The following is a 141,787-nucleotide window of genomic DNA, read 5'->3' on the forward strand; positions in this document are numbered from 1 at the left end:
ACAAGCATCCCTCTAGGTGGCGGCAGAGAGGAAGAACTCCTGGGTGTCGCCAAGGTGACACCTGCACACAGCTATGGCACAGCAATGGCCAGAGCAAAACCTGGCCTGAGAGGATGTATGGTGTGACATAAAGGATGCGTGACGGGGAGGAGGATTCTGAGATTTATTCCAAAACTTGACTTCCTAGAAGAGAGAGAGTTTCAGGAATCCCAGGTAGGATTGTGACCCAGGCAAGGCTCCAAGTCAGGATTGGGAAGACCTGACAAAGGGGAAACCACCACTTGGCATTTAAACATTTCTCACCAGGTGCTTTGGCAGTGTCCTCTCTACAGCCATTGATAGTAGATGCTCTCCCACTCTTGTCCCTGTTGCTGACCATGACCCTCAACCCCCTCCCCAACCTCTCTCAGGCTTTTTCTTCCTGGAGAAGCCCAGGCTCAGGAGTAGATTCCAGCCTCCGCTCCCAGAGTCCTACCACCCACTAAGCCCAGTTCCCCTTCCTCATCTTCCGTAGGCTCTGACTGTATCATTGCTTACGTAGAGCTTTCTTGCCTCTGAAATTCTTCTGTTGCCTATCAACACGGTGCTTAAACATAGGCAGCCATGTGTTTAGGTAATATTGTGGGGATTTATATTTTGTTTCCTCAGCTGGAGGGTTAGCTCTTTGAGGACAAGAGCTATTGATTGTATTTTTTTGCATTTAACAATACGTGGGAAAGGCTTTATAGATAACAGATGTTCAGTAAATGCGTGGTTGACTGTTGATGCGGACTCCATTCTGCAAAGCTCCAAGAGCAGCTAATGAATGAGAGCAACAGCACACTCATCGCTGTGTACAACAAAGGGACTAAATCTTCCTGCCTGTGCGAAGGCCAGAAACAGACAATGAGTCAGCCGTGGTAAGCAAATCCTGCTACTGGCCTAAACCTCATTTTTACAGGCCGTTTCTGGTAAAGCCCTGAGCTTAGGGATGCTAAGTAGGAAAGGCAGTAGCTATTAGGGAACATGACAATAAAAGTTAAACAGCAAAAATTACGCTTTAGAGCAAAGAATACCATGTACTTGCTTTAGGTTATAAAACTAATTGCCAGTGATAGAATTGTCAGTACTTCTTGTTGTCCTGACCTTAATTTTCTTAATAGGCTTTATTTTTTTAGAGCAGTTTTAGGTTTGCAGGAAAAGTTTGCAGAAAGTAGAGTTTCCATATTGGTCTTCCCTCTGTCCCCTATACTGTTCGTCCTATTATTAGCATCTTGCATTCCTGTAGTGTATTTGTTACAACTGATGATACATTGCTATTAACTAATGGATTGACACAGTGGCTACAGCAATGGGCTCAAACACAACACCTATTGTGAGGATGGCACAGGACCAGGAAGTGTTTCATTCTGTGGTACATAGGGTCACTATGTAAATAAAGCTAAATTAAAGTCTATGAGTCAAAACTGACTTGACAACACCTAACAACAAGAACAACAAACTATTAACTAAGGTCCATAGTTTACATTAAGAAGCCCTGGTGGTACAACGGTAAAGTGCTTGGCGGCTTGAACCCACCAGTAGCTCCATGGAAGAAAGGCCTGGAGATCTGCTCTGGTAAATGTTACAACCTAGAAAACCCTATGGGGTAGTTCTACTCTGTCACGTTGGGTCGCTATGAGTCAGAATCAACTCAATGACACCTAACAACATAGTTTACTTTAGGGCTCACTCTTTGTGTTGCCACCTAAAAGGTTGGCAGTTCAAATCCACCAGCCCCTCCTTAGAAATCCTATGGGGCAGTTCTATTCTGTCCTATAGGGTTGATAGGAGTTGGAATCGGTTTGATGGCAACGGGTTTGGGGTTTTTTTTGGTATGGATGAACCATGGTTTGTTTATCCAGTAACCTATTGAAGAAAATATTGGTTGCTTCCTTTTTTTGACAATTATGTATAAAGCTGCTATAAACATTCTTGCATAGATTTTTATGTGAATGTACATTTCATCTCATTAGGGTAGATACTGATTTTAACTTTTTGGTCAGAATCTTGGGTAGGGAGCTGTAGTAGACATTATTACGCACCAATTCTTACAGTTTTTAAAACCCTTTAACTGTTGTTTAAGTGAAGTTTCCACCATCCTTTTAAAAGAAGTTCCATCCTCTTAATAAATTCCCGTTCTATTCAAATTAGCTGTGAATAGTAGTATTAAAGTATTAGGAATATATGTACAAGAATGCTACAGACGACAGCAACACCTTTCAAAGCAAGAGTTCTGAATAAAGCCCATCAGACCTATAACTTAAGACCTACATGCAACCAGGGTGCTTTTGAACTGAGTGACTGAAGTAAGTTTTGTGGAATAAAGAAAGCTTCATGTCCTTTCAACAAGCAACATTGAAAACATGCAACATTCTGAAAAACTGGAATAAAAAATTTAAGGACTTTGAAAACATTCTTAAAAATTTTAACTATACATTAACCACAAATCTAAGAATGAGAGAGAGGAAAGTTATTTTCTTTTTTTGTTTTGCAAAAATAAATAAGTAAAACCAGGCTAAGTGCAAGAGAAATAACATTTGTCAAATATGCAATATTCCTGGGATTTCACAGCAAAAATCCCTACCTACTGATAAGGTAGTAAATATGGAAAGTAACTACTCAGTTACTGTTGTTACGCTGAACCGAAATGCCAGCCATTTGCCTCTTAAGTAAATGATTCTGGTCCTGGGAGAAAAGGCAAATTCCCCAATTTTTAGCTGCTCTAGCATGGTCATTTTGCTGAATTTCTCCAAATACAGTTTTCAGGGTTGACCTTCACAAAGTAAAATCCGGGGCAGAGACATGGGGAAGAAATGGAAGGACTGTATATACAGGGTTTGAAGCTTGAACTGGTATGGGAAGCTTGAGTGCTTGTGAAAGTGTTCAGCTAAAGAGTTTCCCAAACACATTCTGAAAAATTATTTTTTCAAAGTGTGAGTGTGACAACCTACTACATAAACTACTATGTATTAGGAAATATGTAATATACATATATTATAAGCCTCCCTACCTCATACTTGGAAACTCTGCTGGCGTAGTAGTTAAGAGCTACGGCTGTTAACCAAAAGGTTGACAGTTCGAATCCACTAGGCACTCCTTGGAAACCGTGTGGGGCAGTTCTACTCTGTCTTTTAGGATTGCTGTGGGTCGGAATTGACTCGACAGCAACGGGTACGGTACGGTACCTCATACTTGCTCCTTTTTTGATTCCTTGTCAGATTCCCAGTCGCTTTTTCTTGCTTAGCTTCCGTTTCTGGCCTTTCTGCCTTTCCTCTTTCCCACCTTTCTTATGTTCCCTCTTTAGTTTCCTTGAATTCCTGGGCAACAAAAATGGTTAAGTGCTTGGCTGCTAACATGCTCAAGTATGCTTAGAGGCACTTGGGAAAAAAGGCCTGGTGGTTTACTTCCAAAAAATCAGCCACTGAGAACCCTATGGAGCTGGACTCATGGCAACTGGTTTGGTTTTGGTTTTGGTCTCCTTCCTTGAGTTCCAGTGTTGTTTCCTGCCTTCCCTGGTAACCCCTCCCCTCCCCGATTCCGTTCCTTAGTGTGCAGGGCCTCAGAAGCTGGGTGGGGTTCACTTGGTAAACTACCACATCCTGGAGCACAGTCCTACCAGTGTTTTCTTAAGAGTTGGGAGTTAGAGTCAACACAGGGGGAAAAAAAAAAAGTAAAACCACTTACTGGGATGACTCCCCAGGGAATGGTCCTGCCTGTACCTGCAAAAGGTAAAAATGGCTGTGGGGATCTCGGGTAGGGGCTGGAGGACCACACAAAGAGAAGGTGGAGGTGGAATCAGGATGGGGCAGCCGGGCTTGCAGACTGTGGCTGGATTTATGGGTTAATCAAGTTATAGTCCTTCCTTCCCACCTAGGCCCCTAAGGCTCTGGCAGGTCAGCTGTGGTAGCTGTAGCCTGGGCAACTGTCTGGCTCCGTTGTTTTCTGCTCCTGGGCAAACATGGGCTGGGCTCTCCTCTACTTAAAAAAAAACAAAAACAAAAACAGGCTGCCCAGTTGTGACTCCCAAAGCTGGGCTCCAGGTATAGCGACTTCTCCTCGTGTACCCACTCCCCTCAGAGTACTAGGAGAGCCTCAGAAGGCTTGTGGTGCTCTGCAAGATCATTTTTAGAAGCCCCTGTGCTAAATGTTTCTTGAGCCATTCTAGAACATAGTATTATAGAAAGAGCGATTTTACAGGGAGAAAGCCATGAACATTGTAATTTCAATAATACCTGTTAGGCCCTGGCCCAAGGACAGGACCCAAATTTTATTTACAGGATCTGAAATTCCATTTATAGTTTTATGCCTTTAGTTTAAATCTTTCACCCTTCCTTAAAATGTAAGCAAATTTCAGAAGGGATAATAAACTGACTTTATAGATCTTTTTTAGTCTCAAATCTCACCAGACCCTGCCTTCTAACCTCCCTTTCCCCACATCCCTTGCTACAGGCAAACCAAAATTCATGCCCGAAGTCAAATGCTAGACTCTTAGGCCTTCAGGCTTCCAGCCTTTGAGCCTACTGTTTCTTCTGCCTAGAAGTCTTTCCACTTCTTGTCTCTTTAACTAACTCCTAAACCAGCTGCCATTGAGTTGATTCCAACTCACGGCGAACCCGTGTGTGTCAGAATAGAACTGTGCTCCATAGGGTTTTCAATGACTTATTTTTTCAAAAGCAGATCACCAGGCTTTTCTTCTGAGGTGCCTTTGGATGGACTCGTACCTCCAACCTTTCCCCTAGTAGCCGAACATTTTATACTGCCCAGGGATTTCTTAACTAACTGCTATTACTTCAAAACCCAGGCAATATCTTTCACTCCTCAAAGCTTGTTTTCCATGGCAGGTTTAGTCCCACTATGGCTTCCCTGACTGCTTTAGTCTCTGTTCTCTGACAGCCCTTATACCAGAATAATCATTGGCATATAGGTCCATCCTCCCCCTGGTTTAAGACTCCATCAAATAAGTGAGCTGTGTCTTGGTCATTATCGATTCTCTTGCATCTAGAACTATGCCTGGTATGCAGTGTTGTTAGATGCCATCGAGTTGGTTCCGACTCATAACGACTTAATGTACAACAGAACAAAACACTGCCCAATACTGAGGCATCCTCACAATCATGGCCATGTTTGAGCCCATTGTTGCAGTCCGTCTTGCCTAGAGTCTTCCTCTTTTTTGCTCACTTTACCAAGCACGATGTCTTTCTCCAAGGACTGGTCCCTCCTGATAACATGTATAAAGTATCTGATACAAAGTCTCTTCATCCTCACATCTAAGGAGCATTTGAGCTGTACTTTTTCCAAAACAGATTTATTCTTTCTTTTGGCAGTCCATGGTATATTCAATATTCTTCGCCAGCATCATAATTCAAAGGCATGGATTGGGTCAGGTGCACCTTAGTCTTTAAAGTGACACCTTTGCTTTTTAACACTTTAAAAAGGTCTTTTGCAGCAGATTTGCCAAATGCAATACAACCTTTGATTTCTTGACTGCTGCTTCCATGGGTATTGATCCAAGTAAAATGAAATCCATGACAACTTTAGTCTTTTCTCCATTTATCATGACATTGCTTATTGGTCCAGTTGCAAAGATTTTTGTTCTCTTTATGTTGGGGTGTAATCCATAATGAAGGCCGTAGTCTTTAATCTTCATCAGTAGGTGCTTCAAGTCTTTGCTTTCACCAAGCGAGGTTGTGTCACCTGCGTATCACAGGTTATTAATGGGTCCTTCTCCAATTCTGATGCTGAGTTCTTCTTCACATAGTCCAGCTTCTCAGATTATTTGTTTAGCACACAGAGTGAAAGGATACAACCTTGGCACATGCCTTCCCTGACTTTAAATCACTCAGTATCCCCTTGTTCTGTTCAAACAACTGCCTCTTGGTTTAAGTACAGGTTCCTCATGAGCACAATTAAGTGTTCTGGAATTCCCATTCTTCGCAATGTTATCTATAATTTGTTATGATCCACACAGTTGAACGCCTTTGCATAGTCATTAAAACACAGGTAAACATCTTTCTGGTATGCTGTGCTTTCTGCCATGATCCATTTGACGTCTGCCATGATCCATTTGACGTCAGCAATGATATCCCTCATTCAATGTTCTCTTTCTGAATCAAGCTTGAACTTCTGACAATCCTCTGTCTATGTACTGCTACAACTGTTTTTTTTTTTTTTTTATTCTGCTGCTGTTTATAAAGTTTTCACTGGCCAATGTTTTTTAGAAGTAGATTTCCAGGTCTTCTCAGTTTGTCTTAGTCTGGAAGCTGCACTGAAACCTGTCTACCATGGGTGACCCTGTTGGTATTTGAAATACCAGTAGCATAGCTTTCAGCATCACAGCAACATGCAAGCCACCACAGTACAACAAGCTGACAGATGAGTGGTGGGGTACCCAGTAGCTTCTTAAAAAATCTTTATAGAGGAGAGGTTGAGCCAAGATGGAGGAATAGACAGACGCTTCCGGCGAGCCCTCTTTACAACAAAGACCCGAAAAAACAAGTGAAACGAGTATATTTGTGACAAGCTGGGAGCCCTGAACTTCAAAAACAAGCTTAGAAAATGAACTGAGGGGCAGGGGGAGGAAGAGGCCTTTCAGAAGCAGAGAGGAGTTACTGGACCTGGATTGCAGGGAGCCCTCAGGTACCATTCCCGGAGCAGTGGTGGCGGGCTGGTACTAGAGTTAGGGCACAGTTTCCTCAGGAAGAAGCAGCCAGCCACACAGCCTACTCACACATCCAGAACCAGAGAAGAATGGCGCTCTCGGCAAAAGCTAAGTATTTGCGTATATTTTACCGCGTCCCCCTAACCCGAAGCCAGCTTCAGGCACTGAATTCCCTGGGCCAGAAATAGGCACTGTTGAGCACCTAGAGCCATCCTGCTGGCCTTGGGGAAGGAAAAAATTTGCAACTGGGGGAAGAGATAATTTGCTAGATCCACTAACTGGGGGAGCTCAGGACAGAAGCAGCTCCTGTTCAGGCATAAACCCTCCGTAGACTTTGAGCACCTTTCCTCTCTGCGTGGACCTGTGTGGGCCTATTTTGGGAGAATAGGCCCTTGTTGGCAGACTCCAACCATTTCAACTGTGCGGTGGAGAGGTGGGTGTTTGATATTTGACATTACTTTGCCTATTAAACAAGGTCCTTACCTACCCACATCAGGAACATAAGGACTGGTATCTCCACTCAGGTCACCCAGCTACCCGCGACAGGGGTCCAAAGATAACTGGTACCTCCCAGTCCTTACAATCAAAAACTTTGGGTGCCCATGGTCTGTCTGCAGAACCCACGCACCTGCACGCTTTAGGGAACAGGGACGTGCTTTCCTCAGAGGCTCTCAGGGGTTGGTTCTCAGCCCCCTGCCTTGTTCAGAGCGTGACCCCCTGCTGAAATCAGATACCAGCATATACTCCGATAATCCCTGCCCCTCTAAGACTGTATGACAGAGCCTGTACCACACACTTGATGATCAGCTACCTGGAAACCTGAGCTGAATTCATACAAGAAGAGTGAATGGACTCCTAGACTGATATACATGATAACAACTCTAGCCATCTGGGAACAGGACGACAGAGTTCCAAAGGTGAAAATAATCAAGCTAGCTCACTCAAGCAACCCATCTGGGCATATCCAAACAAAACAAAGCAAGAAGCTACCACACAGTAAGCAAGCATAAACTAATACAATAGCTTAGAGATGGCTCAGAGACAACAGTCAATATCAAGTCACATAAAGAAACAGACCATGATCACCTCAACAAGCTCTCAAAACAAAGAATCCAGGGATCTTCTAGATGAAAGTGCTTTCCTGGAATTACCAGAGGCAGAATACAAAAGATTAATACGCAGAACCCTTCAAGACATCAGGAAAGAAATGAGGCAATACGCAGAACAAGCCAAGGAACACACAGATAAAGCAATTGAAGAAATTAGAAGGATTATTCAGGAACATAATGAAAAGTTTAATAAGCTGGAAAAATCCATAGACAGGCAGCAATCAGAAATTTAGAAGATTAACAATAAAATTACAGAAGTAGACAACTCAGTAGAAAGTCAGAGGAGCAGAATTGAGCAAGTAGAAGCGAGAATTTCTGAACTCAAAGATAAACCACTTGGCACTAACATATTTGAAGAAAAATCAGATAAAAGAATTAAAAAAAATGAAGAAACCTTAAGAATCATGTGGGACTCTATCAAGAGAAATAATCTACGAGTGATTGGAGTACCAGAACAGGGAGGGGTAACAAAAAATATAGAGAGAATTGTTGAAGATTTGTTGGCAGAAAACTTCCCTGATATTGTGAAAGATGAGAAGATATCTGTCCAAGATGCTCATCGAACTCCACATAAGGTAGATCTTAAAAGAAAGTCAACAAGACATAATCAAACTCACCAAAACCAAAGAAAAAGAGAGGATTATAAGAGCAACGAGGGATAAACAAAAAGTCACCTACAAAGGAGAGCCAATAAGAATAAGCTCGGACTACTCGGCAGAAACCACGTAGGCAAGAAGGCAATGGGATGACATATTTAAAAAATGGAAGGAAAAAAATTGCCTGCCAAGAATCATATATCCAGCAAAACTGTCTCTTAAATATGAAGGTGAAATTAAGACATTTCCAGATGAACCCAAGTTTAGGGAATTCGTAAAAACCAAACCAAAACTACAAGAAATACTAAAGGGAGTTCTTTGGTTAGAAAATCAATAATATCAGGTATCAACCCAAGACTAGGACACTGGGCAGAGCAACCAGAAGTCAACCCACACAGGGAAACCCAAAAAAACAAAGCAAGATTATAAAAAAATAAAAAAGCTCAAAACAGAGTAACAGCGATGTTATTATATAAAAGAAGACAACATTAAAATAATAAAGAGGGACCAAGAAATGTAATCATACACCTTCCATATGGAGAGGAAGATACAGCAATACAAAGAAATAAGAGTTAGGTTAAAATTTAGAAAAATAGGGGTAAATAATAAGGTAACCACAAAGGAGACAAACTATCCTACTCATTAAAATAAAATACAAGAAAAAGAGACTCAGCAGAAACAAAATCAATGAAAACAAATATGAGGAAAGGACAATATATAAAGATAATCTACTCAGCACATAAAATTAAGTAGGAAAAAAGTGTCAACACACAAAAAAAGACATCAAAATGATAGCACTAAATTCATACCTATCCATAATTACCCCGAATGTAAATGGATTAAATGCATCAATAAAGAGACAGAGAGTGGCCGAATGGATTAAAAAACAAGATCTGCCTATATGCTGCCTACAAGAGACACACCTTAGACTTAGAGACACAAACAAACTAAAACTCAAAGGATGGAAAAAATATATCAAGCAAACAACAACCAAAAAAGAGCAGGAGTGGCAATATTAATTTCTGACAAAATAGACTTTAAAGTTAAATCCATCATAAAGGATGAGGAAGGACACTATATAATGATTAAAGGGACAATACACCAATAAGATATAACCATATTAAGTATTTATGCACCCAATGATAGGGCTGCAAGATACATAAAACAAACTCTATCAGCATTGAAAAGTGAGATAGACAGCTCCACAATAATAGCAGGAGACTTCAACACACCACTTTCGGTGAAGGACAGGACAGCCAGAAAGAAGCTCAATAAAGACACGGAAGATCTAAAGGCCACAATCAACCAACTTGACTTCATAGACATATATACAACATTCTACCCAACAGCAACCAAGTACACTTTCTTTTCTAGCGCACATGGAACATTCTCTAAAATAGACCACATATTAGGTCATAAAGCAAGCCTTAGCACAATCCAAAACGTTGAAATATTACAAAGCATCTTCTCTGACCATAAGGCCATAAAAGTGGAAATCAATAACAGGAAAAGCAGGGAAAAGAAATCAAACACTTGGAAACTGAACAATACCCTGCTCAAAAAAGACTGGATTATAGAAGACATTAAGGACAGAATAAAGAATTCAGGGAATCCAGTGAGAATGAAAACACTTCCTATCAGAACCTTTGGGACACAGCAAAAGCAGTGCTCAGAGGCCAATTTATATCAATAAATGCACACATCCAAAAAGAAGAAAGGGCCAAAATCAAAGAATTATCCCTACAACTTGAACAAATAGAGAGCAACAAAAGAAACCCACATGCACCAGAAGAAAACAAATAATAAAAATTAGAACTGAACTAAATGAAATAGAAAACAGAAAAACAATTGAAAGAATTAACAAGACCAGAAGCTGGTTTTTTGAAAAAATCAACAAAATTGATAACCACTGGCCAAACTGACAAAAGAAAAACAGGAGAGGAAGCAAATAACCCAAATAAGAAACAAGATGGGCAATATTACAACAGACCCAACTGAAATTAAAAGAATCATATCAGATTACTATGAGAGATTGTACTCTAACAAACTTGAAAACCTAGAAGAAATGGATGAATTCCTAGAAACACACTACCTACCTAAACTAACACAAACAGAGGTAGAACAACTGAATAGTCCCATAACAAAAGAAGAGATTGAAAAGGTGATCAAAAAACTCCCAACAAAAAAAGCCCTGGTCCTGAAGGCTTTTCTGCAGAGTTCTACCAAACTTTCGGAGAAGAGTTAACACCACTACTACTAAAGGTATTTCAGAGCATAGAAGAGGACGGAATACTACCAAACTCATTCTATGAAGCCACCATCTCCCTGATACCAAAAGCAGGTAAAGACACCACAAGAAAAGAAAATTATAGACCTATATCCCTCATGAATGTAGATGCAAAAATCCTCAATAAAATTCTAGCCAATAGAATTCAACAACATATCAGAAAAATAATTCACCATGACCAAGTGGAATTCATACCAGGTATGCAGGGATGGTTCAACACTAGAAAAGTAATTAATGTAATCCACCACATAAATAAAACAAAAGACAAGAATCACATGATTTTATCAATTGATGCAGAAAAGGCATTTCACAAAGTTCAACACCCATTCATGATAAAAACTCTCAGCAAATTAGGAACAGAGGGAAAATTCCTCAGCATAATAAAGGGCATTTATACAAAGCCAATGGCCAATATCACCCTAAATTGAGAGAGCCTGAAAGCATTCCCACTGAGATCAGGAACCAGACAAGGATGCCCTTTATCACTGCTCTTATTCAACATTGTGTTGGAGGTCCTAGCCAGAGCAATTAGGCTAGATAAATAAAGGGCATCCAGATTGGGAAGGAAGAAGTAAAAGTATCTCTATTTGCAGATGACATGATCTTATACATAGAAAACTCTAAGGAATCCTCCAGAAAACTACTGAAACTAATAGAAGAGTTCAGCAGAGTATCGGGATACAAGATAAACATAGAAAAATCAGTTGGATTCCTCTACACCAACAAAAAGAACATCGAAGAGGAAATCACCAAATCAATAGCATTAACAGTAGCCCCCAAGAAGATGAAATACTTAGGAATAAATCTTACCAGAGATGTAAAAGACTTATACAAAGAAAACTACAGTATGCTTCTGCATAAAACTAGAAAAGACTTACCTAAGTGGAAAAACATACCTTGCTCATGAATAGGAAGACTTAACGTTATAAAAATGTCTATTCTACCAAAAGCGATCTATACATTCAACACAAGTCCGATCCAAATCCCAATGACATTCTTTAATGAGATGGAGAAACAAATCACCAACTTCATATGGAAGGGAAAGAGGTCCCGGCTAAATAAGGCATTACTGAAAAAGAAGAAGAAAGTGGGAGGCCTTACTTTACCTGGTTTTAGAACCTGTTATACCACCACAGTAGTCAAAACAGCCTGGTACTGGTACAACAACAGATACATAGACCAATGGAACAGAATTGAGAATCCAGACATAAACCCATCCACATATGAGCAGTTGATATTTGACAAAGGCCCCAAGACAGTTAAATGGGGAAAAGACAGTCTTTCTAACAAACGGTGCTGGCATAACTGGATATCCATCTGCAAAAAAATGAAACAAGACCCATACCTCACTCCATGCATAAAAGCGAGCTCAAAATGGATCAAATCCAAAACGATAAAGATCATGGAAGAAAAAATAGGGACAACATTAGGAGCCCTAATACATGGCATAAACAGTATACAAAACATTATTAAGAAAAAAAAAGTAAGAATGCAGAAGAAAAACTAGATAACTGGGAGCTCCTAAAAATCAAACACCTGTGCTCATCCAAAGACTTCACCAAAAGAGTGAAAAGACTGCCTACAGACTGGGAAAAAGTTTTTAGCTATGACATTTCCGATCAGCGCCTGATCTCTAAAATCTACATGATACTGCAAAACCTCAACTGCAAAAAGACAAATAACCCAATTAAAAAATGGGCAGAAGATATGAATAGACACTTCACTAAAGAAGACATTCAGGTAGCTAACAGATGCATGAGGAAATATTCACGATCACTAGCCATTAGAGAAATGCAGATCAAAACTACAATGAGATTTCATCTCACTCCAACAAGGCTGGCGTTAATCCAAAAAACACAAAATAATGTTGGAGAGGCTGTGGAGAGATTCAAACCCTTATACACTGCTGGTAGGAATGTCAAATGGTACGACCACTTTGGAAATCGATTTGGCACTTCCTTAAAAAGCTAGAAATAGAACTACCATACGATCCAGCAATCCTACTCCTTGGAATATATCCTAGAGAAACAAGAGCCTTTACACGAACAGATATATGCACATCCATGTTTGTTGCAGCACTGTTTACAATAGCAAAAAGATAGAAGCAGCCAAGGTGCCCATCAACAGATGAATGGATAAATAAATTATGGTATATTCGCACAATGGAATACTATGTGTGCATCCATAAAGAACAGTGAGGAATCTGTGAAACATTTCATAACATGGAGGAACCTGGAAGGCATTATGCTGAGCGAAATTAGTCAGTTCCAAAAGGACAAATATTGTAGAAGACCACTATTATAAGAACTTGAGAAATAGTTTAAACTGAGAAGAAAACATTCTTTTGTGGTTACAAGAAGGGAGAGGGAGGTAGGGTGGGAGAGGGGTATTCACTAATTAGATGGTAGATAGAACTACTTTAGGTGAAGGGAAAGACAGCACACAATACAGGGAAGGTCAGCACAACTGGACTAAACCAAAAGCAAAGAAGTTTCCTGAATAAACTGAATGCTTTGAAGGCCAGTGTAGCAGGGGCAGGGGTTTGGGGACCCTGGTTTCAGGGGACATCTAAGCCAATTGGCATAATAAAATCTATTAAGAGAACATTCTGCATCCCACTTTGAAGAGTGGTGTCTGGGGTCTTAAATGCTAGCAAGCAGCCATCTAAGATGCATCAATTGGTCTCAACCCACCTGGATCAAAGGAAAATGAAGAACACCAAGGACACGAGGTAATTATGAGCCCAAGAGACAGAAAGGGCCACATAAACCAGAGACTACATCGCCCTGAGACCAGAAGAACTAGATGGTGCCCAGCTACAACCAATGACTGCCCTGACAGGGAACACAACAGAGAACCCCTGAGGGAGCAGGAGAGCAGTGGGATTAAAAAAAACCCCAAATTCTCGTAAAAAGACCAGACTTAATGGTCTGACTGAGACTGGAAAGACCCTGGTGGTCATGGCCCCCAGACCTTCTGTCAGCCCAGGACAGGAACCATTTCCGAAGCCAACTCTTCAGACGTGGATTGGACTGGACCATGGGTTGGAGAGGGATGCTGGCAAGGAGTTACCTTCTTGGATCAGGTGGACACTTGAGACTTTGTTGGCATCTCCTGCGTGGAGGGGAGATGAGCGGGTAGAGGGGACTAGAAGCTGGAGGAATGGACATGAAAAGAGAGAGTGGAGGGAGAGAGTGGGCTGTCTCATTGAGGGGAGAGTAATTGGGAGTGTGTAGCAAGGTGTATATAAGTTTTTGTGTGAGAGACTGACTTGATTTGTAAACTTTCACTTAAAGCACAATAAAAATTATTAAAAAAAATGTTTATAGAATGAATGGGTTCTTTACTATGAATATGTTTTTTTTATGGGCTGGTGGTACAGAGCTGGAGTAAGCAAAGTATAAGAACAACAAGAGGGGAAAAAAATGGTATGGCAAAATAGGAGGCTGGAGTCACTGAAGGCAAATTCCTCCTGGTGACAGGTTTGCATAACGGCCATCCAGCTTCCACGGCCACCACCAGCTGCCATGTGGTCTACTCTGACTCAAGGCGACCCCATGTGTGTCAGAGTAGAACTGTGCTCCATAGGGTTTTGAGTGGCTGGTTTTTTGGAAGTAGATTGGCAGGCCTTTCTTCCAAGTCTCCTCTGGGGGATTTTGAACCTCCAACCTTTAGGTGAGCAGCTGAGCACATTAACCATTTGTACCACCGAGCTTAGAGGCATTCCAAATCCTCCTTTATGTACTTAAGTCTATCAGACGGTAATTCTAGCTGACTGTTGAAATTTAAAATGTATTGACACACTTGATGCTTTTGCCAAAGTGGTGTTTAATGATCTGTTTCTCACACAATAAAATAGGGTAGAGTTAAAAACTCAAATTTGCTTTGGATTTGTATCTCTTACCATCTGTTGGTTCCCGGATCCTGGGTTACATCATTCTTGTAAGTACGTTAAACATTACCAGGGATAAAAACAGAAAGAAAAGGAAAAAAAAAAAAAAAGAGAGAGAGAACTATAGGGGAAGATGTTTTGATCTCACACAGGCTTGACAGTCTTATCTTCTTCTCAGAAATCCTAGAGACACAGGAAGATGTCTTACTGAGAAAGACACCTTGAACGTGACCATGAGTCAAACAAAGAAGAAAAATTCCTCAGGGGAAGAGACTAAACCCCAGACTTCATTTGCTAACAAATTCTTCAAGGGCTCGAAACTCAGATCCTCCAAAGCTGAAAGCAGGAGTGAGAGCAAAGACCTTGAGACAAGTGATTGTCAACCCAGCAATGGGACAGAGGAGACAACCACCCCAGACCCTGGTGAGCTTCTGACTACTTGATTTCTTTATTTTTTAGAATGCTGTTTTCCCCTAAAATCCCTTACAGATTAAACTGAAAGTAATATGAGTTTCTGTTCTAAACATTTGTTACTTAAATGCTTTAAATATTTTTCTAATTTTACTTTTTTATTGTGGTAAATTGTATATATAAAACAAAACATTCGCCATTTTACATAATTATACTTTTAGATTATAAAAAATAACCACATTCAGAAAGTTTTATGGAGAACTACCAAATTTTCTTTCATTATAACACAAATTATTATATTTTTCAAGTTTCTTTTGTCTTTCTTTCATATGCATCCATTTATTCTGTCAGCCAGTCAATAAACACTTACTGAGTGCCTATTATGTGCCGGATTTTGTTCTAAGTGTTAGAATTACAACCATCAGCAAAAGGACCTTACAGAAACAAAGAACCAAAACTGCATACAATTTCAGGGGTGGGGGAATGAGTGCTAGGACGAAAAACACAGGAGGATAAGGAGAAGATAAGGATCAGAAAATTGAACGTGCTCTTTCAGATGAAGCTGGAGGGCAGGAGTCTCTGAGTTGGTGGCATTTGAGCAGATATCTGAATAAAGTCAGTCATGAGTAAAGCCATGTAGAATAAATGAATTAATGCAGCCATATGTTTATGGGAATACCTTGCTTGGAGGCTCGTATGTCGCTATGATGCTGAACAGGTTTCGGCAGAGCTTCCAGGCCAAGACAGGCTAGGAAGAAAGGCCTAGTGATCCTCTTCTGAAAATTAGCCAGTGAAAACCTATGGATCACAATGGTCCTATCACTAAACGATCATGGGGATGGCGCAGGACAGAGCAGCATTTAATCCCACTGTGCACGGGGTCACCATGAGTCAGGGGCTGACTGGACGGCAGCTAAAAACAACAAATAGCTTTCCTTACGTGGAGCTGCGATTTTACTTCCGTAACCTGTTCTTATATTGCTCAATTCCCACATTGCTACATGTTTATATGCGTAATTTTTTGTGTTTTTTAAATTGATTTTTTTCTAAAATATATTTACTTTATTGTTGTTGAGAATATACACAGTAAAATGTACACCAATTCAACAGTTTCTACATGTACAATTTAGTGACACCGACTACATGCTTTGAGTTGTGCAACCATTTTCACCCTCCTTTTCTGAGTTGTTCCTCCTTCATTAGTATAAACTCAATGCCCTCTAAGTTTCCTTTCAGTTTCTGTTGTCAATTTACTTTCATATACATAGTTTTTAAAAGAGCATAATGTTCAAGGCAGACCTTCTTTACTAGTTAAGCTAAATTATTGTTCAGTTTTAAGATGACTTCACGGGATATTTTTGATTTAAAGTTTAAAGATTATCTCAGGGCAATAGTTTCTGGGTTTCATGCATCCTCCATGGCTCCAGAAAGTCTAGAGTCCAGGAGAATTTGACATTCTATTCTGCATTTTTCTCTTTTTGATCAGGACTCTTCTATGAAATCACTGATCAAAATGTTCCATGATGGTAGCTGGGCACCATCCCGTTCTTCTGGTCTCATGGCAAAGGAGGCAGTTGTTCATAGCAGCAACTAGCCACACATCTGTAACCTCCTGTTCCTGATTCTCCTTCTTCCTCTGTTGCCCAGGTGAATAGAGACCAACAGTGCCTTATATGGCTGCTTGCAAGCTTTTAAGGTCCCGGTACTACCCAGCAAACCAGGAGATAGAACAGAAGCGCTAAATACGTTATTAGGCCAATTAGGATGTCCCATGAAACCATGACCCTAAACCTCCAAACCAAGGAACCAAATCCCATGAGGTGTTTGGTCGTACATAAGCAGCCTCTACAGCTACTCTTTTTTTTTTTTTTTTTGGTCATTGTAGTAAATATATCACACAACTTTTGCAATTGTACGACTTATTGACAGGAATTACAATAATTGGCTGTGCAACCCTACCCTTAATCAATGCAATTTTTCCATCACTGTTCACCTCCATGCATAATCCATATGCATAATTTTTATAACTGTATAATATTTTATTATCTGCACACACCACAATACCTTCCTTTTTTTTTTTTTTTTTTTGGCCTTTCAGTGGATGACTTTGTCTTTCCCTCTCTGCCCCCTGCTTCACTGTATTTCAGCTATTTTCTGAGTATAAATTTCCAGAACAGGGATTCAGATTCGAGGGTTATGAAACATTCTATCATTCTAAATAATATTTCCAAATTTCTCTCTAAATGTTATGTATCATATACAATGCCACCAGTCTATTATCTACTAGATTAAACATTTTTAACACATTTAAAAATTTTATGCAAATATATACAAAAATAAAGTGAGAATGGATGTGTGTTTTGTTATGTATATTTTCACCAAAAAGAAAAAAAAAAACTGAATTGTATAAGGAGCCCCCATGATCACCTGCCTTTGACCATTATTAACCTGGACAATCTTGTTTCATTTATACCTTCCCTCATTTATACCAGATTATTTGACATAGAATACTAAACATAATATCATTTTATCTGTAAGTATATTAAATGTACTTTAAAGATATTTTTGTAACTAGGAAGTTAAGGTCTCCCGTTGAAAAAGCCAGTCTCTAACAGGAAATTGTTCATATCTCTTCTGAAATATGATTTGGGACTTCAGGAAAGTGGCTTATGAATGTCCCTATCTGTGATTAAATTAACTGTGCAAACTGAGCAGCTGGTCTTCCCTGCTGGGCAACCCCAGCCGCATTTGGCTTCTCCATTCCCATCTCTTCCCAAGCCCAGTGGCTTCTGCCACCATGTTGATTCTGCACCCTAAGGGGCTGTCAAACCTGACTCCTCCTCTCTGTCACTGCTGTTTGCCTTCACTGTCTCCTGTCTGGACAACTGCACTAGCTTTCTAACTGGCTTCTCTGCTTTTAGTCTTGCTGTCTTGCCAACCTGTCCTCCATGCTGCCACCACACCCTTTCTAAATCACAAATATCAGTAAGTTTCTCGTCTGCTTAAAACCCTTCACCAAGTCTCTCTTGCCTTGAAGAGAAAGCATACACTCCCAAGCATGGCCTCCGAGGTGTTGACGATCATTTGGTTACATTTTCATGGCCTCTGCCTTACCCTGACCTCCCACCACACCCTGCATTCATCCTGGACTCCTGACATTCTGATTTAATAGGAATTCTTGAAATGCCCCATTCCCCCAAGTGGTTCCTTGTGCTGAGAAAGACCTTCCCTGGTGCCACCCTCCTCCTTCTGCACCCCTCCCTCACTTATCTTTCCCCTCATGTACATCCACTCATCCTTTAAGGTGCCATTAAAGCACCACTTTTTCTTGGAAGCCTCCCAAGACCACCCAATATACCTGACTTACCAGCCTCTGTGTCCCTCCACCATCGCACTTCTCATCTGTATTGCAACCATGGCTTTCTTGTCTGTCTCCTTATTAGAGAGATAACCCCTTGGAAACAGGAACTTGTCATCTTTTTACCTTAGTTCCCTGTCCAGCATCACTAACGTTCCAAGCACGTAGCAGTGTTTTACAAAAGTATCAGGATTCTTGGTTGTAAGCAACAGAAACCAACCTTGACTGATTCAAGCGGGAAAGGAATATAACGAGATACTGCACAGCTGACAGAATCACCTGGAGGGCACAGAGCTTGGCTTAGAGGCAAAGGGATCAGAAAAGGCCCTGGATTACTGCACAGAACTGCTCCTGCGAGCTCACGCTATTGCCTCCTCCACAGAGCACCACCCCTTCTACCCCTGCCAAACTGTAGGAGCTCTGTCCCCTCTGTTCTATGTTTAAGCCATGAAGTAAGCTATCCTTTGAAGAAACGGTTTCACAGAATAACAACAATAAAGGCTTGAAATGCACAGGTCTATGAGGAGATACCAAGGGTCTCATAAGTTAGTACTCATATTTATATATAGTGTTTTAATAAATATTTACCATGTTGATTTATTTTGGTAATTGAGAAACTATAAAACCAATGTCCATTCATCCATTCAGCCATCCATTCAATCATTCAGCAAATGTTTGCCGTGTATCTCCAACGTGGAAGGCACTGTAGATTCGTTATTGTTGTTAGTTGCTGTTGAGTGGTTTCTGACTCACGGCGACCCTATGTGTTAGAGCAGAACTGCTCCATAGGGTTTTCTTGGCTGTAATCTTAACAGAAGCGGATTGCCAGCCTTTTCTTCCACGGTACAACTGGGTGAGTTTGTACCACCAATCTTTAGGTTAACAGTCAAGTGCAAACCATTTGTGCCATGCAGGGACCTTACTGTAGATCTACCTGGGAGTGAACTTTATTCACAACACTTCTGAGAAATGAACTGGGTAGAAATTATAGTTCCCACTTTATAGGTGAGTAAACCAAGGCTGACAGAATTAAGTGATTTGCTTGCTCGGTAGATCCACAACTTGAGCCAGGTCTTCAACTGTGCTGCCTGGGACTTGTCAGTGGTATCAAACGTTACAGAGCACTCAAGAAGGATGTGGACTGAAAAAAATTTTTTGAGTCTTTCCACTGGTAGGTCATCATTGGTGACCTTTAAGAAAACAATTTATTTGGGTAATGAGTGTGGTGACAAGAATGGAGAGGGTTAATCAGTAATGTGTGGTGAGGAACTGGGGCCGGCAAGTCTGAACTACTCTTTCAAAACATTTAGCTGTAAAGGAAATGAGTGACAGGACAGTGATACGAGGACAAAACAGAAGAAAGAGAAGTTTTGGTGGGGCTGGAGCTGGATGACTGTAGGTTAAGCCTGTGGAGATAAAAAATTTAAAAAAACAAAAGAGACAGCAATAAGATGTCATACAAAGAAATCTGAAAAAATTAAAAACATACAAACACACATAATGGACTTTGGAGCCAGACTGTTCTGAGTTCAAATTCTGACTCTGCTTCTTACTAATTGATAGCCTTTCTGAGTCTCAGTTCCAAATCTATGAAGCTGAGGTAATTGTGACTTCTTGTTTTTTTTTTTTTTGCATTAAGTTTAGATAAACTGTCTTGCACTCACTGGCTGGTAAGAAGCAATCCCTACGTCTGCCCCACCCACAACTCCCTTTTGCCCCACCCAAAATTGGAGTTGGCAGGTAAAATACATGTAATATTTGGGACACACTTTCACTAAAAAATTATTCTCTGTTTATCTGAAATTTAAATTTAACTGAGTGCCCTGTTTTTTAAGGAACCCTGGTGGCACAGTAACTAAGTGTCTCAGCTGCTAACCCAAAAGGTCGGTGGTTGGAATTCATCGGTCGCTCCGAGCAGGAGAAACAGCAGCCTGCTTCCATTAATATTACAGCCTTGGATACCCTATGAGGCAGTTCTACTCCATCCTACAGGGTCGCTATGTGTTGGAATCGACTGGACAGCTTGGGGGGGGGGGCTTTTTTTTTTTTTTTTGCTGAATCTGGCAACCCTATCTAAAACAAAATACTTGTATCATAAATACTGGCCATTGTGAAGAGGTAAAATGTGGATGGTGCTGCCGCCTACTGGCGAAATGTGGCAACATCAAACATCCCCGCAAAGATGGGCGCCCTATAGATGCTTACTTAAGGAGTAGCAAGCTGCTAGCCACACCGTGGACAAGATGTAGTGTTTTTATTATTCTGCTAATATTTTAGTCTAACTTTATTACTACTGCAGTCCTACTGTCTTTTAATTTCCACCGGTACCAATATATTTCTTTTTAGCTATGTGGTTTTATTCCTTTTTGTGAGGGTTAGTAGAGTATTACTGCATATTACAATTTCCTACTGAATTCCAGGATGCTACATGTTTAAAATTGTACATTTTCACTGGAAACACCACTTTAACATCACTGTCAGTACATGCATATGAAATGTACTTAACATTTCATTTTTCAAAAAAAATTTTTTTCTTTGCAAAATGTGGTGTATCCATGTCTTAAATGCTGGCACATGCAATAATAGGTAGAGCACTAGTACATAAAAAAAAAAAAAATAGGGCTCAATAAAATTATAGCTTTCTGTTATGATGGTGATACCATGTCAGTATAGTGTTATTACAGAGGCACTTGGTGAAGGTGCCACATAAGACGTCCCTAATAACAAAGATAAATGAGGCTTTCTGAATGTACTCTCCTTCAGGAGTTTGGAAAATACCAAGTGTCCCGCCAGGCACCACTCTTTGGATCTGTGCTTGCCAATCAAATAGTCTAGGAACTGAGCAGCAGGCGTTTCCCTCGGTAGCCACCTGTGATTTCAACCTTTCCCCTTCTGTACCTATTTGGTTTTAGGGGGCAAAGACTCCCCCAACACAACAATTTGATGTTGTGTTCATCAAATATATCTGCATGAATGTAAAGCAGCAGGAGTCTTAAAAGCTGTGGTAACAGATGTCCCTCTTGCCAGTCTTTATACAGAGAAGCCCAGGTCAGGCCATGAAAGAAAAGCTACTTAGTTCCAGTCTCTCACGCTCCTTTGTAAGAAAGGGTCACCGGAAGTTGAAAGCTGTCAGTGCCTGGGCATCTGGCAGCGGGAACCATAGTTAAGTTTTGCCCAGGTAAATGTCTCCCCTTCTGAGCTGAGGTTTCACAAGAGACCCACTCAGGGTGGTTCTCAGTCCTTTTGCCTGTTATATTGTGGTTATTATGCGTCTTTAATACTATCCGTCATTGACAGCAAATTCTTCCTTTTTTTCTTGTGATATAGCTAAATCTCAGCCTCTCAGCTCAGAAATGGAAGGGGAATCCAGGGCAGAGAAAAATGAGCAGTTCCTGCAGAAGCTCGGCAAAAAGGCTGTCAACAAGTGTCTAAACCTGAATAACTGTGGATTAAGAACAGCGGACATGAAGGAAGTGGGTCTGTATGTACTTGACCTTGCACAGGCGAAGACAGGACCTTTAGGTGGAGGTGGAAATCCCTGGGTGGTGCAAATGGTTGATGCACCTGGTTGCTAATCAAAAAGTTGGAGGTTTGAGTTCACCCAGATGTACCTTGGAAGAAAGGCCTGGCAATCTACTGCCAAAAAATCAGTCATCGAAAACCTTGTGGATCACAGTTCTACTCTGACACACACGGGGTCACTATGAGTTGTAGTTGACTTGACAGCAGCAGCAGCTGCTGGTAGGTGAAGGTGAGCAAGTAAAACACATTCAGTTACCCAGGTGGTAACTCCAAGGTCTGATGGATGGTCCCAGATACTCACAGGAACAGCAGCTGCACCACTGCGTTTTTTTTTTGTTGTTGTTGTTGTTAAAAAAAAAAAAAAAAGTTAAGTGATCCTTCCTCAAGCTTTAAAAATTTGAGCTGAATTTAGAATGAAGGTTCATTTGTTTGTTTTTCCTGAGCCATTTTACCCACCTACTGATTGCCTCTTGCTCCCTGAAAAACATGTCTGTTCTTGCATATGAAAAACTTATGAAACTCATCCATAAAACGGAGCCCTGTGGAGAATTTTGAAGAGTCTTATGTTGTTTATTTGTGGAATGAAAAGTATAAATACCAGCAAATATTGTGTATACCTTTTTTACACAGAAGTATAACTACCATTTGTTTCATCCAAACAGGCGTTTGGTTGTGAAGACTTCTCTCCCCACCACCACCACCATTTTCTTTTCTGTAGCGATCTTATGTCAAGCCTTTAATCCAGGGCTTCATACTGGTTCAAACCGGTTCAGTCATGGCCAACAAATCGAAAGTAGAAAGACCCAAATTGTTACAATTTGGGTGATCTGGAACCATAATTGGAATGGCAAAATTTACAGGTTAAAGCCCTGAAGTGGGAGACTCAGAAGCCTGATGCTGAGATTAGATCATTGGCAGGACTGTGGAGAGTGACACACATTCTAAGCGGCAGGGTTAGCCGCCATCTTGGAGCAGGCACCGCCATTTCTGACTCTGCTCAAAATTCAATGGGCAAGAGATTTGGTTGCTATGCAACACATATGCTGCTCTTGTCTTCTAAGGGGGAGATTAAGTTTCTAGCAGGGCTTTTACCAGTAATTTTCCTATTCTGGCTCGCCCAAATTTTTAAAAATTCGGTCTGTTTCAGTTTTGCTTTCTTGGCCGTGACCGAACCAGGAAGAACTGGTTTGAAGCCCTGTTTTAATTACCTTAGGTGTGTCTGCCAACAGAGAGGTATCAGACAAACTGCATTTTGAATGAGGTATCTTTAGCTCTTCATGAAAACTCATGCCATATTTGCAGACTGGTCCCTTCAGAGGGAACTCTAACCATGCCTGCAGTTCTCAAATGCCTGTGTGTCCCAATCATTTGTGGAGCTTGTGAAAATGAAGGCCTTTGAGTCCACTCCAAACCCTACAGAATCAGATTCTTTCACAGTGGGCCTGAGGAATCTGTGTTTTAATAAGCTGCCCCTCAGGGAATTCTGATGCATGCTGAAGTTTGATCACTGAACTACATTTTCTGTATGGCTGTTGCATTTTCTTAGTGGAATTTCAAATAGAAAGGAGGCTTGATTTCCTTTATGAATTGAAAAATATTGAGAGTCAACGGTAAGGACACAGTCCAGCCACTAACTCATTGTTTAGTGTTAGAAAACAAGTCTCTTTTTGTTTTGTTTTGTTTGGCCTTCCTAATAAATTCAGTGGTGTCCCTGAGTAGTACAAACAGCTAATAAGTTTGGCTGCCAACTGGAAGGCTGGAGGGTCAAATTCACCCAGAATTGCCTCGGAAGAAAGGCCTGGAGATCTACCTCCAAAAAAATCAGCCATGGAAAACCTTATGAATCACAGTTCTACTCCAACACACATGGGGTCACCATGAGTTGGAGCTGACTAGACAGCAGCTGGTCAAGGTACTGAATAGACTTTTATACCTCACGAAGCTAGGATCATGGTGAACAAGATGAAACTGCTAAAGTGCTTTGAATGCTAGTAAAAAGAAAACAATTTTTTGCTTGTAAGCATGGCGTCGTAACTTTAGAAGGTCTGGAATCGCTGTGCCTTTATCTGTAGAAGCTCTCCATGCTGCTTGTGACTGCCACTATCATTTTAACATTCAAAACAGATATTTAAAAGTAAACAAGGTAGCAAAGCCCCTTGATCCCTTCTCCTTTGGCATTTCCATTCTCAAGACTTGTTTTTCCAGGAGATAAAGATGTCCTTTGAATTTTTTCACAGATAGTAACTTCACTTTTAATGAGCAGCGGCTGAGACTCAGAGAATGTCCCAGTCAGGCTTAGTGCAGGTTTAAAGCTGCACATGTTGAGTTGATTCATTTAAATATAATGAAGGCTTTTAAGGTGGGAATGTCCAGGTAATCAAGATAAAGGGGAAAAAAAGAGCAGTAACAGGCAGCATCGATCTCTGCAGCCCTGGCCAGCAGAGCATTCCCCAGGCCCTTCAGCCTGAGAACCCCTTGAAGATGACAGATGTCAGGAGGATTTTGCAAAATAAAGGACAGTAACGTACACATTACCATCACAGTGGTAGTAGCAGTCTAAGCAGCAGCAGTAGTAGTAGAGATACCATTACTGTTACTAGGTTCACAAGGAACCCTCGTGGCACAGTAGTTAAAGCACTTGGATGACAACCAAAAGGCCTGTGGTTAGAACTCACTAGCGGCTCCACGGGAGAAAGATGTGGCAGTCTGCTTCCATAAAGATTTACAGCCTTTGAAACCCCATGGAGCAGTTCTAATCTGTTCTATAAGGGTAACTGTAAGTCAGAATCCACTCGATGCTGGGTTATTGGGTTCAATTACAATAAAGGAGGTGCTGTGAAACCTTATGGGGATACCACTGCATTTTCAGAGTGCAGTTATTTGGCAGAAATATAAAATATCTCCGGAAATAGGAAATGTAAATGTCACAATTGCACTGCTGAAAGGTTCCATCTTTGGTGAAAGACAGCACGCTCTCCCTAGTCTTACAGCTGAAAGCTATATTCTGTGCACATAGGCATTGATTCCTTATCACAAATTACATGTACAAATCTGTATTCTTTTCTGTTCACTTCTAGTTGCCTTACTTCCTTCTCTCCCAGACTTGGAAGAACTGGATATTTCCTGGAATGACTTTGTAGGTGGAACCCTCCACTCAATCACCCAGCAAATGCATCTTGTCAGCAAGTTAAAAATTCTGAGGCTGAGTAGTTGCAGACTCACCACCGATGATATTGGAGCCTTGGGTATGATGAATGCTGCCTTTAAAAGCCATCTTTGCAACTCCAAGCACCTTTGCAACCTAAACCCTCAAGGTCAAGGGCAAGCTATTTATGTCACTACCCCCACAGGTGATCATGGATAAGAGAACTATGTATGATACAGTACTGCGCGAAGCAAGGAGCCTTGGTGGCACAGTGGTTAAGCTTTCAGCTGCTAAATGAAAGGTCAGTGGTTAGAACTCACAGCCATTTTGTGGGAGAAAGATATGGCAGTCTGCTTCCGTAAAGATTAAAACAAAACCCAGTGCCATCTACAGCCTTGGAAACCCTATGCGGCAGTTTTACTCTGTCCTACAGTGTTGCCATAAGTTGAAATCGACTTGATGGCAATGGGTAAAAATTCCGTGAAGCACTTGTATAACCGCTAAATAGCTATGTAACCCTGTGCCTGATATTGTGCTAAACTCTGTGGATAGAGAAGGGAGCAAAGCTGCTCTCCTGGAGCTTAAAATGGAGGTCGTCGCAAAATTTGCAGCTCTGGGTCTCTGTTACTTCCTCTAAAATAGAGAGAAGTTGGAGAAGATAGTAATTAAGTTTTTTTCTAATCCCCAAATAATATTTCTATTTTCTGTTTTTCTATCCCCTTTTAAAAAAGATTGATCACAACAAAAATTTTCATTAAAAGCAACAGGTTGACAAGAATCTCAGGACAGTTTATATACTGAACAGGCAGTCCCCGGTGGCCCAAATGGTTAACCCTCTTGGCTGCTAACCAAAACATTGGTGGTCTGAGTCCACCCAGAGGCATCTTGGAAGAAAAGCCTGGAAACCTACTTCCAAAAACTCAGCCGTCGAAAACCCTGTGGGGCACAGTTGTACTCTGACACACACAGGGTCACCATGTGTTGGAATCAACTGGACAGCAACTGGTGGTTTATGTATATACATATATAAGCAAAAAACCCGTTGCCGTTGAGTCAGTTCTGACTCATAGCGACCCTATAGAACTGAGTAGAACTGCCCCATAGAGTTTCCAAGGACAGCCTGGTGGATTTGAACTGCCAACCTTCTGGCTAGCAGCCATAGCTCTTAACCACTACACCAGCAGGGTTTCCCATTTACTGATAAGAGAACATAAATCAGGAGGCATTTCAAAATTATTACACCCATTAAAATTGCATAATGTAGGATGGCAAAAGTGCATGGCTTTCTCCAGCACCATGTGCACTGCGGACATAGCTAATTAATCATACACTCTTTCTCCCTGATCCCAGAGGACACCCCAGAGCTATAGAAAGCCACCCCCAATTGACTGGCAATGGCTAAGCCATCAATTAATAGGTTCTTGTCAAGCAGACTAGGGAATTGAAGTGAGCCAGACACAGGGTTGGAAGAACACAGAGGTTTATTCAGTTTGCAAACTGGGACACAGGCAGGGTCTTGTGACCCAAGGCTGCCATCTCCCCAAACCAGGGCAGATTTGTTCCTTTTATAGGGAGTGACATACATATGAACAGCGAGGGGAAGATCTTCAGTCTTTTGATACGCGTGTAGTCCGCATAAGTTTAGTGAACAGATTTTTGTGCACGGCTCTAAAAATACTGTGCACAGCCCTGAAAAAATGGCAACGGCTCACGATTGCCACCTCAGGATGGTCATATACAGGGTAGGTTCCGAGTCAGTGTGCCTGCGCCTTAGCCTCCTGCCAGGAGAAGACAAAAAACCTATAGATTTGACCAATCATGGTGAAGTGATGTAAAAGTTTTAACAAAATATAGAAAGAGTAGACTTTTCTGAGAAACAACTATTATGGGATGGTTGTCGTTGTTAGGTGCCGTAGAGTGGGTTCCGACTCATAGCGACCCTATGCACAACAAAACGAAACACTGCCCGGTCTTGCGACATCCTTACAATTTTTGCTATGCTTGAGCTCATTGTTGCAGCCACTATGACAGTCCACCTTGTTGAAGGTCTTCCTCTTTTCCGCTGACCCTGTACTTTGCCAAGCATGATGTCCTTCTACAAGGATTGATCCTTCCTGACAACATGTCCAAAGTATGTAAGACACAGTCTCACCATCCTTGCTTCTAAGGAGCATTCTGGTTGTACTTCTTGTAAGACAGATTTGTTCGTTCTTCTGGCAGTCCATGGTATATTCAATATTCTTCACCAACACAATAATTCAAAGGTGTCATTTCTTCTTCGGTCTTCCTTATTCATTGTCCAGTTTTCACATGCATATGTACGATTGAATATACCATGGCTTGGGTCAGGTGCACCTTAGTCTTCAAGGTGACATCTCTGCTCTTCAACACTTTGAAGAGGTCCTTTGCAGCAGATTTGCCCGATGCAATGCATCTTTTGATTTCTTGACTGCTGCTTCCATGGCCGTTGATTGTGGATCCAAGTAAAATGAGATCCTTGACAACTTCAATCTTTTCTCTGTTTATCGTAATGTTGCTCATTGGTCTGGTTGTGAGGATTTTTGTTTTCTTTATCTTGAGATGTAATCCATACTGAAGGCTGTGGCCTTTGATCTTCATTAGTAAGTGCTTCAAGTCCTCTTCACTTTTAGCAAGCAAGGTTGTGTCATCTGCATAACGCAGGTTGTTAATGAGTCTTCCTCCAATCCTGATGCCCGTTCTTCATATAGTTCAGCTTCTCGTATTATTTGCTCAGCATACAGACTGAATAGGTATAGTGAAAGAGTACAACTCTGATACGCATCTTTCCTGACTTTAAACCAATCAGTATCCCCTTGTTCTGTCTGAACAACTGCCTCTTGATCTATGTAAAGTTTCCTCATGAGCACAATTAAGTGTTCTAGAATTCCCATTCTTCGCAATGTTATCCATAATTTGTTATGATCTACACAGTCAAATGCCTTTGCATAGTCAATAAAACACAGGTAAACATCCTTCTGGTATTCTCTGCTTTCAGCCAAGATCCATCTGACATCAGCAATGATATCCCTGGCTCCCCGTCCTCTTCTGAAACCAGCCTGAATTTCTGGCAGTTCCCTGTCAATATCCTGCTGCAGCCGTTTTTGAATGATCTTCAGTAAAATTTTGCTTGTTTGTGATATTAATGATATTGTTTTATAATTTCCGCATTCGGTTGGATCACCTTTCTTGGGAATAGGCATAAATATGGATCTCTACCAGCCAGTTGGCGGGGAAGCTGTCTTCCATATTTCTTGGCATAGACAAGTGAGTGCCTCCAGCCCTGCATCTGTTTGTTGAAACATCTCAATTGATATTCCATCAATTCCTGGAGCCTTGTTTTTCACCAATGCCTTCAGAGCAGCTTGGACTTCTTCCTTCAGTACCATTGGTTCCTGATCATATGCCACCTCTTGAAATGGTTGAACATTGACTAATTCTTTTTGGTATAATGACTCTGTATATTCCTTCCATCTTGTTTTGATGCTTCCTGTGTCATTTAATATTTTCCCCATAGAATCCTTTACTATTGCAACTTGAGGCTTGAATTTTGTCTTCAGTTCTTTCAGCTTGAGAAACACCAAACGTGTTCTTCCCTTTCGGTTTTCCATCTCCAGCTCTTGCACATGTCATTATAATACTTTACTTTGTATTCTCGAGACGCCCTTTGAAACCTTCTGTTCAGTTCCTTTACTTCATCAATTTTCCTTTTGCTTTAGCTGCTTGACGTTTGAGAGCAAGTTTCAGAGTCTCCTCTGACATCCATCTGGGTCTTTTCTTTCTTTCCTGTCTTTTCAATGACCTGTTGCTTTCTTCATGTATGATGTCCTTGATGTCATTCCACAACTTTTCTTGTCTTCGGTCACTAGTGTTCAATGTGTCAAATCTATTTTTCAGATGGTCTCTAAATTCAGGTGGTATGTACTCAAGGTCATATTTTGGCTCTCGTGGACTTGCTCTGATTTTCTTCAGTTTCAGCTTGAACTTACATATGAGCAATTAATGGTCGGTTCCACAGTCGGCCCCTGGATCAGACAATATTTAGCTGCTATTCATAAGGTTTTCACTGGCTAATGCTTTTCAGAAGTAGACTCCCAGGTCCTTCTTAGTAGGCTGTCTTAGTCTGGAAGCTCAGCTGAAACCTGCCCTCCATGGGTGACCCTGCTGAATACCAGTGGCATAGCTTCCAGTGTCACTGCAACACGCAAGCCCCCAAAGTATGACAAACTGAAACAGACACATGGGGGATGGGATGGTTAATTACTCCTAATAACCCTTTTATGACTGCTCGCTTCAATGGCACACAAGATGACACCTGTTCGCCCCTAGCTTAAGCGGTTATAACTTCTGGAGAACATGCATTTTCATGTGGGGTTTCTGGAGTGCTAAAACCTTAGTCGATAGAATTAATAGCCAATGGTGGAAGTTCAAGCCCACGGGCAGACAGTGAAAAAGAGGTGTCCAGACACAGGGGATTTTCCAGCCCCCTCAGTTGTGTTGTTAAGACAGGCTCTGCACACTGAGAAGGCCCATCTTGCATCTGTGTGGCTCCCCACTCTGCTCTCTCCAAAGGCAATGAAGACCATTCTAAGGCTGATCTCTCAGGCAGCTCTCCCTACTGTCCCAGCCCCCCCTTGGATGCTTTGCTGGCTGAAATGGTTTCAAAAACATCAAGCTTCACCACTCTCACTGCCCCAGCCTCATCCCCCAGCTGCTTTGCTGTCATTAACTGTGAGCTTCTAGTGTTCTATTTTCGTTCCCCTTTGTAGTGGTCAGTTCAGTTGCGTTGCGTGATGTGCTTGATGTTAAAATGAGTTTTGCCCCTGTGGCGGCCACTTACCTGCTTTGCCTTGCTTCTACCTCTGGCCAAGTGCGTTTATCTTCTGTGGCTGCTGAGACCACCTAGCGACTTAGAACCACACAAATTTATTACCTTAGAAGTTCTAAAGCCAAGGGTTGGCAGGGTTGCGTTCCTTCTGAAGGCTCTAGGGTAGAATCTCTTTCCTTGCCTTTTCCACCTTCTAGAGGCTGCCTACTTTCCTTGACTCTTGGTCCCTTTCTCCTCTTCAAAACCTGCAGTGTGACATCTTCAAATCTTTCTCTCTCTGATTTCTGCTTCAGTCCTCACATCTGTGACTCTGCTCTCCTGTCTCCCTCTTATGTGGACCCTTGTGATAAGACTAGGCCCACCTGGATAATCCAGGATACTCTCCCCATCTCAAGTCCTTGTCTTAGTTATCTAGTGCTACCATAACAGAAATATTACAAGTGGATGGCTTTCACAAACAAAAATTTATTTTCTCACAGTTTAGGAGGCTAGAAGTCTGAATTCAGGCCAGTGGCTCTAGGGGAAGGCTCTCTCTCTGTCCACTCTGGGGAAAGGTGCTTGTCTCTTTTCAGCTTCTGTTCTGAAATTCCTTGGTGGTCATGTGGCATGTATCTTCCCCTCTGTTTGTGCTTGCTTGCTTCCTTGCTCAATCTGCTGTTTTATACCTCGAAAGAAATTGATTTAAAACATGTCCTGCATTAATACTACCACATTAACATAAATCCATTCCCAAATGGAATTATAACCACAGATATCTAAAACCCAAACCCCATTGCAGTCCAGTTGATTCTGGCTCATAACCACCCTAGAAGACAGAGTAGAACTTCCCCATAGGGTTTCCAAGGCTATAATCTTTAAGGAAGCAGACTGTCACATCTTTCTCCCAAGGAGCAGCTGGTGGGTTTGAACCACCCACTTTTCAGTTAGCAGCAGAGCGCTTTAATCAGTGCACCACGAGGGCTCCTCCCACAGGAGTAGGGGTTAGGATTTGGAGCACACATTTTTGGGGGCCATGATTCAGTCCATAATAGCCCTTAATCTAGTCACATCTGCAAAGTCCTTTTTGCCCTATCAAGTAGCATATTCACAGGTTTCAGGGATCAGGAAGTGGACATCTTGGGGAAGGCGGAGCAATTATTCTGTGTCCCACACTGAGCTTCTCAGAGATGCTAGTCCCAGTGATAGTGGATGAGAGAAAGTATACGAACTGTACAAATATTTACTACTATAAAAACAACTCAGTTAAACTACCCTACCCGTAGTGGATTAATAGTGTTATTGTTTTTATATAACTATTTTTAGCTCATAAACGTGGCTTCAGGATTTGGGAGGGACTAGAATTGCTGTGCTTGTAAATATAGATGCTCAACCTACTGTGAGTGGGCAGGAGCTGGGTCCTTTCCTTCTCTGCATTCCTTGGCAACAAACAGAGTACCTGGCCCAGCTTCAGTACTCCAGAAATAATGGTTGTACTGATTTTGAAGTGAATTCCCTGCTTTGCCGATCTCCCCACCATCTTGTAACAGGAGAAGCACTTAAAGCGATACCTGAACTTGAAGAGCTAAATTTGTCCTGGAACAGCAAAGTGGGAGGAAATTTGCCTCTGATCCTCCAGGCACTCCAAGAAGGGAGCAAGCTACAAACCCTGGAACTTGTGGACTGTGCCCTCACATCAGAAGACGGGGCATTTATGGGTAAGTAGAGTTGGAAGAGTCATTTCCCTTGACTCTTCCAAAAATGTGAAGATGCTGAGCGGGTTCAAACTGTCAACCCTTAGGTCAGCAGCAGAGAGCAAACTGTACCACCTAGGAAACCCTGGTGCCACAGTGGTTAAGGCTGCTAACCAAAAAGTCGGCAGTTCGAATCCACCAGCCGCTACTCGGAAACTCTATGGGGCAGTTCTACTCTGTCCTGTAGGGTCACTATGAGCTGGAATTGACTCGACCACAATGGGTATGTGTTGGTCGGGACCTTACTATGACCCCAGGTCACACTAAGCCACAGTCCCCACTCCTTCCTGCCCTGACTTTCACATCCTACATTTTTTCAGTGTTTTTCTTTAAGTTTGGTTTTCCTTTTCTCCAGGTCAGTTGCTCCCTATGCTGCAAAGTCTTGAAGTACTTGATCTTTCCATTAATAGAAACATCAGTGGCAGTCTAAACAGGATTGCTCAGGGATTAAAAAATACCTCAAATCTGAAAGTACTGAAATTACATTCATGTGGATTATCACAAGACAGTGTCAAAATATTGGGTGAGTTAACAATGACTGGACTTGATATATGTTATTAAAACTGTTAGGAAATACAACAAAATATAAACAGTGGTTATGATGAGGAATAAAATTATAGGTAATTTAAATCTTCTTTATGTTTATTCTCTAAATCTTCTACAATAACCATATACTATCATCATTACAAAAATAATTTTTGAGTGGCTGACTCTGACAGGGCCAGGACACTTTAGGCTTGAGATAGACATTGGGGCAAAATAAAAATTTCTACCAAATTGTTATCAAAGCTACCAATCTTACTCTTACCTTGGAAATTTTCAGCATTATTTTATGCTCCGTAGTGGAAGGAATCGGTACTGGTAACAGAAATGACTTCAGTGGCATCTGTAGTTAACACTTATCCTCCAGGGGACACTGCCTGAGCTTCTGTTAAGGGTGATGGAAAAATGTGGAGATGGATAATGGTGACAGTTGCACAATATGATGAATACAATTAATGTCAGTGAATTGTACATGTGAAGAAGGTTGAAATAGCAAACTTTTTTTACATACATATTTACCACACACACACAAAAATTTTTTTTAAATTAAAACAAAACATATTCCTCTACACAGAGCATCCACCTTGATGGGGATTGTAAAATGAAACTGTTTTTCCCTTCAATTTTCAGAGTCTAATAGCCTTCTCATGGGTAGCTCGAATAGATCTAAAATTCTGTGAAAGCCCCAATCCTCAAGCCTTGTGGAAGAGGAACCATCAGCTGCAGGGTTCAGGTCACAACCTTTGGCAATCAGTGCTGATCATAAAGAGAGGGTGGTTTTGTGGTCATTGTTAGGTCCTTAGAGGGCTGGGTGGTAGGATGACCAAAGTTATTTCTCCTTTTGGTTTTTGTCAACACAGTGTACTTAAGTACTCAGTCTTATTTCCTACAAACCCGTCTCTCCCGTGCTGCGCTCCTTCCTACAGCCTTGCATTGTGTCAGAATGGGATTTTGGCTTTCTTGGTAGATGCTGCTTTTAGATACCTGTGTGATCTAAGGAGATTAGACCTTTCCTGCAACAAGGAACTGGGTGGAGGTTTTGAAGGCTCACCAGCTCAGTTGGCCACATTGCGGCATCTCCAAGTCCTCGATCTCCACCAGTGCTCACTGACAGCGGGTGACGTGGTGTCGCTGAGTAAGTGCCTACTGCAGAGCAAAGGGAGGACTTGTGGAACTTAGCAGATGTTTGGAAACCTGGCAAATTTGAGACGTATATTTTTATACTTACATTTAATGAGGCTTTTGGGAGGCTTAACTCATAAATGTTCTATGAATGCCCCCCTAGAGCACTGGGTATGTGTGAGTGCCTAGTAAATGTCAGTGAACCTGAGCTCCTCCTGTATACATCTGTAAATAATAGATGTGGCACTGGAAGGAGAAAACTTTGCATTTGTGATGCTTTTTAAGTACGAATCTATTAGTGTCACAAAGTTTATTCTAACGGGTCTGTAGAAAGAAAGCCAGGAGGTAGGGCGTCGAGGCTTTCTGACTAACAAGTAGAGACAAGCTACCTAAATACAAATGAAGTTACAGAAAAGAAGGTAGTGGGGTGGTGTATAATGGATGTGCATTACAACCTTAGGTGACTACGTTTACTTTTCCACCATAAACATAGTCCTGTAATTCTAGCATATAATTTGTCAATGCGTTGTCCTTTATAAAAATCACAGCAAGAATGGTCTTGAGATTAAAGGTTTTATTCCATCTGAGGTTACAAAAAACCTTCAAAATGCAACCAGAATCCGATTGCAAGAGCACAGCTGGTTTCCCTGTTTCCTCTCTCTCTCTCTTTCTCTCACTGACTGTATTCTTTCCCCTCATTGACTCAACTCCGGCGGTACTGTCCTTGCTGGTCCTGAGACACACCCAGTATGATCTGGCCTTGGCACCTTTGCCCTTGCTCTCCCTTGGCCTGGATATTTGGCCCCCAGATCTGGGCCCTGCTCACTCTCCCACTTCCTCAGATCTCTCTTCAAGCATCACCTCATCAGTGAGGCCTTCCTGACCATTCCCTATTCCCCTTGCCCAACTTCCTCACTACTCAAGTTATCCTCCATGGCCCAGCAGCATGGGTATCCCCTGGAAGATTGCCAGAAGTGCAGAGTCTTAGGTCCCACCCTAGACCTACTGAAGCTGAATCTGCATATTTAAGAGTTCCAGGTGATTCCTATGCAAGTTCCGACCCAAGATGGAATAGGTGCACTTCTCCCTAATCCTTCTGCTTCGTTCAGCTAAAATCCTTGGACATTATACATAAAACAAACATAAGAAGACTGTACCTTCAATCAGGGAATCAAGGAGTGTTAGGGAATCAGTTTGGAGAGATGTTTGCCTCTAGACTTTCCCCATGAAGACTGTCATCCAGTTGAGTTGTGAATCATGAGCCAGCCCTACAGAGACCAGAAGACACCCCATTTCCAACATTGGGAAGAGCCAGGGCAAAGGCCTTGAGGCAGGAAAAGTAGCAGGAAGACAGTGAACCAGGGCTAACTCTTGGCATGGCAAGGGCCCTCAGGACCCACTCCAGAGCTGTTACCAACAGTCTGTTCTGACTGGATGATGTCATTGCTTTACTGGTACTTACATTCTGAGAAAAAATAATATTGCTCAATAATTGAAGATTTGATATATGCCAGGCACTGTGCTAAGCACTTTATATATACCAAGTCATTTTATCTTCCAAAGGCCCTGTGAGCTAGATGTTTTATGTGTGAGAAAACCCAATGTTCAGAGAGTTATTTGTCCAAAATCACACAGCTCTTTAGTAGCAGAGTCAGGATTAGAACCCAGTTCTCTCTGTCTCCAAAGTCTTTGCTCTTAACTTCTAGCCTGGAGAATGGCTTGGAAGTAGAAAAGCACAGTTGTGTACTGGGAAGAGTGGCTGGTTTACGTGGTGTGTAAGAGTGTGTAATGGTGGGAGGGGTCAGACTGTGGAAAGCTCTGATGGCCAGATTAAGGAGACCAAAGAACCAGAAAACTTTTTGTGAGATGATGCGTGAAACATGTTCACTGTGTGATATTTTAACAGCCCAAGTCATTCCTTTGCTCTCAAATCTTCAAGAACTGGATTTATCTGCCAACAAAAAGATGGGCATTTCTTCTGAAAACTTACTCAGCAGGCTCCGATTTTTACCAGCGTTGAAGTCTTTATTAATCAACAACTGTGCTTTGGAAAATGAAACTTTAACAGCTCTAGGTAAGAAAATGTTCCCATCTCTGCCGGCACCGTACAACAGCCTGTGAGGGGGCTGGCCTCTCTTTGTTTCTCTACCTACGAATTTCATTCCAAGGCTCAGCCATAGGCAAAGCTGTGAAGTACTAATCTGTCTTCCAGTCAGAAAATATGCCCTCTTAAAGTGGTCTTCTGTGGGCCACATGAATGATTTTAGCATTTGCAGATTTAACATTTAAAATGTAAAGTGTTTATAAACAAATCCAGGCTAGAAGTTAAGAGCAAAGGCTTTGGAGACAGATAGAACTGGGTTCTAATTCTGGCTCTGCTACTAAAGAGGTGTGTGATTTTGGACAAATAACCTCTCTGAACATCAGATTTTCTCATCCATAAAATACCTACCCTCACAGGGTCATAGTGTTCATGTCCATAATAACTTGTAGCTTTGCTGAGATGCCGATATGTGTCAGGTTATTGTGAGCCTGGTGAGACAAATCAGGCAATTAGTAATGAGCGAGCCTGGCTGACTTCCTAGCATCCGCTTCTGAACAGGATTTGGTGATCTCCCTTAGAATCTGGGCAGGCTTGAAGGTCTCAAATGCACCTCAGCCTATGTCAAAGATCTACCGAAGCTGAAATTTCTACCCATTGGGGGAAAGAGAGTACGTAGTTAACAAGTTGTTAGTTGTTTACTGTCATTGAGTTGGCTACAACTCATAGCAACCCTGAGTACAACAGAACAAAACGTTGCCTAGTCCTGTGCCACCTTCATGATCATTGGTATGCTTGAGCCCATTGTTGCAGCCACTGTGTATTTTAAGTGCCTTCCAACCTAGGGAACTCATCTTCCAGCACTATATTCGACAATATTCTGTTATGATCCATAGGGTTTTCATTGACTAATTTTTGGAAGTAGATTGCCAGGCCTTTCTTCCTAGTCTATCTTAGTCTGGAAGCTCCACTGAAACCTGTCCACCATGGATGACCCTGCTGGTATTTGAAATGCTTGTGGCATAGCTTCCAGCATCACAGCAACACACAGGGCACCACAGCATGACAAAATGACAGATGAGTGGTGGAGTCAGCAAGTAGAAGGAGATATTTTGAGGTGAAAGGCCTTTACAGCATTTTTCTGAATATACCACTCAGGCAACCAGCACTTTGTGGTCCCCAACACCACTTCCAGGCTCAGGACTCACTCACTGGAAGGACTCCCAGGTCTCAGCATGTAGATGTGCTCACAGCTACGATGTATTACGGGAGAGGATGCACAGCACAATCAGCAAAGGGAAAGCTGCCTGGGGCCAAATTCAGAGGGAACCAAGAGGAAGCTCCCAAGAGTCTCTCCCAGGGGCGTCACACAGGCCGTGCTTGATTCCTCCAGCAATGAGTTATGATGACATGGGCAAAGCGTTGTGTACCAGGGAGGCTCACCTAAGCCTTCAAGCCCAGGTTTTTCAATGGAAGTCAGTCACTTAGTGTAAAAATGGAGTGGTGGAGGCCATTATTAGCAAGCTATCCAATGCCCTTGGAGGGCCACAAGCACCTCATTTGCATAAGCTCACCCAGTGATTTGGTGGGAGTTACAAAGACTATGACTAGAAGGGCCATATTAAGTAATTCACTGCCCCGCACTTAAGCACCACCTGCTAGCAGGTACCAAAATTCCAGGCTCACAAAAGGAAAGCAGATGTTTAGCATACGTTGCTTGCACGAACACATAAGCACGGGGATGCTGGCAACACCCCTGAAACCCAAGTTCCAGACACCAGCCCAAGGTCAACTTTGCAAGCAGGCAAGGTGCGCTAAGGCGAGTAGTCTACAACCTGCTATGTTGGCCCTTTTCTGCACACAAACACTAGACTAAAGTTGTTAGATTCTGGTGCTTCTTGGACAATGGTGAAAACAGAGTCCTCTCTCTGTTCCTCTTCCAAGCATTATGTCAGTTGACACTTCCTTAAAAATGAACTATACTATGATCCAGATAAGAGCACATTCTTGATTATTTCTATTCATGAAAATGAATTCATATCATTTACCCCAAATTCTAAGAACTTTATATTTAGGGCACTCTTGTCCTCCTTGCCAGCCCAAGTATTTTGTTCAGCTCATGTAGACTTGGTCATTGCTGTTCACTGCTCCCACTCCTCCCCTAGTACTGCTCATCTAATTGTCCGCATGTCTGGGTGGGCAGAACTAGCAGAATGTGTGCGTTTCAGACCTGGAGTTTTTCATCTAGGGTCATGGACCCTTGGTGAGTCCATAGGTGTGCTACAGAGGCCTATGAACTCCCTAAAATTGATTGCAATGTGTATGTGTGTGTGGTGCATTTTCTGACTCCAGAGCACCTGGACTCAGACTGCCTGAATTCAAATCCTGGCTCTGGCTTTGTGACCTTGTATGTCCCTAGGTATTTAACACCCTGTGCTTCAGTCTTCTCCTCTGTAAATGTAGAATAAAATGATAACAGTACAGAACTCGTAGGGTTGTAAGAATTAAATGTATTGATACATGTAGAGTCCTTGGAGAGGGGCCTACAAAACCCACTGCCGTTGAGTCCATTCAGACTCATAGCGACCCTCGCATGTAGTAAATGCTCAATAATAAATGTTAGCTAGTAATATTATTATGGGGAGAAAGTCTATAACTTTCCTTTAAAAATTAACTGGATCCTGGAGGCGGGGCCAAGATGGCGGACTAGGCAGACGCTACCTCGGATCCCTCTTGCAACAAAGACACGGAAAAACAAGTGAATTGATCACATACATAACAATCTATGAACCCTGAACAACAAACACAGATTTAGAGACGGAGAACGAACGGGGAAGCAGCGATTGTTTTCAGAGCCTGGAGCCAGCGTACCAGTCAGGTACGGCACAAGCACAGAGAGCTGCTCCACCCCCCTGAACTAACACTGGGAGAGGGCCCAGCCGGTTCGCAGGCGGCGTGGGGACGCAGCCGGTGGGAGAAGTCCCCGGGAGGCAGTGACTGGTCTTAGAGCGGGGAGAGCAGCGTCCTAGCCGGGGAACCGTCCCGCCGGGATTTGGACTGGACGCAGGTACGGCATAAACACGGAGAGCTGCTCCACCCCCTTGAACTAACCCCGGGAGGGGGCCCAGCCGGTTCGCTCGGGCGGCGTGGGATGCAGCCGGTAGGAGAAGTCCCCGGGAGGCAGCGACTGGTATTGGAGCGGGGAGATCAGCGTCCCAGCCGGGACACTCGGTCACGGCACAAGCACGGGGAGCTGCTCCACTCACCTGAACTAACCCCGGGAGGGGGCACAGCCGGTTCTCGGAGGCGGCACGGCGACGCAGCTGGCGGGATGAGAAGTCCCCGGGAGGCAGCGACTGATTTTGGAGTCGAGAGTGCACCGTCCCAGTAGGGGAGCCTTGACGCTGGGCGTGGGGCTGGAAGCGGAGGATCTGACCGTGACTCCAGCGGGCCAGACCCCCTGGGGGCAATCTCCACACAGCCAGCACACATAGGCGACGCGCCCCGCGGGAATCTCAGATATAATAGTCATTCCAAGCAAGACAAGCAACTCTGGCTATATTCTGAGGTGCTACTCTCCTATCTCTCTGTTCCCCCCCACCCTCCACAGGCGGCTTCATTAACATCCGAATAGCCTAAGCCAGAGGGAGAACTCTGATAGGGATCTGACTGCATTTTTTTTTTAGCAGATTTTCTGGAAAAACTAGTTTCCCAGTGATGGCTCAGAGACAGCAATCCATATCAAACCACTTAAAGAAGCAGACCATGACGGCTTCTCCAACGCCCCAAACAAAAGAATCAAAATCTTTCCCAAATGAAGATACAATCCTGGAATTATCAGATACAGAATATAAAAAACTAATTTACAGAATGCTTCAAGACATCACAAATGAAATAAGGCAAACTGCAGAAAAAGCCAAGGAACACACTGATAAAACTGTTGAAGAGCTCAAAAAGATAATTCAAGAACATAGTGGAAAAATTAATAAGTTGCAAGAATCCATAGAGAGACAACATGTAGAAATCCAAAAGTTAACAATAAAATTACAGAATTAGACAACGCAATAGGAAGTTGGAAGAGCAGACTCGAGCAATTAGAATGCAGACTGGGACATCTGGAGGACCAGGGAATCAACACCAACATAGCTGAAAAAAAATCAGATAAAAGAATTTAAAAAAATGAAGAAACCCTAAGAATCATGTGGGACTCTATCAAGAAGGATAACCTGCGGGTGATTGGAGTCCCAGAACAGGGAGGGGGGACAGAAAACACAGAGAAAATAGTTGAAGAACTCCTGACAGAAAACTTCCCTGACATCATGAAAGACGAAAGGATATCTATCCAAGATGCTCATTGAACCCCATTTAAGATTGATCCAAAAAGAAAAACACCAAGACATATTATCATCAAACTCACCAAAACCAAAGATAAACAGAAAATTTTAAAAGCAGCCAGGGAGAAAAGAAAGGTTTCCTTCAAGGGAGAATCAATAAGAATAAGTTCAGACTACTCAGCAGAAACCATGCAGGCAAGAAGGGAATGGGACGACATATACAGAACACTGAAGGAGAAAAACTGCCAGCCAAGGATCATATATCCAGCAAAACTCTCTCTGAAATATGAAGGCAAAATTAAGATATTTACAGATAAACACAAGTTTAAAGAATTTGCAAAAACCAAACCAAAGCTACAAGAAATACTAAAGGATATTGTTTGGTCAGAGAACCAATAATATCAGATATCAGCACAACACAAGGACACAAAACAGATCATCCTGATATCAACTCAAATAGGGAAATCACAAAAACAAACAAATTTTAAGATTAATTAAAAAAAAATACACATAACAGGGAATCATGGAAGTCAATAGGTAAAAGATCACAATAATCAAAAAGAGGGACTAAATACAGGAGGCATTGAACTGCCATATGGAGAGTGATACAAGGCGATATAGAACAATACAAGTTAGGTTTTTACTTAGAAAAATAGGGGTAAATAATAAGGTAACCACAAAAAGGTATAACAACTCTATAACTCAAGATAAAAGCCAAGAAAAACGTAACGACTCAACTAACATAAAGTCAAACACTATGAAAATGAGGATCTCACAATTTACTAAGAAAAACGTCTCAGCACAAAAAAGTATGTGGAAAAATGAAATTGTCAACAACACACATAAAAAGGCATCAAAATGACAACACTGAAAACTTATTTATCTATAATTACGCTGAATGTAAATGGACTAAATGCACCAATAAAGAGACAGAGAGTCACAGACTGGATAAAGAAACACGATCCATCTATATGCTGCCTACAAGAGACACACCTTAGACTTAGAGACACAAACAAACTAAAACTCAAAGGATGGAAAAAAATATATCAAGCAAACAATAAGCAAAAAAGAAGGGAGTAGCAATATTAATTTCTGACAAAATAGACTTTAAACTTAAATCCACCACAAAGGATAACAAGGACACTATATAATGATAAAAGGGACAATGGATCAGGAAGACATAACCATATTAAATATTTACGCACCCAATGACAGGGCTGCAAGATACATAAATCAAATTTTAACAGAACTGAAAAGTGAGATAGATACCTCCACAATTATAGTAGGAGACTTCAACACACCACTTATGGAGAAGGACAGGACATCCAGTAAGAAGCTCAATAGAGACACGGAAGATCTACTTACAACAATCAACCAACTTGACCTCATTGACTTATACAGAACTCTCCACCCAACTGCTGCAAAGTATACTTTTTTTTCTAGCGCACATGGAACATTCTCTAGAATAGACCACATATTAGGTCATAAAACAAACCTTTGCAGAATCCAAAACATCGAAATATTACAAAGCATCTTCTCAGACCACAAGGCAATAAAACTAGAAATCAATAACAGAAAAACTAGGGAAAAGAAATCAAATACTTGGAAAATGAACAATACCCTCCTGAAAAAAGACTGGGTTATAGAAGACATCAAGGAGGGGATAAGGAAATTCATAGAAAGCAACGAGAATGAAAATACTTCCTATCAAAACCTCTGGGACACAGCAAAAGCAGTGGTCAGAGGCCAATTTATATCGATAAATGCACACATATAAAAAGAAGAAAGAGCCAAAATCAGAGAACTGTCCCTACAACTTGAACAAATAGAAAGTGAGCAACAAAAGAATCCATCAGGCACCAGAAGAAAACAAATAATAAAAATTAGAGCTGAACTAAATGAATTAGAGAACAGAAAAACAATTAAGAGAATTAACAAAGCCAAAAGCTGGTTCTTTGAAAAAATTAACAAAATTGATAAACCATTGGCTAGACTGACTAAAGAAATACAGGAAAGGAAACAAATAACCAGAATAAGAAACGAGAAGGACCACATCACAACAGAACCAAATGAAATTAAAAGAATCATTTCCGATTATTATGAAAAATTGTACTCTAACAAATTTGAAAACCTAGAAGAAATGGATGAATTCCTGGAAAAACACTACCTACCTAAACTAACGCATTCAGAAGTAGAACAACTAAATAGACCCATAACAAAAAAAGAGATTGAAACGGTAATCAAAAATCTCCCCCCCCCAAAATGCCCTGGCCCGGACAGCTTCACTGCAGAGTTCTACCAAACTTTCAGAGAAGAGTTAACACCACTACTACTGAAGGTATTCCAAAGCATAGAAAATGGCGGAATACTACCCAACTCATTCTATGAAGCCACCATCTCCCTGATACCAAAACCAGGTAAAGACATTACAAAAAAAGAAAATTATAGACCTATATCCCTCATGAACATACATGCAAAAATCCTCAACAAAATTCTAGCCAATAGAATCCAACAACACATCAAAAAAATAATTCACCATGATCAAGTGGGATTTATACCAGGTATGCAAGGCTGGTTTAATATCAGAAAAACCATTAATGTAATCCATCACATAAATAAAACAAAAGACAAAAACCACATGATCTTATCAATTGATGCAGAAAAGGCATTTGACAAAGTCCAACACCCATTTATGATAAAAACTCTTACCAAAATAGGAATTGAAGGAAAATTCCTCAACATAATAAAGGGCATCTATGCAAAGCCAACAGCCAATATCGCTCTAAATGGAGAGAACCTGAAAGCATTTCCCTTGAGAACGGGAACCAGACAAGGATGCCCTTTATCACCGCTCTTATTCAACATCGTGCTAGAAGTCCTAGCCAGGGCAATTAGGCTAGACAAAGAAATAAAAGGTATCCGGATTGGCAAGGAGGAAGTAAAGTTATCACTATTTGCAGATGACATGATTATATACACAGAAAACCCTAAGGAATCCTCCAGAAAACTACTGAAACTAATAGAAGAGTTTGGCAGAGTCTCAGATTATAAAATAAACATACAAAAATCACTTGGATTCCTCTACATCAACAAAAAGAATACCGAAGAGGAAATAACCAAATCAATACCATTCACAGTAGCCCCCAAGAAGATAACATACTTAGGAATAAATCTTACCAAGGCTGTAAAAGACCTATACAAAGAAAACTACAAAGCTCTACTACAAGAAATTCAAAAGGACATACTTAAGTGGAAAAACATACCTTGCTCATGGATAGGAAGACTTAACATAGTAAAAATGTCTATTCTACCAAAAGCCATCTATACATACAATGCACTTCCGATCCAAATTCCAATGTCATTTTTTAATGTGTTGGAGAAACAAATCACCAACTTCATATGGAAGGGAAAGAAAGAAGCCTCGGATAAGTAAAGCATTACTGAAAAAGAAGAAGAAAGTGGGAGGTCTCACTCTACCTGATTTCAGAACCTATTATACAGCCACAGTAGTCAAAACAGCCTGGTACTGGTACAACAACAGGCACATAGACCAATGGAACAGAATTGAGAACCCAGATATAGATCCATCCATGTATGAGCAGCTGATATTTGACAAAGGACCAGAGTCAGTTAATTGGGGAAAAGATAGCCTCTTTAACAAATGGTGCTGGCATAACTGAATATCCATTTGCAAAAAAATGAAACAGGACCCATACCTCACACCATGCACAAAAACTAACTCCAAGTGGATCAAAGACCTAAACATAAAGACTAAAAAGATAAAGATCATGAAAGAAAAAATAGGGACAACCCTAGGAGCCCTAATACAAGGCATAAACAGAATACAAAACATTACCAAAAATGATGAAGAGAAACCCGATAACTGGGAGCTCCTAAAAATCAAACACCTATGCTCGTCTAAAGACTTCACCAAAAGAGTAAAAAGACCACCTACAGACTGGGAAAGAATTTTCAGCTATGACATCTCCGACCAGCGCCTGGTCTCTAAAATCTACATGATTCTGTCAAAACTCAACCACAAAAAGACAAACAACCCAATCAAAAAGTGGGCAAAGGATATGAACACACGTTTCACTAAAGAAGATATTCAGGCAGCTAACAGACACATGAGAAAATGTTCTCGATCATTAGCCATTAGAGAAATGCAAATTAAAACTACGATGAGATTCCATCTCACACCAACAAGGCTGGCATTAATCCAAAAAACACAAAATAATAAATGTTGGAGAGGCTGTGGAGAGATTGGAACTCTCATACACTGCTGGTGGGAATGTAAAATGGTACAACCACTTTGGAAATCTATCTGGCGTTATCTTAAACAGTTAGAAATAGAACTACCATACAACCCAGAAATCCCACTCCTCGGAATATACCCTAGAGATACAAGAGCCTTCACACAAACAGAGATATGCACACCCATGTTTATTGCAGCTCTGTTTACAATAGCAAAAAGCTGGAAGCAACCAAGGTGTCCATCAACGGATGAATGGGTAAATAAATTGTGGTATATTCACACAATGGAATACTATGCATCTATAAAGAACAGTGACGAATCTGTGAAACATTTCATAACATGGAGGAACCTGGAAGGCATTATGCTGAGAGAAATTAGTCAGAGGCAAAAGGACAAATATTGTATAAGACCACTATTATAAGATCTTGAGAAATAGTAAAAACTGAGAAGAACACATACTTTTGTGGTTACGAAGGGGGGAGGGAGGGAGGGAGGGAGAGGGTTTTTTATTGATTAATCAGTAGATAAGAACTGCTTTGGGTGAAGGGAAAGACAACACTCAATACATGGAAGGTCAGCTCAATTGGACTGGACCAAAAGCAAAGAAGTTTCCGGGATAAAATGAATGCTTCAAAGGTCAGCGGAGCAGGGGCGGGGGTCTGGGGAACATGGTTTGAGGGGACTTCTAAGTCAATGGGCAAAATAATTCTATTATGAAAACATTCTGCATCCCACTTTGAAATGTGGCGTCTGGGGTCTTAAATGCTAACAAGCGGCCATCTAAGATGCATCAATTGGTCTCAACCCACCTGGAGCAAAGGAAAATGAAGAACACCAAGGCCACACGACAACTAAGAGCCCAAGAGACAGAAAGGGCCACATGAACCAGAGACCTACATCACCCTGAGACCAGAAGAACTAGTTGGTGCCCGGCCACAATCGATGACTGTCCTGACAGGGAGCACAGCAGAGGACCCCTGAGGAAGCAGGAGATCAGTGGGATACAGACCCCAAATTCTCATAAAAAGACCAAACTTAATGGTCTGACTGAGACTAGAGGAATCCCGGCGGCCATGGTCCCCAGACCTTCTCTTGGCACAGGACAGGAACCATCCCCGAAGACAACTCATCAGACATGAAAGGGACTGGTCAGCGGGTGGGAGAGAGACGCTGATGAAGAGTGAGCTAATTGTATCAGGCGGACACTTGAGATTGTGTTGGCAACTCTTGTCTGGAGGGGGGATGGGAGGATAGAGAGAGAGGGAAGCCGGCAAAATTCTCACGAAAGGAGAGACTGAAAGGGCTGACTCAAGACGGGGAGAGCAAGTGGGAGTACGGAGTAAGATGTATGTAAACTTTTATGTGACAGACTGATTGGATTTGTAAATGTTCACTTGAAGCTTAATAAAAGTTAAAAAAAACAAAATTAACTGGATCCTATCACTGCCTAGTTTAAAGATAGTGATTTCTTTTGCACCTCAGATAGATCCAAATTCCTTTATGGGCCCTCAGAGGCCCGAATGATGAGGCCCTGGTACCTTTGGGCCCCTCTCCCCCTTGCTGCCTGAATGCAGCCTCAGTGGGCTTCTTCCCGTTCCCTCACATCACCAAGCCCCCTCCTGAATGGTGGCCTTCCGGTTCTCTGGGATGCCCTCCTCCCCATCCTTTTCCAGGTAGGTCTGACTCATCTTTTAGGTCTCAGTGTTGACGTCCCTTTTTAAGACAGCCCCTCCCTATCTAAATAAGGAGCACTTGTGCGTTTTAGAACTTCTATCAGAATTTACAATTATATATTTGTGTGCTTATTTAATGTCCATGTTTTCCCCAGTCTGCAGCCTCCTTGAGGGCAGAGATTGTATTTGTTCTTCACTGCATACCCAAAGCAAATCATAGGTAGTCTCTCCATACTAGTTAAGTAAGTAGGTAAGTACGTAAATAACTTCTCATAAGGGTCCGTAACCCCCAAAATGGTTAGGTAAACACACACACACAAAGCACATCCTGCTGCTCAGATGAATATTCAGTTAGGGAAGTTCCACAAAAAATAAATTTAGGGGCAACATGATGTTTCATAAATATATTTCCTACTTCAAAAAACTGAATATTTTTTAAGAAAAAAAATTTTTTTTAATTTAAATGTTTTTGGGAGAAAGGCAGGGCTCTTTCCAAATATCAAGGAATCACAATCAAGTAGCTATTACACTAAATTACACCATCTGATAGAAATCTACCATTCAATTTTGCTTAAGAAGTATCATATAATTATATATTTCTCTATATCATTTCTGGAAGAAAATTTTAAAAGTTCCATTTTTTCTTATTGGTATGATGACCAAAAAAACCAAACCCAGTGCTGTCGAGTCAATTCCAACTCATAGCAACCCTATAGGACAGAGTAGAACTGCCCCATAGAGTTTCCAAGGAGCTCCTGGCAGATTCGAACTGCCAACCCTTTGGTTAGCAGCCATAGCACTTAACCACTACGCCACCAGGGTTTCCTGTATCATGAGTGGGAGGGAATTTCTTATTAGATATTGCTGAAGAATGTATTTGCCCCTTGAATACATTACTTTTTATAAAGAAAGCAGAATGATTTAAAATATAATTAACCACTCTGCTAGGGAGTAAGTTGTGGCTAATTTTAACTTTAGGGGCAACTAAGAATTAAGCAGAAAATCTTTTAATTTCCTTTAAAAACTTCTGTAAAATACATTAGTTCCCTTCCTTGCCTTAGTGATTGCACATAAGGAAATGCAAATACATTTTGGTCTTTCAGAGTCCTAGGGAGGCCAGACTTGTCCCTGAGTTTCAGTGCGACTGTCCATTGGAATGTGTACAATGGAATGTGTACCAACGAGGATACTCTCTAGGAATCTTGACCAGCTTTCTCGAGCCCTTTGCTTCTTTCTCTTTCCTAAATGTGAAGTGAATTAAATAACCCCGGTTGATAGTGAATTCCATTTAATTAACTTTTACTTTTCTAAGGCTTCCAACATTTCCCCCCAGTAAAAATAACAACAAAAATGGGAGCCCTGTATTTCAGGCAGGAGAAAAATAGTATTTACAACCTTCCTAATCCATTATTTTAATATGTTGTCCCGGTTTAGGTTCCTCAAAATTGAGGCCTGTGATCTCTTACAAAGCCTAAATTTGTGTTGCTCTTTATCACTTCTAGCTGAAGCCTCTGTTCACCTCCCTGGTCTAGAAATATTTGATCTTTCTTGGAATAAGTGTATTGGTGGCAACCTGAAGCTGCTTGTGGAAATGCTACAGCTTTCGGCGTCTCTTCAAGTTCTGGGACTGAGCAGCTGTTCCCTGGTGACAGAGGATGTGACCCTGTTGGGTTTGTATCTACTACTTTCAAAGCAATCTTGGAAGGCAGAGCCCAATTTGCCTGTCCTGCCAAGCTCAGGGGTAGAGTGGTAGGGAGGGCAGTGAGGACTAGGGCTAAGTCCTCTGTGTAGCTTCCCTTCTCCCCAGCATCTGCTTAGGAAAGATCCAATTAAGACAAAAAAGGGCAATTCCAAACCCAACAAGACAGTGCAGGTGCTTCATAAAAGGAGATGGATATAGATGTGGTGGTAAGGAGGCTCCTGTAGGTAATCAGCTTCAGCTGTACACCTCCCTGGTACAGGAGAGCTTCAGTGCTCTGTAGCCAGCTCAAACCAAAACCAAACTCGTTGCTGTCGAGTTGATTCCGACTCATAGCAACCCTACAGGACAGAGTAGAACTGCCCCACAGGGTTTCCAAGGAGCACCTGGTGGATTTGAACTGCCGACCTTTTGGTTAGAAGCCGTAGCTCTTAACCAGTACACCACCAGGGTTTCCATAGCCAGCTCAGTATTAACCAAATTCAGTCATCTATATTCTACCTTCACAAATTTTGCCCACATGGTACTTGCACTGTTTCTTAATTTTTTTCTTTATATTGAGTCTTAAATAGGAAATTTTGATCATCACCACAACTACAATACGGGCACCATTAGTCTAGATGTTACTAGCCTGTTGCCAGCTGAAGGTTTTGAGTAGAGGTTCATCCTATTTGTTAGAAAAAGGAGATGAGAGGGATTAAATGACAGTCTGACACTTCCTCCATATATGTCCATTTAGAAAGATGGAGATAGAATTGAATAAGGAATAAATTCTGAACTGTGGAGTTTCGAGTTATATAATACCTTACCCCCAAAAAAAAAAATCCTCTAAAATCACCTCTATGTGTCCACTTCCCATGGGACTGAGTACTATCTCAGTCTCCCATCTGCCCTCAGCCCCACACTCCCCACGACTGTTCACCTATCAGCTGCCAGATCTCTGAAGCAATGAGCACCCCTTTAACTGAAGGGTCTGGAACAGTCATTCCAGGTAGTTGTTTCTTTGTTCTCTGTATATATATATAGTCAGTTCTGCTATCATGTGACAAGTTCCTAAAAAATTACCATACTATACAAAATCACACAATAAAAACCACAGGGCTCGTGAGAAATCATGGGTAGAAGCTCAACACTCAAAACTTCGTACTAACACACTTTTAAAAATAGAAAACTAATAATAACAGTAGTTTTATACATATTACATGGTTAAGAAATACATAAAGACTACAGTAAACATGACATTTTTTCTTGAAAAGACCTGAAGTTTGCTTGTGGAAGTGGGCCATCCACACTCGCACTGTACTGCCTGGTTCTGATGCCTGCCACCCTGAGTGCAGAGGAAGAGGACTAAAGGGAGACGGGGAAAAAGCAAGAGAGGAGAGCGATAAGAGAAAAAGAACAGAGAGGAGCAATAGAAAATTGGCTGAGAGGAAAACTAAAGAGGCGAGGCTTCAGGGCCAAGGGCTGCAGCTTATGAATTCTTGTAAGTGGTGGAAGGAGGGCTATCTGAAATCAAATGGGAAGTTCTAACACCAGATGTGGGTGGATGACTCTCATCCTTGTGAGGGGTGTGTGTGTGTGCGTGCATTTTGTTTCTTCCTACACATAGCTCAGTTCAGCTAGATGCAGTTTTGTGTTCATCTTGTGTTTCTTGTGGACGAATCATGTGTAAGCAAATGCAAAATTTGCATTATGCTCCAATCGTTCTCTGGTATTTCAATCTAGTTGGAACAAATTTGCATTTTCAAAACATGTGTTATGGCAGAATGGACTGGAACGGACTGTCATTAGAAGATAGAAACAAAAACATTGTGATTTTAATTTGCATTTCCCTACTGACTAATGACATCTTTATATGTGCTTATTTGTCAATCATATGTATTTTTTTGTGAAACAGCTGTTCTAGTCTTTTACCTAATTTTAAGAATTGGATTATTTGTTTTCTTGTTGATGACTTTTAGGAATTCTTTAGATTTTCTGGATACAAATCCTTTGTCAGGTATATAATTTTCAAATATTTTCTCCAAGCCCGTATCTTGTCTTTTTATTTTCTTAACAGTGTCTTTTGCAGAGCAAAATTTCTGTTTTGATGAAGTGCTCTTTATTAATTTTTTAATTTTATGGATCGAGCTTTTTGTGTTGCATCGTAGAACTCTTTGCAAAATTCAAGTTCTCAAGAATTTTGCCTATATTTTCTTCTAAATGTTTTAATTTTGAGTTGGCTTTTTGTACACAGTGTGAGGTGTTCAGGTTAATGTTTTTGCATATGGCTGTCCAATTGTGACCCTATAGGACAGAGTAGAACTTCCCCATAGGGTTTCCAAGGAGGAGCTGGTGGATTCGAACTGCCAACCTTTCAGTGAGCAGCCAAATGCTTAACCACTGTGCCACCAGAACTCCAGTTTATTTTATTTTTCAGGTCCAATTGTTCAAGCACAATTACCTGGTAAGACTATCTCTTCTCCACTGAATTGCTTTTGCACTTTAATTAAAAATCAGTTGGCTATATTTGTGATGGCCTATTTCTGGACTCTCATTCTGCATTGATCTATGTGTCTACTCTTTTACCACACAATCTTGTTTACTGAAGCTTTATAGCGAATGTTGAAATCAGGTAGTATGAGTCTTCCGATTTTGTTCTTTTTCAAAATTGTTTGGTTATTCTAGTTCCTTGTCCTTTCTGTATAAATTTTAAAATCAGCTTATCAAGATCTAGAAAAAAAACACTACTAGAATTTTGATTAAGATTGCATTGAATCTATAGATCAATTCAGAGAGAAATGACATCTTAACAATATCGAGTCTTCCAATCCACAAACACAGTGTATTTAACTGTTTAGTTAAGTCTTCTTTGATTTCTTACACTGGTATTTTATTGTTTTTAACATATGGGTCTTATACATATTTTAAGTTTACATCTAAATATTCCATTTTATAGTGCTAATATAAAAGGTACTGTTTTTAAATTTTTGACTCCCAACTGTTCATTGCTAGTATGTAGAAATACAATTGATATTTTTTATATTGACTTTTTACACTCTGATCTTGTTAAACTCATCTATTAATTCTAGGAGTTTTTTGGTAGATTCTGTGGAATTTTTTGTAGAGACTATTGTGTCATCTGTGGTTAGAGACAGTTTTATTTCTTCCTTTCCAGCCTGTGTGTCTTTTATTTCTTTTTCTTTCTTACTTAACTGGCTAGAATTTCCAGTTGAATGCTGAATGTGGTAAGAGCAGACATCATTGCCTGTTACCAGTCTTAGAGGTAAAACAATCTGTCTTTCACCATTAAGTACATTAGCTCTAGGGTTTACGTAGGTGCCATTTGTTAGGTTACGGAATCGTAGTTTGCTGAAAGTTTTTACAATGAAGATGAATTTTGTCAAATGCTTTTTCTGCATCTATTGAGATGATCATCTGCTTGTGTTTTCCTTTAGTTTGTTAATATAGTGAATATATTAATTGATTTGCAGATGTTGAATCAGCCTTACATCTCTGGTATAGACTCCACTTGGCCATGATGTATTATCTTTTTTATATATTGCTGGATTTTATTTGCTAAAGTTTTGTTGAGGATATTTGCACCTATGCTCATGAGGGATAATGGCCTTCACCTTTCTTTTCTTATAATGTCTTTGTCTGCTTGGTAACTCTGGTCTTACAAAATGAGTTGGGAAGTGTTCCTCCCTCTTCTATTTTCTGTAAAGATTGTATAGAATTGGTATGATTTCTTTAACTGTTTAATAGAATTCACCATTGAAAGCATCTGAGCTTGGAGTATTCTTTGTGAGTTTTTAATTAAAAATTCAATTTTTAAAATAGATATAGGGCTGTTAAGGTTATTTCTTCCTTTTGGAGTAAGTTTTAGTAGGTCATATCTTTCAAGGGTCCATTTCCCCAGGCTGCTGAATTTATGGAAATAAAGTTGTTCCATTGTTAACCCTTTAGCATCTGTAGCAATATCCCATCTCTCATTCCTGGTATTGGTAATTTCTGTCTTCTCCCTCTTCCTCCCCGCCCCCCTTTAACTAGTCATTGCTGCATAATAAATTAATTTGTGGCCTAAAACCACACCCCTTTCTTAACTTACAGTACTTAGTTCAGAAGTCTGGCATAGCTTGTCTAGGTTCTCTAATCAGGGTTCCGCAAGCTGAAATCAAGGCGCTGGCCCAGCTGAATTCTCACCTGGAGGCTCTGGGGATAAATCCACTTTCAAGTTCATTCTCGTTGGCAGAATTCAGTTCCTTGCAGCTATAGGAATGAGGTTCCTATTTTCTTCTTAGTTCGGCCAGGGGCTGCTCTCAGCTACAGGAGGCCACCCATATTCCTTGACATGTAGCCGCCTCACCTCCAAGCCTATAATTGTCAGGCCTTCTCACACTTCAAATCTCTCTCACTTCCTCTTCTGTGACCTCCTTCCTCTTCTGCCACCAGTTGGAGAAATCTCTCTACCTTGAATGGACTCGTGTGATTAAGTTAGCCCCACTTGAATAATCTCTCTTTCTTAAAATCAACTATGTCATATAACGTAACCTAATCATGGGAGTAAAATCCACTATATTCACAGTCCTGGGGTTTGGGGTGGGAAATTTCGGAGCCAAGCTGAAATTCTACCTATCATACTACGCTTATCAATGTTATCTGTCTTCTCAAAGGGTAAGCTTTTGGTTTCATTGATTATTTTTTTTTCCTGAATTGGACACCATTAAATATATTTATTTTATTTAAAGTTTATAATTAAGATTTACGTCTTCAATTAACTTTTTTTTTTTGTCTGCATCAAATTTTACTACTCATAATTTCAGCCATCGTATATATGTTTTCTTAATTTTTTTATGGCCAGATTTTTTCTCAAGTCAAATTTACATCTTTACATTTTGTCAGGGGTAGTTCTTCCTTCTTTCCATTTTTAGTCAGGCCCTTAGTAACAAATTAAACTACAAATAAAAGTACTACCATGACCCACAATCCTACTACCCAGATTTTAAAAATATAATAAATATAAAGTAAAATATGATACTTTATTATATTTTATTAAATAGGTACTCACACATTTGGAAAATTCAATCAATATAGAAAGGTAAAATGAAAAATAAAAATCCTTCTCTCCCTTAGCAGGTTATTGCAAATTCTTCCAGAATTAATGCTTATTGTAAAAAAAAAAAAAAATTAAGGAGCCCTGGTGGTACAGCGATTAAGGAGCTTGGGTGCTAACTGAAAGATTGGTGGTTCAAACCCACCAGCTGTTGCGTGGGACAAGAAGTGACAGTCTGCTTCCATAAAGATTACAGCCTTAGAAACCTTATGGGGCAGTTCTACTCTGTCCTATAGCATTGCTGGGAGTTGGAATCAACTTGACGGCAATGGGTTTTGGTTAAAAAATTACTATTAATATTATTAGGTACAATAATGGCAGGGTGGTTATAAAAATAAAACTATTTGTTAAAGATGCATACTAAGGTATTGATTGGTGAAATGACATGATGTCTGGAATGTGCCTTAAAATAGTAAAAATAAAAACAAAAAAGTAGAGAGGAGGGGACCAGATGAGCCAAGATTGGGGTAATACTGGTAACTGCTGAAGCTGAATGATGGGTACAAGGAGATTCACTCTCCTATTCTACTTTTGTGTATGTTTGAAAATTTCCATAATACAAACATGTAAAAAAGAAGAAACATGCATATTGTCTTTAACTCTTAGCTAAGTCTTGAGAATATCATGAATAATTTGAAACAGAAAGGAAGGGAGATACACGTTGACATGGGTACCTAGAGACAGAGTGTGGCTGTTGTGGGGTATGGACTGCTAAGCTGTCCGCATATAAGAGCAATGGAGTTGGAGCATTCTGTTTGGTCTGGAAGCCATGCTGAGTGAGAGGTGTTTGAAAGACTAGGGCGTGTTTAGCATTACAGGGGAAAGATTAGAGGGCGTTGGGACTGTTGTCAAGCACTGCAGGCATGAGAAGGAAGGAGCAGAGTTTTCTAGCTGACTGAGAAGGGTAGATTGCGGCCCAAAGCTGCAAACTGCTTCACAGCATTGTGGGCAACTTTGAAAGGATGGTTCAGGCAGAATCAGGATGGTCACTGGTAGAGAGGCTCTGAAAGGGATTCTCTTGATCATTGATCTGAGAGTTGAATGAAGGCACTTCCAAGATCCCTTTCAACTTGGAGATTCTATATACTCATCTGATTTCTCTAATTTATTCCTGCTTTTGGTTGAAAAAGCCATTTGCCTCGTATATCTCTCCTACCTCTTCTTCAGAAGTCATTGTCTTTTCTTAGCTTTATCATTAACTGGTATTTATTAAGTGCCATTGTAGTTGGTACTGTGATATGTGCTGTTCAAAGGGAAAATTGTCCTGTGTCTCTGGGGTGAGTTAGAAATGATCCAGGTATGTTTTGCACATAGCAAGTGCTCAATTAAAGAATTATTGAATGAGGTATGAATGAATGAGCAATGACAATTAAACAGTATTAAGCAGCAAGAGGATTATTTACAAATGGCCCTGTGTTAAAGCCAAGGAGCCATCACTCCTCTCATCTAATTAGAGAACGTCTGCAGGAAGGCTGGGACTTCAGGGGAGCAGAAAATAATAAATTGACAAAAAAAGAAATTCTTTGGGTTGAAATTTGGAAGAAGAAAAAAAAATCCATCTTTGAGTTGTACATGGGATGCACAGAGAAGAAATTGGTTACTACAGTAATTTCAGATGCCCTGAATAAAGCTGCTAGCTAAAAACAAATCATTCCTGAACTTGTCATTACTAATCCTGGAGACACTGTGTTATTGGGAAGTAGAAAGTAGCCATGGTAGAAAATATTCTTGTACTTTAGCATTTAGCGTGATTTTGTTTTTCAGCATCAATAATACAGACAGGTCATCTGGCCAAATTGCAGAAACTCGACTTGAGCTATAATGACAGCGTCTGTGGCACAGGATGGACCGTCTTCTGCCAGAATTTGCAGTTCCTCAAAGAGTTAACGGAGCTGGATATCAGCCTTCGGCCATCAAATTTTCAGAATTGTGGACAGTGGTTTGGACACTTGTTACATGCCATGACCAAACTTCCTGAAATCACTGAGATAGGAATGAAAAGATGGGTTCTTACAGCTTCGCAGGAAGAAGAACTGGAACGCTTCAACCAGGATCACAAAAGAAGAATTCACATTGACCATGGTGGATTTCAGTAAGTGGATTTTCCAAGTCATATTAACTGTGAACCATTATCCGAAGGAGGAAAAGAATATGAATGAATCCCAGTGTAATCAACTATCAACTTTTGGGCCATTTAATGAGACTTCAGTTACCAGAACTGTATAAATACATGTATACAATGATTTAATGTGCGCATGTCTTTATTCTCTATCTTATGGGCCAAGGATGAAATTTTTTTTTATTGTTCCCTAGGTGAAGGTTTACAGAGCAAATAAGTTTCTCGTTAAACAGTGAATACAGATATTGTTTGTGACATTGGTTGCCAACCCCCGGGATGACATTTTTGAATGAAATTTTACTTGTTTTGAGTGTATACTCAGTTCACTTGCTGGTTAGAAGCCCTGCCAAAAATGTTTAGAATCTGGTAATGTATGTATTTTTTTCTTCCCCTGGAATTTTCTGCCTCGTTTTTTCCTACATGTTAAATGTTCTAAATAAAAGGGCGTGTGTGAGAGAGAGAATTTTCTAATGTGAAAGGCACTAGCTGGGTAATAGTTACATGTTATCTCCACTTTTATTCTATGTATCATAACGTGGTCTACTTACATTTTTATCAGAGAGTGTAACTTTCAGTGGTTTATTGATGGTGCCTTTTATCTCAGATATAAACCGTAAACACTAATAGTAGTCGCTGACATATAAATCTTCATAAAATGTGGTCAGAACGTCAGTAACTAGTTTCCAAGCTGCATTTTGTTAAAATAAAACCTTTTGTTATTAAAACAAACAATTATTAGCATTACCTCTGGGCATTTCTTTTGCATGGAATTTCCTACATAACACTATTCCATTCATTAATGAAAGCGTTTGTGTTGCCGCTAAGTGATTTTTGACATTTTTAGTTTCTTTCACAAGAGCATAAAGTCAGGGTGTGGTAGATATATTTGCCCACATGTTTCTATTCTATTGTGATACACTGGACTCAAATTCTGTTTTTTTTCTTGAGGTATAATAATTTGTATTACAATCATCGACTCAATGGCACTGGGTTTGGTTTTGGTTTGTATTACAATCATTGCTTGAAAGACATGTAAAATTGATGCTGAACACTATTCCAAGAGAGAAGTCATCAGAATGAGGAGGTTTTGAGTGGCATAAAAGATGTTTTGGGTAATGTTGGTGTTCTTCATTTCTCTGGGTATGATCATGAATCATAAATGTGTGTCCATACGAAGTCTGTACACAAATGTCCACAGCAGCTTTATTCATAATAGCCCCAAAGTGAAAACAAACCAGTGTCCTTCAGTGGGTAAATGGTTACACAAACTGTGAGGCAGTAGCATGTTGTCATTAACTGCCCTCAAGTCCATTCCGACTCCTGGCTACCTCAGCGGAATACTACTCGGCTTTAGAAAGGAATGGACTGTTGATACAACCACCGGGATGGACCTCAAGGGAATTATGCTGAGAGAAAAATGTCAATCCTAAAAGGTTACATACTGTGTGATTCCACTTACATGACATTCTCGAAATAATAAAAGCATAAGAGATGGAACACAGGTTACTGATGACCAGGAGTTAGGGGATTAGGAGTCAGGTGTAACTACAAAAGAATAAAACAAGGGAGCCTTGTGGTGATCCAACAGCTCTTTATCTTGATTGTGGTACTGGTCACATGAAGTTACATGTGATAAAATTGTGTAGAACTACACACATACACAACACAAACGAATGCATGTATAACAGATGAAATCTGAATAAGCCCAGTGAGTTGTGCTAGTTTCCTGGTTTTGTTGTACAATAGTTATGCAAGAGGTTAACACTGGGGAGGCAGGGTGAAGGGTGCGTGTTACCTCCCGGTACATTTCTTTGGAAACTCCTGGGGATCTAAACTTATTTCAAAATAAAAAGTTTTTAAAAAGTATACAATAGTATAATGAACCCTCTTGTACCCACCACCTGGCTTATACAATTATCAACTCATGGTCAATCTATTACATATGTTCCCCCATTCACTTACCTCACCAATATTATTTTGAAACAATTCTCAGACGTCGTATCATCTTACCCATAAATATTTCAGTAAAGGTAAGAATCTTCTATCTTACACATAACCATAATTCATGATTTAATTTCAGAGTGGTAGTCATCTAATTCCTAGATATTTAGCCTTCTTCTTAATCCATTAGGATCCTTTATCCTAATTCATTAATGTATAAAATTATTTCTTATTTCCCTTTGGAGGTTTTCCTTTTTCGGCCTTCTTTCCTTTCTTATCTTTTGGAGAAGCCTTTCCTTTCTTTCGTGGTTTTTGTAGTTCTTCAAATCTCCCCAGTCCTTTCCTTACCATTATTCCACGCCACCACGCCTGGATCTAAAAACAAGGTAAAACCAAACGGAGCATTAGCGGGTATCGTGATGAACTGAAGAGAGTTCAATCTCATTGATCTGGTAGGTGGTCTTAGGAATGTGGAGAATGGGATGTGATTAGATCTCCAAAGCTTATTTTCTTTTTCAATCAGCCAGTCATTGAGGCAAATTAAAAAAAAAAAAAAACTCAGAACATTTACGTGCCAGGCACCATTGTAGACATTTGGGAAACAGCAGTAAGAAATCAACGTGCTGCCTTCATGGAGCGTTTCAGTGGGGAATGAGACAATAAACAATGAGCACATGAATGTGTAATTTGTCAGATGTGATAAGTGCTACGCAGAATGACAGAGCAGAGTAGGGGAATTGGGAGCACCTACTCCCTGCCTTCCTTCTCTTTACTGGGTTGTCTGTGCTCCTACCTAAAGCCAGACCTCATTGCTCCCCAGATCCTATCACCTCTCACCTACTCAGGAACATCCCTGGCCCCCCACAGTAGCTCCTTCTCATCTACACCAGCATTCCTACTTGCCGCTCTGCTGACTCACTCCCACCTCATACAAACATGCTGTTATTTTTCCTGTCTTAGGTACACAGACCCAGACACACACACACTTCCCTCTCCAGTCACTGACCTATTTTTCCCTTACAGCAAAGTGTCTCAAAGGCATTGTCCAGATTGTAGTCTCTAATTCTCCTCCTCTAATTGTCTATTGCATTCTTTGAGTGATACAAATGGTTAAGCCCTCGATGAATAACTGAAACAGGTATCTCAGAAGAAAGGCCTTGCAATCTGCTTCCATAATGATTACAGCCAAGAAAACGCTATGGAATAGTTCTGCTCTGCACACATTGGAATCAACTCAACAGCAACTGGTTTGGTTTTTGGAAATTGTCTATCAAACCCACCCACTACATAGCTTCTCATCCAGGTCATTGACGACCTCCATGTTGCTCAAATCCAATGGTCAGTTCTCAGGCCTCACTTTATTGACTTATTTCACACAATTACCCTCTCTCTCCTCCTTGAAACAACACTCGCCTTCCAGGACACCCCACTGTCTTGATTTTCCTTCTACTTCACTGGTAATTCCTTCTCAGTCTCCTTTGCTGGTCTTCTTTCCTCTGCTTTTTGATGTTGGCCTGCACCAGGACTCTTTCAGTCCCTGGTCCTCCTCTCTATACTTTTCCCTTGGTGATCTTAAAGTCTCATGGGTATAAATACCATCCGTACAGAGAAGACCCCAAACTCTTATTTCCATTCCTGCCACCTCTCCTGAACTCCGGACCCATGTGCAACAACTGGACACATCGACTTGAGATACCTAGCGGACATCTCAAACTTAACCCACTCAAGACATACCTCCTGATCTCCCATCCACCCCTGACAAGCTCTACCCTCAATCTTCCCCATTTCACTTATCAGCAACTTCATTCTTCCAGTTGCTCAGGTAAAATACTTTGGAGTCATCCTTGATTCCTCTCTTTTGCTTACACCCCACATCCCATCTGTCGGCAGCTCTGTTGGCTTTACTTAAAATATATACACAGCATAAGATCACTTCTTACAACTCCCCTGCTGGAGGTGGTCAAGCCATCATCTTTGCTGGGTCTTATAATTACTTTCCTTGCTTGCCCCACTACAGCCTACTCTCAAAACAACAACCAGCATGGTCTTTCAAAAACATACCTGTGTTTGATTATACGTAACTTTTTTCTCAGAATCTCCCAGTGGGTCCCCATTTCTTTCAGAGTCAAAGCCAAAGTCCTTACAATGACTTACAAGACCCTACCCTCCTAACCTCTCAGCCTCATTTCTTAATTACTCTGCCCCTTGCTCACTCTGCTCTAGCCATGCTGGCCTCTTCACTGCTCGGACATACGAGGCACAGTCCTAGCTCAGGGCCCTTGTATTAGCTGCTTCCTGTCTGGAACAGTCTTCTCAATATCCATATGACTCACCTCCTCCAACTCTTCATGGGTTTTCTCAGTTGTCATCTTCTCAATGAGGTCAAACTGACCATCCCATTTAAATTGAAAACCCCCACCACAACTTCTGGAACCTCAGTTCGTCTTAGTTTGCACTTTTTTCCGTAGCATTTATCACTTTCTATGGGAAACCCTGGTGGCGTAGTGGTTAAGTGCTACGGCTGCTAACCAAAGGGTCAGCAGTTCGAATCCGCCAGGTGCTCCTTGGAAACTCTATGGGGCACTTCTACTCTGTCCTATAGGGTCGCTATAAGTCGGCATTGACTCGATGGCCTGGGTTTGGTTTTCGGTTTTGACTCTCAAGAGGAATCCCTTGGTGGTGCAAATAGTTAACACGCTCTACTGCTAACCAAAAGGCTGGAGGTTCTAGTCCATCCAGAGGCGGCTTGAAGGAAAGGTGGTGTACTTCCAGAAAATCAATCATTGAAAACTCTATGGAGCACAGTTCTACTCTGACATACATGGGGTCACCAAGAGTCAGAATCAACTCCATGGCAACTAGTTTGGTTTTTTTATTCTTGAGAAGGACAAGGAGTAGATGTGTAAAGAGAAGCTCCATAGGATAAGCTGTAATGTGTTTAAAACTAATCCCTTTCCAAACCAAGTGTGAATGTGTTATTTAGAATTTTGCTGATTTTACCTTTGTCGCCATTATTTTCATATTTCTGTTTCCCTTAAGGTATCTCCATATAGCCTCAATGCCTTCAGTGCACACTTCCACTGGGGGCTCTACCATGGGGTTTTCCATCAGTGTCAGGGCACTTATATTCACTAGACTATCCAAATTTTCTGGAAGATGGGTGAGCAAGTTGTCCTCAAGCAGTAATTCTTTCAAAGCTGAAAAAAAAAAATATATAATGGTAGATTTAGCTTTAAGAACAGAACAATTCAAACACATATTCTTTAGTCCAGTCACTTTGAAATGTTTGCTGCCTGCTGTTCCATGTAACAAAAGCAACAGATTTAATGGTCTGATGCACCTCATTTGCATTCTCTTTAAACTCATGTGTTACCACTCATTCTTGGAGCCAGTGTAAATAAATATTAGAGACAAAAACGTGGTAACCACTGAGAAGTTTTAAGAGAGTTTAATTTTCCCAGGGACTCAGGGCAAGAACAAGATGCATGGTCAGGAGCGTTGCCCTGGGTGCTGCACACCATGCCCGGAGCCAAAATTTTTTAATTTTATTTTATTGTGCTTTAGGTGAAAGTTTACAGCTCAACTTAATTTCTAATTCAAAAATTTATACACATTATATTGTGACATTGGTTGCAATCCCCACAATGTGACAGCATGCTCCTCGTGTCTACCCTGGGTTCCCTGTGTCCATTCACCCAGTTCCTGTCCCTTCCTGCCTTTTCGTCTTGCTTTCGGACAGGAGTTGCCCATTTGTTCTCATATTTTTGATTGAACTAAGAAGCGTGTTCCTCACTTGAGTTACTGTTTGTTTTATAAAGTGTGCTGTCTAATCTTTGTCTGAAAAGTGGGCTTTGAAAATTGTGTCATTTCTGAATTAGCAGAGTATATGGGGGAAATAGTCTCAGGGGTTCCTTTAGTCTGATCTTTTTTTGTGAAATTGAGTTTTGTTCTACATTTTCCTCCTGCTCTGTCCAGGACTCTCTGTTGTGATCCCTGTCAGAGCGGTCAGTGGTGGTAGCCTGTGATGTGATTGATTACTTTTGTGTGGCCTTTCTAGCCATGGTCTTGTAACTCCCACCCAGGTAACTGGGCTGGAGTGTGTAACAGCATAATTGTAGCCCAACAGGGGCTTGATCCGTTTTGCCTTAAAAGAGAGCCATTTCCAGAGCAGAGAGGAGGATCCTACCACCACCAAGAAAGAACAGCCAGGAGTGGAGAGCACGTCCTTTGGACCCGGGATAACTGCGCTGAGAAGCTCCTAGAAGCAGAAGACAGAGAGAGAAAGAGAGAGAGAGAAAGCTGAGTGCCTCTGGGGAGAGGTCTAGGGCCAGGGAGAGGCATGCCTGCAAACACAGCTGGAAAGAGGCTGTCCTGACGGGAAAAATGTATCCTGAGTGTTCCTGAGCTTGAACTGTAACCTGTTACTTCCCTGATAAACCCCATAGTCATGAGTGTAGTCGGTGAGCTCTGTGTGGCCATTGCAATGAATTATCAAGTCCAGCAAAGTAGAGTGTGCTGTGGGAGGGACGATTAGTGTCAGAGTTGGTACAGATGGCAGAAGGAGGAGGCGTATCTGACCTCTGCCTCATAGGAATCAGCCTTGGGCTGTCGATCTTGATTCTCCTTCCCCTTTGTGAAGTTCGAGGAGGTCAGACACTTCCCCCACACTGTTTTTACATAGCTGGACACCATCTAATTCTTTGGTCTCAGGCTGGTGGAGTCTTTGGTTCCGTGGTCCTTTAGTCCCTTGAGCTAATATTTACTTGTGTCTTTGGTTTCTTCATTCTCCTTTGCTGCAGACAGGATGGGACCAATAGATGTACCTTAGATGGCCACTTGCAACTTTTAAGACCCCAGACTCTACTCATTAAAGTGGGATGTAGAACATTTTCTTTATAAACTATATTATGCCAATTGACCTAGATATCCCCCAAGACTATGATCCCCAGCCCCTAGTCCCAACTATTCAGTCTCTCAAAGTGTGAATAGTGCTACAGTGAACATGGGTGTGCATATGTCTATTCGTGTGGCGGCTTTTATTTCTCTAGGGTATATTCCTAGGGGTGAGATTGCTGGATCATATGGCATTTTATTTCTAGCTTTTCCAAACTGGTTGTACCATTTTACATTCCCACCAGAAGTGTTTAAGAGTTCAAATCTCCAATCTCTCCAACATTTGTTATTGTGTGGGTGTGTGTGTTTTATTCATGCCAGTATTGTTGGGGTGAGTTGGTATATCATTGTAGTTTTGATTTGCATTTCTCTAATGGCTAATGGAACACCGGTGGTGCAGTGGTTTAAGAGCTATGACTGCTAATCAAAATGTTAGCAGTTCAAATCCACCAGCCACTCCTTGGAAACCCTATGGGGTAGTTCTACTCTGTCCTGTAGGGTTGTTATGAGTCAACATTGTGAAAATGTCAATTCTAAACAAAGCAATCTACAGATACAATGCAATCCCAGTCCAAATTCCAACAGCATTCTTTAACTAGATGGAGAAACAAATCACCAACCTCATAAGGAAAGGGAAGAGGCTCCAGATGAGTAAAGCATCACTGAAGAAGAAGAACAAAGTGGGAAGAACACTACCTGATTTTAGAACCTATTATACAGCCATGGTAGTCAAAACAGCCTGGAATTTGTACAACAGACACATAGACCAATGGAACAGAATTGAGAACCCAGACATAAATCAATTCATCTATGAGCAGCTGATATTTGACAAAGGGCCAAAGTCAGTTAAATGGGGAAAAGACAGACTCTTTAACAAATGGTGCTGGCATAACTGGATGTCCATCTGTAAAAAAATGAAACAATGTTGAGTCTTCCTATCCATGAACGTAGTATGTTTTTCATCATATGTAGTTCTCTTTTGGTTTCTTGCAGTAATGTCTTGTAGTTTTCTTTGTATAGGTCTTTTACATCTCTGGTTAGATTTATCCCTAAGTACTTTATCTTCTTGGGGGCTATTGTAAATGGTATTGAGTTGTTGATTTCCTTTTCAAAGTTCTCTTTGTTGGTGTAGAGGAATCCAACTGATTTGTATATGTTAATCTTGTATCTTGCTGCTTTGCTGAAATCTTCTATTTGTTCCGGTAGCTTCTTGTGGATGCTTAGGGGTTTTCTGTATATAAGATCATATAATCTGCGAATAGGGATCGTTTTACCTCTTCCTTACCAATTTGGATGTTCTTTATTTCTTTTTCTTGCCTTATTGCTCTAGCTAGCACAGAAGCACAATGTTGAGTAGGAATGGTGATAAAAGGCATCCTTGTCTGGTTTCTGTACTCAAGGGAATTGCTTTCAGTCTGTCTCTGTTTAGAAAGATGTTGGCCGTTGGTTTTGTATAAATGTTCTTTATTAAATCAAGGAATTTCCCTTCTATTCCTTTTGCTGAGAGTTTTTATCAGGAATGGGTGTTGGACTTTGTCAAACGCCTTCTCTGTGTCGATCGATAAGATCATGTGGTTCTTTTTTTTATTTATGTGGTGGATGACATTGTTTGATTTTCTACTATTGAACCATCTCTGCATACCTGGTATGAATCTCCCTTGGTCATGACATAATTTTTTTTTTTTTTTTTGATATATTACTGAATTCTATTGGCTAGAATTTTGTTAAGAATTTTTGTGTCTTTGTGAGGGATATTGGTTTGTAGTTTTCTTTTTTTGTGGTGTTTTTGCCTGGCTATGGTGTCAGGGTGATGCTGGCTTCATAGAATGAGTTCAGGAGTATTCCTTTTCTTTGCACTAAAGTAGCTTGAATACTGTTGGTATTAGCTCTTTTCTGAAGGTTTGGTAGAATCCTCCAATGAAGTCCTCTGGGCCAGGAATTTTTTTCATTGGGACTTTTTTTTTTTATTACCTCTTCAATTTCTTCTTTTGTTTCAGGTCTGTTTAATTTTTCTACCTCAGTTTCTGTTAGTTTAGGTAGATAATGTGTTTCTAGAAATTTGTCCATTTCTTCTAGGTTTCTGAATTTGTTGGAGTACAGTTTTTCATAGTATTCTGTTATGATCCTTTTCATTTCCATTGGGTCTGTGTGATATCACCTGTCTCATTTCTTATTCAAGTTATTTGCTTCCTTTCCTGTTTTTCTTTTGTCCATTTGGCCAGTAGCTTGTCAATTTTGTTGATTTTTTCAAAGAACCAACTTTTGGTCTTGATTCTTTTAATTGTTTTTCTGTTCTCTGTTTCATTTATTTCTGCTCTAATTTTTATAATTTTCTTTCTTCTGGTGCCTGAAGGCTTCTTTTGCTGCTCTCTATTTGTTTCAGATGTAGGGTTACTGTTTTGATTTTGGCCCTTCTTTTTTTTTTTTGACATGTGTGTTTATTGCTATAAATTGACCTCTAAGCACTGTTTGACTGTGTCCCAAAACTTTTGGTAAGATGTGTTTTCACTTTCATTTGATGCTATTAATTTTTTTATTCCATCCTTGATTTTTTTCTATTACTTATAAACAAGGTGTTGTTCAGTGTCCATGTACTTAATTTTTTTCCCTTGCTGTTTCTGTACAGATTTCTACTTTTATGGCATTATGATCAGAGAAGATGCTTTGTATTACTTCAATGTTTTCGATTTTGTTAAGGATTGCTTTGTGGCCTAAAATGTGGTCTATTCTGGACAATGTTCCATGTACATTGGAAAAGAATGTATAATTAGCTGGTTGGGTGGAGTATTCTGTATATGTCTATGGGGTTGAGTGGGTTGATTGTGGCATTTAGATATTCTGTATCTTTATTGAGTTTCTTTTTAGATGTTCTATTCTTCACTGAAAGTTATGTGTTGAAGTCTCCTACAATTTTTCTGGAGCTGCTATTTCTGTTTTCAACGCTGTTAGAGTTTGTTTTATGTATTTTGGAGCCTAATCATTGGGTGTGTACATATTTATTATGGTTCTGGTGTCCTGGTGTATTGACCATTTAATCATTATATAGTGTCCTTTCTTATCCTTTATGGTGAATTTTGCTTTAAAGTCTATTTTACTGGAGATTAATATTGCCACTCCTGCTGTTTTTGGTTACGGTTTGCTTGATTTTTTTTTTCCATTCTTTGAGTTTTAGTTGTTTACCTCTTTGTGTCTAAGGTGCGTCTCTTGTAGATGACATATAGATGGATTGTGTTTTTTAATCCATTTTGCCATTCTCTGTCTCTTTACTGGTGCATTTAGGCCATTTACATTCTGTGTAATTATTGATACGTATGAAAAAAATTTTTTTTTTATGAGCTTACTGCTGTCTTGTTTTTTTTGTTTGTTTTTTGCATGTGTGTGGTTGGTAGTTTCTTTGTTCTGCTTAAATTTTTGTGCTGAGGTCTTTTTGTTTATGTATTTTCTTTTCATCTCATTATTGTTGATTTTGTGTTTGCTGAGTCTTTGTTTTTCTTTTTATTTTAATGGCAGATTTGTTAGCTTCCTTTATGATTACCTTGAAATTTACCTTTATTTTTCTAAGCTTAAACTAGTCTTTTTTTTTTTTCTTTTTTGATATTGCCTTGACTTCCTCTCCATATGGAAGTTCTATGACTACACTGTGTATTCCTTCTGTTTTGTTTTGACGTTGTCATTATTTACATATTGATGTCTCTGGTTCCTTATTTTCAGTCTTTTAGCTTTGTTTTGTTTTTCTGAATTCCCTATCTGGGTTGGTATCTGGTTGATTTGTCCTGTGTCCTAGTCTTGGATTGTTGCCTGATGTTGGCTCTCTTTAATATTTCTCATAATTTTAGTCTGTTTTTTTCAAATTTCCTTAATTTCTGTTTATCCAGAAATGACCTAATTTTGCCATCATTTTTGAGAGAAAATTTTGCTGGATATATAATTCTTGGCTGACAATTTTTTTCCTTTAAGGCTTTATATATGTCATCCCATTGTCTTCTTGTCTGCATGGTTTCTGCTGAGTAATCAGAGTTTAGTTTTATTGGTTTTCAATTGTAGGTGACTTTTCATTTGTCCCAGCTGCTCTCAGGATTCTTTTTTTGTCTTTGTGTTTGGCAAGTTTGATTATAATATGTCTTGGTGACTTTCTTTGATGGGGGGGTCTATCCTGTATGGGGTTTGTTGAGCTTCTTGGATAAATATCTTCTCGTCTTTCATATTAGAGAAGTTTTCTGCCAGCAAATCTTCAACAATTCTGTGTTTCTGTTATCCTCTCCTCTCCCTCCCCCATTCTGGAACACTGATCACTCGTAGGTTTTTCCTCTTGATAGTATCCCACATAATCCTTAGGCTTTGTTCATTTTTCTTCATTCTTTTTTCTGATTTTTCCTTAAACATACTGGTGTGAAGGGTTTTATCTTCAATCTCACTAATTCAGACTTCCATTGTTTCAGTTCTGCTCTTATAACCTTCTATTGAGTTGTCTAATTCTGAAATTTTATTTTGTATGGTTTCTAGCAGCCTGTTTATTCTGTCATTTTGTTCTTGTATTGTCTTCTTGAATTCTTCTATTGCTTTGCCTGTGTGTTCCTTGGTTTGGTCTGTGTTTTGCCTGATCTCCTTCTTGATCTCTTGGAGAACTCTGTATATTAGTCTTTTGAATTCTTTATCAGGTAGTCCCTATTGCCTTCCTCCAGGAGGTTTTCTGGCTCCTTATTTTGGTCACTTGCTAGAGCCATCTTGTCCTGCTTCTTTACATGATTTGATATTGACTGTTGTCTCCAAAGCATCAATAAATTATTATATTTATTTACTGTATTTCATTTGACTGTGTCTTGTATTTTTGTTTTGATATGTCTGAGTAGGCTGGGCATGTGTGCTACCCTATGTGAAGTTGCTGAAGCTCTCACTTCCTGTCTCCAATTGGTCGGAGCAGCTACTAGGTGTGTGAGCCCAGGAGTCTGTTCACTGTTCTCATTGGGGTGCTGAATATGTATGCAAAGTTTTTGGTGAGGTGATGAATCTGTCCTGCTGGTCACCTGGCCATGGGTGCAGGGGGTGTTCTCCCTGATCATTGGGTGGGCATTGTATGTGTGCTCTGCTACTTACTTGTTGGGCACAGGTGCCCAGGTCTTCGGTCAACAAGTATGTGATGTGGAGACTCTCACCTACAGTACTGGGCAGGCAAGGCTGCATGGGGGTTTTCAAAGCAGGCACAGGTCTCTAGTTGCAGTGGGAGGGCAAGGCAGGGGGCTGTTGGCTGCCCCTGAGTGCCCAATGGATAGCGTGCCCCTGCCCGCTACAGTGCATAGTGGGGAGAGGTAGTGCAGCCAGTCATTGGGCACCCGGTATTTGGCCAGAGAGATTGAGGGCCTGTCTTAGTTATCTAGTGCTGCTATAACAGAAATACCACAAGTGGATGGCTTTAACAAAGAGAAATTTATTCTCTAAAAGTCTAGGACGCTAGAAGTCTGAATTCAGGGTGCCAGGTCCAGGGGAAGACTTTCTTTCTGTTGTCTCTGGAGGAAGATCCTTGTCATCAATCTTCCCCAGTCAAGGAACTTCTCAGAGCAGAAACCCTGGGTCCAAAGGACATGCTATTCTCTTGGATCTTGTTTCTTGGTGGTATGAGGTCCCCCTGTCTCTCTGCTCACTTCTCTCTTTTATCTCAAAAGAGATTGACTTAAGACACAACCTAATCTTGTAGATTGAGTCCTGCCTCAACATAACTGCCTCTAATCCTACCTCATTAACATCATAGAGGTAGGATTTACAACACATAGGAAAATCACATCAGATCACAAAATAGTGGATAACCATACAGTACTGGGAATCATGGCCTAGCCAAGTTGACACACATTTTGAGGGAACACAATTCAATCCATACAGGACCCCAGTAATTCTCAGACCACTGTCATGGGCAGCTAGGTGGAATGGGTGGTACCACCAGCCTTCAGAACCCTGTGGGTGTGGGTGGATGAGGCCCCTTCTTAGGGGGCGGGGTGATGTTGAATGTTACAAATCTGCAGCTCCTACTTGGCTTTTGCAGGTAAAAATAGGCTTTAGGATTGATGCCCTGCGTGTTTTGTCGTAATGAGGGCATGCTGTGTGGTGTCGGCCCTCAAGGCACTGGTGTGGGTAGTCGGGGGGTGGGGCTGAAGGTCACTGCAAGTCCATGCACCCCCTATGCCAGTGGCTGGTAAAGGAGTAGGTCCCTCCAGTCCTGACCCTTGAATTCCCGGCTTAGGGGGCATGGCTGTGTTGAATGTCACCGGACTGGTATAGGAGCAGGTAGGGGGATAGATGAGGAGAAGGGAGTGCTCCTTGACTGTGGAGCTCTTATGGGGGAAGGGTTATGGTATGCACACGTGGTAGGTTGGGAGTTTGCACTTAACTTTTGCAGGTCTGGGTGCCACTCCTGTTTGGTTCTGGAAGTGTGTGCATATTCACTGTTTCTTAGCTACGCCAGATGGGGTGGGTTTCAGCTTGGGATGTTACTGCTTGCCTCAATTGTGTGAGCTGTGCAGATTCAGCTAGCAGGATGCTGACGATCCCACAATCCGTAATTTCTCGTTTCCACAGTCTTTGAATTGTCTCTCCTTCCACCTGTCACTCAGTCTAATTCTTCAGCTTTGTCTTTGATGATTAGGGTTCCTAGATTGTCATATATATCTGATTCACTTGTTTTTTCAGGTCTTTGTTGTAAAAGGGATGACATTCTGCCATTTTGGCCCAGCCTCTGAGCCAAATTTTTGAATGTCTTATGTATACGTGGCAGCTTCCACTCTCCTATTCCTTCATCCTTCTTTTATTAAAGGAGAATAGCCATAGTTTGAGAATTTGTCTGTAAACCTGGGGATTCAGTGCACTATGGCAAAAACTTTTTTTTATCTGTCCCCAGAGTCAGATTACCCAATAAGCAAAGTAGGCATGCACTTAATTGTGCATATTTACTAATCTGCAGTGAACAATTTCACATGGGTTTCACCATATGTGAAAGTGTTCATTACAGATTAGTAAGTAAGCACAAGCCAGTGCATACCTTGCTTACTGGTTAATCTGCCCCTGTCTGTCCCCTGTAGGTGTTCAGCAAAAGCTTGCTAAGTGGATGGATGGATTGATGGATGGACAGATGCAGAATGGTTTAGCATGGTGGAAAATATTTGGGTGTTTAAATGTGAGTCATATATGATTTCCCATGTCAGTTCTGTAGTTCCAAAATTCCCCCTTGTTGATTTCACCACTCTGGGTCAATACTTTTCATTCACGTGATTTAGCAACGAAGATGTAAATTTACTGCAGAATCCATCTGCAGTAAATAGTAGACATATAGTAGATACTCCGTAAATTATTGTTGGTGGTGTAATGGATGAATGTTAATTTTCTTAGCAGTTGCTATTTATTTTTCTTTTAATTCTCAGTACAACCTAACAGCTTTTGTGAGGTTCTTACCTGTAGTAGGTAGGATACCTGGCCTTCCTCATGTTGCTGGGGAGCAGCTGCAAGGAGGTAATGAGTTAAGACTCAGTCCTCCAGACACTGAGAAAGGTCTTTAATAAAGCAATGGAGCCATTATGCTTCAGAAGCGCTGGTGGCGCAAAGGTTAAGTACTCAGCTGCTAACCAAAAAGTCGAATGTTTGAACCTACCCAGAAGCTCTGTGGGAGAAAGATCTGGCCATTGCTTTGGTAAAAATTAAGGCAGTTCTACCCTGTCACGTGAATGGGAGTCAACTGGACAACACACAACAACAACAACAACAAACTCTAATAGGCTGTGGAACTATTAAGATTCTTTACCTTGTGCTTTGCAAATGGCATCTGGAAGTTGCCTAAGCAAATTGTGGCAGCAATCAAGAATTTCCAAGTTAGGCAGTAAACCCAAGGATTCGGGCAGGTACTCCAGGTGATTGTTCTCTATATGCAGCTCTTTAAGCCTCTGAAACAACATGAGATGTACCATAATGATCCTTAATATAATAACAGTAAATTAGAATAACCGAAATCACCTGTGAGTTCCCATCCCCTTTAAATCGGGGGAATTATGCATTGGGATAAAGGAAAAAGAACATATTTAAAGAACCATCTTCAAGAAATAAAATTATTTTTGAGAAAGCCATTGAACCCATTTCCCATTTTAGCAGGGAGAAGAGACTATGGGAATCTAGTGCTTATTTGTTTCACTATAATTCATGGAAAATAGTTTGGATTGTTTAACTACATTTATCATTTTCTTCCTTTTAATCACTAATTTTCTGCAGCCATTGCTACATAATTATGATTGCCACAAATATTGACTCAACATCATCTAAGTGGACATAGCCAAAATGCTACTTCCATGGAGATAGGTTTGGATGTGTTCGATCTTACTATTACAAATTCACTGGGCAAAATATATGTTTGCATTATGCCCTAAGATTCTGGAGAGTGTGGCATGACATGTGTAAGGAGCAAGATGACAAAAGGTGTTCTATGAACACATGGCAAAGAGATGGGGAACTAGGAATAGGACTGCTGTATCATAGGACCTGTGTGCTGTACATGCTACTGCTCAGATCCACGACTGGGGTTGCCTAGGGGCCCACACATAATTCATCACTATTAGGAGTGCAGTAACAGGAACATGAAAAAAATAACAGTTCTTTAAAGGATGTATGTCTAAAGACACACTGACGTAGCTACTTTGAATGAAGTTGTCTTGTTGTTTTGCTAGGATTCAGCACGGTACTGTGGACTTAACTTCAGCATGAAGCTGGTGCACTAGTTAAATAAACCATGATTTGTTGGACAACTCAGGAGCTGCCACAATGCAGAGAGGGAGGTCACATTGCCCCTTACAGGCTCCCAGCCACATCACCTGTATATTTTAACTTCAAAATAGGTCAATTTTCAGGGAGCTTACTTATGAAAAGTGGAAATTAAATGGAAAGACATATGATGCTATTTCTGTAAATAAAACATGCCAAACCACACAGTGAGAATGATATGACATATCCAATAGCAATCACAATAAAATGTTCTTTGGGTATGCAGACAGGAATTGTTCAGGAAGACAGTGGAAGCCGCAAAATGTGAGAATGACTGCTTCTTTGGGAATCTCACCACACACATGCCCTGTTGCCATCAAGTTGATTCTGGCTTATAGTGACCCTGTAGGATAGAGTAGAGCTGCCCCATAGAGTTTCCAAAGAGCGCCTGGTGGGTTCAAACTGCCATCCTTTTGGTTAGCGGCTGTAGCTCGTAACCACTATGCCACCAGGGTTTCCATGATTCCACATCCAGCCTGCAGGAACACCTCCCTGTTTTCTGACATCAGCTACTGTAAGGAGTCAGTGGCCTGTGCTTCTCTGCCTGCTCATTTGTGGAGGCTTACCTGCAGTTTGCTAATGCATTCCGGCACAGTGGTAAACTTGACTCCCTGATCTTGTCCCAAGTATAGTCTCTCCAAAGATGCTAAAGAAAAGATTTCCTCTGGAAAGGAAAAGAACTGGTTTCCTGTTAATCCAAGTATCTTCAGTTTTGAAAGTGAGCCAATCTCTGGAGGTAACTAGAAGTATTCCAAAAAGATAAGTTTCAGGTCAAAATTCTTTTTAACAGTAAGAAAATCAGCTGGGCTTTTGGTTTGGGGCAGATTGTTCAACAAAAAGTAGAGCAATGTAGCACCTAACACTGATGAAAAGTTTGCACGTGTTTGCATATCTAGTATTTATACTTGTAGACCTGAAATCAAGAGTTCAACCTTCTTCTGAGGCTCTCTACTCTTTACTTTTATGCACTGTTTTAAACTGGAGCATTTTTTAATCTGTTTATTGTACATTTAGTGTGGCAACTGCTTGACACTACTGAAAAAAAAAGTACTAGAATTATTAGTGTAATATTATAATCATAACAGTCATAACAAATTCAATTATTAGAACCAATAAATTTAGTGATATGACCCCTCATCCTAAAAGGCTACTTAACTCAGCAATTTTGAAATTTAAACCCCATTTGGAAGTAACCGTATGTTCATACTATTCCTAATCAGAGTATTCAGTTAAGACGACTGCAACTACACCTTGTCATAGTCTGCCTTCTGCCTGATACCTAGTGGATGCCTTGTGCAGGGTCTAGACAGACGTTTCACAGACTCCCAGACTGTCAGGGTTGGAAGGCTTTAAAAAATGTCCTCTATCCCAACCCTCCAATAGGCTGATTGATATCTAGCCCATATTTAACACCTGGAATGAAAAGCTCATTATCTTCCCTGGAGACCTCTAATCATCAGATTTTTTTCTTTTAAGTCAAAATCTTCCTCTCTTGGTCTTTTTTCAGGCCTTCTGGAACAACATGGAAAAATTGGATTCTTCTTAAAATATATGACATGATCACCCTATTGATCGCATTACAGAGATACCTCATTTTCCTGTGGAAAGAAAAAGCCCAGCTTCAGTGGCCTCTTAATTCATATGAAACCACACGCTGTTTATCTGGCTTCCTTCCTAACTGAGGATATCTTTCAAAGTTCACCACTTTAGTCCTTGGGCTTTCCTCCCACCCATTCCCTAATCTGCCCTCCTACTTTTCCCTAGAATGGTTAGAGCTCAGCTCAGCCCCCAACCTCTCTGTTGTGTTGTTGTTAGGTGCTGTCGAGTCGGTTCCGACTCACAGCGACCCTAGGCACAGCAGAACGAAACACTGCCCGGTCCTGCACCATCCTTACGACCGTTGTTATGCTTGAGCTCATTGTTGCAGCCACTGTGTCAATTCACCTCGTTGAGGGTCTTCCTCTTTTCCGCTGACCCTGTACTCTGCCAAGCATGATGTCCTTCTCCAGGGACTGATCCTTCCTGACAACATGTACAAAGTATGTTAAGACACAATCTCGCCATCCTTGCCTCTCAGGAGCATTCTGGCTGTACTTCTTCTAAGACAGATTTGTTCGTTCTTTTGGCAGTCCATGGTATATTCAATATTCTTCGCCAACACACAATTCAAAGACGTCAACTCTTCCTTGGTCTTCCTTATTCATCGTCCAGCGTTCACATGCATATGATGCGATTGAAAATACCATGGCTTCGGTCAGGCGCTCCTTAGTCTTAAGGGTGACATCTTTGCTCTTCAACACTTTGAAGAGGTCCTTTGCAGCAGATTTACCCAAAGCAATGCATCTTTTGATTTCTTGACTGCTGTTTCCATGGCTGTTGATTGTGGATCCCAGTAAAATGAAATCCTTGACAACTTCAATCTTTTCTCTGTTTATCATGATGTTGCTCATTGGTCCAGTTGTGACGATTTTTGTTTTCTTTATCTTGAGATGTAATCCATACTGAAGGCTGTGGCCTTTGATCTTCATTAGTAAGTGCTTCAAGTCCTCTTCACTTTCAGCAAGCAAGGTTGTGTCATCTGCATAATGCAGGTTGTTAAAGAGTCTTTCTCCAATCCTGATGCCCCATTCTTCTTCATATAGTCCAGCTTCTCGGATTATTTGTTCAGCATACAGATTAAATAGGTGTGGTGAAAGAATACAACCCTGACGCACAACTTTCCTGACTTTAAACCAATCAGTATCCCCTTGTTCTGTCTGAACAACTGCCTCTTGATCTATGTAAAGGTTCCTGATGAGCACAATTAAGTGTTCTGGAATTCCCATTCTTCGCAGTGTTATCCATAGTTTGTTATGATCCACACAGTCGAATGCCTTTGCATAGTCAATAAAACACAAGTAAACATCCTTCTGATATTCTCTGCTTTCAGCCAGGATCCATCTGACATCAGCAATGATATCCCTGGTTCCACGTCCTCTTCTGAATCCAGCCTGAATTTCTGGCAGTTCCCTGTCAATATCCTGCTGCAGCCGTTTTTGAATGATCTTCAGCAAAATTTTGCTTGCCTGTGATATTAATGATATTGTTCTATAATTTCCACATTCAGTTGGATCACCTTTCTTGGGAATAGGCATAAATATGGAACTCTTTCAGTCAGTTGGTCAGGAAGCTGTCTTCCGTATTTCTTGGCATAGGCAAGTGAGCATCTCCAGCGCTGTGTCTGTTTGTTGAAACATCTCAATTGATATTCCATCAATTCCTGGAGCCTTGTTTTTCGCCAGTGCCTTCAGAGCAGCTTGGACTTCTTCCTTCAGTACCATCAGTTCCTGATCACATGCCACCTCTTGAAATGGTTGAATATCAACTAATTCTTTTTGGTATAATGACTGTATATTCCTCCCATCTTCTTTTGATGCTTCCTGCATCATTTAATAGTTTCCCCATGGAATCCTTCACTATTGCAACTTGAGGCTTGAATTTTTTCTTCAGTTCTTTCAGCTTGAGAAACGCCGAGCGTGTTCTTCCCTTTTGGTTTTCCATCTCCAGCTCTTTGCACATGTGATTGTAATACTTTGTCTTCTCGAGAGGCCCTTTGAAATCTTCTGTTCAGTTCTTTTACTTCATCAATTCTTCCTTTTGCTTTAGCTGCTCGATGCTCAAGAGCAAGTTTCAGAGTCTCCTCTGACATCCATCTGGGTCTTTTCTTTCTTTCCTGTCTTTTCAGTGACCTCTTGCTTTCTTCATGGATGATGTCATTCCACAACTCGTCTGGTCTTCGGTCACAAGTGTTCAATGCGTCAAATCTATTCTTGAGATGGTCTCTAAATTCAGGTGGGATATACTCAAGGTCATATTTCGGTTCTCGAGGACTTGCTCTGATTTTCTTCAGTTTCAGCTTGAACTTGCATATGAGCAATTGATGGTCTCTTCCACGGTCACCCCTGGACTTGTTCTAACTGATGATATTGAGCTTTTCCATCGTCTCCAACCTCTCTATAAACCCAAAAACAAACCCGCTGCCGTTGAGTCGATTCCAACTCATAGAGGCCCTATAGGACAGAGTAGAACTCCACCATAGAGTTTCCAAGGAGCGCCTGGTGGATTTGAACTGCTGACCCCTTGGTTAGCAGCCATAGCATTTAACCACTACACCACCAGGGTTTCCAACCTCTCTATAGATTGGTAGAATACACAGATAATTGGTGAAAAGGTCACTCACAGTTGAAGAAAAAAGAAAGCTCAGTATAAGGATAACCCACCTATAAAAGTCTCACAACTTGGAATCTTTCAGAAGACATGTTTTTCTCTTTACTGTGTAGGGTGAGGGCCCATTTCCACAAAGATGCTATAAAATATTCTAGTTTATTTAATCAGATCAAGTCAATACCCAGAGAAACTGATATTTAAACTTTTCTCCTTGGCTATTCAAAATTTGTATCAGGCACTAAGATCTCTTTAATGCAAGGTGCCTGCAATCAGTGCAGTCAAAACAATGAGAAAAGATTTTTAAGTCTAACCACTTCATTATAACCTAGTGATTTCAGTCATTGCTGTTTACCTAGCTCATGGGTTTAACTTTTTTTTTTCCAAAGTGGATTTTAAGTGTTTTAAAATTTTTTTCTGGATATTCAAGATCCAAGAATTAGTCCCACTATAGTCGTATTAAAATGTAGTAGAAATAAACCTCGATGAACAGAAGAAAAACTTCAGTGGTTCAAATGAGAGTAATTATTGATGATGCTATATCCATTTTGAGGTAGGGCGTATTGTCTTGATTTTCTTTGTTAATAGAAATATAACCAGCCAGTTGCCATCGAATCGACTCCAACTCATGGTGACCTCATATGTGTCAGAGTAGAACTGTGTTCTATGGGGTTTCTGAAAGCTGATTCAATAGATAGCCAGGCCTGTCTTCTGAGCCACCTGTGGGTGGACTCGAACATCCAACCTTTTGGTTAGCAGCTATGTTTGTTAACCCTTTGCACCACCCAGGGACTCCAATAGAAATGCACTACGCAAATGCAATCCACCTAGGCACACATTGAAAGTCAGCTATTTTTGCACCCACCCAGGCAAGGAGAAGCTACTGAGATGATGCTTAAAAGACTATAACAGGTGCAATTGGCCAGGCTTCAAGAGCCAGAAACCACAGTTAAATATTTGGGGTGGGAGAGATAAAGACTTAGCTTAAAGGGCTTGTGTCATTTAGGAGAGAAATGTACTGGGAGGTTACAGGAGGGGTTAATATAAGAAGAAATTGGGAAGGGAGGACAAACACACACACACAAAATATGGTCAGAATGGCTGAAAAATGAAAAGGAATAGTGCATAGAATTTTTTATGTTCAATATAATAATATTTGGAAACCCTGGTGGCATAGTGGTTAAGAGCTACAGCTGCTAACCAAAAGGTTGGCAGCTTGAATCCACCAGGTGCTCCCTGGAAATCCTGTGGGGCAGTTCTACTCTGTCCGATAGGGTGGCTATGAGTCAGAACTGACTTGACAGCAATGGGTTTCGACAGGTTTATAATAATAGTTAACATGTCCACGTTCAGCACAATTTGACTTGTAAAACTTGGTATTGGATGAGGGTTATCTTTGTTAACAAGCAGTCTGTGTGTGGTTTTCTTTTTCTTCTCAGAAAAGAATTGAGTATCACTCATAACTCAATAAGAATTCAATCAGTGTGTTATCCTTCCAAAGCGTATTTTCTATTTTAAGCCTTTAACTGTGGAATGAAAGATTTTGTCTGCTATAAAAAAAAAAAAAAAAAAATGTCTTATATTAGTGGTAGAATACTGGGGGGCCGAGGGATGGGGGCAGAAGGCCTTTATGAAATCTCCAAAATCCTGCAAGATAGGCTGCTACCTGAGTAGAGGTTAAAGCTGTAGATTATCTTCCTAAATCTTAAAATTAACATCAGAATATTTACTTTCTTGAAAGGCAGTTTAAGGACTAGAAAAACTTAAAAAAAAAAAAAAGACAGAAGTTTCTAGAAATTGAAAATTAAATAAAAAATATATATATATTTAAATACCTTAAAGGCCCAAGACTTTTATAATGTATAGTGAATCCCTGAGACTGGTGTTCATGGCCAGGAAAAGCAGACCTATTCTTTGGTTATAGTTGTTGATTTCTAAATTTCTGTTTTTCTCTCTCTACAGTTGTACTTTGCTTTTTACAACTCTGTTGTTTTTTAATTTTCAGGTATTAAAAAGAAACATAAATGCATGCATGCCTATCATCTAAGTCTGTTAATAAAGAAAATAAAATACTAAAATTAGAGTTCAGGTCTCCTATGTTACCCTTCCCATTTCCTTGACTTCCTCCCTCCCTCTTCACAGAGATAGCCACTATCAGGAATTGAGTGAGTTTTCTTCCAATTTACAATTCTATGCTTTCATTTCATGTATATATAAATATTCATAAAATGTGTGTTCTATGTGTGTATTTGTAGTATTGTGTGATTTAAAATTTTATAAGTGATATCAGAATGTTCTTTAATAAACACTACAATTTTGAAATCTACCCACATTGTGTGTGTGTGTGTGTATGTTTTTTTTTTCATGGAGCCCTGGTGGTGCAGTGGTTAAGAGATCGGCTGCTAACCACAGGTTGGCAGTTCTAATCTACCAAACACTCAATGGAAACCCTACAGGGCAGTTCTACTCTGTCCTATAGGGTCACTATGATTTGGAATAGACAGCAACAGAGTTTTAGAGAGAGAGAGAGAGAAAGCTCTAGTTCATTTAATTTGTTATAAAATATTCCATTTTATAAAAATGCTACAATTGATTTGCCCATTCTCCTACTGACTGACATTTAGATTGTCTTCCATATCTCACAATTATAAACAATGCTCTGATGGACATTTCTGAACACACCACTCAAGGTACATGTAGGAGAGTTTCCCTAGGCACAGATCTGTTTTTGCAGTTTCCTGTGAGTGGAACATTAAGGCCAAAGGTAGTATGTGTCAGAAAAGCCTGCTGTTTAAGGAAACCCTGATGGGGGAATCTTTGTTAAGAATATCGACCCTGGAGCTCAGTAGCTCTGGGGTGTAATCCAGGCTCTATCACTTACAGATTGTGTGGCCTTGCATAAATTAGTTAAGCGCCCTTTGCCTCATTTTCCTCACATATCATTTAGGATAATAATATTATATACATCAAAGAGTCATTGTAGGATTGCATGAAATAATCCATGCAAGGTACTTAGCCCAGTGACTGTCATATACATATTCTAAATAAACAATAGTCATTATTACTATTGTTATTTAGGGAAAGAAAAAAAATTATATATATATATCGACTCGACAGCACTGGGTTCTGGGTAAATATACACATAAATTACTACCTTGCTGGATATATTTTTTAACCCTAGGTTTTCGACCATAAAGTCAGTTTGAATAGACATTTGTGATGGAGTTGAAGTTTAGACACAGAACCACACCACCATGGAACAGGAAAGGTTCCTGACAAGGGCATAGTGACAGTCAGGATATCAGTACCTGCCGTATTTTATTATCATCCAGCGCCAGGATTTCCAGGTTCTTCAGTGCACAGACCTGCAACGGACAGTGTTCCAGGTGGTTCTGGCTGAGATCCAGGAAACGCAAGTTGACCAGGCGCCTGAAGGAGCGCCGCAGACTCTGCAGACCCGTATTGCGCAGGTAGAGCAGCTGCAGTGAGGTCCACCTACAGATGAGTCGGGGCACTTTCTCCAGCTGGTTCCCACTCAGCCCAATTTCTGTCATCTCTGTGAGCTCAGTGAGGGTGTGCGGGATGCAGTAGAGGAGGTTGTGGGAAAAATCAAGGACTGACAACTTGCTACAATGGTACAGTGAGTCGGGTATAAAGGGCACCTTGTTATAAGCTACATAGAATTTCTGCAGCATTGTCAGATTTCCAATCTCTTCTGGAATGGAATTTAGTTTGTTCTCATCCAGGTCAATGATCTCCAGGTTGTAGAGAACACAGAGCTCCTGAGGGAAAACTTCAAATTTGTTTTGCTTCAGGTAGATCTCCCTCAGTTTGGTCTGGTTCACTATTTCCTGGGGCAAAGATTTCAGGAGGTTTCCCGACAGGCCAAGCAGCTCCAGGTGGTGAAGAGATTTACAGATCACAATGGGAAACTCCCTCAGGTAAATCTTGTAGAGCCGGAGCTCCCGCAGGGTACGGATGTGACTGATGACGGGAATGGATGAGAAAAGAAGGGGATTGTTGCTCAGATCTAGGCCCTCCAGCCTGGCCAGTTTCCCCAGCTCCGGACACAGATTCCTCAGTTTGTTCTTGTTCAAGTAGATGATCCTGATGTTCTTTAAATGCTGAATATCCTGGGGAATCACTGCAATGTCATTATTTTCCAAATGTACTTCTTCTAATTCTTTTAATTCTAAGATCTCTGGTGGAATGGTAGTCAGGTTCTGGTTAGAAGCATCTATGAAAAATATTCTATCAGTGATATGTTGTGGATTATCTCTCAGAATTTTAGATGAATGTTCTACTGATTTTATAATGTCCATTGACATCATTTTGAAGGAAGTTCAAACATTCAAGCCTGAAATATTGTGAAAAGAAAGGGGAATAAAAAGCAGAATTTACCTGCCACCAGACTTGGTATCCTTAAAAAAGATAAAATTTAAATTTAGTTCATTCAATTTAGTACTTGAAATTATAACAGAACAAAAAATTTAGATTTTTGTCTTTCTTGTTGGGAGAAGAATTGAAGCATAGCCTCCTCTATCAAGTTCATTCTTATACAGACAAAAAGAAAAAAAAAGGTTGTCTAATTTCAGTTTTTAAAAATGTCTATCTTGATTCTGTTTCCAAGTAGGGATGAAAAGGTTGTGAAAGATTGTTGCTCCTACATAACATTGAGAAAACACTAAGTTAAAAATCAGAAACATTGAAAAAGCTACCAGTACAGTAGTCAAGTGAATGCTTAATCAATAAAAACACAACTGAAAAATGGTAGGAAAGCTTCGTGGTATTTTTACTTATCCTTGAGCCACTCTCTCTCTGGCTCAGTGGCACTCTAGAGGACAGAGGCCTGCATTTCTGGTGCAGAAACCTGTCCCATGGTTCTGGAGAAAGCAGAGCAGACTTTATTTAAAAATTATTGTGTTTGTTTTCATCTGCCTGGGAACTACCTGAAGGACACTCTAATTTTTCTGTTTTGCCTAAGTAGGAACGACTCAGGTTGGAAAAGTGGTACGAATTTCTCAAAAACATTGAAAGGTGATCAAAAAACTCACAGGCATCTGCAGCAAGAGATTATGCTTGAGACAGTCAATAGACTGACTAAAGTCAGGGAGGAAGGAGGGAGAGTTTCTCTGGGAAATTGGGACATTTGAAAGAGCTTGTGTGTACTGGGAAATTTAGAAAGACACCTGCATGCCCAGGACAGGATGCATGCTCAGAAAAACTTGAAAAGACCCTCAGCATTCACTATGGGCTGATCTATATGCTAAGTGTAAGCAGGAAGTGAAGGTTGCAAAATTGTAAACAGCCTGGCTAAGTGTTAAAGGAGTGCCCAAGCACAGAGCTAATGTGGAGAGGTTTTTCTTTGTTTTTTAAGGTCCTGATGTTCAAGGAAAGCTTAGTCAAAAGATAAGCTAAAACTTAAATAATCAAGAGCAGCAAACCCTGGGAAAGGGGAGAGAATCTGATTTCTAGAGTTACCACATTATAATATTCAAATGTCCAGTTTTCAACAGAAAATAACGCATACAAAGAAACAAAAAAGCATGGCCCAAACCCATTGCCGTCGAGTCGATTACAACTCATAGCAGTCCTATAGGACAGAGTAGAACTGCCCCATATGGTTTCCAAGAACTGCCTGGTGGATTCAAACTGCCAACATTTTGGTTAGCAGCCAAAAAACACTTAACCACTACTCTAAATATGGCCCATTCAAAGGTAAAAGATAAATTGACAGAAACCATCCCTGAGAAAGACTAGACATTGGACTTACTAGACAGAGAGCCCTGGTGGCACAGTTGTTAAGAGCTTGGCTGCTAATCAAAAAGTCAGTAGTTCAAATCCACCAGCATTTCCTTGGAAACACTATGGGCAGTTCTACTCTGTCCTATAGGGTTGCTATGAGTCAGAATTGACTTGACAGCAATGGGTATAGTCAAAGAGCTAAAGAAAACCATAGACAATTAAGAGAAACCAGTAAAATGATGTATGAACAAAATGGGAATATCAATATAAAGATAGAAATTATAAAAAGAAATCAAATAGAAATTATGGTGCTAAAATTACAGTTGCTGAATGAAAATTTTACTAGAGTAATTTGACAGCAGATTTTAGCAACCAGAAGAGAGATTTAACAAACTTGATGATAGGAAAATTGAAATTATCCAGTCTGAGGAATGGATAGAAAAAAAGAATGAAGAAAAGTGAACACAGTCTAAGGGACCTGTGTAGCACCATCAGTGGAGCAACATATGCATTGTGGGAATCCCAGAAGGAGATGAGAAAGAGAGAAAGGGGTATAGAAGAAATGAAGGATGGAATAAAAGAATTCATAGAATCAAATGAGAACGAAAACACATCTTACCAAAACCTTTGGGATACAGCAAAACTAATGCTTAGAGATCAATTTATAGCAATAAATGCATGCATCAAAAAAGAAAAAAGGGCCAAAATCAAAACACTAACCCTACGACTCAAGCAAATAGAAAGACAGCAGCAAAAGAAGCCCCGAGGCACCAAAAAAAAAAAAAAAAAAAAACCCATTACCATTGAGTTGATTCTGACTCATAGCGACCCTATAAAAGATTAGAGCAGAAATAAATGAAATGGACTACAGAAAAACAATGAAAGAATCAACAAGACCAAAAGTTGGTTCTTTGAAAAGATCAATAAAATCAACAAATCATTGGCATAAATGACAAAAGAAAAACAGGAGAGGAAGCAAATAGCCCAAATAAGAAATGAGATGGATGATATCACAACAGACCTAAATGAAATAAAAAGGATCATAACAGAATATTAGGAAAAATTCTACTCTAACAAATTTGAAAACCTAGAGGAAATGGACGAATTTCTAGAAAGACATTACCTACCTAAACTAACACAAACTGAGGTAGAAAAACTAAAAAAACCCATAACAAAAGAAGAGATTAAAGAGGTAATTAAAAAGAAAAAATTCAACAACAACATAAAAAAGACCTGGCCTAGATGGCTTTACTGGAAAATTCTGCCAAACCTACAGAGAAGAGTTCACACCAATAGTACTCAAACTATTTCAGAGCAAATAAAGGAAGGAATATTCCCAAATTCATTCAATGAAGCCAGCATAATCCTGATACCAAAGCCAGGCAAAGACACCACACACACACACAAAAAACCACAGACCAATATCCCTCATGAACATAGACACAAAAATTCTCAACAAAATTCTAGCCAATGGAAGTCAACAGCATATCAAAAAAAATAATACATCACAACCAAGTGGGATTCACATCGGGTATGCAGGGATGTTTCAACAGTAGAAAAACAATCAATGTAATCCACCACATAAATAAAACAAAAGAAAAGAGCCATATGATCATATCAATTGACCCAGAAAAGGCATTTGATAAAGTCCAACACCCACTCCTGATAAAAATTCTCAGAGAAAAGGAACAGAGGAGAAATTCCTCAACATAAAAAAGGGCATTTATACAAAACCAACAGCCGACATCATTCTAAATGAAGACAGACTGAAAGCATTCCCCTTGAGAAAGAGAAGCAGTCAAGGATGCCCTTTATTACCACTCTTATTGAACATTGTGCTGGAAGTCCTAGCTAGAGCCATAAGGCAAGGAAAAGAAATAAAGCACATCCAAATTGGTAAGGAAGAGGTAAAATAATTCCTATTCGCAGAGGATATGGATCTTTGTCTTAGTCATCTAGCACTGCTATAACAGAAATACCACAAGTAGATGGCTTTAACAAAGAAATTTATTCTCTCACAGTCTAGGGGGCTAGAACTCCAAATTCATGGTGCCAGCTCCAGGGGAAGGCTTTCTCTCTGTCAACTCTGGAGGAAGGTCCTTGTCATCAATCTTTGCCTGGTCTAGGAGCTTGTCAGCATAGGGACCCCGGGTCCAAAGGATACATGCTCCTGGCTCTTCTTGCTTGGTGGTAATGAGGTCCCCATGTCTCTCTGCTCACTTCTCTCTTTTATATCTCAAAATAGATTGAGTTAAGACACAACCTAATCATGTAGATTGAGTCTTGCCTCATTAACATGACTGCCGCTAGTCCCATCTCATTAACATCACAGAGACAGGATTTACAACACATAGGAAAACCGGATCACATCACAAAATGGTGAACGATCACACAACACTTGGAATCATGGCCTAGCCAAGTTGCCGCATATTTTGGGGGGACACAATTCAATGCATAACAATCTCATACACAGAAAACCCCAAAGAATCTACAAGAAAGCTACTGGAACTAACAGAAGATTTCAGCAAAGTGACAGGATACAAGATAAACATACAAAAACAGTTGAATTCCTCTACATCATCAAAGAGAACTTTTAAAAGGAAATCACCAGGGAGGGGGCTACCTCAGATCCCTCTTGCAACAAAGACTCGGAAAAACAAGTGAATCGATCACATACATGACAATCTACAAATCCTGACCATCAAATACAGATCTAAAGAGTTGACCTGAGTGACAGGTGAGCGAAAAGCTGTGCCCTGAACCAGCGACTGCTTCTGGAACCCGCGACCCACCCCACAGCCTGAAGCCCTGGCGGTTCTCTGGTGCTGAGTGGTGGAGCTGATTGCGGCTTGCTGAGGTGGGGCAGGCACAGGACACAGTCCTAACCCCTAGCCCCCTGGGGTAACCTCCGTAGAGACTGAGCCAGTGCAAGTAGGCTGCACACTGACGGGGCTAATGAGAGAACGAACAACCATGGGGAAGCAGCGACTGTTTTCGGAGCCTGGAGCCAGCGTCCCAGTCAGAAAACCTTGGTGTCGGGCTTTGGACTGGGCGCAGGGGAGCTGAGCATGGCATCCTGAGATGGCGCAAACATGGACGCAGCCCTAGCCCCCAGAAGTGACCTCGGGGGAAGCCCAGCCAGTGCATGCAGGCAGCGCAGCAACGTGGCTGACAGGAGGAGAAGTCACCGGGAGGCAGTGACTGGTTTTGGAGCCGGGAGTGCGGCGTCCCAGCTGGGGAACCTTGGCGCTGGGCTTTGGACTGGGAGCAGAGGAACTAACCATGGCTTCTGAGACAGCGCAAGCACGAGACATGGGCCTGACCCTCGGGGGAAATCTCTACCCAGCCAGCACACACAGTCGGCGCGCCCCTCAGGAATCTCAGATAAAACAGTCATCCCAAGCAAGATAAGTAACTTTGTCTCTATTCCGGGGTGCTACTCTCTCCTATTTTTCTGATCCCTCCCCTCCCCTTCCCAGGCGGCTTCATTAACATTGGAATTTCCTGGGCCAGAGAGTGAAGTGCTCTGCGGGTTTTTTTCTTTCTTTGTTTGTTTGTTTTGTCTTTTCCTAATCCATTCTCCTGGCTTGAGAGAAGCAGCTACAAAAAACCCAGGGACCAAGAATCCTTCCCTGACTTCCCAAAATTGGACTAAAAATACAGAACCAGCTCCACCCAAGCATTTGAGATCCACAGTCTTGGGCTTTCATCCCTACAGGGAACAAGGTGGCTATTCTAATGCAAAGGCAATTCTGATAGGGATTTGACTGTAATTGTTTTAGCGGATTACTGGAAAGACAAGTTTCCCAGGTCTGATATCTCTACCTATTAAACGGAGCCCTCACTGACCCACAACGGGGAACTGAGGGCTGAAGCTCCACCCAAACCACCTAACCTCCTGCCATAGGGGTCTGAGGATAGTGACATCTACCCATCTGTAGAGGTACATGCATTGGGTGCCTAAGGTACAGCTGCAGAGCCCACCCACCAAAGTGCTTTAGGAATAGAGACACACCTACCTCACTGGCACTTGGGGGAAGCCTGTCAGCATCCTGACCCCCCAGAATGTGACCCTCTGCTGCTACTAGAATCTGGTACACACAACTATCACCACTACTCCTCTAAGCGAATAGGTGACAGTCTACCCAACACACTTGGTGACCCAAAATCAGATTCTACTCAAGAATAGTGAGTGGACTCTTAGGCTTGTGTTTCTGGTAATGGCCCAAACCAGCTGGTAAGACGACATAAGTGATTCAAAGCCTACAACAATCAAGACAGCGCTATCTAGTAGCCCATCTACGTACAATGAAAGAAAACAAAACAAGATAAGTCTCAGTGAGCAAATATAAAATAAACCGTTACAATATCTTATAGATGGCTCAGAGACAATGGTCGATATCAAACCACATAAAGAAGCAGACCATGATTGCTTCTACAACTCCCCAAATTAAAGAATCAAAATCTTTCCCAAATGAAGATACAACCCTGGAATTGCCAGATGCAGAATATAAAAAACTAATTTACAGAATGCTTCAAGACATCAGGGATGACCTCAGAAATGAAATAAGGCAATCTACAGAAAAAGCCAAGGAACACACTGATAAAGCAGTTGAAGAAGTCAAAAAGATTATTCAAGAACATAGTGGAAAAATTAATAAGCTACAAGAATCCATACAGAGACAGCATTCAGAAATCCAAAAGATTAACAGTAAAATTACAGAATTAGACAACTCAATAGGAAGTCAGAGGAGCAGAATTGAGCAGTTGGAATGCAGAGTGGGGGAATGGAGGATAAAGCAATTGACACCAATATAGCTGAAGAAAAATCAGATAAAAGAATTAAAAAAAATGAAGAAACCCTAAGAATCATGTGGGACTCTATCAAGAAGAATAACTTGCATATGATTGGTGTTCCAGAACAAGGAAGAATAACAGAAAATACAGAGAGAATAGTTGAAGATCTGTTGGCAGAAAACTTCCCTGACATCATGAAAGACAAAAGGACAGCTATCCAAGATGCTCATCAAACCCCATTTAAGATTGATCCAAAAAGAAAATCACCAAGACATATTATCATCAAACTTGCCAAAACCAAAGATAAAGAGAAAATTTTAAAAGCAGCCAGGGATCAAAGAAAGGTCTCCTACAAAGGAGAATCAATAAGAATAAGTTCAGACTACTCAGCAGAAACCATGCAGTCAAGAAGGCAATGGGATGACATATATAGAGCACTGAAGGAGAAAAACTGCCAGCCAAGGATCATGTATCCAGCAAAACTCTCTCTCAGATATGAAGGCGAAATTAAAACATTTACAGATAAACACAAGCTTAGAGAATTTGCAAAAACCAAACCAAAGCTACAAGAAATACTAAAGGAAATTGTTTGGTCAGAAAATCAATAACATCAGATAACAATACAATACAAGGTCACAGAACATCCTGATATCAACTCAAATAAGGAAATCACAAAAACAAATTAAGAATAATTTTAAAAAGAAAAAAATGCTCAATACAGGGAATCATTGAAGTCATTATGTAAAAAATCACAATAATCAAAAAGAGGGACTAAATACAGGAGGCATAGAACTGCCATATGGAGAGGGAAACAAGGCGATATAGGACAATACAAGTTAGGTTTTTACTTAGAAAAATAGGGGCAAGTATTAAGGTAACTACAAAGAGGTCTAACAATTCCATAACTCAAAATAAAACCCAAGAAAAACATAACGACTCAGCAAACAAAAATTCGACTACTATGAAAATGAGGAACACACATTTTACAAAGAAAAACATCCCAGCACAAAAAAGTAAGTGGAAAAATGAAATTGTCAACAACACACACAAAAAGGCATCAAAATGACAGCACTAAACACATCCTTACTATAATTACTCTGAATGTAAATGGACTAAATGCACCAATAAAGAGCCAGAGAGTCTCAGACTGGATAAAGAAACATGATCCGTCTATATGCTGCCTACAAGAGACACACCTTAGACTTAGAGACACAAACAAACTAAAACTCAAAGGATGGAAAAAATATATCAAGCAAACAACAATCAAAAAAGAGCAGGAGTAGCAATATTAATTTCTGACAAAATAGACTTCAAAGTTAAATCCAACACAAAGGATAAAGAAGGACACTACATAATGATTAAAGGGATAATAGACCAGGAAGACATAACCATATTAAATATTTATGCACCCAATGACAGGGCTGCAAGATACATAAAACAAACTTTAACAGAACTGAAAAGTGAGATAGACACCTCCACAATTATAGTAGGGGACTTCAACACACCACTTTCGGAGAAGGATAGGACTTCCGGTAAGAAGCTCAATAGAGACACGGAAGACCTAATTGCTACAATCAACCAACTTGACCTCATAGACCTATACAGAACACTCCACCCAACAGCTGCAAAATACACTTTTTTTCTAGTGCACATGGAACATTCTAACACAAAATAATAAATGTTGGAGGGGCTGCGGAGAGATTGGAACTCTTATACACTGCTGGTGGGAATGTAAAATGGTACAACCACTTTGGAAATCTATCTGGCGTTTTCTTAAAAAGTTAGAAATAGAACTACCATACAACCCAGAAATCCCACTCCTCGGAATATACCCTAGAGAAATAAGAGCCTTTACACGAACAGATATATGCATACCCATGTTTATTGCAGCTCTGTTTACAATAGCAAAAAGTTGGAAGCAACCAAGCTGTCCATCAATAGATGAATGGTTAAATAAATTATGGTACATTCACATGATGGAATACTACGCATCGATAAAGAACAGTGACGAATCTGTGAAACATTTCATAACATGGAGGAACCTGGAAGGCATTATGCTGAGTGAAATTAGTCAGATGCAAAAGGACAAATACTGTATAAGACCACTATTATAAGTTCTTGAGAAATAGTATAAACTGAGAAGAACACATTCTTTTCTGGTTACAAGGAGGGGAGGGAGCGAGGGTGGGAGAGGGTTTTTTACTGATTAGTTAGTAGATAAGAACTACTTTAGGTGAAGGGAAGGACAATACTCAATACAGGGAAGGTCAGCTCAACTGGACTGGACCAAAAGCAAAGAAGTTTCTGGGATAAACTGAATGCTTTGAAGGTCTGTGGAGCAAGGGTGGGGGTTTGGGGACTATGGCTTAAGGGGACTTCTAAGTCAATTGTCATAATAAAATCTATTAAGAAAACATTCTGCATCCCACTTAGAAGTGTGGTGTCTGGGGTCTTAAATGCTAACAAGCAGCCATCTAAGATGCATCAATTGGTCTCAACCCATCTGGATCAAAGGAGAATGAAGAACACCAAGGTCACACGATAACTATGAGCCCAAGAGACAGAAAGAGCCACATGAACTAGAGACTTACATCATCCTGAGACCAGAAGAACTAGATGGTGCCAGGCCACAACTGATGACTGCCCTGACAGGGAACACAACAGAGAACTCCTGAGGCAGCAGGAGAACAGTGGGATGCAGATACCAAATTCTCATAAAAAGACCAGACTTAATGGTCTGACTGAGACTAGAAGAATCCCAGCAGTCATGGTCCCCAAACCTTCTATTGGCCCAGGACAGGAACCATTCCCGAAGACTACTCATCAGACATGGAAGGGACTGGACAATGGGCTGGAGAGAGATACCGATGAAGAGTGAGCTACTTGTATCAGGTGGACACTTGAGACTGTGTTGGCATCTCCTGTCTGGAGGGGAGATGGAAGGGTAGAGAGGGTTAGAAACTGGCAAAAGGGTCACGAAAGGAGAGACTGGAAGAAGGGAGCGGGCTGACTCATTAGGGGGAGAGTAAATGGGAGTATGTAGTAAGGTGTATATAAGCTTACATGTGATAGACTGACTTGATTTGTAAACTTTCACTTAAAGCACAATAAAAATAATTTTAAAAAAAGGAAATCACCAAATCAATACCATTTACAATAGTACCCAAGAAGATAAAGTACTTAGGAATAAATCTAACCAGGGACATAAAAAACTTATACAGAGAAAACTACAAAACACTACTGCAAGAAACCAGAACAGACCTACACAAGTGGAAAAACATACCATGCTCATGGATTGGAAGACTCAACATTGTGAAAATGTCAATACTACTCAAAGCAATCTACAGATACAGTGCCATCTTGATCCAAATTTTAACAGCATTCTTTAACAAGATGGAGAAACAAATCACCAACTTTATATGCAAAGGAAGAGACCCTGGATAAGCAAAGCATTACTGAAGAAGAAGAACAAAGTGGGAGGCCTCATATTACCTGATCTTAGAACTATTATACAGCCACGGTAGTCAAAACAGCCTGGTACTGGTACAACAACAGACACAAAGACCAATGGAACAGAACAGAGAACCCAGATGTAAATCAATCTATTTTTATGAGCAGCTGATATTTGACAAAGGGCCAAAGTCCATTAAATGGGGAAAAGACAGTCTTTAACAAATGGTGCTGGCATAACTGGATGTCCTCCTGTAAAAAAATGAAACAAGATCCATACCTCACACCATACACAAAAACTAACTCAAAATGGATCAAAGACCGAAATATAAACTCTAAAATGATAAAAATCATGGAAGAAAACATAGGAACAATGCTAAGGGCTCTAAGACACGGCATAAATAGGATACAAACAATAACTAACAATGTACAAACACCAGAAGAGAAATTTGATAACTGGAAGCTTCCAAAAATTAAACACTCTTATCAAAAGACTTCACCAAAAGAGTAAAAACAGAACCTAAAGACTGGGAAAAAAATTTTGGCTACAACATATCCAACAAAGGTCTAATCTCTAAATTCTACAAAATACTTCAACACCTCAATAACAAAAAGACAAATAATCCGATTAAAAAATGGGCAAAGGATACAAACAGACACTTCACCAAAGAAGACATTCAGGCAACCAACAGACACGTGAGGAAATGCTCACAATCAATAGCTAGTACAGAAATGTAAATCAAAATTACAATGAGACACCATTCACTCTGACAATACTGGCACTAATCAAAAAAACAGAAAATAACAAATGTTGGAGAGGTTGCAGGGAGATTGGAACTCTTATGCACTGCTGGTTGGAATGTAAAATGGTACAACAACTTTGGAAAATGATATGGAGCTTCCTTAAAAAGCTAGAAATAGAAATATCATACCTTTCAGCAATCCCACTCCTAGGAATATACCCTAGAGAAATAAGAGCCATCACATGAATAGACATATGCACACCCATGTTCATTGCAGTATTATTCACAATAGCAAAAAGTTGGAAAAAACCTAAATGCCCATCAACAGATGAATGGATAGACAAATTATGGTTCATACATACAGTGGAATACTACATGTCATGGATTGAATTGTGTCGCCCAAAGATATGTGTCAACTTGGTTAGGCCATGATTCCTGGGATTGTGTGGTGTCCTCCATTTTGTAGCTGTAATTTTATGTTAAAGAGGATTAGGGTGGAATTGTAACACCCTTACCCAGGTCATATCACTGATCCAATGTAAAGGGAGTTTCCCTGGCATGTGGCCTGCATCACCTTTTACCTCTCACGAGATAAAACGAAAGGGAAGCTAGCAGAGAGGGGGGACATCATACCACCAAGAAAGCAGTGCCAGGAGCAGAGCGCTTCCTTTAGACCTGGGGTCCCTTCACAGAGAAGCTCCTAGTCCAGGGCAAGATTGATGAGAAGGCTGACAGAGAGAGAAAGCCTTCCCTTGGAGCTGATGCCCTGAGTTTGGACTTTTAGCCTATTTACTACAAGGAAATAAATTTCTCTTTGTTAAAGCCATCCACTTGTGGTATTTCTGCTATAGCAGCACCAGATAACTAAGACACTACACAACAATAAAGAACAATGATAAATCTGCAAAATAACTCACAATATGGATATATCCGGAGGGCATTATGCTGAGTGAAATAAGTCAGTCACAAAAGGACAAATATTGTATGAGATCACAATTATAAAAACTCAAGAAAAGGTTTATACACAGAAAAAAAAATATTTGATGGTTTTTTTTTTTTTAGGGTGGGGAGGGAGGGAGAGGGGAAATCACTAACTAGATAGTAGGCAAGTGTCGACTTTGATGAAGGGAAAGACAACACACAGTATAGGGGAAGTCAACAGAAACTGAAGAAAGCAAAGGCATAAACATTTCCTAGGCACATCCAAACACCTTGAGGGATGAGTTTCTGGGGCTGGGTGCTGGGACCTTAGTTCTGGGGGACATCTAGGTCAACTGACATAACATAGTTTATAAAGAAAATGTACTACATTTCACTGTGATCTGTAGTGTCTGGGGTCTTGTGAGCAGCCATCTAAGATACATCTATTTGTCCCATCCTGTCTGCAGCAAATGAGAATGAAGAAAACCAAAGACACAAGGAAAATATTAGCCCGAAAACTAAAGGACCATATGAACCAGAGCTTCCACCAGCCTAAGCCCAGAAGAACTGGACAGTGTCCAGGTACCAACACCAGCTGCTCTGACAAGGATCACAGCAGAGAGTACTGGACAGGAGACAAATGTAGAACAAAATTCAAATTCATGAAAAAAAGACAGACTTACTGGTCTTCCAGAAACTGGAAAAATCCCTGAGACTATGGCCTCCAGGCAGTGTGCTAAGCCAGAACTGAAACCACTCCCAAAGCCCAATTTTCAGGCAAAGATTAGACAGGCCTATAAACCAAAGAATAACACATGTGAGGAAGTATCTCTTAGTTCAATCACATATATAAGACCAAATGGGCAACTCCTGCCCAAAAGCAAGACAAGAAGACAGGAAAGGACAGGAACTGGATTAATGGACACAGAGAACCCAGGGTGGAGAGGGGTAGTGTGCTGTCACATTGTGAGGATTGCAACCCATGTCACAAAACAATATGTGTATAAATTTTTGGATGAAAAATTAAGCTGTAAATTTTCATCTAAAGAACAATAAAATAAAATAAATGAACGAGGGACAGGGACACTACTATTTACAAAAATAAAAAGGATTATAAGAAAATGCAACGAATAACTGTATGCTAACAAATCAGATAACCTAGACGAATGCATAAATTTCTATAATTACACAGACTACCAAAACAGACTCAAGGAGAAATAGGAAAACTGAACACGCCTATAAGGAGTAAGGAGATTGAATTAATAATCAAAAACATGCAACAACAACAAAAAAGGCCAGAACAAGGTGCTTTAATGGTAAATTCTACCAAAGATTTAAAGAATTAATACACAGCCTTCTTAAACTCTTACCATAAATTGAAGAGGGAGCACTATCTAACTCATTCTATCAGGCCAGCATATATAAAACAGACATATATAGAGCACTTCACCCAAGCACAGCAGAATGCACATTCTTCTCAAGTGTAAATGGAACATCCAAGTGTACATGGAACCCTGGTAGCAAAGGCAGACAAAGACACTATAAAAGAAAACTACAGATCAATATCCCTTATGAAAATAGGTGTAAGAATCCTCAACAAAGAATAGAGAAACAAATTCAGCACCTTATTAAAAGGATCAAAACCGAGTGAGATTTATCCCAGGGATGCAAGGGTGGCTCAACATATGAAAATGAATCAATGTAATACAGCACATTAATAGGATGAAGCAGGGGGAAACACATGATCATCTCAATTGTTGCAGAAAAAAACATTTGATAAAATCCAAAACCCTTTGATGATAAAAACTTTTTTTTAAATTTTTATTGTGCTTTAAGTGAAAGTTTACAAACCAAGTCAGTCTCTCATACAAAACCTTATATACACCTTGCTATATGCTCCTGGAAACCCTGGTGGCTTTAAGTGCTACGACTGCTAACCAAAGGTTTGGTAGTTCAAGTCCACCAGGCGCTCCTTGGAAACTCTGTGGGGCAGTTCTATCTGTTCTATAGAGTCACTATTCAACTCGACGGCACTGGGGTTTTTTTTGGTATATACTCCTAGTTGCTCTCCCTCTAATGAGACAGCACACTCCTTCCCTCCACTCTCTATTTTCATGTCCCTTTGGCCCCTGACCCCCTCTCATCTCCTCTCCAGACAGGAGCCGCCCACACAGTTTCATGTGTCTCCTTGATCCAAGAAGCTCACTCTTCACCAGTATCATTTTCTATCCCATATTCCAGTCCAATCCCTGTCTGAAGAGTTGGCTTTGGGAATGGTTCCTGTCTTGGGCTAACAGAAGGTTTAGGGACCATGACCTCCAGGGTCCTCTAGTCTCAGTCAGACCATTAAGTCTGGTCTTTTTACAAGAATTTGGGGTCTGCATCCCACTGCTCTCCTGCTCCCTCAGGGGTTCTCTGTTGTGTTCCTTGTCAGGGCAGTCATCGGTTGTAGCCAGGCACCATCTAGTTCTTCTGGTCTCAGGCTGATGTAGTCTCTGGCTTATGTGGCCCTTTCTGTCTCTTGGGCTCATCATCACCTTGTGTCTTTGGTGTTCTTCATTCTCCTTTGCTCCAGGTAGGGCTGAGACCAACTGATGCATCTTAGATGGCCTCTTGCTAGCGTTTGAGACCCCAGATGCCATTCTCCAAAGTGGGATGCAGAATGTTTTCTTAATAGATTTTATTATGCCAATTGACTTAGATGTCCCCTGAAACCATGGTCCCCAAATCCCTGTCCCTGCTATGCTGGCCTTCAAAGCATTCAGTTTATTCAGGAAACTTCTTTGCTTTTGGTTTAGTCCAGCTGTGCTGACCTCTCCTGTACTGTGTGTTGTTTTTCCCTTCACCTAAAATAGTTCTTATCTACTAATTCGTGAAAGCCCCCTCCCCCCCCCACTCTAGTAACCATAATGATAAAAACTTGGAATAAACTAGGAATAGAAGGGAAATTCCTCAACATGATAAAGTCCATACATGGAAAAGCCACTGCTAACATCATACTCAATGGTGAAAGATTGAAAGCTTTCCGCCTAAGATCACGAACAAAAAGACAGATGCCTGCTTTCACCACTTCTATTTAGCATAGTACTGAAAGGTCTAGCCAGAGTAATTAGACAAGAAAAAGAAATAAAAGGCCTCCAAATTGGAAAGAAGTAAAACAATCTCTATTCGAAGATGACATGATCTTCTATCTAGAAATCCATAAAGAACCCACGAAAAACTCTTAGAACTAATAAATTCAGCAAATTTGCAGGATACAAATCAATACACAAACATCAGTTGCATTTCTATATGCTAGCAATGAACAACCAAAAAAGAAATTAAGAAAACAATTCCATTAACAGTAGCATAAAAATAACAAAATTCCATTAACAATAGCATAAAAATAACAAAATTAATTTAAATGGGTGGCAATATGGAGAATTTCAGCAGAGAAATGGAAACTCTAAAACAAAGCAAAACAAATGGAAATTCTAGAATGGAGCAATGTAATATCTGAATTGAAAAATTAATTAAGAGGTCTTATTGTCAGCTTGGACTCAGCATAAGGCAGAATTAGTGAACTTAAGACAGGTCAATAGAATTCATCCAGAAAAAAAAAAAAAAAGACAAAATGTCAGAGACCTATGGGTAGATATCAGATGGTGTAATATGCAAGCAACTGGAATGCTAGAAAGAGAGGAGTGTGAGAATGAAGTACAAGAAATATTCAAAAATAATAGCTGGACATTTAAATTAATTGCATCAAAGTGATTAAATTACCAAATAACAGATCCAGGACTCTCAGAGAATGACAGCCAGACTAAACAGAGACACACACATACAAGGAAGCTTTTAGGAAGTTTTAGGAAGTTCAAACTGAAGGACTAAAGGATATAGGGGTAACAGGTCATAATATATGTAAATTACTGTCAAATGTTTCTAAAAAAAATTATATATGTGGAGACAAAAAGTGAGAATGCTAAAGCAAGTGGGGTAATATGTTAATAAAAGGAGGATCCGGGTAACCGGTAAATGGATATTTTCTGTACTATTCTTATTCTTGAAACTTTTCAGTGTCAAATTATTTCCAAATGAAAAGTTAAAAATCATAATCAAGACCAATAACCCAAATAATCTTGATTAATAATAACCCACTGCCATCGAGTCGATTCCGACTCATAGCGACCCCATAGGACAGAGTAGAACTGCCCGTTAGAGTTTCCAAGGAGCACCTGGTGGATTTAAACTGCCGACCTTTTGGTCAGCAGCCGTAGCACTTAACCACTATAATAGTTGGTTTTATTTTTTAAGTTTGGTAGAATTCACCAGTGAATCCGTCTGGGCCTGGAGTTTTCATTGTGAAAAAGTGTTTAATCACAATTTCAATTTCTCAAACAGATATAGAACTATTCATATTTTCTGTATCTTTTTGTGTCCATTTATGTCGTTTTCCGTATCTTTCTGTGTCTGTTCATGTGGAGAGTTACTGTTTTCAATTTTTGTATTTCCTCTAATTTTTCAAATTTATTGGCATAAAGTTAATAATGTTCCTTCCTAATTCATTTAAGGTCTGGGATCTGTTATCACCTCCCCCTCTCATTCCTGATGTTGGTATTTGTGTTTTTTTTTCCTTGATCAGTTCGATAAGATTTTAGTGATTTTATCAAATTTTTCAAAGACCCAACGATGGCTTTTGTTGATTGTATTGTTTGTTTTCTGTTTTATTATTTCTACCATTACACTAGTGGCTGGAAGGATGGGCTCAAGCACAGAACGATTTAGAGAGTGCACAGGACCTGGCAGTGTTTTGTTCTATTGTGTATAGTGTTGCTATGAGTCGGAACCAACTTGATGGCACCTAACAATAACAACAACTATTATATTTATTATTTAATTTCGTTATTCTTTTCTAGCTCTCTTGAGATAATATCTGAGACCAGTTTAAAATCAGCTGAGACTGGTTTTAAACTTTTCTAATACAGGTATTAAAGCCATAATTTTCCCTTTAAGCACGCTTGATGTTACTGTTCCCAGCAACACACAACAAACAGTGTGTGGTCCAGGCCCTTGCTACTGCAGGCCTAGCCTTAAAGGGACTTCTGGAGCAGTGTTGCTTTCTGTTATTTAAAGGAAGACGAAGTTTTAGTACTGAGTAACTTATGTATAGAACTAGCCATTTTCAATATTTTTGTCATTAGATTAACCTAATACTGTTCAGTCCTATAGGATAAAATCTCCAGTTTCCTAAATACAAACTTCAGACAATGCTGAAAGCTCCCCGACAATTCACAGTATATGACTGAGGAGGAGATAATAAAAATAGCTAACATCCGGAGCACTAACAACATGGCCTAGATTTTACCTAGATTGAGCATTTTATTAGCCTATTTAATCCTCACAGTAACCCTTTGAACCAAAACCAAACCCAGTGCCATCCAGTCGATTCCGACTCATAGCGACCCTGTAGGACAGAGTAGAACTGCCCCACAGAGTTCCCAAGGAGCGCCTGGCGGATTCGAATTGGCGACCCTTTGGTTAATCCTTTGAAGAAGGCACTATTATGATCCTTGTTTTACGGATAAAGAAACTAAAAAGACTCTTAAAATATGGTAGGAAGTGGAAACAAAGACAGGAGATTTGACCTAACCTCACCTAGGTTTTTAACGTATTTTTTCATAAGAACCCTGCCTTTTATGAAAATCATTCTCCTTGGGTCTGAGATTTCAGGTTTGATTTTCTTGTGCCAGCCTTTCCACAGAGTCATCTGGAAGAAATTCATGTGGACTTGCAACTCTCGTTAGCATTAACACGTGTGCGTCTGGGCTTCTAAACCAAAAATACCAACCCCAGTGCTGTTGAATCGATTCCGACTCATAGCGACTCTACAGGACAGAGTAGAACTGCCCCATAGAGTTTCCAGGAAGCGCCTGGCGCATTTGAACTGCCAACTTTTTGGTTAGCAGCCGTAGCACTTAACCGCTACGCCACCAGGGTTTTCAGACACATGAAAGAACTTACTTCTCCTGACATTCATCTTGCTCCATAATAAGACCTACTCTGGTAGCATGGTAGTTAAGAACTACGGCTGCTATACCAAAAAGTCGGCAGTTCCAATCCACCAGGCGCCCCTTGGAAACCGTATGGGGCAGTTCTCCTTGTCCTATAGGGTCGCTATGAGTCGGAATCGACTCGACAGCAACGGGTTTTTGGTTTTAGTACGTCTGAGGAAACCGTGGTTTGGTTTTTTTGGTTTAAGTACATTTGAATGTGTATGTATATACGTTCTCTCTCCTTCATTACGTATTCCATGTGTGTCTGGGACCAGTTTGGCAGCCCTCTCAAAGCTATCTATGTACATTGTGCATCCATTAACAAACTTAACAAAAGATTGTAAAGACAGGATTTGTAACAGCTTTGCCAGTAATTCAACCACAGTAAATAAGAATTGAAAGATTGAATCGTTACTGGCCATTTTTCTAGGAATTGTTATCAGAACTTGGTAAAATTAATTATTGTAACCTGATGTTACCGTGGTGCAGTGGTGAAAAGCTTGGCTGATAACTGAAAGATTGGCGGTTTGAATCCACCAGGCGCTCCTTGGAAACCCTATGGAGTAGTTCTACTCTGTCCTATAGGGTCGCTATGAGTTAGAATACACTTGACGGCAACAGGTGTTTTTTTTTTTTTTGGTGTTACCGTGGGGTTTCTAAGTGGAATAACTGTTGCATCTTCATTTCAAGGAGCCAGGGTTTTTTATAGTTTAATAATTAGCCCTTCTTGGCATAATTCTGATGCTTGAGGAAATCATTTAGGAACGGATGAATTCTCTCAGGCTTACTTTGAATGTTGATACTTTCGTTTCCAAGTCTGATTATATACAAACTGGAAAAATAAAATTAGGGGCCTGATGTTAATATGGTGTGTGACTCTCTTTGATTGCATAAATAACTGTTTTTGGCTAAAACAGTATCAATATTTTGCTTAAAGCTTCACCCTGAAAATCTTTTTCCTCTAACAACATACCAGTGGATCACGGACAAGCTAAAAATAGCCTTAGTTGACCTATGACTGGATAATCATTTAATGGTCATACTGCCCTTTGCTTTGATAAATACTTCTGGGAAATTTTTTCAAGTCTTGGCTCAGCTGGTATTGAGATGAAGTCTCATACAGACTTCAGTGGAAATCTATAAGCAAGCAAATTATATTTTCAGCAAGGGGTAGGGGTAATCTCAAATGCTCAGCTGATAAGGCAGATTCTGGGATACTGAGATCTTTGATATGTTTTCTTTTTAAGAGAAATGTTACAAGGGGGAAACAAAACCCCATAATCTACTGTAAGACAGAAAATGATACTGGTGAGGAGTGAGCTTCTTGAATCAAGTAGACACATGAAACTATGTGTGCAGCTCCTATCCGGAGGGTAAATGAGAAGGGCGAGGGGGACAGAGGCTGGCTGATTAGACAGGGAAATACAGGGTAGGGAGAAGGAGTGTGCTGTCTCATTAAGGGGAGAGCAAGTAGGAGTATACAGCAAGGTGTACATAAGGTTTTGTATGATAGACTGGCTTGATTTGTAAACTTTCACTTAAAGCACAATAAAAATTTTTTAAAAGACAAAAAAAAAAAAACACCTGTAATCGGATAATGAGCCTGAAAGTTTTGCGCAGTGAAGACTTCTGCCAAGCTGGACTCCAGTAACCCCATTCTTTTGAAAACCTCTAATCAGTCACCTGAAGGGGAAAACAGCGTTAACAAACATCTGAAATTGTTAGCTCTTGTGCTCTTGTGCTGAGTTCTGCGCCTCCATCGCCACCCAATTATTTATTTGCAACAGCTTATTAGGATTTGTTCCCTTTAAATAGACTCAAAAATGGCATTTTATCCATTTTCAAAAATGTTTCCACTCTTTCTCTCTCATGCACACCACCAAACTACAGATCCAGTAATTCATAGACAAAACCATTCTTTTTTAGAATTTAGTCCTATTATCTTGCACAGTGAGAAAGAAGGTTTGGGCGCTATTCCACTACTAATCGCTTCTATATTCTCATCTCAACAGAAAATATGAATGTAAACTTTTCATACAACTCACTTTTTTTTTAAATCTATGACCAACACCATGTTTTAATAACAGAATAATAACCTCATGTATGCATACGTGACCACCACCAAAAGTCAGCACTTCTGACACTTGTCAGAAAATCCAACCAGGAATTTACTCTGTTCAAGCACTTGCTAGCAACTCAGTTGAGCCATCTGATAGTTGGAAAAAATAGCTAACGGATATGTTAAATATTAATTCTCCCAGCACCTTTGAGTTCTACCTCCATGTTATCTGAACACAACATATCTAAACCACATTATCTGTGTTTACTGGAGGAATGACTTCCTTAAATTATAATTAAATGCCATGCTGATGGCTTTTAAAGTAGTGTCACAACAAAAGAAACAACCATTTGGAAAACATTTCTGAATCCTCTACAAAGCTATCATTAAAGACATTGTCTATTAATTTTATAAAGACACACATTCTAAACCTTCCTAGTATAAGGTGCCAGACAAATGTAAACACTGCCTTTTATTGGAAAATGGGGGCTAAACCTTTTGCCATGAGTTGATTCTGACTCATAGGGACTCTATAGGACAGAGTAGAACTGGTCCCACAGCGTTTCCTAGGCTGTAATCTTCACCGAAGCAGACTGCCACATCTTTCTGCCACAAAGTGGTTGGTGGGTTCAAACCACCAACCTTTCAGTTAGCAGCCGAGCACCACCAAAAACCCATTGTTGTCAAGTTGATTCATAGCGACCCTACAGGGCAGAGTAGAACTACCCCATAGAGTTTCCAAGGAGTGCCTGGTAGATTTGAACTGCCAACCTTTTGGTTAGCAGCCATAGCTCTTGACCACTCCACCACCAAGGAACCGCATACCCTTATATATTCTCTTTTGCTTTGACTTCTAGAAAACTCAGATTCACGTTAGACCTCCACTCTGGGTTCCTGGGGTATAAGCACTCCGTGAACCCACTCAAGATTCCTTGAAACTGGCTCGGCAACACCCCCATCCCATCAGTGAGTCTTGAGGGAGCATTCTCAAACTGCAGCCTACCTTCACCAGGAAATCACCAGGGGTAGTGATGGAAATGAATTGTACTTGTGATCAGTGTCTTTCTGACCATCTGAGTTGATATGCATTTTGATACTGCAGGCTGTAGTTCTGTGTAAATGCTGTCTTGTTTTGTTTCTGTTTTTTACTTTTTACTAAGGCAAACAGGGAGAACGGTGCTGTAGGGTGCTGTTTGTCTGGTGAAAGCAGCTCTTTTCTGTTTATTCTGTTCTAATTGTTTATTAGTCACTCTCTAAAACACAAAGTCTGATTCTGCAATTGTTGATTCCTTAGAGAGTGTCCCCCCTCTTCTCCTGGAGGAGCAATTAATTAATCTTCAATATTGGAAGGGTGGTCTGCTTCGGCCACTTGGGACTGGAACATTCCCTGATAACAGAAGCTAGAAACTACGGCTCTCTCCCAGTTTCTTCTTCTTCCTTAACAGGGAAACTCCCTCTTCCAGGCCTACTGAGTTCTTCATTCTGCTTATGCGTGCATGTCATATGCCACCTGGCCAACCCAACTACTATATCCGTTGGAGGCGGGGGCGAGGAGGGTGGGAAGAATCTTTCCATCGAGACAACAGAGAAGTGTGTGGAGACCACCAGGCTTGAGCCAGTCAGCTGTGGGTAGTAACCCACTGGCCATGGCGGGCTGGTACCCACTATTGAAGCTGACATCATCTGTCTCTTCTCTATTTGAGCAAAGCATTGTTCCATCTGATGCTTGTGTGTGATTTGTGCATTTTTTGGACCCTGGACCTTGGCTCGACACTCAATCCCTCCTTACCTTTCTCTATCTTCTTAATGCAAAATACTTTAAGGTAGGGGGGGAGCCCTAGTGGCGCTATGTTTAAGTGTTTGGCTGCTAACCAAAAAGTAAGCAGTTTGAATTCAACAGCTGCTCCTTGGAAACCCTATGGGGCAGCTCTACTCCGTCGTATAGGGTCGCTATGAGTCAGAATCAGCTCAACACAAACATTTATTTATTTATTTTAAGGTAAAGATCGGCAAGGGCAAATGCTGAATTTTACCTGGACTCACACTTGCTTTAGGATTATTCCGAGGGGCCTCAAAGTTGTTGGGAGCAGATGGGGTAAATGATCACACAACTATTTGTTTTCTATCATCATCACGTTCACCTTGAAGAAATGACATTTCAAGTGATGCTTAAAGTCTGCAGGCTACACAAAGACTCCAGAGACTCTGGCTTTGCCCGGAACACAGTTTCATGGCAGTGGAGCACTGGCCTGAATTGCAGAGTGAGACAGCATAAGGTAGGGAGGGCTGTGATGTTTTGTTTTTCACCTTTTAAATGTGTTCATAAGCAGCCTGGTTTCACTTTGAGAATCTTCTCCATTTCCACCCACGAGAAGTCTCTGGCTGGCTCCAGGGCCCTCTGCACATCACTTAGACCTCCTTCTTGGTGAATGCCAGCCTCCAAACAGGCCTTTCCTGCCCTCTCCTTCTCCCTCCCCATCCAACTACCAAATCCTGCCCATGTTACCCTGTATATCACTTCCTTCTGTCCCTTCCTCCTCATTTTCCCAACCCAGCCTTAGCCGAGGCCCTATTGTCTCTCCTGGTCTATTGCAGTTGCTTCAGACTCAGTCTCCACCAAATCTGTCATTGTCCATCCTCCATCCGAGCCCTCCAGATCTGAGGGCACCCTACCCCATAGCAGCCTTGCTCCCTGGAGGATGCACAGGGCTTAACACGGATCGGGGCCTGCCATCTCCCCACTATCCATCTGCACTGCTCTGAGCAACCCAAGTACCTGTGCGTCTCTCGCATGCACCAAGTAGTTTTCCACCTCCTGGCGGGTTCACTCAAACCAGCCTGTTTGTCACCTCCTTCAGGAAGCCCTCCCTGATGTCTTGCCCCTCCCCCACAAGTCTGCTCTACGTGCCCCTTTATACGTCTAAGACTTCACGCCCTTATCACGTACGACGGTTTCTGCCCTTGGGCACTAGAGGCCTGTGCACACTTTGTAGGAGAGGGGGCGGTGTCATAATCGTCTTTGTAGCCCCGCCCCCTAGCCCAGAAGCCGCGTCCTCCAAATCTCGGAAACTCTTCTTCCTAAAAAGGAGCCGGGGAATCTCCTCTCAGTGTGCCTTTAACCCAGGGTAGGGTGACCTGGACTGAGACCGGGCGACTGAGAAGCCTCTACACAATCGGCAGTCACTGGCCGTCCAGGCAGGCCTCAGGGCCCAGGCAGAGGCCAGCACGGGCCGCGGAAGCCTCCCGGATCCCTCCCGCAGGGTCTGCGCGGCCGCATCGCGGCCCAGGGTCCAGGGAGCGCGCCCGTAGGCAGGGGCGGGGCGCGCCCGGGGTCACCGTGGCAACGCCGGCGCCGCCGCTAGGGCCACCCGGATAGAGCAGCATGTGGCGTCCCCAGAAGGAGGCCAAGCCGGGCTCGGCCCCCAGCTCCTACCCCGGCCCCGCCTCGGCCCCTGCTCCTGTCCCAGCCCCCGCCCGGGTCCAGTTCCCCACTCCTGCCTCCACTCCTGCACCCTCTCTGGGCCCAGTCAGTGAGGACGGTAAGAAGTAGGGGCCGTTCGGTACCCGTCTGGACCGGCCGAAACGCGCGAGGAGCAGCGGGATCGGAGCTGAGAGATCGCACCCGCCCTTCAGGCTGCAGGCCCGAGGCGACAGGGCGGACGGGTGCTCCTGGGAACCCCGGCTGTGGCCGGAACTTTGGGGACATCCCCAAAGGCGGGCGGGAGGGAAGCCCCAGGACCCCAAGGTGGATGCGCCCTTGGCCCTATAGGTTGCCTTGGAGGAATGTGCGCCTGTCGCTTTGATTTTATGTTGTTGTTAGGTTCCGACTCATAGCGACCCTTGTACAACAAAACTAAACACTGCTGGGCCCTGCGCCATCCTGAAAATCCTTACTATGTTTGAGCCCATGGTTGCAGCCACAGTGTCAATCCATCTTATTGAGGGTCTTCTTTTTAGCTGATGCTCTATGTATCTTGATGTTCTTCTCCAGGGACTGGTCCCTCCTGATAACATGTGCAAAGTATGTGAGACAAAGTCCTGCCATCCTTGCTTCTAAGGAGCACTCTAGCTGTACTTCTTCCAAGAGAGATTTGCTCCTTCTTCTGGAAGTCTGATATATTCAGTGTTCTTCGCCAACACTGTAACTCAAATACATCAATTCTTCTGTCTTCCTTATTCATTGTCCAGCTTTTGCATGCATATGAGGCAATTGAAAATATCATGGCTTGAGTCAGGCGCACCTTAGTCTTCAAAGTGACATCTTTCTTTTTAGCACTTTAAAGAGGTCTTTTGCAGCAAATTTGTCCAATGTAATACATCATTTGACTTCTTGACTGCTGCTTCCTTGGGTGTTGATTGTGGATCCAAGTAAAATGAAACCCTTGATAACTTCAGTATTTTCTCCATTTATCCTGCCGTTGCATATTGGTCCAGCTGTGAAGGACCAGTCTGGTTTCTTGTTTTATGTTGAAGTGTAAATCCATACTGAAGGCATCAGTAAGTGCACCAAGTCCTCTTTGCTTTCAGCAAGCAAGGTTGCATCATCTGCACATCACAGGTTGTTAATGAGTCTTCCTCCAATTCTGATGCTGCGTTCTTCTTCATATAGTCTGGCTTCTTGGACTATTTGCCCAGCATACAGATTGAATAAGTATGGAGAAAGAATACAACCCTGACACACACCTTTCCTGATTTTAAACCACAGAGTATCTCTTTGTTCTGTCGAAACAACTGCCTCTTTATGTACAGGTTCTTTATGAGCACAATTAAGGGTTTTGCAATTCCCATTCTTTGCAATGTTATTCATAATTTGTTATGATCCACACAGTGAAATGGCTTTGCATAGTCAATAAAACACAGGTAAACATCTTTCTGGTATCCTCTGTTTCAGCCAAGATCCATCTGACATCAGCAATGATATCCCTCCTTCCACATCCTCTTCTGAATCCAGCTTGAATTTCTGGCAGTTCCCTATCGATGTATAGCACCCACTTTAGAATTATCTTCAGCAAAATTTTACTTGCATGTGATATTGTTTGATAATTTCCACATTCTGCTGATCATCTTTCTTTGGAATGGGCATAAATATGGACTGCTACCAGTCGGTTGGCCAGGTAGCTGTCTTCCAGCACCTCCAGCCCTGCATCCGTTTGTTGAAACATCTCAGTTGACATTTCATCAATTCTTGGAGTCTTGTTTTTTGCCAGTGCCCTCACTGAAACTTAGACTTCTTCCTTCAGTACCATCAGTTCTTGATCACATGCTACCTCTTGACATGGTTGAACGCCAACCAATTCTTTTTGGTACAGTGACTCTGTGTAGTCCTTCCATCTTTTGATACTTCCTCCATCGTTCAGTATTTTTCCCATAGAATCATTCAGTACTGCAACTCAAAACTTGAATTTTTTCTTCAGCTCTTTGAGCTTGAGAAATGCCGAACGTGTTCTTCCCTTTTGGTTTTCTAACTCCAGGTCTTTGCACATTTTATCATAATATTTGCTTTGTCTTCTCGAGCTGCCCTTTGAAATCTTCGGTTCAGCCCTTTTAGTTCATCATTTCTTCCAGTTGCTTTAGCTACTCTACATTCAAGAGCAAATTTCAGAGTCTCTTCTGACATTTTGGTCTTTTCTTCTTTCCTGTCTTTTTAATGACCTTTTGCTTTCTTCATGTATGATGTCCTTGCACAACTCGTCTTTGGTCATCAGTGTTCAGTGTGTCAAATCTGTCCTTGAGATGGTCTCTAAATTCAAGTGGGATATACTCAAGGTCGTACTTTGGCTCTCATGAACTTGTTTTCTCTTCAGCTTCAACATGAACTTGCATATGAGCAATTGATGATCTGTTTCATAACTGGCCCCTGGCCTTGTTCTGACTGATGATATTGAGCTGCTCCATCGTTTCTTTCCATAGATGTACTTGATTTGATTCCTGTTTATTCCACCTGGTAGTTCACGTTTACAGCTGCCGTTTATGTTGTAGAAAAAATGTATTTGCAAAGAAGTCCTTGGTCTTGCAAAATCTATCATGCAATCTCCAGCATCGTTTCTATTACCAAGTCCATATTTTCCAGCTACCAATCCTTCTTTGTTTCCAACTCTTGCATTCCAATCACCAATAATTATTAATGCATCTTGATTGCATGTTTAGACAATTTCAGACTGCAAAAGTTGGTAAAAATCTTCAATTTCTTCATCTTTTTAGCCTTGGTGGTTGGTGGGTAAATTTGAATAATAGTCATATTAATTGGTCTTTCTTGTAGGCATATGGATATTATCGGATCACTGACATCATTGTACTTCACAGTACATTTTGAAATGTTCCTTTTCACAATGAACACGATGCCATTCGTCTTCAATTTATCATTCCTGACATTGTAGGCTGTATGATTGTCTGTTTCAAAAAGGCCAATACCAGTCTGCTTCAGCTCACTAATGCCTAGGATATTGATCTTAATGTGTTCCTTTTCATTTTTGATGACTTCCAATTTTCCTAGATTCACGCTTTGTACATCCCACATTCTGATTATTAATGACTGTTTGCAGCTGTTTCTTCTCTTTTTGAGTTGTGCTATATCAACGAATGAAGGTCCAGAAAGCTTGCCTCCATCCACGTCTTTAAGGTCGACTCTACTTTGAGGCGGCAGCTCTTCCCTGGTCATATTTTGAATGCCTTCCAACCTGAGGGGCTCATCTTCCAGCACACTACTATTTGTAAGGCTTTCACTGGCCAATTTTTTCAGAAGTAGATGGCCAAGTCCTTCTTCCTAGTCTGTCTTAGTCTGGAGGCTCCACTGAAACCTGTCAACCATGGGTGACCCTACTGGTGTTTGAAATACCGGTGGCATAGCTTCCAGTATTACTGCAACATGCAAGCCACCACAGTATGACAAACCAACAGACGAGTGGTGGCTTTTATAGTCTTGGGGAAAACGGAACCTGGAAGCTCTCTTCCTCAGTCCTTTTTATGTAGAAGCTCCAGAGGGCAAGCCCCATGTGTGCAAGAGGGTCTTGAGAAAGTTCCAACATTGTACCACTGTTTTAAATATTTCTGTGCCCATGAATTATATCTAGCAAGTTAAATGTAGCCTGCTTCCCTCCTTCATTTCCATATTTCATGACTCTTTTAAAGTGTGCTTGCGGATAAAGAGCTGAGGCAGGAGCCTCTTTTAATCTTCACTACACCCAGGAGATGGGCATAGTTATGCTTTCCCTTTAGCAGAAGAGGAAATTTAAGCTAGGAGAATTTAAATATCTCGCTCAAATTCACAACAGCATATTCTTGTTAGGCACCCAAGTCCGAGTCCTCTTGGATTTCCCAATACTTGGCTCCTTGGTAGAGTAGAGCATAGGTAACGGCCTCCCATACGAGCTCTTGCTGCCAGGTGAAAGAAGGGATTTAGAATCCAAAGCTTAGGCAGGGGTGAAACACAAAATTTGTGTTAGATTCTTGACATTTTTCTGCGTAACTGGTAATTCCCTAGTTTTTGCTTTACAGTGTACAGTTTGAAGACTGGTTTTATTATTTTTCTCCTAATATGAATATTGTATAGGAAATAAATGACTGCTGCCATAAAATCCTGCATACAGTACTCAGGTGAATTTTAAATAAAAGGAAGACTAGCCAGAAAAAAAATAGCAGAAACTTTTTATACTTTAAATCTATGGCTAGTTAATTGAATATGAATAGTCTTCTTATAACTTTCTGTGGCTGTATTTAGCTTGTAACCTAAGATTCCTTCATGCCTTCACAAAAACGTGAGTTAGTTGTAAGCCCGACACGAAAGGGAGCCCTGGTAGCAGTGTGGCTAAGCACTCGGCTAGCAGTTTGACCCCACTAGCTGCTCTGCAGGAGAAAGAGGTAGCAGTCTGCTTCTGTAAAGATTACAGCCCCGGAAACCCTGTGAGCAGTCCTGCTCTGCTCTGTAGGGTCACTTTGAGTCGGAGTCGACTCAACTGCAACGAGTTTGAACCTGACACATTCCTGCCTGTCCTGGGTGTGGTGGGGCCAGCTGAGGGTAGACACTGACCTTTAGGTTCTCGCCAAAACCAAACCCATTCCTGTCGGGGGCTTCTGACTCCTGCAGTCTCCCCCTTTTTAATACCCAGGAAGGTAGTAGGCAAAAGCGGGGAGAGAAATCTAGTGGCAGCTCAGCTTCACCTTCTGTCTGAGATCTACTTGCTTTGTTTCTCGGTGACACTAAAGCAATTTTGGATTCCAAGGGAGCCGTGGTCACGTGTGTCTGGGGATGCGACATTCTCACTTCCAGCCCGAGCTCGAGAATCTCGAGAGTCTTCGTGCACGTGAGCGTTTTAAATGTCCTGAGAAGCGTTGTAGATAGGACTGTTTAACTTTGTTTAAAACAGCACTTTGACAGTAAAATCCATTCTGTGTGGAACATCTTTGATCATCTTGTAGAACATTAGTACCATACAGAACACAGTTTGGAAATATTGTGCTAAAGTGTTATTTAAATACATGAAGATTTGCTAAAATAGTTGAAGGGTTTGATTATGCACATCTACATGACAGGAATTACGCTGACATTAAAAAACGTTAAGAGAATACCTAAGGATATGGGAAAACTGCTCACAATATAAACTGAAAAAAGTAGGATATAAAAGTATACTGAAAGATTCCATTTTGTTTTAAAATATTTATATATACATATAAAAGAAAAATGATGTGGAAGGAAATACTCTTAAACCTCAATACTGGTTGTAATTTGGCAGTGGGATTGCTGATGAACATGGATTTTCTTTTTGATATGAAAATTTCCAGATTGTCTGGAGTGTGTTGAATTTATTTTTAAAAGGTTGTTAAAAGAACTGTAAGAAAAGCGTCTAAATGTAATGTTCCTTATCTTAAATCTTGTGCTGTAAATTTGCTTAGCAAACTCTTTAGTTCATAGATAGTGCAGAAATCCAGTCAGCAAAGGACACTTCCAGCATATCAAGACCCAAGAGGTCCTTAGGTGGCACAAAAGGTTTACGCTCGACTACTAACCTAAAGGTTGGTGGTTTGAACCCACCCAGCGGTGCTGTGGAAGAAAGCCTTAGTGATCTGCAGGCCATCAGATCCGCAGTCTGCTGGCTCCTAAAGAAACCAGCCTGGTTGAACAGTAAGTTTTCTGAGCACAGATTTCTGAAGGGACATCCAGAAAGGGAAAACAAAGACAGTGGCACGTGCTTGTAAGAAATAACAGCATGGCTCCCACTCCAGACCTGAGCCTTGCAATAGACACTTGTAAATACTGAAAACAATAAAACTGTTATTACAGAAAGCTGCAGGTAGAACAGAGGAAGGGGTCTCAACTCCTGCTTTGTTTCTGTCTTCTTTATTACGGACTGACAGGAAAGAACCACCTTTAGAAAGAGGACACGGAAGAACAGGGTAGGTGAAGAGATTCTATGAGCCAAGACTCAGCTTGGTATGAAGAACGCACAGAGCTATATCCAAGAAGCATAGGGGACCTGGTGATTTTTCAGATTCCTTTTGAGTTTAGATCCTCTGATAACAGTTGTGCTTATCTGCAATCATTATTTAAAAAAAATTAACCTTGAGTCACTGCAACCCAGTGTAGCAGAGTGAAAAGAGGATTTGGAATGTGATTCTCTACTCTGCCCTTATTAGTTGTGTGATTTTGGACAAATGATCTAACTTCTTTGAAGGCATTTCCCTCAGCTGCCAATCCTGGTACATAATGGAGGTTAGTTTTCCCTTTATGTCCCTTGCAAGTTAGTGTGCTTATTCAAGCCTGTCTCCCTACCCTCAGACACGTGGTGAGGTCTGATTTAATGGTCCAGGTTCTATGACCCTAGTTCTCCAAAGAGTATTTTTTATCCCTCTTCCTCACTTCAGAAACCCTGGTGGCGTAGTGGTTAAGTGCTGTGGCTGCTAACCAAAAGGTCGGCAGTTCGAATCTACCTGGTGCTCCTTGGAAACTCTATAGGGCAGCTCTACTCTGGCCTACAGGGTCACTATGAGTCGGAACCGACACAATGGCAACGAGTTTGGTTTTTGGTTTTTCCTCACTTCTTTCTGTCTTCTCTGTCCTTCATTTCTCTCACCTCCTATCCCTACCCCCCAGTCTATACACACACTCACACACATGCATATCTTTGATTGAAAAAACTCTAATTTTTTTTAGAGGGAAACCTTCTGGAATAATTTATATGTGATGAATGGTAACGTATTTCTTTTTCAAAAGCCTCAGCACCTGTTGCCAGCCTCCGGGAACATTATTATAATCTGTGTATGGAAAAGTCTCAGAGAATTAATCCTTTTTTGTTGCATATACTTCAGGAAGTGGATGAAGAAAGTAAAAAGGGGTAAGAAAGACAAGTACTTCATTATATCAGCAGCATTCACTGATAGTTATCTGTGTGAAAATTCTGAAACCTGAGTGATATTAGAGCCATTTAAAAATGCTTGGTAACACAGATGAATCTGAAGGGCATTATGCGAGTGAAATAAGTCAATCACAAAAGGACAAATACTGTATGAGACCACGATTACAAAACTCGTGAAAAGGTTTCCACACAGAAAGAAACAATCCTTGATGGTTACCCAAGGGAGGGATGGTGAGGAAAAAACACTAAATAGACAAAAGGTAAGTGCTCACTTTGGTGAAGGGTAAGATAGTACACAACACTGGGGAAGCCAGCACAACTTGACCAAGGCAAGATCATAGAAGCTTCATAGATACATCCAAACTCCCTGAGGGACTGAATTACTAGGCCAAGGGGGGCCATGGTCTCAGGGGACAGCTTGCTCAACTGGCATAAGGTAGTTGATAAAGAAAATGTTCTACATCCTACTTTGGTTAGTAGCGTCTGGGGTCTAAAAAGCTTCCGAGCAGCCACATAAAATACTACACTGGTCCCACCCACTCTGGAGCAAAGGAGAATGAAGAAAACCAAAGACACAAGGGAAAGATTAGTCCAAAGAACTAATGGACCACAACTACCACAGCCTCCACCAGACTGAGTCCAGCACAACTAGATGGTGTCTGGCTACCACCACTGAGTGCTCTGACAGGGATCACGATAGAAGGTCCCAGACAGAGCTTGAGAAAAATGTAGAACAAAATTCTAACCAAAAAAGACCAGACTTTCGGTGTGACAGAGACTGGAGAAACCCCAAGACTACGGATCTCCAGATACCCTTTTAACTCAGTACTGAAATCACTCCTGAGGTTCACCCTTCAGCCAAAGATTAGACAGGCCCATAAAACAAAATGTGACTTAATGGGCACACCGGCCCAGGGGCAAGGACGAGAAGGAAGGAGGGGACAAGAAAGCTAGTAATGGAGAATGCAAGGTGGAGAAGGGGAGAGTGTTGACATTTTGTGGGGTTGGCAACCAGTGTTACAAAGCAATATGTGTATCAATTGTTTAATGAGAAACTAATAAACCTTCATCTAAAACAATTAAAACAACAAACAAAAAAAAATGACCAACACTGTTAGTAGGTCTTAACCAAAAACCAAACCAAACCCATTGCTGTAGAGTTGATTCTGACTCATAGCGACCCTATAGGACAGAGTAGAACTGCCCCATAAGGTTTCCAAGGAGCACCTGGTGGGTTCAAACTGCTGACCTTTCAGTTAGCAGCCATAGTGCTTAACCACCATACCACCAGGGTTTCCTGTTGATAGGTCTTAGAAGCTGTGTAATATACTGGGAGGAACACTAGATCAGGAGTCCCCAAGCCTGGGCTCCAGATTTGTCCTTAATTCCTCTGAGCTGGCTGAATTTAGGCAAATAAATCACTGAAGAAGCCAGTGTTTAATAAAAAGGAGATACTTTGTTTTTTGGTGAAAAATTAAATGATACAGGATATATGGTAGTACTTTGCTGTACAATGTCCAGTATTGTTTTATCTGGTGTAAGTCTGTATTGTGGTACATACTTGGTTCCAGTAAATGCTATTCGTGATGTTACTATATCCACATGAAGAAAAATACTTTTACTTCTTTACTGAGTTTCTTTCTTTGTACTTCAAAATCTTTTTTTTTTTTTTTAAACAGATTGGAAAAAGGAATCACTTTAAATGTTGCTGGAAACAATCGCTTAATACCAGTGGAAAGAGTAACAAGTGAAGATTTTTGGATTCTTTCTGGAATTTTAAAGAAGAATCCATATGTTAATGGTTTGTCTCTTTAAGAATCAATACCTCCTGCTTTCCACTGACCTGGTTTTTAAGTGTTCATGATAAGGAATGTCAGCCTCTATTCATCTATGTCCTCTAGGTTTGGATGTTAGATATAACCTCTTAAAAGATGTTGGTGCCTACTATGCTGCGAAACTGCTTCAGGTATTATTTTTCTACAAAATGTTCTCAGTTCTGTTCAGAGTGAAATCACTTATTTTAATGGCATACACATAAAACACTAATTTTGCAAAATATCAAGGATCCTGACTGCTGTAACACTGGAAATACACTGGGAATGCATTTGTGTCTTGTCTTACAGAGCTGATACCTATAGTTCCCAAGTCACCCTGGGCACACTTGTTGTACACCATGGTTAAATACATACATAAACATAGCCATACTTCTAACCATTGGTCAAAGCTGAATGTACAGACTTCTTGTTTCACTTATACTACAATTATTTTTATGTTTAAATGAGAATGGTGATTTTTTTCTCCTCAATAATAGTAGCTTTTGCTGCTATTCATAAGGTTTTCACTGGCTAATTTTTTTCCAAAGTAGATGGCCAGGCCCTTCATCCTAATCAGTCTTAATATGGAAGCTCTGCTGAAACCTGTCCACTATTGTGTGACCCCGCTGGGATTTGAAATACTGATGGCATAGCTTCCACCATCACAGCAACATCAAGCCACCACGGTACGGTAAACTGAGAGAACAAGGAGATACTGTGTAGTTTAAAATCAGAAAAGGTGTGCATCAGGTTTGCATCCTTTCACCATACTTAATTCAATCTGTATGCTGAGCAAATAATCCAAATAAGCGGGACTATGTGAAGAATGCAGCATCAGGATTGCAGGAAGACATTAACAGCCTGCAATATGCAGATGACACAACCTTGCTTGCTGAAAGCAAAGAGGACTTAAAGCACTTACTGATGAAGATCCAAGACTATGTAGCCTTCAGTATGGATTACACTTCTTCATAAATGAAACAAAAATTCTCAAAACTGGACCAATAAGCAACATCACAATAAATGAAGAAAATATTAAAGTTGTCAAGGATTTCATTTTACTTGGCTTCACAGTCAGCGCCCATGGAAGCAGCAGCCAAGAATCAAATGACGTATTGCATTGGGCGAACCTGCTGTAAAAGACCTCTTTAAAATGTTAAAAAGCAAGGACATCAATTGTTGCTTAAGATATGAAGTCAAGACAGCTCACAAGAAGGCAGTCAAGAAAAAGGCTTCTGGGTTATGCCAAGTCCCTAAGCCATGCCAATAACTTACACACACACACACACACACACACAAAGCAGAGATGTCACTTTGAGGACTAAGGTGCGCCTGACCCAAGCCATGGTATTTTCAGTTGCCTCATATGCATGCGAAAGCTGAGCAATGAATAAGGAAGACCGAAAAAGAATTGATGCCTTTGAATTGTGGTATTGGTGAAGAATATTGAATATGCCATGGACTGCTAGAAGAATGAATTAACCTGTTTTAGAAGAAGTACAGCCAGAATGCTCCTTAGAAGTGAGGATGGCGGGACTTCATCTCACGTACTCTGGACATGTTATCAAGAGGAACCAGTCCCTGGAGAAGGACATCATGCTTGGTAAAGTAGAGGGTCATCAACAGACAGGAAAACCCTCAATGAGATGGATTGACACAGTGGCTGCAACAATGGGCTCAAACATAGCAACAGTTGTGAGGATGACAAAGGACCTGGCAGTGTTTTATTCTGTGGTACATAGGGTCACTATGAGTTGGAGCTAACCTGCTGGCACCTAACAACAACAGTTGTTTTTGCTGCACTTTAAGTTTTTCTGGGTTTTAAAGAACATTTTCTTTGGAGGTAAAAGTTTTTACTTATAGTAGCTCTGAAATATATATTATTGATCGATTTCCAATAACACATGTGTAATAACTTCTCTCCTTATTCTAGAAACAACTTAATCTCATTTACTTAAACCTTATGTTTAATGATATTGGGCCCGATGGTGGAGAACTGATTGCTAAAGCACTACATGTAAGCATTTATAGACGTCAAACTAATATTTTATTTTGGAATTTTAACGTTTGATAGCTTGGATCCAATGGAATCAAATGTTAATGTGAACTTATGTTCTAATATTACGGGAATGTGTTTTTTTATTGTAGTACTAACATATAACAAAAAATTGCCATTTCAACATTTTTATGTGTACAATTCAGCAACTTTAATTACATTCATCATGCTGTACAACCATCAGCAATCTTCATTTCCAAATTTTTCCATCAACCTTAACAAAAACTCAGTGCCCATTAAGCAGTGAGTACCCCTTCCCTCTCCCCCCTAACAACCATTAATGAACTTTGGTCTCTATAAATTTGCCTGTTATAGATATTTCATATGAGTGGGATCATACATTGTCATTTTGTGATTGATATATTTTACTCACCGTATTGTTTTCAAGGTTCATCTTTGTTGTAGCATGTATCATTTCTCTTTATGACTAATATTCCATTGTATGTATATACATTTTGTTTATTCATTTATCTTTTGATGGGCATTTAGGTTATGCCCACCTTTTGGATATTGTGAATAGCGCTGGAGTGAGTATTGCGCTCCTTTCAGTTCTTTTGGGTATACACCTAGGAGTGGAATTGGTGGGTCATAAGGTGATTCTGTGTTTAACTTTTTTTTGTTTACTTATTTGTACTTAAGATGAAGGTTTACAGAGCAAATTAGTTTGTCATTAAAATTAATACACATGTTGTTTTGTGACATTGGTTGCCAACCCCACGACATGTCAACCCTCTCCACTTCTCTATTTTGGGTTCCCCATTACCAGCTTTCCTGTCCCCTCCTTCCTTCTCGTCCTTGTCCCTGGGCTGGTGTGCTCATTTAGTCTGGTTTTGTTTTATGTGCCTGTCTAATCAGTGGCTGAAGGGTGAACCTCAGGAGTAACTTCAGTACTGAGTTAAAAGGGTGTCCGGAAACCATACTCTCAGGGTTTCTCCAGTCTTTGTCAGACCAGTAAGTCTGGTCTTTTTTTGTGAGTTAGAATTTTGTTCTACATTTTTCTCAAGCTCTGTCCAGAACCCTCTACTGTGAACCCAGCCAGAGCAGTCAGTGAAGGTGGCTGAACACCATCTAGTTGTGCTGGACTCAGTCTGGTGGAGGCTGTGGTAGTTGTGGTCCCTTAGTCCTTTAGAGCAATCTTTCCTTTGTGTGTTTAGTTTTCTTCATTCTCCCTTGCTCCAGTTAGGGTGAGACCAGTGGAATATCTTAGATGGCCGCTGTCAAGCTTTTGAGACCCCAGGCGCTACTGACCAAAGTAGAATGTAGAACATTTTCTTTATAAGCTATATTATGCCACTGGAGGTAGATGTTCCCCAAGGCCCTGGTCCCCACAGCCCTCAGCCCAGTAATTCAGTCCCTCAGGGAGTTTGGATGTGTCTATGAAGTTTCCATGACCTTGCCTTGGTCAAGTTGTGCGACTTCTCTAGTATTGTGTACCGTTGTACCCTTCACCAAAGTTACCAGTTATCTATTGTCTAGTTAATTTTTTCCCTTCCCATCCCTCCCTCGTAACCATCAAAGATTGTTTCTTTCTGTGTGGAAACCTCTTCATGAGTTTTTATAATAGTGGTCTCATACACTATTTGTTCTTTTGTGATTGACTTATCTCAGTCAACATAATGCCCTCCAGATTCATCCATGTTATGAGATGTTTCACAGATTCATCATTGTTCTTTATTGTTTTGTAGTATTCCACTGTGTGCATGTACCATGGTTTGTTTATCCATTCATCTATTGATGGGCACTTAGGTTGTTTCCATCTTTTTGCTATTGTGAATAATGCTGCAATGATCATGGGTGTGCATATGTTTATTCATGTGACGGCTCTTATTTCTCTAGGATATATTCCTAGGCATGGGATTGCTGGATCGTATGGTATTTCTGTTTCTAGCTTTTTAAGGAAGCACCATATCATTTTCCAAAGTGGTTGTACCATTTTACATTCCCACCAGCAGTGCATAAGAGTTACAAACTTCCCGCAGGCTCTCCAGCATTTGTTATTTATTTATTTTTTTTTTAATTTGTGTTAGTAATGTCAAGGTGAGATGGTATCACATTGTAGTTTTGATCACTAATGGCTAGTGATCTTGAGCATTTCTTCATGTGTCTGTTAGCTGCTTGAATGTTTTCTTTGGTGAAGTGTCTGTTCATATCCTTCGTCCATTTTTTAACTGGATTATTTGTCTTTTTGAGGTGGAGGTGTTGAATTTTCCTATTGATTTTAGAGATTAGATATTTGTTGGATTTGTCATAACCCAAATTTTTTTCCCAGTCTACAGGTTCTCTTTTTACTCTTTTGATGAAGTATTTTGATGAGCCTAAGTGGTTAAAATTTTTAGAAGATCCCAGTTGTTATGGATTGAATTGTGTTTCACCAAAATATGTCAGCTTGGCTAGGTCATGATTCCCAGTATTGTATGATTGTTGTCTTAGTCATCTACTCCTGCTATAACAGAAATACCATAAGTGGATGGCTTTAACAAAGAGAAATTTATTCTCTCACAGTCTAGTAGGCTACAAGTCCAAATTCAGGGTATCAGCTCCCGGGAAAGACTTTCTCTTTCGGCTCTGGAGGAAGGTCCATGTCATCAATCTCCTCTTGGCCTAGGAGCTTCTCCTCACAAGAATCTCAGGTCCAAAGGACACGCTGTGCTCCCGGCACTGCTTTCTTGGTGGTATGAGGTCCTCATGTCTCTTTGCTCGCTTCTCTCTCTTGTATCTCAAAAGAGATTGGCTGAAGAAACTATCTAATCTTGTAGATCTCGTCAATATAACTGCCACTAATCCATCGCTTGACATCATAGTGATAGGACTTACAACACACAGGGAAATCACATCAGATGACAAAATGGTAGCCTATCATACAATACTGGGAATCATGATCTAGCCAAGTTGACAGATATTTTGGGGGGACACAATTCAATTCATGACAATTTGTTTGAAAAACTGTCTTTTCCCCTTTTAATGGACTTTGGCCTTTTGTTGAAGATCAGGTGACTGTAGGTGGATGGATTTACGTCTGCATTCTCAATTCTGTTCCATTGGTCAATGTGTCTTTTGTACTATTATTAGGCTTTTTTGACTATGGTAGCTGTATAGTAGGTTCCGAGGTCAGGTAGTGCAAGCCCTCTTATTCTTTTTCTTCAATGGTGCTTTACTTATCCAGGTCCTCTTTCCTTTCCATATAGTTGATAAGTTTTTCCATCTCATTCAAGAATGCTGTTGGTATTTGGATCAAGATTGTGTTGTATTTGTAGATTGCTTTGGGTAGAATTAACACTTTCACAATGTTGAGCATGGTATGTTTTTCCATTTATGTATGTCTCTTTTGGTTTCTTTGAGTAGTTTTTTGTAATTTTCTTTGTAAGGTCTTTTACGTCCTTGGTTAGATTTATTCCTAAGATTTTTTTTTTTTTTTTTTTTTTTAGGGGCTGTTATAAATGGTTTGCTTTCCTAATTTCTTTTTCATAGTTCTCATTATTGGTGTATAGGAATCCAACTGAGTTTTGTATGTTTATCTTGTATTCTGCTGCTCTGCTGAATCTTGCTATTAGTACCGGTAGTTTTCTTGTGGAGTCCTTTGGGTTCTCTGTGTATAGCATCATATCATCTGCAAATGGGGATAGTTCTACTTCTTCCTTACCAATTTGGATACCTTTTATTTCTTTTTCTTGCCTTATTGCTGTAGCTAGGACTTCCAGCACAATGTTGAATAGGAGTTGTGATAAAGGGCATCCATGTCTTGTTCCTGTTCTCAGGGGGAATGTTTTCAGCCTCTCTCTGTTAAGAATGATGTTGGCTGTTGGTTTTGTACAGGTGTCCTTTATTGTGTTGAGGAATTTCCCTTCTATACCTATTTATTCAGAGTTTTTATCAGGAATGGTGTTGGGCTTTAGCAAATGCCTTTTGTGCATCCATGAGATGATCATGTGATTCTTTTATTTATGTGGTGGATTATGTTTATTGATTTTCTAATGTTGAATCATTCTTGCATACCTTGTATGAATCCCTACTTGGTTGTGGTATATTATTTTTTTCAATGTGATGCTGAATTCTATTGGCTAGAATTTTTTTGAGAATTTTTGCACCTATATTCATGAGAGGTATTGGTCCGTAATTTTCTTTTTTTCTGGTGTCTTTGCCTGGTTTTGGTATCAGGGTTATGTTGGCTTCATAGAATGAATTTGGAAGCATCCCTTCCTTTTCTATGCTCTGAAATAGTTTGATTAGTACTAGTGCAAGCTCCTCTCTAAATGTTTGGTAGAATTCTCCAGTGAAGCCATCTGGGCCAGGGCTTTTTTTTGTTGGGAGTTTTTTTTTTTTTTTTTTTAATTACCTTTTCAATCTCTTCTCTTGTTATGAATCTGTTCAGATTTTCGACCTCTGTTTGTGTTAGTTTAGGTAGGTCAAATCTGTCAGAGTATAGTTTGCCATAGTACTCTGTTATGATCCTTTTTCTTTCTTTTGCGTCTGGCATAATGTCCCCCATTTCATTTCTTATTTGGGTTATTTGTGTCCTATCTTGTTTTTCTTTTGTTGATTTGGCTATGGTTTGTTGATTTTATTGATCCTTTCAAAGAACCAACTTTTGATTTTGTTGATTCTATTTTTTCTATTCTCTATTTCATTTAATTCTGCTCTGATATTCATTATTTCCTTTCTTTTGGTGGCTGTGGGCTTCTTTTGCTGTTCTTTTTCTGTTTGTTCAAGTTGTGTAGCTAATTTTTTTATTTTGTCCCTTTTTTCTTTTTTGATGTGTGCATCTATTGCTACAAATTGGCCACTGAACACTGCCTTTACCGTGTCCCAGAGGTTTTGGTATGATGTGTTTTCATTCTCATTTGATTCTAGGAATTTTTTTTATTCCATCTTTGATTTCTTCTGTTACCCAGTGGCTGTTGAGCAAGGTGTTACTCAGTTTCCATGTACTTGATTTCTTTTCTTTGCTCTTTGTATTATTAATTTCTACTTTTATGGCATTGTGATCAGAGAAGGTGCTTTGTATTCTCTGTTTTGGATTTTGTTGAGGGTTGCTTTGTGGCATATGGTTTATCCTGGAGAACATTCCGTGTGCATTGAAAAAGAATGTGTGCTTTGCTGCTATTGCGTGGAGTGTTCTATATATGTCTATGAGGTCCAGTTTGTTGATTGTGGCCTTTAGATCTTCTGTGCCTTTGTTGAGTTTCTTTCTAGATATTGTGTCATTTACTGAGAGTGGTATGTTGCCCTTGTACTATTATTGTGGAACTGTCAATCTCTCTTTTTAGTGCTGTTAGAGTTTGTTTTATGTACTTTGGGGCCCTGTCATTAGGTGTGTAGATATTATGGTTATGTCCCCATGGTGGATTGTCCCCTTAATCATTATATAATGTCCTTCCTTGTCTTTTATGGTGGATTTTGTTTCAATGTCTGTATTCTCTGAGATTAGTATTGCCACTTCTGCTCTTTTTTGATTACTCTTTGCTTGATATATTTTTTTTTCCATCCTTTGATTTTAATTGTGTCTTTATTTCTAAGGTGTGTCTTTTGTAGACAGCATATAGATGGATCTTTTTTTTTTTTTAATCCATTCTGTCACTCTGTCTCTTTACTGGTGCATTTAAGCCATTTATATTCAGTGTGATTATTGATAGGTGTGAGTTATTGCTTTCATTCTATAGTGCTTTTTTTGTGGAGCTGACATTTTCTTTGTTTCTCTTACTCTTCTGTCCTGAGTTCCTTTTGTTTGTGCATTTTTTTTTTCATTTCTTTCATTTTTCTAGATTTTGTGTTTACTGAGACTTTGTTTTTCTTTTTCATTTTGATGAGTAGGTTTGTTAATGTTCTTTGTGGCTATCTTGAAATTTACCCCTATCTTGCTAAGTTTAAACCAGTGTTTTATTACTTGATATCTCCTTGACCTCCTCTCCATTTGAAAGTTCTATACCTACACCGTTTATTCCCTCTTTTATTGTTCTGACGTTGTTGTCATTTACAGATTGACCTCTCTGGTTCCCTGTTGTAATTTTGTTAGTTTTGTTTTATCCTTGAAGTTCATTATCTAGGTTGATATCTGGCTGATGTCTTATGTCCTAAAGGTTGTTGTCTGATATTGTTTGTTCTCTAACCAAAGGACTCCTGTTAACTCTTTTTTGGTTTGGTTTTTACATATTCCCTTAATTCCTGTTTATCTGGAAATGTCCTAGTTTCACCATCATATTTGAGCGAGAGTTTTGCAGGATATGTTATAATATTCTTGGTTGACAGTTTTTTTCTTTCAAGATTTTATACTTGTCATTCCATCGTGGTCTTGCCTGCATGGTTTCTGCTGAGTAGGTCACTCTGAGTTGGAATCAACTCAACGGCAGCGGGTTTGGTTTCTTGGAATCAGAGCTTATTCTTATTGTTTCCCCTTTTCATTTTTCTCAAGCTGCTCTCAGGATTCTTTCCTTGTCTTTGGTTTTAGAGAGTATGATTATGATATGTATTGGTGATTTTATTTTGGGGTCTATCCTGTGTGGGGTTCGTTGAGCTTCTTGGATGGCGGCTTTTCATCTTTCATGATATTAGGGAAGTTTTCTGTCAGCAAATCTTCAATGCTTTCTCCCCCTGTTCTGGAACTCCTATCACACATAAATTTTTGCTTTTGATTGTATCCCACATTGTTCTCAAGGTTACTTCATTTTTCTTTAGTCTTTTTTTCTGATTTTTCTTTAAACAAAGTGGTATCCAAGGATTTGTCTTCAATTTTGCTGATCCTGTCTTCCACTGTTTCAAATTTGTTCCAAAAACCTTCTATTGCACAGTCTGTTTCTGAAATCTTGTTGTTTATCTTTTGGATTTCTAATTGCTGTTTTTGTATGATTTCTAGTTGTTTATTTACTTTGACATTTAATTCCTGTATTATTTTCCTGAATTCTTCCATTGCATTGTCTGTGTTTTCCGATATTGTCTGTATTTTCCATAATTTTGTCTATTTTTTCATTATTTTTGTTTGCATTTTCCTTCATCTTTTGGAGAACCCTGAATATTAGAGTTTTGAATTCCCTATCAGGTAGTTTCAGTGCTTTTTCTTCTACCCTAAGGTCATCTGGTGCTTTAGTTTGATCACTTTCTGGAGCCATCCTCTCCTGCTTTTTAAATATGTTTTGATATTGTCTGCTATCTCTGGAACATTCAGGAATTATTTGCATCCTCCTTTTTGTTGCTGTTGTTTCCCCTTGCTTTTTGAAAAAAATTTGGTTGTATCTGGGCAGGCAGGCTGGGCATCTTTTTTTGCTTGCTTGCCTGTGGGCACAATACTTCTCACCACCTTGTCCAGGTGGACAAGGCCCATCACTCAGCTATGGTGCAGCAGGGCAGGTCCAGCGGGAGTAAAGGGGTAGGGATGAGTAGTTTGCAGCACAGACTGGGATCAATGGGGTGAGGCTGGAGGGCAGTGCAGGGCAGGACCAAGGGGACTACATTGGTGCTGCTCAGGGTTGCGGCACTCAGTGCAAGGTGCAGATAGGCAGGAGGGAAAGAATAGGATGTGATGTGCAGAGCTAAGTGGGTGGGTGAAGGAAGAGAAGGAAGAGAGAAAAAAATCCCCCCCCCAAAAAAAGTAAATAAAATGGTGGCACAGTAAAATTCAGTGGTGGGAGTGGGGCAGACCTGGCAAGGCTGCGTGCTGATGGCTGTCTAGCTGAGTGGTGTGGCTCAACCTGTTGAGAAGAGGTGTGGGTGGTGCACAGGGCTAGGTGAGCAGAAGAAAGGAAAGAGAAGAAAGCAACCAACAAAGAAATTAAATAAAAATAACTACAACAAAAATTACATGTGGAAGGGGAGCCAGCCATTGAGGGTAGGGCGGAATTGGGGTGGCAGCAAGCTGATGTCTCTCTTGCCAGGTGGCATGGCACAGCCCATCAGGAAGGCAGGAGGCAGTGCAAGGTCTAGGTGGGAAGGAGAAGGAAAAGCGAGTAGGGGAAAGATGATGAAAAACAAAAAATATGGCACTGAGGAAGCTGGCCTGTGGAGGCACCACAGACCCAAAGAGGCTGTGCGCCAGAGGCTCTCCAACCAAGTGGTATAACACACCCCACCAAGAAGGGGGTGTGGCGCATGGGGCTAGGTTGGTGGAAGAAAGGAAAGTAAGGGAGAAAGAAGAAACAAAAAAAGGGAAAAAACAAATATAAACACAGTGGCACTGAGGGAGCCGGTCGGTGACAGCAGCGCAGACCCAGGGAGGCCACATGCAGTGACTCACCAGCCAAGCAGTGCCGTACAGCCCCTCCAGAAGGGGCAGGGGCAGTGCACAGGGCTGCATAGGTGGGCAGGAGAAAGGAAAGGAGAGAGAGAAGAAACAGAAAAAGAAAAAGAAAAAAAGAACAAAGCAAACAAACCAAAAAATCACAGCCTGTCAAGAAGGGGAGGGGATAGCACATGGAGCTACCTGGGTGGGAGAAAGGAAAGGAAGAAAGGGAGAGAGGGAGAGGCAACAAAAAAAGCCAAAAAACATGATCAAAAAACAAAAAAATAAAAAACAAAAAAATGGCAACTAAGGAGCTGGGTGGTGGGGGTCAGGTGGACCCAGGTGGCAGTGAACTGGTGTTTCTTCAGCCGAGTGACCGTGGCCCATTGGAAAGTGGTGAAGGCCTTGTACAGGAAAGAAGGGTGGGGAGTGGGAAAGCATTTATCCCTGGTTATTGGGTTCACTGTCTCCTGCTGGAAGCTCTGTGAATTTGCCTTCCTGTACTCTCTGTCCACAGTCCTTGGTGGCTGAGGTCCAAAATGTTGAATCCAGGTGGCAGTGAGCTGGCAGGCGACTTCCACTCTGTAGCTCTCCTCTTTCTCTGTTCTCTTATTCCATTTGATGCTTGACTGAGTTCTTGATTCCTTCATTTGATGCTTAGGGTTCCAGGATTGACATTTGTATCTGTTTTACTTAGTTTTTTTTGGGTCTTTGCTTCAGAGGGATGGCATGGTGCTTTTATCTATAGTGCCATTTTGGCTCTTGTGTTTAACTTTTTTTTTTTTCAGACGGGAGAGGCATATTTTATTTTTCCACTGACATATGACATATGTACAGTTGAATATAAATTAAACATCTACTTGTATACCAAAACCAGTTCCTTTGGGTTGTTCAGTCAAAGAGGTAAGACCACCAGCTGGCTCACAAGAGACGCATCCACTCCTTGGCCCAGGTTTTGGAATTTTGCCAGCCTTGAGCTCATCAATAATTTCTTCAATATCCTTAGGTGTCAGATCTTCACAGCAGTTGTTTATTTGAACCATTGGTGCATTTACACAGGCATCTAAACATTCCACCTCTATGTGGAAAAGTTTGTCAGGTACAGTCTCCCCAACCTTTATTCCAAGCTTTCTCTGAATGGCGGTCCACTATGCAGTCAGAATCTCAAAGCATGCAAGGTGAGGTAGAGCAGACCTGAATGTGATACTTGCCAACTGGCTTTTGATTATACATTGTATAAAAAGTTGCTATTTCATATACCATCATTGGACATATTTGTAAAACTTCTGCACCCTTGTTCATGGCAGAGATGGGCAACCATCCATCCTGTCTCTGCACTAAATCAGGACTGGAAGCACAGCTGCTGCTTTATGCCCTTCTGGGTATTTTTTTTTTTTTTACAATTGCCTCTATCCTCTTATAGTTTTCTGTTGTAAAACCAAATAGAGTATCTGGATTATTCTCAGGAGTATCTCTGTGCACAAATATGGTTCCTCCAGCTCCATTTTGCACAGCTGTCTTATGCACATACATTATATGTCTTCCCCACTGGGTGGTGAGGCCAACTGCCCCGGCCCATAGCACCAGGGAGAAGAACATGTCAGGCCAAAGTGTTTGCCTTTTCCCCTGCCTGTTTAGCTTTTTGAGGAACCTCATTTTTTAGTTCTAATAGTTTCCTTTTTGTAGAGTCTTCAGGATTTTCTACATACAAGATCATGTCATATGCAAATAGATCATTTTCTTCCTTTCCAATGTTTTTTAAAATTTCTTTTTCTTGCCTAATTGCTTTGGTTAGAATCTCTAGTACAAGTTGTATAAAAGTGGTGAGAGTGGGCATCTTATCTTGGTCCTGATCTTAGAAATATCTGAATTCGTTTTTAATATATTTGCTCTTCTATATCATATTTATTCACTAGAACTATGAAACATTTGTAATTTTTGTGAAAAAAATTATCAAAAGAGAATAGGAGATAGAATTAAACTTTGCAGATGTCTGAGGAATTATATCACTTTAGAAGTGATACCAGGGAAACTAGTCTACAGGACTAACAATTTACACAAACCATGGCCTCATCTATCCAGAAAAGCTAGATGGTGCCTGGCTACCACTAACATTTGTAATCAGGGCCACAATAGATGGATCTTGATAGAGGGAGAAAAAATGTGGAGCAGAATTCATATTCTTAAAAGCCCAGGCTTATTGGACCAGTTGAGACTAGAAGACTTCCCAGAGACTATTGCCCGGAGATACTCCATAAACCTTGAACAAAAACTACCCCCTGAGAGCACCTTTTAGCTAAAAAGCAGATCGGCTCGTAAAATATATTACCAGTGAGTACTGTGCACCTTTAAAAAACTACCTATATGAGACCAATAGTCCAACAATTACTCTAAGGCAAAGATGAAAGGGTAGGGGGACAGGGAAACCAGAATACTGGAAATGGAACATCCAGAAGGAAATTAATGAGAATGTTAACATATTGTGAAAAATGTAACTAATGTCTCTGAACAGTTTGTGTAGTAATTGTTAAAATGTGTAGTAATTTGCTGTGTAAACTTTCACCAAAAACACAATTTTTTTTTTTTTTTAAAGTGATACAGAGGGAGTGAAGAATGACTGCTTAATGGGTACGGACGGGGTCTTCTTTGGGGATGATGAGAATGTTTTGGAACTAGATAGAGGTGATGGTTGAGCAACATTGTGAATGTGCTAAGTGATACTGAATTGTACACTTCAAAATGGTTAATTTTATGTGAGTTTTACCACAATAAAAAAGTGATAATTTTCTTGCAAGATACATTTGCAGATTTTCCAATGAAAGGAAAGTTTATTAAGATTTGTTTTATTTACTGGTCATTGCCTGGACATCTCTTTCCTAAACAGTCCTACTGTTAAACTAAATTTTTTATCTATTATGAGAAATCCCATGTTACCTTTTAAGGAATATATCCTAGAAAAATAGTCTCTAACTCACATAACTTAAAGAGAATTCTATGGATTAAATACTTAAATATCTAAGTTTTGATTCTTTTCCTTTTCAGAAGAATACAACCCTGAAGTACCTAAGAATGACTGGAAACAAGATTGAAAACAAAGGTGGAATGTTTTTTGCTGCAATGCTGCAAGTTAATTCATCCTTAGAGAAATTAGATCTAGGAGATTGTGATCTGGTGAGTAAATTGGTTATAAGAAAGTCACTCAGATAAGGAATGCCATTCTCCCAGGAAACCAGTACAGAGCAGAATTGTTCAGGAGACCCTGAGCCTTATGAATGATTAATCTTGCCCCTAATATCTAATATCAGAGAAAAGATTTTCCCCCCAGACATAATAGTACTGTTAATAAAATCAGATTGTAGTAAAACCGTAGAAAAATACCCAGTGTAATAAAAATATTCCCAAACATCCATCCAGTCCATCTTAACCCATACAGGATTTTTAAAGAAATTGATCACGTCCATTTTAATTAAATAAATACTACTTCACTCATTAAAACAATATATATTTACTTTTGAGAAAAAAATTTTGTAGTGAGTAGTTATTTGTATTGTAGCATAAAAACCTAAAATGATGATGGTTTACGAAAACTGCTCTGAGCCTTCATCTGGTCTGATAATGAGAAATGTGTGGTTTTTGCATGTCTTCAAACTTCAGGCTTTGCTTTCTCAAACATGCTTTTAAACTTTCAGGCCTACTTTTGAAAATCTATTGTACAGCCTCTAGGTTCCACCCAGCCATGCAAAATCCCTGGGACATGCAAACAGTAAGATAGGCCAGGTGGTCCTTTAGGGCCACAGGTTCTGAAGGACTACCTTTTTAAGGAGGTAAGGGTAGTCACTTTGGTACTGTGAAAGCATTAGTTCAATTCAGTATTTATTGTCTACTTGTACCAGGCACTGTGCTAGACATTAAGGGTATAACAGTGAACCAGTATGGTCTCTGCTTTTATGGAGCTTATATTTTCACTGGGAAAACATCAATAAATAAATACACCTGCTATGAAGATGACAAATGGTGCTTTGATAATGGGGAAGAGGTAACCTCCTAAGATAGGAAACTGCTATGTAGAAGGGTCATGGCAGAACATTCCAGGCAAGGAGCCTAGCATGCATAGACTCTAAGATAGTGCTTCTAAGTGTGGTATGAATAGCATTACTGGTGCAGAATAAGGTAATTTTAATATTCACATATTTTACAGATAATTTCTGTTTTCTGTTTATGGCAGTGATACCAGATTTTTACAACAAAAGTGAAATAGTGGGTTGATTTAACATAAGAGTATTAAGTAAATAGTAAAAGGGATATTCAGATGTGGCAAAAACCATGAGGGAGGGACATGAATAATGAAACTGTTGAAGGCAAGCAAGAGCCTACCAGGTTTTAAGAACTGAAAGGCCTGTGTGGCTGAGCACAGGGAGTAAAAGAGTGCCTTAAAGTGAAGGTGGAGACGTCCACAGAGGCCAGATTAGGCAAGGTTGCATGGGCGGGAGGAAGGAGGATTGTGTCATAAAAGCTACAAGAAAACTTGGAATGTTTTAAAGTTGTGGAATGGTGTGATCTGATTGACATTTTCAAAAAAGCACTCTGGTTTCTCAGTGAGAAATTAAAGGGTGGCAAGAGGAAGCTGACTGCTCACTTATAAAGTTACCACAGAAAGATTAGTCCAAATGACTGACAGACTACAACTACCACAGACTCCACCAGACTGAGTCCAGCACAACTAGATGGTGCCCAGCTACCAAACTGACTGCACCGACAGGGATCACAATAGAGGGCCCTGGACAGAGCTGGAGAAAAATGTAGAACAAAATTCTAACTCGCAAAAAGAGACCAGACTTACTGGCTTGACAGAGACTGAAGAAACCCCAAGAATAGGGCCCCTGGACACCCTTTTAGCTCAGTACTGAAGTCACTCCTGAGGTTCACCCTTCAGCCAAATATTAGACAGGCCCGTAAAACAAAACAAGACTAAAGGGACACACCAGCCCAGGGGCAAGGACTGGAAGGCAGGAGACACAGAAAAGCTGGTAATAGGGAACCCAGGGTCAAGCAAGGGAGAGTGTTGACATGTCATGGGGTTGGTAACCAATGTCATAGAACAGTGTATGTACTAATTGTTTAATGGGAAGCTAGTTTGCTCTGTAAACCTTCATCTAAAGTACAATAATAAAAAAAAAAGTACAAATACAAAAAGAAAGAAAGATACAACATTCTAGATGAGGGATGATGAGGACTGGGGCTGGGGGGTGGCCGATAAGTAGAAAGGAGTTGACTAATTTGAGACATCTTTTGGAGGTGAGGTCAAGCAGGTGTTCAGGTCACCAATAAAAACACGATTCACACAACAGGCACTGGATAGAACAGTCTTTGCTTACATGGAACAGAAGCAGAGTAAGATCTGCTTCAATAGTGGGTGTCAGTCTCCCATGCCCAATGGGTCACTCACTGCATTCAGGGCCAGATGGTGTGCTGCACAGACCTGTCTTGTGCTGTCCCCTTCCCTCCAGGAACAGATAAAGCAGTGGGGTTGGTTAGGTGCCACGTGATGCACACACATAAGCAGAACAAAGAAGTACACGTTGAACTGCGAGAGAGAGATCTCTCCAAACAAGGTAGAACATCCAGTACATACTGTGCTATCAATCTGTGAGAAGTTGTTTTCAGCTCGAGGCAGTGCAGAGGGGGGGAGGTGACCACAGGCTGTTCTCCCAGCAGTTGGAATCTGTAAGGCTCACTAATCAGCTGGATGGGAGGGCATGAGGAATGGTGGAGTGAGGAGAGGCCTAGGTTTTCTAGCGTAACAGCTGGGTGTGTGTCGTGGTGTCCATCATGGAGATGGGATTAGAGCTGTCCAGTAAGGTGGAGAGGGAGACCTGTAGAAGTTGAGAAAAATGTGGCCAGGAACCCTCCCCTGCCACACATGCACACACTTGAAGTACTAGTATGAATATGAAAGAATACTTGCACAAAGGGATGTGTTACAAGCAGTATGGACCCCTTGCTGAGATCCGAATGTATGTCTGTATATCTGAAGTTTGCATTATTGGGTACCACACAGAACTCTGAGGATCTCGGAGCAAACCCAGAGGCAGACACCCTAGGAATAATGGGTATTGAAACTTCAGAAACTCCCCGTGCAAGTCATAGATAGATTTTAGGGCAGGGAGAAAAGAACATGGTAACAATTCATTTCTGAATTTCATCAGCCTGCAATTCAGAGTGTAATAAAATGAAAACATTTTGATTTATCAGCCCTCGGATAACTGAAATATTTATTTAGGGAGGTTCATTTATAGACTTTGTCAGTTTCCTTAATGAATTTACCTGTCTTTAGGGAATGCAAAGTGTGATCGCATTTGCTACAGTACTAACTCAAAACCAAGCAATTAAGGGAATAAACCTAAACCGTCCTATACTGTATGGCGAACAGGTATGTTTTCAAAGTGATGGCAGTTAACATAACAACATGTGAATAGAATTAAGGGACTGAGAGTTATTTTAAGGTTCATGAATGTACCATATTCTTGTAACTGTACTTACTATATCTTCTAAGCTACTATTTACTAAGAAAGTTTTATTTATAGGAAATTATTACATTATTTCTTGACAAGACTCATAACTGTGATCTTAGAAGTTGCTAACTTAAGTAGCAAACATGTCATCTGTTTTCTTGTAGACAGGTACTGAGTGAGTAAATCTGTGAGGGGCAGAGTAGTAAGCTGGAAGTATAAATGGTTAAAGCTGTAAAGGCCAGGCTTTAAAAGGGCCCAGTGTGAACTACTGTTTTTTGTTACATTAACTGATATGACTGAACCACTATGTCTTTGAAATTATCTTTGAAATGTGTATGAATAGCAGGTTGGCAAGTCTGGACTTGATCTTATATGTAAGCTGCGTGTGGAAGACAGAAAGATGAGTAAAAACATGGTTTCTACTTTCAGGGCTTCTCCCTTGAAGCTTTAACATCCTTTTGGGAGTATTTCTTTTCCCATTAGTTGTAAAAAGTTATGGAATAAGAACTCATTTTAATATTGGTCTGAACAAAAGCACAGTTATATGTACTAAAAGGAAAAGAAAATGTTGAAAGCACTTTATACAGTCTTTAAATTATCTACCTCACTGCGGCCCATCAGTTTGAGAAATTCAGAATTAACCATTTTTTAAAGTAGTATTTTTTCTAATGCAAAAGTGTGTTTTCCTTTTTTTTCCAGCATGGACTTTTTCCTCTGAATTATTTCTGTACTTTTCTGTACCAAATTTTTGGAATCTTATATCATGTTAATTATTTCATGTACATAGTCTGTTCAACAGTATACCCAGAATCCTCAAATACAAGAACCCTACCCAAAATACAGGAGCCCTGGTGGCACACTGGTTAAGCACTCAGCTGCTAACCTCATAGACGGCAGTTCAAATCTACGGGCCACTCCACGGAGAAAGATGTGGTGATCTGTTCCCATAAAGATTACAGCCTAGGAAACTATTTGGGGCAGTTCTACTCTGTCATATAGGGTCTCATTATGAACGGACTTGATGGCACACAACAACAACCCAAAATACTTAAAAGATCAGCAAAATACCTGGCTCAAATACCCAGTGAATTGTTTCATCATGATTCATTTACTTAAGTAAATATTTGAGTGTAACTGTAAACCAGACACAATTAGGTGCTATAAAGTCAAATAAAACACATGGCCCTTGTCCTCAAGGAGCTTTCAGTCTACGTGGAGAGCCATTAACGAGTAAAATGTAGAGTCTTTAGAGTGAACTGCTCAGGGTGCCATGGGTGCATGAAGAAGGACATCAAAATCAAAGCAGGGGGAAGCAGGTGGCAGGGAAATCTGTCGGATTGAGGACATGACAGGAGATTTGAAGGCTAAATTAGAAATTTTTGGATTAAATTCCTGAGGAAATAAGTATGTTAAGATATATGAAAACACATTAGAAATACAGACCCTCTTTTACACATGCTGAGTGATGTTATCATTCCCAAATCCATCTGAGAGTAGTTAGTTAGTAAAAGCCCAGCCCCTCTCTAAGGCCTAGGTCTGCAGCCAACCAAGCACTAGCCTGCCTTCTGTTCCTCTCTGAGCCAGCACCACTCTCTCTATCCTAAGGGTGCTTATTCCCTCTTAAATGGCTTTTGAGTAGAATTCTCTTGTGTTTCCCCATACTTTGCTGTTCCCAAAGATAAGCTTAAAACCTAGTCTATTTAAGGGTTTTACTGTTTATTACCATGGAGGCAGAGGGGATAACAAAACAAAAAGCTCTAAGATGTTGGATTTCACCCTTAGTTGCTTGTTGGCATTACCTGGGGAGCCTGGAAAAACACTGAAGCCATGCCACCCTATACAAATTAAATCAGAAAGTCAGGACTAAAACCCTTTACTATGCCTGACACTAGTTCCCTCCCTTAATTAGGATGATTCATCTTTCAAGTTTCTTGGCCTAAAAATGCAATCAAGGTACGAATACAAATATTTATTGAATATGTCCTCTGTGCTGGTCACTAGCCAGAGCAATACTGGGACTCCTAAGTGGTCAGTTGGCATTTTTTTATGATCCCAGACTAAACAGCATCCCTTTGAACATATCTTTTCACTGTCAAAGCAATAATTTAAACAAATCAGATACAGAATACTGAAACAGAATATTGAACAGTAATTAAATGCTTTCCATTTTCCTATAGAACAGATTTACTGTGCACCAGGTACTTTTTTGCATTATAAAAAAGAGCAGAATAGATACAGTGACACACCTGGTGGTGAGGAACCCCAAGGAATGCCCAGGACTGATGGCAGTTACCAGGACTAGGAGAGAGGCCCACAGAAGGAATCAAAGCATCTGAGACCCTGATTTAGACGTTTAGTCTCCAGAACTATGAGAAAATAAATGTCGCTTCTTTAAAGCCACCTTCTTGTGGTATTCCTGTTTCTGTAAAACAAGTGAAATTATACTTCTCTCAGAGAATTAAATGAGTTAACAAAGTGATTAGGTTTAGGACCCACCCTTCTCTGGTACGACCTCATTAGTATAACAAAAGAAAACCCCTATTTCCAAGCAGGGTAATATTTATAGGTACCAACCAAAAAAAAACCAAAAAACCCAGTTGCCATCAAGTCAGTTCCAATGCATGGCAACCCCATGTGTTGCAGAGTAGAACTGTACTTCATAAGGTTTTCAAGGCTGTGACCTTTAGGAAACATCACCAGGCTTTTCTTCCAAGGTGCCTCTGAGTGGGTTTTAATTGCCAACCTTTTGGTTAGTAGTCTATGGTTAACTGTTTGCACCACCCAGGGACTCCACTTACAGGTACAGGAGTTAGGATTTTAACATATATTTTGGGGGACACAATTCAATCCATAGCAAGGTGGTATACTTTTTGCCTATAAGCAGCTAGACTGAGGAATTTAAGCGGGGGAAAAAAAAGTCTTCTAGTGACCAGAAAACATTTAAGAACATTTTATAAACATTTAGGGTGATTATAAAGGAGAAATCAGATACAGGATAACAAATTCTGTTTTTTAATAAAAATGAAGATTGGAAGATGTGCCTGTATTTTGTCTAAAAACCATCAAGACTAGAGATCAAAAACGAAGTTCTGAAACATATGCGGGGTTGTAGGAAAGGTTGAGAGATTCTTGAGAGGCCAGCAATATGGGAGCTTATATGCTAAATGGAAGGAGCCCAGGTGACGAAGTGGTTAAGCACTCTGCTGCTAACCAAAAAGTTGGTTCAAACAAAAGATGTAGCACTCTGCCTTCCTAAAGATTACAGCCTTGGAAACCCTATGGAGCAGTTCTACTCTGTCCTATTGAGTCGCGATGAGTGCAAATCGACTTGACGGCAAGGGTTTTTTTTTTTTTTAATGCTAAACATATAATAGGACCAATTTTTTTTCCCTGAAAGCATTGTTGGATTATTGTTGTTTTAAATTAACTAGTCTATTTTGCATCACATGGTCACTGTATTTTATAAGTGCCTGCTACCTGTTTCTGAGGGGGTAAAGCTAGCATTTGGGGCAGAGGTGATTTTTTTGTACAACATGACAAACAACTGCACGCTGCAAACAAATAGTCTTAACCAATAAAATCTTTTTAAAAAGCTAATTTAAGTAACTTTATTCCATATGTTTGGAATAAACATGTACTGCTTTAAAATTACATTTTAGAAACAAGATTTTAATTCAATTTTAGGAAGAGTCCACAGTCCACATAGGCCACATGTTAAAAGAAAATCACTGCCTTGTTGAACTACACATGTGTAAGCATGATATGAAAAATTCTGGCTTCAAACAGTTATGTGATGCCCTGTATGTGAATAGTAACCTACGCTACCTTGATGTCAGCTGGTAAGCTGTAATTTACACATTACAGTAAATCACAGGAATAATCTATGTAAATACTCATATTCACAGGATACGTTGTTATACACTAATTCCAATAATTAGGAAATACAAGCATCGTAGTGAGCCTTTTATCTTAATCCTTAATATTTATTAATTTAGTTTATATTGATACCTTCTAATAACTTGAATGAGCAATTTAGTTTTCTAAACCAGGAAAGAAGCAATATTTTACGATAAAACTTCATTAACTTTCCTGCAATTGAGTGATTAAAATAAACTTTTACTAAAATAGAAAATATTTTTTATTATTATGTAACAGTTTTAAAGCATTTTATTTCTATGAATAAAAGAACAATAACATGCTATTTTCACATGTAACTAAAGATTTTTCCTTTCCCAGCAATAGAATAACTTGTGATGGAATGGTGTTTTTGGCCGATGTACTGAAGAGCAATACCACCCTGGAAGTAATAGATCTTTCCTTCAACAGAATAGAAAATGCAGGAGCAAGCTATCTCAGTCAGACTCTTGCTTCACACAACAGGAGTCTTAAAGCGTTAGTATGCTTTTATATATAATCAAAACAACATAACTCAAATTTTTACAATACTAACCTCAAACCTCTTAATTCTTAAGATTATGATGAAGTATAAAAACTCAGTTTCTAAACTGACATAGTGTTAAGTCACAGTAACAGTTCAGTTTCTTCTATTTTTCAAAAACAATATCTTTGAAAAATTAGATTCTAGTTATGGCTACTTATTAAAATTAATGAGAAAATTCTTATTGCTTATGTTATTTATCCTGAGCCTCAGCAGAAAAATCATAAGCATTCTATATGATCAAGTTTTAAAAATAAAAATGAATCAAAAAGAAATTACTAGTCGGATGACCTTATCCTAAAAAACAGATTTGTAATCTATCCAAACATTTACTGAATAATTAATATAAAACAACAGACTGTTTTCAGAATGTAGGTAGCTCTATCAGGTCCATGAAACATCTAGTTAGAAAACTTAAGTCTCTTGGATTTTAGCAATTATATATGGTCAGTATTTGACCACACCATTAAATATACTGAAGAATAATGGTGAGTACACAATCAAATGTTTGTAATAGAAGTTGTGGCTAACTCATGTGTTCTCTCTTTGTACAACCGTTGGTTTCCAGGGTTATTATATTTTGTTTTTCCATAGGTTGTCAGTAGTTAGTAACAACATAGAGGGAGAAGGACTTGTCACACTTTCACAATCAATGAAAACAAATATCACACTCTCTCATATCTACATCTGGGGAAACAAATTTGATGAGGCTACCTGCGTGGTAAGTTTTTTCTGAGATTCTCTCGATAACATCAGACATTATTCACAGCTTAGAATGGTGTCTTAAAATGGTTACAAAGCGTATGAGACACTGCAGTTTTGATAATTTTTAACTTTGTTGTTGTTGTTAGGTGCTGTTGAGTCAGTTCCAACTCATAGCGACCCTGTGTACAATAGAACAAAACACTGCCTGGTCTTGCGCCATTCTCAAAATCATTATTACGCTACAGCCCATTGTTGCAGCCTCTATGTCAATCCATCTTAATTTAATCCATTAAATTAATTTTTAAGTCCCAAAAATTAGCAACTGGAAAATTTTGTGGTTAAACTAGGAAAAGAAATCAGGTATCAGATATTAGCATAAAGATCTCTGAATCACACACTTCTAATTCTTCCAAAGTTAAAAAGGCTACTCACAATTGTTGATTTGTCCTAAATTTGACGTGGCAAAATTTCCAATCAGCTTCTCCAAAATTAAACAAGACATACAACTTGTAAAGGTATTTGTCAAAATGTTTGGTTTCTCACATATATAAATACAGAGTCCTGGACACTACGTTTAAAAGAAACAAAAAGCAAAGTAACAAAAATTTTCATTTGTAAAGAATGAAGAAAAATTTGCTAAAGGACTAACCAAAACCCCACTACTAAAAAGATTAAAAGGTACACTACTATCCTAAAACAAAACAAAACAAAACAAACTTCTTAATTTTAGAAAAACATCTATGTCCTTTAGTTTGGAACTAATGACAAGCTATAGCAGAAAGCATCTAAACTTTTAAATCTTTTGCTATCTAAATTTCCACCTGTTTCTCTATAATGGCAATCTATTGACAAATCGGTTCACCATGTTTATATGACACCCTTACATAGAAACCAAGGAGCCATAAGAGATATAAAAAGAAATTCTACAATGAAGAAATAACTAGTAGGCCAGCCGGGCCAGAAGCTCAGCACTACTGCTGTAGGAATTGTCCTTCTTAGCCTAAACCTGGAGATTACTTTTTTGGGGAAAGGAGGTGTCCATGAACGCCACACACTTGCGTGCCAAAATCTCTGATTCCGTTATTTTTCTGACAAATGAGTCTCTGATTATCAGATCTCCAAGGGCGTATACAATAGCCTCAATTAAGAAATCATGTGGGACTTGAAAATTCTGACTACGGAACCATCTGTCCACAACACTTGTAATACAGAAAATTGTTAATTCTGGGAGTCACAAAGGAAACATGCCTAATACATTAACTTAGAGAGAAGTTTCACAAAATTATAATTTCCTGGTGTGAAATTAAATGAATTAAAAAATCTACCTATAATACCTGGAAAATATTAAAATTCAGCAGTGTTATTCAGAGTATTTTACTTTAAACTACAAATTAACATAGTCAATTTGAATATTTAAATTTGTTTAAGTACTGAAAAATGAATAAATAATTTTCTTCACAATATGTTTGCTCTTCTCTTAAATATCCTAGGCATATTCAGACTTAATTCACACAGGCCGTTTAAAAGCAGACAGTACCGACGTAGAGCCATTTGTGGTGGATGAACACGTGTATCTGGCAGAAGTCTCCAATGGCCTTAAGAAGCATTATTATTGGACACCAACTTACGGAGAGGCTTACAACCACTCATCTAACGCAGGGTTTGCTCTTGTACCAGTAGGTCAAAATCTGTGAAAAACAAGTCCTAATTTTCATATATTTACTACTTTCACAGAGCTTAATACTTTATTGCCTAATAAATGTATTTTCTTTCATAAATTAGAACACTTTCGTTAAATGTGTAACATACAACTATATTGAACCTTGTATAGTTGCTCACTGTGAAAAACTGAGTGTAAGAATTTTACAAAGTAGAGACTAAAATGTTAACCCTAGAGAAAGTGATCAAGGAACTAAGTTCTTTTTATAACGAAAACATAACCAAGGAGTAACATAGCATGTAAGATAAGATCACTACAGGCATCTTAACTAAAAGTTATCAAGTGGTAAAAAAGTTTCAGGTGGCAAATTCCCAGTGAATTTTGAAGTTTAGAAAATAATCTATATAGCCTATGTAGGTATTACATATAGTATTAATAACCGTTTCACAAATACAGGCAGATACTATACATATACATGGATGCCCCTTTCCAAACAATCAGTGCTGCCGGTTAAATAGAAATTAGGATAGTTCTCTCTGCTGAATCATGTCAGTGACATTTTGATGATTTGATGGCAAATAATTCCTATTGTATATGGCCAATCTTGTTTCCAAATTAAGATACCATCAGAGGGCAATAGATACTGTCATGAATTGTGTCTCCCCAAAATATGTGGCAACTTGGTTAGGCCATGATTCCCAGTATTGTGTGGTCGTCCTTCATTTTGTGATGGTAATTTTAAGTTAAAGAGGATTAAGGTGGAATTATAACACCCTTACTAAGGTCACATCCCTGATCCAATATAAAGGAAGTTTCCCTGGAGTGTGGCCTGTACCTCCTTTTATTTTACAAGAAATGAAAGGGAAGCAAGCAGACGCGGGGAACCTCATACCACCAAGAAAGCAGTGCCAGGAGCAGAGTGTGTCCTTTGGACTTGGGGTTCCTGCGCAGAGAAGCTCCTACTATGAGGGAAGACTGATGAGAAGGCCAACAGAGAGAGAAAGCCTTCCCCGGAATTTGACACCCTGAATTTGGACTTCTACTTTACTGTGAGGAAATAAATTTCTCTTTGTTAAAGCCATCTACTTGTGGTATTTCTGTTATAGCAGCACTAGATAACTAAAACAGACACAATAAGCCTTTTATATTGTCAAACGTGTAAAAGATACTATATCATTTTTTAAGTTCATATACACCAAGAGAAGGCTGCTTAATCTGAATGATTTATTACTGCCCCAAGCCAAGAAAAGTGTGAAAAAACATGTGGACGGTTTTAAAAGGTTACTTTAAATTAAGCTTAAGTTCTGCGGGCTAAAAGAAAATACTATCTCTAAATGTTGAGAATAAGGAGGTAGAATGCAGAAGGTGGTCAACTCTATAGTTGTAAAAATATTGACCTTCACTTAAAGGACTGTGCATTCCTCAAATCATAGCTGTTTATTCCCAAAATCTAACATAAAAAAAAAAAAAAACTGCTACCGCTCATTTCTTTAGAATAATTAAGATAAATATCCCCTACTAGTTCATGATTTTTAAAGTTTAACCAATCTTTACTCATATTTGTCACCTAATGTCACTTTTTTCCTACTCTGGGCGAGGAGGGGAGGAAGAGTTATGAAATGGGAAGAGCATCTGAATAAATTGTATGAGGAATTATTTTCAGTTAATGTTATAGTCACTGAACCAACCAAAACAGATCTAAATGTCTTCCAATCTCATGCTTTCAGAAAGTTGAATGGTCGGTATGAGTTGGAATCGACTCAGTGGCAAGGGGTTTGGTTTGTTTGTTTGTTTGTTTTAGGACAGATATTTAATATCCTAGCCTTAGGCTGAATCTGTTCTGGGGAAAAAAAAAAAAAAACTCAAAATATCTGGAATTGGTTGAAAGATACACACCCAGTAGCCCATACTGATAACAAAATGTGTGAAACTGATTTCAAGGTGGTTGTTTTTGTAAATCTTGTTTCTATGTTATTTTTAGAAATTATCTGACCTTTCACTGATGCAAAAGACACTTTTTGTCCCTGTGGCCCACAAAGCATTGTCTATGTGCTAGAGAGAGTATAAAGATGAAGCATGATCCTTGCCCAGAAATTTACCATGGTACTAGGAAAACTGTATGAACCAGAGAATTCCACAAAGTGATTAAGGACTCTGACACTTAAATTGCTTGATTTTACTAGTTCCTAGGTTTTCTGAAACCTTACTTGTCAATGTTCCTTTTTTGTTTATTCAGGAAAGACTGTTAATATCCTAGCCTGTTGTGTCCTAAAATAGAAAAAAATATGGACATTTTTAACAACTGTCATTACTTTTGGAGCCCTGGTGGCACAGCTGTTAAGACTACGGCTACTCACCAAAAGGTCAGCAGTTAGAATCCACCAGCCGCTCCTTGGAAACCCTATGGGGCAGTTTACTCTGTTCTGTAAGGTCGCTGGAAACCCTGGTGGTGGAGTGGTTAAGACTGCTAACCAAAAGACTGGCCGTTTGAATCCACCAGGCACTCCTTGGAAACCCCATGGGGCAGTTGTATTCTGTCCAGTAGGGTCGCTATGAGTCGGAATCGACTTGATAGCAACGGGTCATTACTTTTGAAAAAAGTTGATGACGAAATGTTACTCTAGCAGTTACAGCTCCATAAAGCCAATAAACTCCAACGGGAATAACAATATGATAAATTTCCTACACTTGAACGTCCAGGGATTACAGTTTGTTAAACTAGACTCTAAATCAGCATTTCCCCAAGTGTGGAGTACTATATGCATCATCGCCTGGGACACATATTAAAAATAGATTCTTTTAGTCAGACCCACTGAATCAAGATCTACTGCCAACAGTCTGGGGATTTGGTCACCCTTAGTCTCATGAAAATCTGATTTCCTCATCTTCAAATTAGTTTAACTTTTTTTTTTTAACGGAAGTATAGCAAATCAGAAAAGTACACAAATCTTAGGTGATCAGCTTGATGAATTATCACAAAGATAGCCCATCTGGTTAATCATGACCCAGGTAAAAAAAGTAAATGCCACGAGCTTCCCAAAAGTTTTCCCACCCTTCTCCAATAGGCCACCCCTATCCTGACATGTAACACCATAGATTAGTTTTGCCTGTTTTTGAACTATCAATGGTATGTACAATGGTATGTACTCATACAGCATGTACTCTTTGCATCTGGCTTCTTTTGCTTAACATTAATGTGATTCATTCATGTTGTTTAATGTAGCAATAATCCATTCATTTTTCATTGCTTTGAAGTGTTCCATCATAGTTTAGGAAAGTAGAGGAGCATATAGGATTCTGGAGAGAGCCCCTCAGGCTAGGACATAGTCACATGAATGCAAAACTTAGCAGTGCAGACAAAGAAGCCCTGACACTTTCTTTCTCAGGCTACTCTGTTCCTGCGTGCTATGGAAGGGACCCACAAGTTCCCCACATTCTCCCAAGGAGAGACTAAGAAGGTAGCTGAATTCAAAGTGAAGTAGGCTTGCCTCCAGCCTAGAGTGAGGTGGCATTGGTAAATCTCCAACAAGACCTACGCTGCACTACCTGAGACAGAGCTGCAGGTGATAGCCTCACAGAGTTCTCCACACCCAGAAAAACAGCGATGAACCCAGTGCAGCCAAGGACTACCCCACCCTAACAAGGCTAGGAGAGACCTGATCCCATATTTTACAAGCTGCTGCCTACAGCACCAGAGGCCAGTAGGATGCCCAGAGAATAAACAGTTGAAGACCTCATTTCCCTGATGACATTATGTCATGTAAGCCCCCTCCACCACACAGCTTGACAACATTTTAGAGAGAAGACAAAGGGTGGAAATGAGACTTTTCCCCCCCAAAAGATTAAGCATTACTTAAAGGGGATAAATTATACCCTCTTTATGAGTCAGAATCCACTTGCCAATAGGTTTTTTTTTGGGGGGGTGGGGTTGGATTGGAGTCCCTGGGTGGCACCAATGGTTAAGCACTCTACAATTAACCAAAAGGCTGGAAGTTTGAACCCAACCAGAGGTACCCTGGAAAAATGGGCTGGTGATCTGCTTCCAAAAGGTCACAGCCATGAAAGCCCTACGGAGTGCAGTTCTACTCTAACACATACGGGGTCGCTATGAGTTGGAATTAACTTTTTTTTTTTTAACCTGACTAGGTTTTAAATTGGTTAGGACTAAAAGCGAATTTTTTTCCTGACTGCCCATCGGGTGGGGGCTCAAGAGGAAGGGCAGATAGTTCTGTAGGGAAAACTCCATTTCCTCTGCACACCTGAATTGTAAATTTGCAGCCATATTACATTGTTATAAGTTTTCCTCCCCCTTCCTTATTAGCAATCATCCTTTAAGACTCAGCTCCAATACTGTCTCATATTAGTGCTATAGGTCATATTATGCTCACTTAACGGATGTTTCAAATCTGAATGCAAAAATTCAAGTAAAATGGTTTGTACTTTTTAGGTATTTGATAAAATAATGATCTTGTTTGTCCTACATCCTCTCCTTTTCAAACTTTTATAAAGAATTGTATCCGTTCATCCCTGTCTCCTTAATCTCTCCTACTTAAACCATATCCACCTGGCCTCTACTCCCACTACTATATTGCAACTGCCTTCTTTCTCAAAGGACCATTATGCTCCACAGGACCCAGTGCTGTCTTCGATTCCTATCCTATTTCTCTGTACCATGTGATACCACTGCAAAGTCGCCATTATCTTTGTAAAACTAGCACTACGCTGGTGTTCTTCTCATCTTTCTGTTTTCACTTTCCATCTCCTTTTCTGTCTTTTGCTCATCCTTTAAATGCAATTTCCCCAAAATTTTGTCATCTTTTGTTCTTCTGTACTATCTCCCTGGGCCATCTTAGTAATTCTCCTACAAAAACTATTAGCCTTATGCAGAAAGTTCTAACATCTGTAATCTCTAGCTTTAATCTCTCCCAGGCTTCAGGACCCATTTTCTACTACTGAACATTTTCGCATGAGTATCTCACCACCAATCAAATTTACGACATCCAAAATAGTCTTCCCTTCCACAGACCTGCTCCTTGACTTAGCTTCCCTATCATAGTTCATGGCATCACCGTCTTCTCAACCACCAGGGCTTAAAATTTAGGTATCTAAGTCAGGGCTGTTTGTGAGGAACAGAAATTGACTTTAAGCCTGTTTACGAGAAAGGGGATTTACTGTAAGGATAAAAACAAGCAGAACCACTGGCATCCCGGGACAGGAAATGGGACTGTATAGCCAGAAACCAAGGCTGCTCCTTCTGTTTCTCCTAGGACCTCAGTCTCGGCTCTGTTAAACCTACTTTGTTCCCTCGCTTTGCTCTATAGGTTAGCTTTCCGTGCTTATTTAAAATTTCCTTTAGATTGCTTCGCTGACTCTGGGTCAGTTCTAAATGATCTTTTAAGTGTATACCATTACCTGATAGTCTCTGAATTTCGTAGTTCAAATTTTTGAGAATCTGACCAGGTCAGTCCGGCCTATGAATTTTCTTCCTGGTAGGGTGTCCAGTCAGCTGCCATTACAAGTATGAAATCATGAGTTACAAACTTGGGTGTCTATTCCCGGCTCTTCAGTAGTCAACTGTAATTGGGGGTGTAAGATCGTGGGTTATAAAGTTGGCTATCTAATTATACCCCTTCAGTACAGGCCATAGGTAGACAGGGATGTTTCAAATTAGATGGTGTAGACGTACTGCTAGACATGTCTGACTGCTATCTGCTCTGCTACAGGGATGGATTACCCAATAAGCAAGGTATGCTTGGGCTTACTTGTGTTTACTTACTATAGTGCACAAATTTCTGTTAATAAGGTTAGTGCTTACTGGTTAATCTGTCCCTGCCTCCACATTTCATACTTTTCCCTTCCACCTGTCTCACTCTTCAGTCAGCAAGGTAGGTGCAAATTCCCTCCACTGGCCATCTCATTTACCTATCCAGGTGAGCACTGGCTCTTTCCCTGTCCATCAACTGATGACCCAGCATTCCTTGCCTTCCTCCGTAACAGTCCATAAATTCTGACTTGTTTTATTGCTAGTCTTTTTCATGCTTGTCTTTCCCATTTGACTGTAAATGTAAGGGTGGAGTTTATCTATCTTTGAAGCTTTATGTACTCTGATCTCAGTATTTTTCCAGCATTTGAAATACTGGCCAGATACATTTGTCCAAAAGTGTTTACACCCATGGTGTTTTAGCATATTCTTCTTGAAACTAAATACTTTGTTTCTGGAAGGTTATTATGTTTATACAATAGCTATCTAATTCTTTAAAAAAATACACCAAACCTTTCTTGAAAGAATGGGGCAAAGGATGCAGAGGATAGGCGAGTAGACTATATCATTGTCCCCCAAAATTAATGCTCCAATAACTAAATCTCAATATTATGCATAAGTAATGAAAATGTAGAATTTTAAAGAAATTACAGTAAAATACATGTAAAAACATTGGTGGTATTTCTAGCCAAGTTCTAGGGACTCAAAATCTTTTAATAAAAGATAAAAAGCTTTATCAAGGGCTTCATTTGTAACTGCTTCCCAAAGGTAGAAGAACAAGAGATGTTTAGGATAGTATTTCACAATGTTTGGTATACCTTAAAATCACCTATAGGGGGCTTTTCCTGCATCTATATGCCCTGGAGATTGTCTGATTCAGTAGCTCTAAACTAGAGTGGGGTCTGAACATCATTAACTTTTAAAACTATTTTCTGATATGCATCCATGTTGAACTACTAGTTTAGGATATCTAAAAAAAAATTGAGTACATGTACATTATCTTTAAGTACATTTTAACTGCTCTCATTTGCACAACTGTCAAACTGAAACATACAGAAAAGAAGTATTAAATTACTGTTGCAATGGAACTGACAGACCCTTTCCTTTGAAAAAATAAGTTTTTAAAAATTTGTCGATAAAAATCATCCTGTGAAATAAAACATAAAACAAATATAATTTAAAAACAGCAAAAAAACATTTATATACAATCTAAATTTAAAGTCTAAAATCTAACAATACAGTAAGAATAATACAAAAAATTAAATTCACTGTGAAAATAATTCATTTCTTATCAGAATTTTCAACAATCATATATAGAACACGCCGCCCCAAAACAGCACAATATACATACTACTGCAGTGCACATGCATCATTCTCCAGGACAGACTGCATTTTAGGTCACAAAGCAAGTCTCGATAAATTTAAAAAGATGAAATCATACAGACTATGTTCTCTGACCACAATAGAGTGAAGCTATAAATCAGTGACAGAAAAAAAAAAAAAAAAAAACAAACCTGGAACATACACAAATATGGAAATCAAACAACACATTATTAAACTACCAATGGGTCGAGGAAGAAATCAAAAGAGAAATCACAAATGTCTTAGATTCAAATGAAAATGAAAGCACAACATACCAAAACTCATGGGATGCAGTGAAGGCAGTACTCAGAGGGAAGCTTATAGCAATAAATGCTTACATAAAAAAAGATCTCAAATTAACAGCCCAACTTGACAATTCTAGGATCTAGAAAGAGAAGAGCAAATTAAGCCTAAACCTACAAGAAAGGAAATAACAAAGATCAGGGCAGAAATAATTAAAATTGAAAACAAAACAATCAATAAAACTTAAAGTTGGTTCTCTGAAGAGATCAATAAAATTGACAAACCTTTAACTAGACTGACAAAGAAAAGATGCAAAGAACCAAAATATAAAATGAAAGAGGGGACACTACAACTTACCCAACTGAAATGAAGAGAATCGTGACAGAATATTATAAACTGTATGCATCAAACTGAGTAATCCGAATGGACAAATCTTAGAAGCACACAACCTACCCAAACTGACTCAAGAGGAAATAAACGTCTCAACAGACCCATAACAAGCAAAGAGATTAAATCAGTGATCAAAAAATCTCTCAGCGAAAAAAAGGCTTGGACCAGACAGCTTCACTGGGGAATTCCAGCAAACATTTAGAGAAGAATTGACACCGATACTGTTTAAACTCTTCCAAAAGACAGAGAAGGAATACTCCC

General features: G+C 40.2%; 3 protein-coding genes and 1 pseudogene across 4 annotated transcripts; 2 read left to right on the forward strand and 2 right to left on the reverse strand.

The window, feature by feature from the left end:
- The first annotated feature begins 3,674 nt into the window (after positions 1 to 3,674).
- LRRC31 (leucine rich repeat containing 31) lies at positions 3,675 to 54,518 on the forward strand. The gene is made up of 10 exons (XM_049867350.1): positions 3,675 to 3,749; positions 14,742 to 14,986; positions 21,660 to 21,809; positions 24,932 to 25,099; positions 31,372 to 31,539; positions 31,931 to 32,098; positions 33,086 to 33,253; positions 35,147 to 35,314; positions 47,046 to 47,213; positions 54,102 to 54,518. The coding sequence occupies exons 2-10, from the start codon at positions 14,797 to 14,799 to the stop codon at positions 54,431 to 54,433; spliced, it is 1,680 nt and encodes a 559-aa protein (XP_049723307.1). The 5' UTR covers positions 3,675 to 3,749; positions 14,742 to 14,796; the 3' UTR covers positions 54,434 to 54,518.
- A 2,101-nt stretch (positions 54,519 to 56,619) lies between these two features.
- LRRIQ4 (leucine rich repeats and IQ motif containing 4) lies at positions 56,620 to 78,611 on the reverse strand. Its single transcript, XM_049867589.1, has 5 exons — positions 77,592 to 78,611; positions 70,647 to 70,820; positions 69,074 to 69,212; positions 59,398 to 59,594; positions 56,620 to 56,772 (listed from the first exon to the last, which is right to left on the reverse strand). Exons 1-5 carry the CDS (start codon positions 78,609 to 78,611, stop codon positions 56,620 to 56,622), a joined length of 1,683 nt encoding a protein of 560 aa, XP_049723546.1.
- Positions 78,612 to 101,403: 22,792 nt separating this feature from the next.
- On the forward strand, positions 101,404 to 133,883 carry LRRC34 (leucine rich repeat containing 34). Of its 2 annotated transcripts, none has more exons than XM_049867283.1 (11): positions 101,404 to 101,569; positions 108,238 to 108,358; positions 110,059 to 110,180; positions 110,281 to 110,345; positions 112,127 to 112,210; positions 123,498 to 123,626; positions 126,790 to 126,885; positions 130,652 to 130,806; positions 131,204 to 131,359; positions 132,000 to 132,126; positions 133,601 to 133,883. In XM_049867283.1, exons 1-11 carry the CDS (start codon positions 101,413 to 101,415, stop codon positions 133,802 to 133,804), a joined length of 1,416 nt encoding a protein of 471 aa, XP_049723240.1. In that variant the 5' UTR covers positions 101,404 to 101,412; the 3' UTR covers positions 133,805 to 133,883. The 2 variants fall into 2 exon arrangements, with proteins under 2 accessions (XP_049723240.1, XP_049723241.1); XM_049867284.1 differs by having other exon boundaries at positions 123,501 to 123,626.
- On the reverse strand, positions 121,304 to 122,054 carry LOC126066319 (NADH dehydrogenase [ubiquinone] flavoprotein 2, mitochondrial-like; annotated as a pseudogene).
- Positions 133,884 to 141,787: the final 7,904 nt, after the last annotated feature.

Source organism: Elephas maximus, chromosome 23, assembly GCF_024166365.1.
Source record: "Elephas maximus indicus isolate mEleMax1 chromosome 23, mEleMax1 primary haplotype, whole genome shotgun sequence".
Classification (NCBI taxonomy): domain Eukaryota; kingdom Metazoa; phylum Chordata; class Mammalia; order Proboscidea; family Elephantidae; genus Elephas; species Elephas maximus.

Coding starts and splice junctions, on each gene's coding strand:
- LRRIQ4 (XM_049867589.1), bottom strand. CDS start 78,611: ATGTCAATGGACATTATAAAATCAGTAGAACATTCATCTAAAATTCTG. Junction 69,213..70,646: donor AATGCATTAGCAAACTGCAG/GTAAGCCTCCAC, acceptor ATGTTGTTTCAG/AGGCTTAAAGAGCTGCATAT. Junction 56,773..59,397: donor TGAAAATAATGGCGACAAAG/GTAAAATCAGCA, acceptor CCTTGTTTTTAG/ATCCAGGCGTGGTGGCGTGG.
- LRRC34 (XM_049867283.1), top strand. CDS start 101,413: ATGTGGCGTCCCCAGAAGGAGGCCAAGCCGGGCTCGGCCCCCAGCTCC. Junction 112,211..123,497: donor TGATTGCTAAAGCACTACAT/GTAAGCATTTAT, acceptor TTTCCTTTTCAG/AAGAATACAACCCTGAAGTA. Junction 132,127..133,600: donor TTGATGAGGCTACCTGCGTG/GTAAGTTTTTTC, acceptor TAAATATCCTAG/GCATATTCAGACTTAATTCA.
- LRRC31 (XM_049867350.1), top strand. CDS start 14,797: ATGAGTCAAACAAAGAAGAAAAATTCCTCAGGGGAAGAGACTAAACCC. Junction 31,540..31,930: donor AGAAGACGGGGCATTTATGG/GTAAGTAGAGTT, acceptor CCTTTTCTCCAG/GTCAGTTGCTCCCTATGCTG. Junction 32,099..33,085: donor AGACAGTGTCAAAATATTGG/GTGAGTTAACAA, acceptor CTTTCTTGGTAG/ATGCTGCTTTTAGATACCTG.